The 123,415-nt window shown below is 47.7% G+C and overlaps 4 protein-coding genes across 6 annotated transcripts; 3 read left to right on the top strand and 1 right to left on the bottom strand.

Annotated features, from left to right (window-relative positions):
- Positions 1-36,511: 36,511 nt before the first annotated feature.
- On the bottom strand, positions 36,512-49,013 carry cdca5 (cell division cycle associated 5). Its single transcript, XM_067975788.1, has 7 exons — positions 48,941-49,013; positions 45,009-45,073; positions 43,943-43,999; positions 43,798-43,836; positions 42,738-42,779; positions 41,152-41,697; positions 36,512-38,948 (listed from the first exon to the last, which is right to left on the bottom strand). The coding sequence occupies exons 1-7, from the start codon at positions 48,972-48,974 to the stop codon at positions 38,868-38,870; spliced, it is 864 nt and encodes a 287-aa protein (XP_067831889.1). The 5' UTR covers positions 48,975-49,013; the 3' UTR covers positions 36,512-38,867.
- A 2,295-nt stretch (positions 49,014-51,308) lies between these two features.
- zfpl1 (zinc finger protein-like 1) lies at positions 51,309-63,026 on the top strand. Its single transcript, XM_067975715.1, has 7 exons — positions 51,309-51,614; positions 55,976-56,087; positions 57,970-58,163; positions 58,410-58,485; positions 58,978-59,142; positions 60,060-60,201; positions 61,769-63,026. Exons 1-7 carry the CDS (start codon positions 51,513-51,515, stop codon positions 61,956-61,958), a joined length of 981 nt encoding a protein of 326 aa, XP_067831816.1. The 5' UTR covers positions 51,309-51,512; the 3' UTR covers positions 61,959-63,026.
- Positions 63,027-70,081: 7,055 nt separating this feature from the next.
- vps51 (VPS51 subunit of GARP complex) lies at positions 70,082-87,850 on the top strand. Of its 2 annotated transcripts, XM_067975713.1 has the most exons (10): positions 70,082-70,274; positions 74,881-75,010; positions 75,207-75,353; positions 75,996-76,215; positions 77,785-78,565; positions 80,121-80,333; positions 82,553-82,771; positions 84,082-84,203; positions 84,835-84,922; positions 86,977-87,850. In XM_067975713.1, exons 1-10 carry the CDS (start codon positions 70,089-70,091, stop codon positions 87,235-87,237), a joined length of 2,367 nt encoding a protein of 788 aa, XP_067831814.1. In that variant the 5' UTR covers positions 70,082-70,088; the 3' UTR covers positions 87,238-87,850. The 2 variants fall into 2 exon arrangements, with proteins under 2 accessions (XP_067831814.1, XP_067831815.1); XM_067975714.1 differs by lacking the exon at positions 70,082-70,274 and having other exon boundaries at positions 74,893-75,010; positions 75,164-75,353.
- Positions 87,851-99,751: 11,901 nt separating this feature from the next.
- Positions 99,752-121,276, top strand: tm7sf2 (transmembrane 7 superfamily member 2). 2 transcript variants are annotated; one of them, XM_067975711.1, is made up of 11 exons: positions 99,752-99,835; positions 101,190-101,435; positions 103,062-103,258; positions 103,855-103,909; positions 105,189-105,383; positions 106,839-106,942; positions 110,039-110,158; positions 111,786-111,954; positions 114,411-114,491; positions 115,726-115,848; positions 116,665-121,276. In XM_067975711.1, the coding sequence occupies exons 2-11, from the start codon at positions 101,357-101,359 to the stop codon at positions 116,823-116,825; spliced, it is 1,284 nt and encodes a 427-aa protein (XP_067831812.1). In that variant the 5' UTR covers positions 99,752-99,835; positions 101,190-101,356; the 3' UTR covers positions 116,826-121,276. The 2 variants fall into 2 exon arrangements, with proteins under 2 accessions (XP_067831812.1, XP_067831813.1); XM_067975712.1 differs by lacking the exons at positions 115,726-115,848; positions 116,665-121,276 and adding an exon at positions 112,029-112,171 and having other exon boundaries at positions 114,411-114,490.
- Positions 121,277-123,415: the final 2,139 nt, after the last annotated feature.

The following is a 123,415-nucleotide window of genomic DNA, read 5'->3' as shown; positions in this document are numbered from 1 at the left end:
ACGAACTGGAGACCTGAAAAAACTAAGAACAATACGGTTCCCAACCCTAAACCCTTTTGAAATATTTAAAATGGGAGAGATTCAGCACCTGTGCAGCAAATCCAGTGTACGGGTATATTCCATTTGTCTAAGCAGCACGAACTGGAGACCTGAAAAAACTAAGAACAATACGGTTCCCAACCCTAAACCCTTTTGAAATATTTAAAATGGGAGAGATTCAGCACCTGTGCAGCAAGTCCAGTGTACGGGTATATTCCATTTGTCTAAGCAGCACGAACTGGAGACCTGAAAAAACTAAGAACAATACGGTTCCCAACCCTAAACCCTTTTGAAATATTTAAAATGGGAGAGATTCAGCACCTGTGCAGCAAGTCCAGTGTACGGGTATATTCCATTTGTCTAAGCAGCACGAACTGGAGACCTGAAAAAACTAAGAACAATACGGTTCCCAACCCTAAACCCTTTTGAAATATTTAAAATGGGAATGAGATTCAGCACCTTCTGGAAGACTGTCCAACGCAGTATTATCCACACCGAGCAAAGGTTGGATACCTGAAAAACTAAGGCTGTTCCCCATCCTAAACCCAACTGAAATGTTGAGAACATGTTTCAGCACCCATCAAATGTCCAGTTCCACTTTTGAGCAGCAAGGACTTGGATATCTGGAAAAAAAACTAAAAATGCCATTTCACAACCCTTAAACCCCACCCCCTAAACAAATTGAGAGTACTTGTCATTAGCATTGCTTGAAAATTAACACCCACCCCAGAACCCTATTATGGACTGAATTAATGTTTTTGAAGCTTTACTGAATATAACTAGAAGATGCACTCATTTCCCTCCATCCTCATTATCCAGAATTCATTTATCATAATTTGGATTAAGAGCTCTTTTGGGGGAAAACAGGGTAGAATTTAATCTAGTATCAGTTTAATTAAATGGATTGGACTTTTACATTTAACCTGTTGACAAAGGTGGTCAGTTGTAGTTTGCTTACCAGACTGATTCTTGGTAGCTCACTCAAGCCTTCTGATGTAATTTGCTTCTCCCAAAATCCCATTAGCAACAGTTGGCAAACCACCATCTCTATAGTACAGATGTATCTTGTATTACATACTGCTTGCAAACATGATCTACTGCATTTAGTGAGGGTAGCTGCATCAAAGATGTATATGCTATGACTCCAAGCAATTTCTAGTGTCTCTTTATATATCTGGAAAAAAAAACTTGAGGAAAGACATCACCCCACCCCCCCCCACTTGAGATGAAATTCACATACTAATTTGTAACTTATTTAAATTTATTTACAGTTTAGTATCAAACTTTATTGGAAATCTCAATGTGGAACTTATCTGTATTAGAAGCACTTCTGAACACAACCACTACACACTTGGGGCTTGTAACAAGGCTAGGCAAGTCTTGCACATAGATTGAAGAATCCAAGATATTCAGTCACACGAACACTCCCAGCCGTAAGTTCACCATTCATCCTTCTATATCTTATGAGATCATGGCTCAGTCATGTGCGCAATACCTGCAAAAGTCTTAAGGAAAAGTCTGATCTCCTCCCCTCCCCAGTGCCAATTCAGGACTTTAGTATTAAGCATCAATACAGATAGATCATAAAAACTAATGCTTACTGAAATGCCTCAAGTCTAAACCTAGTCATTTGCTCAATTCTCAACTCTTAGCATTGTCAAAGGCAATAATGCTTTGTTAATCAATTACTTTTATTAAATACATACTTTGATTAACTACCTAGAATGCATGCAAGAGCAATCTACAAAGCAATATCCTCAGAACTGGATTGTAACTAGCCTCCCACACAGCTACCCAGCTAGAAAATTAAAATCCAAAATTCATAGGAACATGTGAGTGGGGAAAACACCAAGAACTGACACTTTCAATCCAACCTACAAATAAAATTGAAAAATATACCATGAAAAAAGGTTAGGGTACACATATTACCCAAATAGACAATTCTACAGAGAGATTAATAGATTGAAGTGCAGCTTAAGCCTGAACACTTCAAAAGCCATTTCATTGCCATTGATTCCAAAATGGCAAATGTGTTCAATTGTAAGTAGAATTGAAGTGACTTTTCCCAGCTAAGTACATTTAAAACAAAAGTTACAAATACTGAGGTTACAGACTACCTCAACTAGTCTTCTAAATGGACCACCTTTATGGTCTTCATACAACAGCACTCAACTGTGCTTAGGGCTGGACTATCTGAAAAAAGTGTTTAAAAAAAGCCAATTCTATAGCACTTTACACAGTTACCTTGAGTACAGAAAAGAATCATCAACCCTTCACTGGATGTATTTTTTAAATTCTGCTGTGTTACTTGGAGCTTTACTTGCCGATTTTGCAGACACTTAAAAGAACCTTCAACAGACAAGTTTCCACACCACACCTTTGTAGGAACACACCTGGAAAATAAAATCTTGGGACAGATTTTCCCTTTCTATCCCCAAAATCCCCACTTCAAGAAATATGAACAGACTTTCCTCTAAACAAGCATTGGGATATTTATTGGTATGTATATACAAGCACTCCATGAATCGATTACAGGTACATTAACATTACCAAGTATCTGAACACCAGTACTTATACGATGGTCTATATAAATCACTATTACAGAATAAACTTGGACACCAGAGGGAACATTTTCAAAACCTAGAGACCCTTTTTGCTACAATAGCAGGGCTGGATTTCAAGCTTGTGAATGACATACAAGACAGAAAACCAAAGCCCCAGATTTGTACTCTTGCTCATTTTGGAATTCCTCCATGTAATGTGTAGGAATGTCCAGTACTATAGCAATACACAATATAGGCAGTATTCATGTACTGGCTTTGGTGAGCCTAGTTTTGCTGAGAACTACACACCACCACTAGATACAATTCCAAAGAAGAAACATTACTTAGTTGACTTATCTTCAGTACTGCAACAGGACTCCATCACTCTCAGACAGCTTTTGTCCTATCATTACACTGAACGGATCCTTACAGACCCTGGGCTGCATCGGAACTGCGACACTTATTACAGCTCAATCCTCGCCATCTTTTTTTGGTCCCATGTGGAAGTTATACATTTCATTGGAGCATTCCAGATGTGTCTCCCTGGATGCCTGCAAAAATCTCAACAGCACTTGTTGCACCCTAACAATTTGCAATTTCCTCCAATTATTCATTAACCCAGATATTACAAATTCCTTCTTCCCAAACATTAGTTCTGTTCAATTATATATTTGGTAAATTTTAATTTGTTTCTTAAAAAAAATCAATGTACTTTTTTGTCCAAGGTCTCCCTCCACACAAAACATCCAATTATTAATCTTGAAGAATGTGTCTCTGACCATCTCATATTTCAGGCCAAGTTCTTCATACATATCCAGCACAAGCACTCTAGTCTACTGATCTGGGAAAGGAGACTCAATTTTGTCCCACTGCATTAACAAAGTCTTAAGTTACTAGCACCTCAGACATGCAGAAGCTTAACCATTAAGTTAACTTGTTGAGCATAAAGCAGAACAGTTACCTTTAGCTAGGCACACCTAAAACTGTTGCGAAGTGATTAAGAATCGACAAATTTAAGCCAGAAAGGACTGTCACGACAGAAAAATGGACTCTTGCCATAGTGAAGGCTCCAATATTCATGCTCCCGAATGGCTTTACTGGGCATTCAGGATCAACTTCCATCTCCATGGTCCTGGAGGATTAGGCTTCTTGTAGCCATGCTCTTTTACTGACATCAAGGGGTCTATAGGATCTGTAAGAAAAGTCTAGGAGAGCTTGTTGTACCCCACCCATTAACTACCCATCATACAATGGATTTTTATTTCTGCCAAGATGCATTAATTTACTAAGTTACTTTAATGGGAATACTAATGGGGAAAACTAGATGATTTACTACAAGTTTCAACATTTTATAGTTATGTAGAAGTTAGAAATTACTGATTTTGAAACTGACATTTAGAGAAACATCGTTCACACTTAACTGTGAATCAGTCTTGGTATCCTGATGAAAAGCAGGAAGTGTTCTTGAAGTGGGGTTAGATGCTGCCTAAACAGAGCTCCTGTTAAGTAGCCAAACTATGATACACAAAAAGCGTTGACCGAAGTTGGAATGAATCTTCTGATGAGCAATTTCATTCTTATGTGTTCCTGGTTATTGACCTGATTATGGTCGGTTATGTCTGAAAAATAAGAACTAGAAACCATTTTGCCAACCCTTTAAGCCTCCCACTGAACAAACTTTCCACATTCTGGTTCTGTACTGCAGGCATAAAGCCCACAATAATTCCAGTTCTGTACCATAGGCATAAAGCCCATAATTCCAGTTCTATACTGCAGGCATAAAGCCCATATACAAGCAGAATGCAAGTTTATACTTAAATCTTATTCCAGAATGATCTCATTGCAGGCATAAAGCCCACACAGTTGGCATACTACCCTCCAGATAATTGTTAATTGTAGGCATAAAGCCCAGTTACATATATTAGCACAGCTTAAGTTACTGAACACTCCAGCATCACAGGCATAAAGCCATGCAGATCAGACCAACTGAAATTTACAGTACCCCTCAAATCTTTGTATAATGTAGGCATAAAGCCCCAGACAGGTCAGTGCAATGTAGGCTTAAAGCCCAAACATCCTGTGAACTCTTCTCCTCTGCCCCCTGCCCCCTGCCCCCCCCCCCCCCCCAAAATATCACAGGCTTAAAGCCCATATGCACTTGAATGCAGCACTGACTGGCCCACACCCTAAAACATGCTTTACATGGTTAGGCTTAAAAGCTGAAGTCCAAACCTTCTTGCAACAGGCTTAAAACCAATTTTAAAAAATATAAGATCATGACTCATCCTCAATGCCCCTGTCCAATTACCAGCCTTCACAATTCTGATCATATAGATTAACCAAAAGTCAATGCTAGGACGGATAAATTCCAAATTTACTAGGAAATAATGTTTTGCAAAGTCCAAAAGAGAATGTGTGCACTTAGCTGTTGAGAAGTGAACTTTTGTTGCTTAATTCGTGCCATGGTGTCCTGAACGCAGCTGACTTGCATACCAGGATATTGGACCTCAACCTACTTGGATAAGATATAACAAAAGAGCAAACCAACAATTTTCCGATGTGAAGCTTCACATCAGCGCTCCCTAGAAAGTATGGCAAAGCCATGTCATCTTGCTGCAGAAAGCTTCCATTATTGGAACAGCTTACAGAATCAGATGCCTGAAAAATAAAACTAGACAATGTTGCCCACCCAAGTCTTCCCGTGTAGTTAAAATTACAACCAGCTCAAATATTAACTTTACAAGATTTTCATTCAATTGTATTAGTTTATATCAAGTTACTGGGCTCAACATACAAACCAGCCTCGCTTTTCCTCTTCACTACTTGGCTTTGTCCAGAAGATTTCAACCCTCAAAAGCAGATTCTCTTCATCCATATTGCACCTCTGCCTCATCAGACCCCTGCTCTGAACTTCCACAAAGCCTTCCTTCAGGGACTCTTCATCTGTACTGTCTACCTCATCTGCGTTGCTTTCATGTTTTCTTCCTATCCAAACCCCTTCCTCCTGAAGACCTCCGTTACATTCTTCAATCTTAACCTGCCTGTTAAGATACTCAGTGTTGTTTCAGCTGTTGGTTCTGTTGATTTCCAGTTGAGTCCACTACAGGTCACAGGCCTTCACAACTCAATTTCACGCCACACTTTTACATTCAATACTTTCTTTAAACTGGAAACCGCACCTTCAGAAGAACAAACAAAGTCCCCCACAAACTTCAGTCACCTTTCTTTACATCTAAAACTTCAAGTAGTCCAACGAACCAGCTTTTTATTCTGCGTCTAATTATAAAAATTAGTTTCGCAGATTAAAAAAAAAAGCTTTCCAGGTCTTTAGATTTGTGCAAGTAGTTACGCCACGTCTTCAGCCTTCTACCCATCATGGTTACTATTTAAAACCTTCACATCTTCGGGGTTTTAGCAGACTCGTTAAGCAAACCCAACTTCTGACGTCACGAACTTTTAATCTTTCTTTTAAACGCCTCAAACCATTACCAAAGTCACACCAACCCTTCTCATCTCTGACTTGGATACGTACACGTGGAAGAATTCCTGATCACCAGCCCCCACTCCCCTCAGATGCTGACCGGCCAGTATATGAAAATAGTATTATATGACGCATTAAAAGGCAGACATCTTGGCCGCTACAACTCACTCCAGCCTACTTATTTAAAACATGTTCCCCCCCGCCATTCCTCGCTCCTTCGGACCGCCTATTCGTTAAAAACTAAACCCACAAGCTTCGAACAATCGATCGCGACCCTCAAGGAGTCGCTTCTCGACTTTCTATTAGGAAAAGTTTATCTTCAAACTGTCACAAAATGGCGGCCCCACCCCTCAACAACTAGAACCTTCCTTCACGTTCCGCGACACGACCGACCCCCGTCGCCAACCCTACCCCCGCAACCCCGCCTGGCCGCGACGCAAACCCACCTAACCCCAACACCGTTTTCCCGACTACGTATCGCCTTGCCCTCTTCGCGATTCGCACCGCCATGAATACCCAAATTCAACCTCCCTTCAGCCTATTAAACCGATGCGTCTTCACGTAACTTCAATCCCCATACCGCAACTAAAAGATTGCCCCCTATCCATCTTTTCAGCCTATTAGTATTACTTCGTCCATTTATGTAAGCCCCTTTAGTTCTTTAGACTCCCCTTCCCTTATAAAAACACAATTATCACCCATACTCCCAACCCCCTACTCTGCTCCGCCAGTATCTGCGCAACAAAGCCTGGTCATCGTCTTTTATACCCTCGGTGATAGTCACGTCATCGGATCACTCCGCTGCAAATAGTCCCATCAAACATCGATTTATTTTACGGAATTAACCTACTATTTGCCAAAGTAAACCATTAACTAACTATCCCACGACGTTTTCATGAGAAAAGTTTCCTTGTTGCTTCTCTTCCCTGTCCAATTAGCTTTTCCAGCGTATTGACACCGGTCATAAAGGAGGTGAAGCGTCAAACTGGTTTTCACCGGTTGGGACCGGTTTGTCAGTAAACTGCGTAGATTCAAATGTCGCAGTAACCCACCGCGCCTGCGCAAAAGCGACTGTTACGCAAGAGGTTGTTTGTGCGGCGGGGATGATTGACAGGAGCAGAGTGCGAGACGTGACTCTGGCGGCAACAACGAGGCCCGTGGGGCGTTGTTGCTTGTCCAGTACTTTTCCAGAAAGTGCCATGACAATTAATGTAAAGGCGATGACTCAGGGACACGGGACCGACCTGCAAAGCTTGGATTTACTTAGTGCTTTATCAAATGTCCCAGTAAAGCTCTCAAAGATTAGCTTGTCGTCAATTTATTATTCAGGCATGGCTGCTCACAAAAGTCACTCATTTATAAATAACCATGCCATAAAGGGGACGTTATGCTGTTCTGATCCCATTCCCCTGTATCCTCCTATTCTTCCATTTCAAATACTTACCCTTAAGTGGCCTATGAGTTTGATAATTGGATGTGTGTTGTGTCCTGAGGGCACCTTCGACCATCTTAAAGGGACATTTGAAATCCCTGTTACTGTGCTGCACCATTTTGATTTCAATTTAAAATCAGTTTACCTCCCAAGAATCTTCGTGGTATTTGTCTGTTAAGGACAGGGGAGGGGCATGTGATTGTTTCCCTGTTAATACTTACCTACTTAAACTGGAACATCAATTACCTTTTGAATGGTATTGATAGTGTGTGCCTCAATAGCCATTTGTATAGCATTCCATGTTTCTTTGTGTAAAAACATTTTGATCCACTCCAGTGAAGGAAACCCCAATGTTTCGAGCCTTTCTTTGTAATGGTGACCTCTCAGATTCCTGGTATCCTTTTACATGGCGCTAATATCCTTCCTAAAAGGATCAAGGTACAATCAATATAGTTACATACCATACATACAGTTCATGGTGTATATTACAAGGTGGGGTGGCCTTTGCCCATAGAGCCTTTGCGTAGGTAGCATCTCGCCTCGTGTGAGCTTAGAGTCAACAGACTGACCATCAAAGACGTGAGCCCCAACATGCTGATGTCCACACATGTGTAATGTGAAATGGACAGAGTGTGGAACCAATTAAATGATATAATAATGTCATGGACAGTTAAATTCCCAGAAACCAAGAGATTACCTCTTTTGAACACTTCATGGTGGAAGCTCTCCCAGGAGATCAGCTGGTGGAGACGGCATCTTACTGAATCATGTCAGCCAGATGTGTCCTGAGTTAGTTGAGTGTGGTGGAAATGTTCAACAATTGTCCTCTGCTCCAGAACTCCCTTTCCCCATTTAGACACCCACTATTTCCTGCTTCACAATCAGGTAAACATGGGATTGAGCCTGATGTTAATGCCCCCCGTGACAGAATAGTCTGCCAACACCTATGCTATTTATGGCGACTCAGCAGACAAAATATTTACTGCTGGATTAAGTTCACCGATCCCAACGGGGAGCTGCGTTTTAGGGAGTGCCAGTTGGTAATGCAACACTGATTCTCCGAGCCCCTCCCTTTGAGCACAGCTCCCTGCTGGGAACATGGTATTGTAATAGACCTATCTATACTTACACTTGTTTTCTGTATATTTACTGCTATGTGTGTGTGTGTGTGTGTGTAATTTTTAAAATAACATTGCTTCCCCTCCCAATTTAAATATTTATACAAAGAGAATTTTCTTCCTGAAGCCTGAGAGAAATTACTTGGAACTGCTCAGAGAGCTGCTACTTTGCCATTGGCAAAGGAACCAGAGGCGAGATGTGAAACGCAGCAAGTTATGATGATCTGGAATGCAGTGCCTGAGAGGACGGTGGAAGCAGATTCAATAGTAACTTTCAAAAGGGAATTGGATAAATACTTGAAGGGGAAAATTTTACAGGGCTATGAGGAAAGGGCAGGGGAGTGGGACTAATTGGATAGCTCTCTCAAAGAGCCGGTACAGGCACAATGGGCCAAATGGCCTCCTCCTGTGCTGTATCATTCTATGATTTGTTATTGGGATGGTCACATGGTTACCAGGAGCCCAGTGAGCAGCCGCTGTCACAGACCAATGGCAGACGAGTTTGAAATAATATTGTTCACATGGACCAATCACAGCACTCAAAAAAAAATAAGCAAGCAATTACTATAGCAACTGACACAAGGTTACCCAGGACACTGGTTGTCACAATGAGACCAAAAATGTTTTTATTCCTGGTCTCATTCAGTTCAGCATCCAAGAGACAGAAGTCTGTGAAGTGGCTGCAGCTGAATCTGGTTCCCTTGTCCCAGTGGCAAAGTCGTTAACCCTATTTTTCAAGGATCTGCACTCGTGCTGCTGGGATAAGATGGCCAGATTTAGTATGTGTCGGCTGTGGCTATCACTCTTGCCTCTGAGTCTGCAGCTACTGAGGGAGTGCTGCACTGTCGGAAGGGCCGTCTTTCAGATGAGTTGTTAAACCGATGCCCTGCCTGACCTTGCAGGTGGATGTAAAAGATCCCACGGCACTATTTCAAAGAAGAGCTGGGGAGTTCTCCCCGGTGTCCTGGCCAACATTTATCCCTCAACCAACAGATTATCTGATCATTTATTTAATTGCTGTTTGTGGGATCTTGCAGTGCACAAATTAGCTGCCACGTGTCCCTACATTACAACAGTGACAAGTATTTACTTGAAAGGTGCTGTATAAATGCAAGTCTTTCTTTTATATGTGGAGCTGACTCACAGGCACCGGCTGCCTGGAATCCAAACTAAACCAGCGCCTGTTCAAAAGCAGCAGATATTAAAGATTCCGGCCCTGAATTTATGCTGGCATTTTCCCAATCCACCTCCGTTACTTAGGTGAGAGATCGGCATAACCCTTGGAGAAATGGTGTAAATGGCTAAAAATGCATTTCTACTGTAAGGAAAAAATTGCAGGGCTACGGGGAAAGAGCAAGGGAGCGGAACTGATTGTATAGCTCTTTCAAATAGCCGGCACAGGCACGACGGGCCGAAAGGCCTCCTTCCGCGCTGTATGATTCTATGTAATCACCAAGCTGTCTATCAAACTGAAGCTCTCCATCAAATTGTCTCAGGACTTTCCTGGAAAAGCATTAAAAACAAAATCAGAAAATGATGGAAACGCTCAGCAATTCAGGCACAGCATCTGTGTAGAGAAGTGACCAGTCAACGTTTCAGGCATATCCCCTTCAACAGAACCCTGCCATTGTGCCAAGGGACTTGTCACTCACCATGTTCAAATAGTGCGGGAGGGCAATGAACAAAGTGGGCAGGATGCCAAGTCTGAGTGTCAATTATGAAAACGGAATCAAGAGTTGAAAGCTTACTTCTGTGCTCGAACACAGATGTGAGGGTGATTAGTACAGCAGTGCCTTTATGCCAACAGAAACCTTTCATATCATGGGTATTGAACTTGAGACATTATCTGTCTTCCTGTCGAGATAACCTAGAGATACTGAATTTGTCTAGTTTCCCAGTCTACGAACATGCATACATTAACACAGCAAAAGGGACTGACCCAGACATTGAGTAATCTAATACAACACTGGCGATCACATGGATCACCCACCACACCCTCCTGTCTACTCTGAGGGGCACTAAATAGCACGCTGTCACACCATTACGTTCAAATTAAACTAATAAGATTTATTTACAAGATAATTACGCAGAAGCAGAACAGTCACAGCACAATACTGACGATACAAATACTCAGAACAATAAATATTGAGTCAGTCCGCAAGAGTTTAAAAGGAAAATTCAGTGAGGTTGTACTCATGGCGTGATGCTAGACATCGGTACAGGTTGGGGATAGGGGTATAACACTATAAGCTCCAATTCTCTGACCCCACTAGCTGCTAGAGAGGTTCCATTACAGGAGCACAGCCTACCTGAATTTTTCCCTAAAAAAAATCTCCTCCTGAATGTGTTTCTTATAGAATGTGGTCACGTGGGTCAATTTTGGAGTCATCAGTCTTTTTGTAGATTTCCCAATACAATGTCTATGCATGGGTGAGACAATATTTTTTATTTGCATGGGCTACGAGCGTCAATTACAGAAACAGAAACAAGAGTTGAAATCCTACTTCTGAGCTTGAAGACAGATCCAAGGGTGACTAGTTTCTGCAGTGCCTTTATGCCAAGAGAAGGTTTTGATGTCACAGGTATTGAACTTGAGACATAACTGTCTTCCTTTCAAGATGTCTCTCGTTGGATCAGATTAGAGATACTGAATTTGTCTACTGTCCCACTCTACGAACTTGCATACATTAACGCTGCAGCAAAAGGGATTGACCCAGCCATTGAGAAATCTAATACAATTCATTTCCCAAGTGCAGGCAACATCAATAAGCAAAACCATCCTCTTATTGTCATGTGGCAACCAAGAGAGTTTCATGTATTGAATGCTCTTTTGAACCAGAGGCAAAGATACTCTTTCAAAGGTACAGCTAATCCAAAGTCAATTCACCTAACCAGTCTATCTAAAGTCATATAAAAAGACGTAACGGGGCAGCTTTCCCTTTGACACATGACAAAGACTGCTTCTTGCACACCATTTTCTGCATGTGCATGTAGTGTAATGAAGTCACTATCGGTGACTTTCCATCTGATCATTCTCATTGATTAGCTTTTCGCATGATTGGCCCAACGAATGTCATGATTCCGAGCATCTTACACAAATAGTATGTTTAGCAGTTGCAGAAATCCAGCCAGTTAGAACATATGAAATAGGAGCAGGAGTAGGCCAATCGGCCCCTCGAGCCTGCTCCGCCATTCAATAAGATCATGGCTGATCTGATTCTAACCTCAAATCTAAATTCATGTCCAATTTCCTGCCCGCTCCTCGTAACCCCTAATTCCCTTTACTTCTAGGAAACTGTCTATTTTTGTTTTAAATTTATTTAATGATGTAGCTTCCACAGCTTCCTGGGGCAGCAAATTCCACAGACCTACTACCCTCTGAGTGAAGAAGTTTCTCCTCATCTCAGTTTTGAAAAAGCAGCCCCTTATTCTAAGATTATGCCCCCTAGTTCTAGTTTCACCCATCCTTGGGAACATCCTTACCGCATCCACCCGATCAAGCCCCTTTACAATCTTATATGTTTCAATAAGATCGCCTCTCATTCTTCTGAACCCCAATGAGTAGAGTCCCAATCTACTCAACCTCTCCTCATATGTCCACCCCCTCATCCCCGGGATTAACCAAGCGAACCTTCTTTGTACTGCCTCGAGAGCAAGTATGTCTTACAACACCAGCTCATCACAAAGACCCACTCGAGTAGGGTGGGTCAGGTCATTGTATTTACAAGGGCAGTCGATGATGGGAGTGTTATAAATGGATAGCCAAGTGGTGAAGGATAGAATACTAGAGCCTGGTCTTTATTTGTTTCCAAGCTTTTATTCATAGAGGTTCCCCTTACATACACATCATACCCTAGATAAGCTCGCCTATAAAAAGGATACAATAGAGTTCCCAATTGATACCTATTACCTGAATACAATTAATGCTCACTGATATAAATCATACAATTAACAGGGGGTACCAGGCATTTGCTGTCAGCTGCATTCTTTCAACGCAAAAGCGTCGCCCGATAGAGCCTCCTGCAGTCCCTTTCCTTACTTTGGAAGTCACACGAATTGATCATAAGGTCTGGTCCCTGGCAACTGGCCCATGCATGGCCTGACTGCGCTTAAAAGCTGGCCTTGCCCTGGCTGTTGCTCCTGGGTCCACCCTCAGATAATCTGGGGCTATCCTGGCCCTTAGAATTTCCTGCGGTCTCCACATTGCATCGTCGTCATTGCTCCACTCATCTTCCTCCAAGAGTTGGTACCCGATCTCGTCGTCCCATTGGTTTGCCCAGCGCTTGCTACTTCCAAGACCAGATTGGGGAGAAGGGTCACACTTGGCTCCTGGTAGACAAGAGGACAGCAAGCGACTCCTTTTATCGCCTTGCACGGCCTTTCCATCTGACCCATAGGCCGATCCGCTGCCATTGCGCTGGAACGTCTTCACAAAACCGCTCGGCACTGAATGGTCCAACTCTTGGCCTCTTTCCCCATCGGCCGGGATCTTGCCTGCAACAGTCTTGCTCCAGCTTTCCAACGTTTTGTCCTCGGAGCCTGCAGAACCGCTGACCTCGCCCCAAGGGTCCCTCAGCAAGTTGTGAGACTTTGGATTCATGTCCTTCTTGGGTGGTGGCTGTTGCCTGTTTGGGCTGAATTCCCTTCGCCTTCCTTCACTTGTCGTGCCAGTGGCTGCAGTTAGACGTTTCTCCGGGGCAATGGGGCCGAATAGGTCGTCGTCACAGGCCGCGAACCTGCCACATGAAGGCAGATGTCTCTTTTCTGTTTTCCCTCCATCTGCTTGTGGCTCATTTCCTTTCAGTGTCTCAAACCATTCCAGTGGTGGGATGGCTTCAGGGCACGATTTCCATGGAGTGAAAGCCGTGAGACTGTGAGGACCTGAAGATCCGCTTGTCCTCAATTGCCTCTTTGGCTCTTCTTGGCCCATCAAGGAGACTTGCTCTTCTGGACAGTGCAACCCATTATCTTCTGGGACAGTGCCTACTCCACTGTGTAGCTGCTCAGCTCCTGTTCCAGGTTCCACTGCACTCCGTATTGGACATTCAGAGAGACTGGGGGCTCCAGTATCCGTTTCAGGCCCTTCATCCATAAAGGAGGCGGGTGGGGTGAAGACAGTGACATCAAGAAATGACGAGTGATCAACACTGGCCTCGAGTTGGTCATGTCCATGTTTGGAGACCATCTCCTGCAGCAGAGAGGGAATCTGATGAGGTGAGTATAGTAGAAAAAAAAACACATAAGAAAACCAAACTAAATATGTGGGGAGTCTAAAACTAGGGGCCACAAATAAATCCAATAAGGAATTCAGGAGAAACTTCTTTACTCAGTGGTGAGAATGTGGAACTTGCTACCACAGAGAAGTGGGATTAGTTTTGGATTGACAGGATTATGGGGAGAGAGCAGGGCAGTGGGATTAGTTTTGGATTGACAGGATTATGGGGAGAGAGCGGGGCAGTGGGATTAGTTTTGGATTGACACAGGGTTATGGGGAGAGAGCGGGGCAGTAGGTTTAGTTTTGGATTGACACGGTTATGGGGAGAGCGGGGCAGTAGGATTCGTTTTGGATTGACACAGGGTTATGGGGAGAGAGCGGGATAGTGGGATTCGTTTTGGATTGACACAGGGTTATGGGGAGAGAGGGGGCAGTGGGATTAGTTTTGGATTGACACAGGGTTATGGGGAGAGAGCGGGGCAGTGGGATTAGTTTTGGATTGACAGGATTATGGGGAGAGAGCGGGGCAGTGGGATTAGTTTTGGATTGACACAGGGTTATGGGGAGAGAGCGGGGCAGTGGGATTAGTTTTGGATTGACACAGGGTTATGGGGAGAGAGCGGGGCAGTAGGATTAGTTTTGGATTGACACAGGGTTATGGGGAGAGAGCGGGGCAGTGGGATTAGTTTTGGATTGACACAGGGTTATGGGGAGAGAGCGGGGCAGTGGGATTAGTTTTGGATTGACACAGGGTTATGGGGAGAGAGCGGGGCAGTGGGATTAGTTTTGGATCTCTCTACCAGAGACGGCACAGACAACAGGTTGAATGGACTGTCCTCCTGTGCTGGAAACTTCTATGCTTCTATTATTAATTTGCCTCAGAGAAAATACTGATATATTTCCCCTCAAGCTTCAACAATCTCTTCATTTGGTTCAACAAAGAGTCTTACATTAATCTTTTCCAGGGTGCAGATGGTGCTCTGGGCACTGGTCAGTCTGTTGGTCAGCTCGGAAATCCGCTGGTTTACGCTTTTTCTCTCTGTTTCCATGCTTTGAGCCTGAAATGGTGACAAGTGCAAAGTAAACAGGGCCCGCTGCAAATGGTTAGAGTGAACCGCAGTGGCGAATGCACGGCTGATCACACCGTTACATGCTTCTCATTTATCAGAAATTTCAACTAATTTATTTACCATCCCAAATAGATAGGAACTTGGGAACAGGAATTGGCCATTCAGCCCCTCGAGCCTGCTCCGCCATTCTATTAGACCATGTTGATCTGTACCTGAACTCCATTTACCAACCGTTACTCCATATCACTTGATACCTAATAAAAATCTGTCAACCTCAGTCTTGAAAATTGCAATTAACCTAATATCCACAGCCCTTTGGGGGAGCGAGTTATAGATTTCCACTGCCCTCTGTGTGAAAAAGTGCTTCCTGATTTCACTCTTAAATGGCCGAGCTCTAATTTTAAGATTGTGTCCTGTTGTTCTGGATGCCCCCACCAATGGAAATAGCTTCTCTGTGTCTACCCTATCAAATCCCTTTATCATTTTAAACACCTCAATTGGATCGCCTCCTCAAGCTTTTAAACTCAAGGGAATACAACCAAGTTAATGCAACCCTTTGCAAATAATTTAACCCTTTAAGCCCTGGTATCATTCTGGTGAATCTGCACGGCACTCCCTCCAAGGCCAATATATCCTTCCTGAGGTGTGGTGCCCAAAATTGAACGCAGTATCTCCAGATGGGGTCTGACCAAGGTTCTGTACAACTGAAACATAACTTATCCCCTTTGTATGCTAACCCTCTTGAGATAAAGGCCAATATTCCATTAGTGTTTTGATTGCTTTTTGTGCCTGTGCCCTAGCTTTCAGTGATTTGTGTACATGGACACCCAAATCACTTTGCCTCTCCACAGTTCCTAGTTACTCACCATTAAGAAAATATTCCAGTTTGTCTTTCTTTGATCCAAAGTGGATGACGTCACACTTTCCCACATTGTATTCCATAGTTTTTCCTACTCATTTAGCCTGTCTTTGTCCCTTTATACCTTCCTGCTGCCATCTGCACAACTTACTATGCCAAAGATAGCTTATCTTTGACTTTTCTACTTGTTCCCTCCAATTTTCTCCCCTCCTCTACTAAAGGCTCTGACTCTTGCTGGGGTACCTTGGCAACTGGCCCTTCTTCAGGAGTCTAAACAGTGGGAATCTGCAGGTTATTAGACCAGTGACAACTTGGCTTAGTTGGTGGTAAGTCCTTGGGGTCAGAAGGTTGCACTCGAAGATTTGAACACACAATCTAGGCTGACACTCCAGTGTGGTACTGAAGGAGTGCAGCATTGTCAGAGGTGCCATCTTTTGGTTGAGATGTTAAACCAAGGCCTTGTCTACCTGCTCGGGTGGATGTCAAAAATCACATGGCACTATTGGAAGAAACAGTTTTCTCTGTGTTGTGGCAAAAAATTTCTCCTCAACCAACACGACCATGAATTAATTATCCATTTGCTGTTTATAGGACCTTGTGGCAAGCAAATTGACCTCTTTTGTTTTTCTACATAACACCCATCACTGATTAAAAGCAGGGCATGCGGAGAACATGGTAAGGTGTTGTATATATGCAAGTTCTTCTCTGTGTATGCACCACAGCTAGGCCCCAATCTTGGCCTCAGCTGTGATGTCCCCCACAGTCAAATAGCCTGCCGACACTAACAGTCTAGGTTCACGCATCAAGAACGGCCACTTGGACGAGCTATGGAGAACGGCCTTTGAAACCCGTACCCCAACAGTAGTTGGTGCCTTCAGGAGAGGAGGGGAGACAATTGGCCGAAAACACAATACCAATGACACCTGAACCGAGATTTTCTGATCAGCATTGACAAATTTCTGTAAAAAAAAAATCAGGAAATCATGGCTCTAATATCCACACACACATGCAGTTCCAGTACAGTTCACTGGTTAATCATCAGCATAGGATCCAGGGTTCATTTCCCCTCCAGGGATGTCGAGGTCCATTGCAACAGCCCCACCGAGATCAACTAACTTGCCACAAACTACAAAATTGATCTCCTGGTCTGCTCAAGCAGGGGATGTGGGAGCTACTGTTAATCTGCACATCACTTGCTTCCTGCCTCAGCCCATCTGCTGTTGAAACGCTCATCCACGCCGTTGTTACCTCTAGACTCAACTATTCCAATGCTCTCCTGGCTGGCCTCCCACCTTGCACCCTCCTGAGCTCATCCAATACTAGCTGCCCCGTATCCCAACTCGCACCAAATCCCGTTCACCCATCACCCCCGTACTTGCTGACTCATATTGGCTCCCGGTCCGGCATTACCTTGATTTTAAAATTCTCATCCTCGTTTTCAAATCCCTCCATGGCCTCGCCCCGCCCTATCTCTGTAACCTACTCCAGCCCTACAACCGTCCCGAGATCTCTGCACTCCTCCAATTCTGGCCTCTTGTGCATAACCTACTTCCTTCACTCCACCATTGGCGGCCATGCCTTCAGCTGCCTAGGCCCTGAGCTCTGGAATTCCTTCCCTAAACTTCAGCGCCTCTCTACCTCTCCAACTTTAAGACACTCCTTAAAACCTACCTGTGACCAAGCCCCCTGTCCTAATACCTCCTTATGTGGCTCGGTGTTAAATTTTGTTTGATAATTGCTCCTGTGAAGTGCTTTGGGACGTTTACTACATTAAAGGTGCTCCGTAAATGCAATCTGTTGTTATTGTGGTTGGATGGAAGTCCAGCTCATGAACCTCACGACAACCGGCACTGGCTGTCTATGCTGTTCCCCCGATAAAGCCATGCCACAGCAATGGAGCAATCACTAACCTACCCAAAGGAGTAGAGTTGCTCCTAATGCTCTAGTTCTCACCTCCACTGCAGGCTCCTGCCACCCCTACACGGATGAGAAACTAACAAGCGGTGGAAGAGTATCAGTGACTCACCATTGTGGAGAGTTTCTCCCCCATGAAGTCATTGGCCTGCTGTGTGCTGGTGTAATTCTCCTGTAGCCTGTAGGAAAAAAAAAACAAATGAATAGGTCAGATTCTAACCATACCGTCCTCGTTCCCTTTAACATATGACCATCCCCCTGATCGCTGGTTTCAGCTCTGGTCACCAAGACACATGAGAGACAGTCGAGCACTGGCAGGAGAGTTGGCCTTTATCTCAAGGGGGTCGGAATACAAAGGAGTGGAAGTTATGTTACAGTTGTATAAAACTCTGGCCAGACCCCATCTGGAGACACTGCGTTCAGCTTTGGGCACCATACCTCAGGAAGGATACATTGGCCTTGGAGGGGGTGCAGCGCAGATTCACCAGAATGATACCGGGGCTAAAAGGGTTAAATTACGAGGCCAGGTTGCAGAGACTAGGCTTGTATTCCCTCAAATATAGAGGATTAAGGGGTGATCTAAATGAGTTGTTAAAGGATGTGATAGGGTAGATGGAGAGAAACTATTTCCTCTGGTGAGGGAGTCCAGAACAAGGGGGAATAACCTTAAAATTAGAGCTAGGCCATTCAGGGGTGATGTCAGGAAGCACTTCTTCACACAAAGGGAGTGGAAATCTGGAATTCTCTTCCCCAAAAAAGCTGTTGAGGCTGGGGATCAATTGAAAATTTCAGAACTGAGATTGATAGATTTTTGTTAGGCAAGGGTATTAAAGGGTATTATGTGCTTTCGGGAGCATTTCCAGCTTTTTGCTTTGGGTTTCCTGGTCTTTCTACGTATCTCACTTACCTCCAGAATTTCTCTCTCAGGTCCCCCAGGTCTGCCCGAGCCCGGTGTAGCTCAGTCTCCAGGTACCCGTGACTGGCTTTAAATTCAGAGTCCATTTTCTCCATTTTGTAGCTGGCACAAGCCAGGCGCCTCTGCAGATCCTCATTCTCTTCCTGTAGGAACCTGATGGGACATGGCACCCGAGATTAGCAGTTTCAGCAACTTTCACAGGTGCCAGCCATCTGCTTTGGGAGGTGGAACTTCCTGCGTGGGCATAATCGGGAGGTTACACCAGAAATTACGCCAGTTTTTGCCGGTGTCAATTCATGCCTAAATTTCCTGCCAATCTCATCAGCGTACACCGGGGACGTAAAAATCAGCATAAACAATCAGGATCCAAGGAAAGCACGGAACACACACTATATATTCTCCCTTTAGATGGCTTGAAACTTCAATTTTAATCATCATTCATGCACATTAGGCACAGCATGCAATCGTGGAAGCTTTACAGTTTATAATGTAATGTATAATACAGGGTACGGTAGCATAGTGGTTATGTTACTGGACTAGTAATCCAGAGGCCTGGACTAAATCCAGAGTCATGAGTTCAAATCCCGCCACGGCAGCTGGCGAATTTAAATTCAATTAATTAATTAAATTCAATTAATTAAATAAAATCTGGAATTAAAATACTAGTATCAGTAATGATGGCCATGAAACTACCGGATAGTCGTAAAAACCCATCTGGTTCACTAATGTCCTTTAGGGAAGGAAACCTGCCGTCCTTACCTGGTCTGGCCGATATGTGACTCCAGACCCACAGCGATGTGGTTGATTCTTAATTGCCCTCTGAAATGGCCTAGTAAGCCACTCAGTTGTAAAATCTCGCTACGAAAAGTCACAATAAGAATAAAACCGGACGGACCACTAGGCACCGGACACGACAACGGCAAAACACCAAGCCCAGTCGACCCTGCAAGGTCCTCCTTACTAACATCTGGGGACTTGTGCCAAAATTGGGAGAGCTGTCCCACAGACTAGTCAAGCAACAGCCTGACATAGCCATACTCACAGAATCATATCTTTCAGCCAACGTCCCAGACTCTTCCATCACCATCCCTGGGTATGTCCTGTCCCACCGGCAGGACAGACCCACCAGAGGTGGCGGTACAGTGATATACAGTCAGGAGGGAGTGGTCCTGGGAGTCCTCAACATTGACTCTGGACCCCATGAAATCTCACGGCATCAGGTCAAACATGGGCAAGGAAACCTCCTGCTGATTACCACCTACCGTCCTCCCTCAGCTGATGAATCAGTCCTCCTCCATGTTGAGCACCACTTGGAGGAAGCACTGAATGGGCAAGGGCACAAAATGTACTCTGGGTGGGGGACTTCAATGTCCATCACCAAGAGTGGCTCGGCAGCACCACTACTGACCAAGCTGGCCGAGTCCTGAAGGACATAGCTGCCAGACTGGGCCTGCGGCAGGTGGTGAGCGAACCAACACGAGGGAAAAACTTACTTGACCTCGTCCTCACCAATCTACCTGTCGCAAATGCATCTGTCCATGACAGTATTGGTGGGAGTGACCACCGCACAGTCCTCGTGGAGATGAAGTCCCGTCTTCGCACTGAGGACACCATCCAACGTGTTGTGTGGCACTACCACCGTGCTAAATGGGATAGATTCAGAACGGATCTAGCAGCTCAAAACTGGGCATCCATGAGGCGTTGTGGGCCATCAGCAGCAGCAGAATTGTATTCCAGCACAATCTGTAACCTCATGGCCCGGCATATTCCTCACTCTACCATTACCAACAAGCCAGGGGATCAACCCTGGTTCAATGAGGAGTGTAGAAGAGCATGCCAGGAGCAGCACCAGGCGTACCTAAAAATGAGGTGCCAACCTGGTGAAGCTACAACTCAGGACTACATGCATGCTAAACAGCGGAAGCAACATGCTACAGACAGAGCTAAGCGATTCCACAACCAACGGATCAGATCAAAGCTCTGCAGTCCTGCCACATCCAGTCGTGAATGGTGGTGGAGAATTAAACAACTAACGGGAGGAGGAGGCTCTGCAAACATCCCCATCCTCAATGATGGCGGAGTCCAGCACGTGAGTGCAAAAGACAAGGCTGAAGCATTTGCAACCATCTTCAGCCAGAAGTGCCGAGTGGATGATCCATCTCAGCCTCCTCCCGATATCCCCACCATCACAGAAGCCAGTCTTCAGCCAATTCGATTCACTCCACGTGATATCAAGAAACGGCTGAGTGCACTGGATACAGCAAAGGCTATGGGCCCCGACAACATCCCAGCTGTAGTGCTGAAGACTTGTGCTCCAGAACTAGCTGCGCCTCGAGCCAAGCTATTCCAGTACAGCTACAACACTGGCATCTACCCGACAATGTGGAAAATTGCCCAGGTATGTCCTGTCCACAAAAAGCAGGACAAATCCAATCCGGCCAACTACCGCCCCATCAGTCTACTCTCAATCATCAGCAAAGTGATGGAAGGTGTCGTCGACAGTGCTATCAAGCGACACTTACTCACCAATAACCTGCTCACCGATGCTCAGTTTGGGTTCCGCCAGGACCACTCGGCTCCAGACCTCATTACAGCCTTGGTCCAAACATGGACAAAAGAGCTGAATTCCAGAGGTGAGGTGAGAGTGACTGCCCTTGACATCAAGGCAGCATTTGACCGAGTGTGGCACCAAGGAGCCCTAGTAAAATTGAAGTCAATGGGAATCAGGGGGAAAACTCTCCAGTGGCTGGAGTCATACCTAGCACAAAGGAAGATGGTAGTGGTTGTTGGAGGTCAATCATCTCAGCCCCAGGACATTGCTGCAGGAGTTCCTCAGGGCAGTGTCCTAGGCCCAACCATCTTCAGCTGCTTCATCAATGACCTTCCCTCCATCATAAGGTCAGAAATGGGGATGTTCGCTGATGACTGCACAGTGTTCAGTTCCATTCGCAACCCCTCAAATAATGAAGCAGTCCGAGCCCGCATGCAGCAAGACCTGGACAACATCCAGGCTTGGGCTCACAAGTGGCAAGTAACATTCGCGCCAGATAAGTGCCAGGTAATGACCATCTCCAACAAGAGAGAGTCTAACCACCTCCCCTTGACATTCAACGGCATTACCATCGCCGAATCCCCCACCATCAACATCCTGGGGGTCACCATTGACCAGAAACTTAACTGGACCAGCCATATGAATACTGTGGCTACTAGAGCAGGTCAGAGGCTGGGTATTCTGCGGCGAGTGACTCACCTTCTGACTCCCCAAAGCCTTTCCACCATCTACAAGGCACAAGTCAGGAGTGTGATGGAATACTCCCCACTTGCCTGGATGAGTGCAGCTCCAACAACACTCAAGAAGCTCGACACCATCCAAGATAAAGCAGCCCGCTTGATTGGCACCCCATCCACCACCCTGAACATTCACTCCCTTTACCACCGGCGCACCGTGGCTGCAGTGTGCACTATCCACAGGATGCACTGCAGCAACTCGCCAAGGCTTCTCCGACAACACCTCCCAAACCCGCGACCTCTACCACCTAGAAGGACAAGAGCAGCAGGCACATGGGAACAACACCACCTGCACGTTCCCCTCCAAGTCACACACCATCCCGACTTGGAAATATATCGCCGTTCCTTCATTGTCGCTGGGTCAAAATCCTGGAACTCCCTTCCTAACAGCACTGTGGGAGAACAGTCACCACACGGACTGCAGCGGTTCAAGAAGGCGGCTCACCACCACCTTCTCAAGGGCAATTAGGGATGGGCAATAAATGCTGGCCTCGCCAGCGACGCCCACATCCCGTGAACGAATTTTTAAAAATGTAACTCATACTGATGCCAAAAAAAAGTGCATTCAAAGAAATAGCAAATACAGAGCAGGTCTCAATGAGGATCAAGAAAATAAATTTTTAAATCGCAATGAAAGACCAGAAAAATGATTTTGTTTCCTTTCGTGTCTAAAACTCTGGGCGTAAATTTACACCCGTTTTGAACCAGTCCAATTGCAGGAAATTTGCGAGCTTAGCTCTTTAGCTTAGGGGCGGGGCTATTGTACTGAGCAGAGATGCTTTCGGGCGCAGGGAGCGAAAGAGCGAGGGAATTCTGCCGTAGCATAGTGACGTGCGCGACACACTTGTGCCCAAGTTTTCCCAGATCTTTTACACCGGGTGCTTGCGAGTCTCTGGGTGCAAATACACTGGAAGTTCTGTGGAAGTGCACAAAGGGATACCTGACCATATTAACTCTCTCTCTAATTCACCTAACTCACGAATGTGGAAATGCATGAAGGGAAACTTGACCATATTAACTGACTAGCTAATTCACTTAAACTCACATAATAAAGTTTCTCACGAAAACACATAGAAACACAATTGTGTAATTACTTTGAGTTTCTCATGCTGATAGCTGTCCTCCCTTTAGATAGAGAGGTAGCTGACTACAGAAATAAATGACCATATAGCCTTGAGACTAGATACAGACCTACTGATAATAAAGACAGTTTCTTAGGGAAAAGCACTTTCCCAGGCCTGCGTCCAAGATATCAAGATGGCTATGGGAACTCGAGGGTGGGTTCCCTATTTTGATTGACCAACTACCTGAGCCAATAAAGAATGTACGTGTACACCCATATTCTGAGACAGGTGGGCGTTGTTACTGAGCTGTATAAACGTGAGCTGTTTCTTGAACTCGGTGAAGATGTATCCTCAACCATTGTCTTGAGGTGCTCTTCCACTTGTATACAAGTAAAAAAATAAACTTTCTCTTGTACTACTTTGTTTGGGTGTTAATGCATTGTATAGAATAAGTAATATTAAGTTTCCACAGTTCCACCCCCTTGGAGTGCCCAGCCAGCTTTACTGTCTCCTGTTCGCACTGTTCAGGGACTGTTACAACAGCTGGCTGACCCCGTCCCACGATGCACCGTGGCTCACCTTTCCCGCCCACGTGCAATATTTTAGCGCATGCGCATAAGAGGACAGGCGTGATTCATTGTGGGTAGCCCCACGAGCAGCACCAACAGGGCAGGTGTGCGCTTTAGAAGTGGTTTTTGGGACAGTGACACCAAATAAGATCTCTGTGCGTCTTTCTCCCACTAAATAGGATAGAGGGGCACTGGAGAAGGTGCAAAAAAGATTTACAAGGATGGTACCAGAACTGAGAGGTTATAACGATCAGGAAAGACTGAACAGGCTGAGGCTCTCTTCTCTAGACAAGAGAAGGCTATAAAGTTATGAAGGGGTTTGATAGGGTAGACGTAGAGAAGACGTTTCCACTTGTGGGGGGAGTCCGAAACTAGGGGCCATAAATATAAGATGGACACTAATAAATCCAATAGGGAATTCAGGAGAAACTTCTTTACCCAGAGAATGGTTAGGATGTGGAACTGCCACAAGGAGTGGTTGGGGTGAATAGTACAGATGCTATTTAAAAGGAAGCTAGATCAGCACACGAGGGAGCGAGGAATAGACAGATATGCTGATAGGATGAGATGAAGCAGGGTGGGGAGGAGGCTTGTGTGGAGCATAAATACGGCATGGACCAGATGGGCTGAATGACCTGTTACTGTGCTGTAAATTCTATGTAATCATTATTATTCCCCAACCCCCAGAGAGAAGAGAAGGTCATTCTCCGTGCTTTTAGAGAGAAAGGATTGGGGATATGATAAGATTGCAGGTACGGTAGAGTTGAAATCAATCAAAATTGAGTGGCCTCTTGAGCTTAATGACCTTTTCCTGTTCGTAGAATTTTTATATTGAGTCCAAAAGTGTGTGGTGGTTAGAGTGGCTAATAGGGGCTTAAAGAGAGCAAACACTTACGTCAGTCGATGGTCATCTGTCAGCAGCTCCTAAAGAGAGACAAAAGAATTGATTATTGGCCATGTCTTGTGACTCACTTCGTAATGGATTTCTCCATCTGATTAAACCTCTGCTAACTGGAAACTGATAAGGCCCCTTTAGATTAAAAGTAAACTTTAGACTTTCAAAAGTTGGGATGTGGCACTTTATAGCCAATGAAATGCTTTTGAAATGTAGGAAACGCGGTAGCTAATTTGCGCACAGCAAGATCCCACAAACAGCAATGTGATAACGACCAGATAATCTGTTTTAGTTATGTTGGTTGAGGGATAAATACTGGCCAGGACGCTTGGAAGAACGCCCCTGCTTTTCTTTGAAATAGCACCATGGAATCTTTTACATCCACCTGACAGGGCAGACTGGGCCTCGGTTTAATGCCTCATCCGAAAGACAGCACCTCCAACAATGCAGCACTCCCTCAGTGTTGCACGGAGTGTCAGCCTAGATTTTGTGCTCAAATCTCTGGAGTGGGACGTGAACCCACAACCTTCTGACTCATAGGCAAGAGTGCTACCACTGAGCCAAGGCCAACACCTTTAAAAACATTTTAAGGAATCTTTAAACCAAACAAATGCCCTCACAGGCAGGATGCTCCTAACTGGGCAAACAGCAGTGATTAATCAGCTAAATCCACCCAGATTACCGGCAGTGCTCTCTACTGCTTAGCTGGTTAAGCTCCAGTAAACCGCTACACATACCTAAGACGCCTAAGACTTGGCTCTGCCCACATGTATTTAAATTCTTTGGACTTGGGTGCGTCCCATTAGCAGAGTGTGTGCATTCCATATCAGGTAAACAGAAACTCTACCTGCGAGGACCTCTCAATACAGTCGACTCCTGTTAATTAAGTCATTTTTTGCTTGAAAAGAAAACTGAATTATCCAGTAGTTTGAACGAAGCAACACTGGACATCTTGACACCTTGATGAAGTGTTAAGATGCCTAGAAGTGTATTTTCCGGCTTGATTTCAATGAGAGGCATTTTTTTCCCCCATCGTTTCAATTCGAATTAGCAGATATTTTGAATTGATCAACTTTGAATTAAGAGCAGACCCGATGAAGAATTTTAAGCGAGGTGACAAGTTTGTGTCTCAGGCACTCAGCTGGTCAAAATAAATCAGAACAGTAGGTGTCATTCACACTCTGTAATTTCCTCTTCTGATCGGTGTCAGACTCACCCCTTTTGTCTCTCTAATATGTGTCTATCCACCATTTACAGATTTTTTTAAAAGACCCTTGAATTCCCTATGGCGTTTTCTCTTACTTTCTTTTTTAACCAAATGGCAAGAGATTCTTTTCCACTATTTTACATTTGCATTGTTTATAAAAAATAACCGGACCGTGGTTCCATACATTTCTTCAGTTAGACGCTTGAGAAGGAGCTGGTATTTACATAGCGTCTTTCATGTCCTTGGTATGTCCCCAAGTGTTACACAGCCAATTAAATGCTTTTGAAATGTAGTCACTGTTATAATGTAGCCAACTAGGTAGAGGAATTTTGGAGAGGAATTACTGGGAGAGGTCTCCCTTCTGGGTCAAAGAATGGTGTGTGACACAGGGAGACAGGACATTAATAGGAAAACAAATTTAAAATTGCTCCTGGAGTTTAACCCTTCATTTTTTAGACAGAAACCAAGCAAGGCCAAACTGTTAGGTGCCAGTTCCCTCAAAATTTGATTTACAGTATAACCACTTTCTTCATTGCTCCTTAAAGTGTCCTACTTCAGCAAGAAGAGTCATCAGCCAGCATGGATTACGAATACGCAACCTCCACTGCCTCCTCTCGACTGAAAGTCGGACCCTGTCCGTCGGGTGTAAATCCGTCTTGGGAGGTAGAGTAAAACAGGCAACAGCGAATTGGCAGCCTGTTTTCCACTCCGCCTGGTTTTCTTTTCCATGCTTTTCCGATTTGCTATCGTCTATTTTGCGCTCGGCCCAAGACGGATTTATACGCCAAAGTGTCAAGTAGTCCAGAGGTTTTGTTTTGCCCTCCTCTCCTCAATTTTCTCACCCCTTTTCTTCCCTCCTCTCCTCAAGGCCTGATGCTGGGTTCCAGTTCCTTGGGTCCTGGCCACACCCGAGCGGCCATTGTCCACGTGTGAGCTTTGACAGTGAAGGTGGGCAGGTTACCCAATCCTCACCCAAGGCCCACACGTGCGCTATCCAGCAGGAAGTCGTTGCATAACGGTCAAGAAATGGGAAGCCTGGTTGATTTGCCCCCTCCCCAGCCCAGTTCTCAAAATGCATTTGCTTGAACACAAGAGCGCAGCAGTGTCGGAGCGAGTAGTTTCACTGCTAAGCCTCTAGACCTATGAAACTTCAGTCTCTTCTGTTTTACCTGCCTCAGCCGTGGCAAAGTGGACATCTCTCTCGACTCTGAGTCAGAGGGTCATTGGTTCAAGCTCCACACCTGGGACTTGTGCACAAAATCTAGGTTGACACTCCCAGTGCACTACTGAGGGAGTGCTATCCTGTCGGAGGTGCCATCTTTTGGATGAGACGATAAACCAACCTCGTCTGCCCTCTCAGGTGGACATAAACAATCCCATGGCACTATGTAGAGCAGAGGAGCTCTCCCCGGTGTCCTGGCCAATATTTATCCCTCAACCAACATCAGTAAAACAGATTATCCAGTCATTATCACATTGCTGTTGTGGGACCTTACTGTGTGCAAATTGGCTGCCAGATTTCCCTACATTATAAGTGACTACACTTCAAAAGTACTTCATTGGCTGTTAAGCGCTTTGGGACGTCCTGAAAGTCTTTCTTTTTACCTTGGCTCTGCAACTGTTGTCACCGCTACCATTGCCTGCTGTCTGCGGATGTCCCTCAACTGCCAAGCAATCCTCAGGGCTGGAGTCGGTGTACTTGCAAGTACTTGGTTTTCCCAGGGTCATGCTGCGAGTTAGGCAGTTCTCAAGACTGGATGCCGAATCCGTGAGCTTGCTGCTATCTTGCTTGTAATGGTACGTAGTAGGTGATGTGCTCTGTTTCGGCAGTGCTGGGTTCTGCTCAAGGTACAAAGTAATATCTGTGTGCGTGTTAGTATTCGGGTCATAATGGCACCTTGTAGCTGATGGATTCTGTTTTGTAGGCGCTGGGCTATGCTCGGGCGTCATATTAACATCCATGTGCCTCAATCCTTCTTGTTTTGGTTGATTCTTGGAGCCAAGTTCTGGGCTTGAAGTTGTATCCGGGAGCAGAGCAACCCCATGATTTCCTGGCTGCCTGCTTGATGTGGAGCAGATGCTTCTTCTGCCACTTTCCATCCTGTCTGCCCTGTGTTGCACTGGTACCTCCTCCCGCCAAATTTTGCCATCTATGCGGTCTTGCAAAATGCCGTCCTTAACTTTATACTTCTTGTTTGCGTTCCCGTTCCCTCTAATTCCCTGATCCTGCTGCTTTAAACTTAAGGAATTGAGACTCGATGGGCTCAGAACTTGCACCGTTATTTCGTCCAAGAACTGGGAAAACTTCACCTTCTGCTGCACGAACCTCTCTTTGGCAGCAGTTAGCTCCACGCCGGCTCTCTCGTTGCCTTTATGTTTCTTTCCATCGCTCGAGGCCCCAGGAACAGCTAACACTTTTGCAGTGGGTGCAGCTGTGCTGGGCCCATGGCGGAGCTTTAAAGCAATGACTTCCATGGACTTTGCCTTCCTCAGGTTGTTAGTTCTTGACCCATTCTTCACGATCGTTCTGTTAGGTTCGTGAACAGAATATTCACGCTGTCTGGGGGTTGGGATTTCCACACTTTGTCCCAAATTGCTTGGTTTGTATAAAGCAGCATCTTCAAGCTCCTTCTCCTCCTCCTCCTCCTCCTCCTGAAATAACCTGTCTTCGCTTTTGCTGCTGAGTCTTGAATACTTGGGACGGTCGAAGTCCACATTTCTTTTTCGAAATGTCCGCACATCCACACACGACTGAGAGTGTTTCCATGTGTCCAGTTTGTTGGGGACCCTAAAAGACTCCTCCTCAACACTGGCATCCGAAGAAAAGGATGTAGAGGAAAGTGAAGAATAGAAGAGCATTTCATCCCTCCCTTCCATCCACTCACCCCCCCTCAGGTCCATCTTGTTGCTTGCTCCACCTCCCTCCAATCTCTGCTGGTGAACTGGGCTGAAAAATGTCTCCATCACCTTTAGTTTACCGGCTGGCACCTCCATCCCATCAGGACTGTCCCAGTGGAGTGGAGAAGGCCGATTGCTCTCCTGCCCATTTATAGGACTCGCACCCGATCACTATGACAAATGAAATATCCTATAAGACTATCGAGCAGTCCATTTCATTACACCACAGATAATGCTCCTGAGATGATAGGGAATTAGCCTCCTCTCTCTATCTACAAGTACAGCCAGCAGTCTATTTTAGATCATTAAAGTAATAATGAATTTGAGCAGCGGACCATGGAATCAGCTGCCAATACAGATCACTGTGAAATGAGCATTCAATCAAGCATGGAACTTCACTAGTTCAGCATGACTGAAAATGACCTCCACACTGAGACTAGACAGCTTGACCAGGAAAGTGTGTAGTATGTGAAGGTAGCAAGCAATTTCTTCTGTCGGCCCTCCATGCCTTGACAACCAAGCGAAGAAGATGCTGCCAAAGCCACAGCAAAAGAGGAAGTAGTTGAGATACCAGATGGGCTAAAAATTGATAAAGGGGAGGTACTATAAAAGTTAGCTGTACTTAAAGTAGATAAGTCACCCGGTCTGGATGGGGTGCATCGTAGGTTGCTGAGGGAAGTAAGGGTGGAAATTGCAGAGGTGCTGGCCATAATCTTCCAATCCTCCTTAGATATGGGGGTGGTGACAGAGGACTGGAGAATTGCAAAGGTTGCATCCTTGTTCAAAAAAAGGGTGTAAGGATAAACCCCGCAACTACAGGCAAGTCAGTTTAACCTCGGTGGTGGGGAAGCTTTTAGAAACGATAATCTGGGACAAAATTAATAGTCATTTGGGCCAGTCTGGATTAATAAAGAAAAGCCAACAGGGGTTTGTTAAAGGCAAATCGTGTTTAACTAACTTGATTTGAGATTTTTGATGAGGTTACAGAGAGGGTTGATGAGGGTCGAGAACCAGAGGACACAGATTTAAGGGGATTGGCAAAAGAACCAAAGGCGACATGAGGAAAAATATTTTTACGCAGCGAGTAGTTATGATCTGGAATGCGCTGCCTGAAAGGGTGGTGGAAGCAGATTCGGTGTGGCTTTCAAAAAGGAATTGGATAAATACTTGAAGGGAAAAGATTTGCAGGGCTACAAAGAGCGGGGGAATGGGACTAACTGGATTGCTCTTACAAAGAGCCAGCACCGGCTCAATGGGCCGAATGGCCTCCTTCTGTGCTGTAACCATTCTATGATTCTGTGTGACTAAGCCGTACTATTTCAACTATAAATCCTGGGATGGGGCAGCATGGCTGGCAATCGTCGAAGAGGCTTTTCCAAGAGCCTCCAGCAACTGGTTTGACCCGGGTCCGAACAGTTCCAAAAAGGTCCTAACTCTTTCTTCCCTCTCCTCTTTGGTATACAGACTATGGACGAATAAGTGGCTAAGGATTACAGAACCAAGGCAGATAGATGGAGTTAAGATACAGATCAGCCATGATCTAATTGAATGGTGGAACAGGCTCAAGGGGCTGAGTGGCCTACTTCTGTTCCTATGTTCTTAGGTCATTTAATTCATCTTTGGATATTAATTTTTTCCATTGATTTCAATTACTAAACATGCATAAACATATGTAGAAAGTAGGGTTGCCAGGATGATCAGATCTTGTGATGTACAACTCACAAATAAACAGGGTCTCTCAGAACATGCAAACCACCCTAAAATTGTTTTTTTTTTGCCAATTAGGATCTCCCGTGTCATTGCTCATGATAAGTCACTGTTTTATCAGGAGTGTTATACCACGTAATACATGATGTATTATTCAGCTGCTGAAGTTATGTGGCTAAGGCTAATTGCTGCTAAGTAAACACAGGGTGAGGTCAATCAAAGTTCTACTGGAGATTGGAAAATGCTTGTAAACTTCAGGCTTCAGGTAATTGTTGGCTTTCTCGTCAGGTTTTTTTTGTTACAAAGCATGACATCTGGAGTGTGATTGATGCAAGATTATCACATGTACATGTATATATTCCCTCCCCTCATGAAGATGGGAATTTATCTGAGGTTTGGGTACCAGCTGCTTCCTGGTACCTTGACTGAGTGGCCATTCTTCATTCTGTAATCTTGACCAGTTAAATGTCACCAGGCTATTTGACTTTAGCGGGAAGAAGGGGCCCCACCCCAGATAAGGACAGTAATATACATGCTCTGTCAACTGAGTAGAGTGGCATTGGCGGCCATCATGGAAGTGTTGACATACAAAAAAGACTGGTGGCGGAAGATCCCTGGTACGATCAATGGTGACTTTGTTGATCTCATTTGGGCAGCAGTTCAGGGCACCACATTTGGCCTCAGTGCCCCTGAGGTAGGGAGGAAGGGAGGAAGGAAGGAAGGAAAAAGAACTCAGCCAAGGTCACCCTGCTACCCAATGACCCTTGTCAGAAATTGTTCTCACTTCGGGTGAGGTTAAGATCAGGCACAGTAGTTGAATAGCCCGTCGGCAATCGTGCATGAACAACAGCAACTTGGGCAAGGCAACAGAGGGTCGCTGGCGCCAACAGGACTGTACCTCAGCAAGGGTCAGTGGCTGTGACTTTCCACTTCTGTGCTCATCAGGCCCTCATCTTCCAACCATTATAGTGAAAGAGTGGAAAATCACAAGCCAGGGAGCAGAAGCGTAAAATCCTCATCCCGTGCCTTCAGGACGAGAGGAAATTGGCCAAAACTAAGCGTAAATGGCCTCATAGGAAGAGAGTCACTGGGAATTCCCTTGAGGTTCTCCCAATCAGCTGCAGTAATTTCAGCGGAACCTCCCTCCCCCACTCCATTTACATGGTTTATCCGGGATTTCCATCAGTGTTATAAGAACATAAGAAATAGGAGCAGGAGTAGGCCATAAGGCCCCTTGAACCTGCTCTGCCATTCAATAAGATCATGGCTGATCTTCTACATCAACTCTACTTTCCTGCCCTATCTCCCATATCCCTTAGTGTCCTAAGATCTATCCAATCTTGAATATACTTCAATTGAGCATCCACTGCCCTCTGGGGTAGAGAATTCAAAAGATTCACAACCCTCTGAGTGAAGAAATTCCTCATCTCATTCCTAAATGGCCGACCTCTTATCTTGAGACTATAACCCCTAGTTCTAGACTCTCCAGCCATGAGAAACAGCCTCTCAGTATCTACCCTGTCAAGCCCTCTAAGAATTTTATACGTTTCAATGAGATCACCTCTCGTTCTTCTAAACTCCAGAGAATTTAGGCCCATTCTACTCAATCTCTCCTCATCCCAGGAATCAATCTAGTGAACCTTCATTGCACCGCCTCTAAGGCGAGTATATCCTTCCTTAGGTAAGGAGACCAAAACTGTACACAGTACTCCAGGTGTGGTCTCACCAGAGCCCTAGGTAATTGCAGCAAGACCTCTAATCCCCTTGCAATAAAGGCTGACATACCATTTGCCTTCCTAATTGCTTGCTGCACCTACATGTTAACGTTCTGTGATTTGTGTACAAGGACACCCAAATCCCTCTGACTAACATTTCTTAGTCTCGCACCTTTTAAACAATATTCTGCTTTTCTATTCTTCCTACCAAAGTGGATCATTTCACATTTCCCCACATTATACTCCATCTGCCACCTTCTCGCCCATTCACTTAACCTGTCTACATCCGTATGTAACCTCTTTGCATCCTCCTCATAGCTTACTTTCCCACCTAGCTTTGTATCGTCAGCAAATTTGGATACATTACACTTGATCCCCTCATCTAAGTCATTGTTATGTATATTGTAAACAGCTGAGGCCCAAGCACTGATTCTTACGGCACCCCACTAGTTACAATCTGCCAACCCGAAAATGACCCGTTCATTCCCACACTCTGTTTTCTGTCTGTTATCCAATCCTCGATCCATGCTAATATATTACCCCCAATCTTGTGTAACAACCTCTTGTGTGGCACCTTATCGAATGTCTTTTGAAAATCCAAATATACTACATCCACTTGTTCTCCTTCATCTACCCTGCTAGTTGCACCGTCAAAAAACTCTAATAGATTTGTCAAACACGATTTCCCTTTCATAAAACCGTGTTGACTCTGCCTAATCATATTATGATTTTCTAGGTGTCCCGTTACTACGTCCTTAATAATGGATTCCAGCATTTCCCTGACGACTGATGTCAGGCTATAGTGGCTAATCGGGAGAACCCCCAACCCCAAGGAAACTCCTGGCGTGTATCTAATAAACTGATTTGCCTCAAGTATTTCAAAATGAAGGCAGCTGGTTAATAGTTAAATTCCATTCTGACAAAAATTTCCAGTAATAACAAACCGGAATCATTGACTAATTGCCCATTAGTGACTGGATAGTTGAGTTTCTCCAGGCGGTGCATCGATTTTAGCACACTTACGTCAATCAGCCAGCGTGAAATGAAGTACAGAAAGATTTATTGATCTCCATGCCCCCATTAAGTCAAGAACTGGCGGCATCGGCCAAGCTCTACTGAGGCAAGTAAATTGAACAGACTGAGGGAAATCAGATTGCCTTCAACCCAACAGAACTTGGCTGGATCCCAACTAATGATAAGAAAAAATGACATGTTGGCTGTAGGTCTGATCTCTTCCCCAGTGACCTGCCCCCAAATAGGTCAAAGCAGTCCAGGCCATGCATCTCTCTGATGTGTGTACATCATCTGAGAAAAGTATTGGGTTTGGCTGTGATACATCCCAGCGTTGGCAGCTTGCTGACATACCATTTGTAGCCTGCAAATGTAGAATAGCCACACAGTTGAGAACAGCAATCTCCCATGGAACTGTACCCCAGTAGGAGTCAGCATCCTCCAGTTGAGAAAATTGGAAGGGGGAAAGGAAGTAAGGACAAAAAGCCTTGCATTTATATAGCGTCTTTTATATCCTCAGGACGTCCCAAAGTGCTTCACGCCCAATGAATTACTTTTGAGGTGTAGTCACTGTTGTTATGTAGCCAAATGCAATAGTCAATTGCACACAAGATCCCATGAACAGCAATATGATGGATGCCCAGTTAACCTGTTTTGGGTAGTGATAGTTGAGGAGGGGAATGTTGACCAGGACACCAGGGGGGGGGGGGGGAATGTTGACCAGGACACCAGGAGAACTCCCTGCTCTTCTTCGTATAACGTCAGGGGTATTTAACATCAACCTGAACAGGCAGATAGGCCTTAGGTTTGGCTCATCCGAAAGATAGCACCTCCAACAATGCAGCGCTCCGTCTGCACTGCATTGAACATTGTAAAGGACCAAAGAGTCGGTCTAGTTTTATATCCAAATATCTTGCTCACACTGAACATCCATCTCTAAATTAGACAGTAAGAAACAAAACCAACATGATTTTCTCACTGAACTTGATGAAAGGTGAAGATCCCATTCCTTCATCTTGTTCATGGTTTAAGAAATGGTGGTGTCAATGGCTGATGCAGCAGAAACCTGAAAAGCTTCTAAAAATACAGTGAAATGGAACAAAAGGATACTGAACAAAACAGACGCAGTATGGCACTGACCACAGGTAGTTGTTACTTAAGCAGCTAAAATTTCTATAGTAAGCACCATACCTCACAACCTCCTGGTTCTGCATGGTAGAACAGAGTCCTAAAATGGGGGACATCACCTGTTCATATGCATAAATTTATAATGCTGTATTTAACAAAAATTACTGATCAAGAACTCAGCTTTTATCATATGTGGAGAGGACTAGAGAAGCTGGAGTTGTTCTCCTTAGAGCAGAGAAGGTAAAGGGGAGATTTAATAGTATTCAAAATTATGATGGGTTTTGATAGAGTAGATAGGGGGAAACTATTTCCATTGGCTGGACAGTCAGTAACGAGAGGACAGAGATTTAAGATAATTGGCTAAAAAATCCAGGGGTGGAGGGAATGAGAACTTTTTTTTAAATGCAGCGAGTAATAATGATGTAAAATGCCTTGCCTGAAAGGGCAGTGGAAGCAGATTGAATAGTAACTTTCTAAAGGGAATTGGATATATACTTGAAAAGGAGAAATTTGCAGGGCTATGGGGTAAGAGCAGGAGATTGGGGCTAATTGGATAGCTCTTTCAAAGAGCCAGCACAGACACGATGGGCCAAATGGCCTACTTCTGTGCTGTACGGTTCTATATGGGGGGGGGTGCTATATGTTAATCTATATCTCCACTGCAGTGCAGCAATCTACTGCTGCTGCATTTGGAGGGGGTAGAATCTAAATGTCCTGAGCTTCTAATTCTTTAGCTCCACGTCTTACTGCAGTGAAGTAATTAGCTGAAATAGAGCAGGATGAGCCCTGCTGCATTTTCGATAACAATTCACTACAAATGGGGAGGCATTATCAGATGGTATAAATATCAATACCTTATTGAACATTTTACATTTGCACACACTTCCTGTGTGCACAGTAACCTGTCCTATTAAGACCACAAGCTCTAATTGCTGTAAATAGGCAATTAGAAACAAATTGCTGTTACAGATCTTGAAATCACTTAGAGGTTAATTACTGGGAGAGTTTCTCTGTAGATTGACTGTAAATTTGTAACTCCTTGCCATCTCTTCGAAGTAGGAGGAAACCAGCAAGAAATTACTGGCTCTTTAAAAATGTGCAACACTGAAACTTGCAAATGCAAAATCTGTTAAGGCATATGTAAAAAATCCCACAGTGCTATTTGAAGAGCAGAGTCCTCTCGATGTCCTGGCCAACATTCCTCCTTCAAACAACATCACAAAAAACTTAACTGGCCATTCATCACAGTGCTGATGGTAGGATCTTGCAATGAGCAAAATGGCTACCACATTTGGCTACATTGCAATTCAAATTAATTCATCGAATGTGAAATGTGGTAAGACATTAGATAAATACAAGTTTTCTTTTAAGAGAAAATGTATACGTGTTATTTTCTTACACTTTGACTCATCTTTGATAATTAACGATGCATAATCGCACCTAGAATCCTTCAATCTGTTTTACATCTCATTCCCTTGAGAATTCAGTTAAATTATATTGTGATGAATCAGAACCTTATTAAGCAGATTTTCAAATCCCTTTGCATTAAATTATAGCAATTTCACCCTTTTCAAAACACCTAAAAGTGCTTCACACAATCAATTATCTTGGGAGTGCTGCAACTTTTGTAACATAGGCAAATGTGGCAGCCGTTCTGTGTGTAGCAACTTCCCACAAAGAACCATGAGATCAGTGAGCAGTTGATGGTTTTCTTTTTTGGTTGCGAGAGTCGGACTGCTGCAGATTTGCTACTTGCAGAGTTCAGGACACTTCAAACCATCATATAGACACAGTGAGTGATTTAGTTGGCTATGGAACGATCTTTGCTTTGAAGAACTCTCCACGATTCTGTTCCGCTCCGTTCTCCACGATTCTTTACTCAGCCCCATGGGATGATGACGACGTCTGGTAGGAAAGGCACAGCTGACCTGAATCGCAAGGTGGGAGTAGCACCATGGCCAAGCCTCCCCGAGCATGTGCTGAAGCGCTTATTGGGAGCGAAGGTCCACAGCCAAATCTCTTCTGTTGCCATGCCCTGCTTTCCTGGCCCTCTGCAGGATTGCAGGTTTTGCATTCCAATCCACTAAGTCCTGTTCAAAAGTGGCCATGAGAGGTATGATCATTACTCTGTAGGCCAGAGTCACTCGCTGCTCATGAAGGGTAAAGCTCCCAATCAATATCTTGCTCGAGGGCCACTCTTAAAAATAGTGCTGGAAGATGGAGAGATTTCACATGGAGTGGTGTCCATAATTCCCTACACAGCAAGCTCCTAATTTCAAACATACCACTTTCAGCAGTTGCCAAAAGGCTAGGTACTCTCCCAAGAAAAAAGTCTATAGGACCAATGGAACAGAATGAGGGCGACGGGTGATGGTGGGGAAAAATAAACAGCACATTCATTTGACCTGGTTCCCAAAACACTCCGAACATTAAAACGCAAAGTTTTTTTTAAATTGTTGTTTATTAGCTGTTTAATCAACATATACACTAATAGATCAAATGTAACCACAATGCTATCAGTAGACATATTTAACATGCTAGTGGAGCTCGAGTGGTGATGCTCACGTGATCTGGAGCACAATTGTGATGTTTAGTTACAAACTCAAATTGTCCCTTTAAGGCCATCACTCCAAACAGGCAAATCCAATAATTGTAGCTATTTATAAACTGCTCAGTGCAGAGGACACTTGTAAATTTGAGGCTCCAGGACAGTGTTTGGGCCCTTTCCTTAAAAAATGTTGCATCTGTAACAGAGTGATCACTGGTGTGTGTTGCAATACATATATATCTACATCAATGCACAAGAGAAAAGAAATCACACTTAAGCCAATGCATCTATTACAGTAGAGTGATAAAATGTCCCCACATACTTTGCATCTAGATTGTTAAAATACAGATAGCAGTTGTGTCAAACTACTGCAAGTTTGGTTGTTTTACTTGAAGAGGCTTGCATCAGAAGCTTATAATAGACAGCAGAGATTCAGTTCAAAAACAAAACGTACATAAAAATAATTGCCAACCAAGTTTAATACTGGATTTGATTTAGAAAGCATCAGTGAACTGGTGCACACTGTAAATATCTCAATCATTTGTTTGAGAAAGGGGGCTGTCCCATTTTTTAAATTGATGACAAGTGGTTTCAGGACTAATGTTGCGAATACATCTCTTGAGCGCTATTAATTCACCCAATGAAATCACTCCCACCACCGGTAACTACCAGTACTTCGCACTAGTGAATTTCTCTTTCTAGAATACACTAGGTTTGGAAGGACAACATCGACATTCATGCTGCTGGGTGTTTGTCACAGTTCAAATAACATGAGCATTTCTGACACTCTTCACTGAAATCCTAGTGACAACATACTGGCTCTGTTTAACAAAGCAATGCTGCTCTACAGGAGACAGGACGCATGTTTAACATGATGGCTTAATGTATCCAATTATTCAATCAACGCTGAACATTGTGCTACTGATATCACTTCAAGATCATGTCAGGTTCTACCAGCTGCAGAAACCAGCAGCACTAATTTCTGCCATATTTCACAACAGCCTAATGCACCTGAAATCAAGTTTATTGATCCCTCCACCCAACCCATAGGAACTGCAGCTGGCTCACATCTCCATCGGGGGGGGGGGGGGGTAGGTACATTTCTCAGCAGCATTGATCCCTGCTGAACAGCGAATAAGAATGGGATCAGGCTCAGTCACACAGGCTGCCTGCGCACAAGTAGTCAAGTTGGGCAAGGTGCAAGGTGCTGTTGGTGGGACTGTACTGCAGCAAGTGTCAGCACCACCCGGGGAGAGTTTAGACATCACAGGTCAAAGAGCATTGAAAGGGAAAGAAAGCTTTATGTTTCATCTGTTATTGAGGCCCTACCTTTCTGTCTGTCAGATGCAGATTGTCCCACTACACATTTTCTGGTTTTGCTTCAGATTAACATTTTTATTTTAAAAATACATAATGGTATATAATTTGTCTTTTTAAACCAATGATCAGCCCACATTTATGACATTTAACAACTTTCTCTTCTCCCTCCCAAAGCAGAGATATTAAAAAAATAAACCCTCACAAATCTGAAAAGGAAACCAAAAACACATCAGTAGATCGGTCAGTGTCTACAAGGAGAAATGACAGGTTAATGGTTCTTGTGTAGACTTCTTCACGCTTAAATCATCGACCTGTCTCTTCTCCTTACAAGATTCTGTGCCCAGCTGTGTTTTAGCAGTTTTTGTGCTGGGGGGGGTGGGGGGAAGTTTAGGGAATAACCGTCTGGGCTGAGCTGCCTTTTGGTCTCGAGGAGGACCGTGTATTGCTTCCAATGGAGACAAAGTGACCAGTTAAACCTCAGAGGGATACAAAGCTTAAGTTGCTAGAACATAACAATACTCATTCATAGAGCTCACTGCAAATGCTGAACTATGGGCCTAACTAGTAATCTGTAACGGAGTTAGTCGGAGGATGGAAATCAGCAGCAGCGAGTGAAGGTTTTGTACGCTATCTGCTTGGCAATATGCCGGTGAATGACGATATTCCAAGGGGGCATTAGTTCAGTGAGTTCGCACAAAGAACACCAGTTACTTACCATGGGATATATACCTCAACAGTGGGACCAGTTAGACCAACAGTCTCTATCCGGTCCTCTACATTCCTATAACTATTAGGTAAAGGGAGTCCTTCGCTTCTCTGGAGGCCGGATCCCTCAGTATAAGGCTCATACTGCAATGGAACCCTTTTCTTACAGGTGCATCAGTTCTGTCTCAAAAGGCAGTGTTTTTTTTTAAAATGGTTGATTCCACGTCACTCCACAACCAAATCAAAGCGCTCTGCTTCTTCAAAACTGGCGTTCATCTGAGCGGCCCACTCGTCCAGTGCTAACTTCTGTAAAACAGGGGTGTAAATCACATCAGACAACAACAAACGGTTACTTGACTCATTAGGCCCCAGGCTCTCACACCTCATCCTCCCCGCAGAGAGCTGATAAACATCAAGTAGAGCTAGGAATGCATAAGCTGCTCTGTTTGACTCAGCGCACACACACACTCAATTTTTAAGCCATGTTGCCTCTCGTCACAATTCTGACCAGTGGCCAATCTCAGGAACACGGCGCCACAGTTCTGTATTCCCCGTATGGAGACCACGCGATTACAAAAACGCCATTATGGACCATTCCTACACGAAGTAAAAGGAAAACGACAGGAGCAATAATCCTATTTTAACAGGGCCCTTTCACTCATTGTGCAGAAGTTGTGATAACCCTGTTCCTGAATAACATGTTCTCTTTTTTTTAAAACAGGAAGAGCATAGCATTGAATCCCAGCTTAATATCCCACAACCAGGCAAGCTGTGAATGGGGGCCCAGAGCCAATCAGGGCAGCAGGTCTGCTCAGGGTCACAGGTGAAAGGCCAGAGGACTGCGAATGGCCATTGATTGTGCAATCAGCATCACTGATTGAGAAACCAGCATTCCTAAAATGTTGGGCAGGTCTGCACAACAAAGAGGCACATCTTGTTACTAACTGCAAGGGTGGTCCTCACCAAACACACACTCTACTCAGCATTAACTTGGTTCCACACCAGTTCGGGACATCTTAAACTAGTTGTTACCATTACTGCTTATCTGAAAAACGTAGAACAGAAAGGGGATTAGAATCAGCATTGTGGCTAGCCTTTCAGTAAAGCATAACAGCGGGGTTGTAAAATTATTGTACTATACTTGGGTTGTGCCTGGAGAGCTGCATTATACTGGATTGAAATACTGGTGCCACTGGTGGGAACAGTGGTCAGAACAATTTGAGGTGGTCGGATTAATATCACAAAAGCAGCACATCAGCCATTAAAGTGAATTCTGCTGTCTCCCCTGATTAGATTCCTCTTTAAGGTATGACATTAGGTCAGTGTAAAATTACAGCGCGATATTATATAAAATGTACAATAGGCAGCTTGAGAGGGCGGAGAAGGAAAAAAGTAACAATAAATGCCTCACAACCTGGTTATTGAAAACATGAAACAGTTAAGAGAATTTCTGTTAGGGTGCCCAGGGGTAAACAGAGACTCTTCTCATTGCCCAAGACATGCTCTAACAACTCTAGGGAATGTTAAAAAAATGGAAATCACTGCAGTTGCACAGCAGGAATCTGAAAGAGAAATGCCTCAGGCACGACCTTGTATCAGAACTCATGACCTGCTGTGCGCTTTGTAGATTTGTGACTCAAATGGAAAACTTTGGATGCAAACTTCTACTTACAGGGGCGGCAGCTTCTGCAGTAAATCACTAATCCGGTGGCACTTTTACATTATAAGAGTGCAGCCAACAGGAGATGCGGGAGTGCCGCTGTCAACTGCACTCCATGGTATAAATGCAAATGGCATCACCCCCGCCACCCCACCCATGCTCTGCAAACTGAGGGCATCGTAGATCAATATGATGTGCGACTATGGGAGCCAGCCACGGAAAAGCAAATGTGAGGAGCTGATTCCCCTCCCACCGATACAGCAACTGGGTTTCTGCACTCCGCAGGATGGCCCAGCCCAACCGGCATTAGACCAGAAAGTAAAGGGGGAAAGAGAAACACACAACGAAAGACTTGTATTTATATAGCACCTTTCATGACCTCAGAACGTCCCAAAGCACTTTACAGCCAATTAAATACTTTTGAAGTGTAGTCACGGTTGTGACGTAGAAAAAGCGGCAGTCAATTTAAGCACAGCAAGATCCCACAAACAGCAATGTAATAATGACCAGATAATCTGTTTTCGGTGGTGTTGGTGGAGGGATAAATATTGACCAGGACACTGGGGAGAACTCCCCTTCTCTTCTTCAAAATAGTGCCCAGGGATCTTTTAGGTCCACCTGAGGGGCCATCCTCTGACAGTGCAGCACTCCCTCAAGTACTGGAACTGGGAGTGTCAGCCTGGATTATGAGCTCAAGTCTCTGGAGTGGGGCTCGAACCCACGACCTTCTGACTGAGAGAGCAATACCCACTGAGCCACAGCTAACACCAGCCTTGGAAGAAAGGAGGGAAACAATTGGACACCATTAGAGCACCTGTAAGGCTCACACCGGGAGTTACTTTTTCTTACCTCGATGTGGGGAACTTTCCGCTTCTTCCTCTTCGCTTTGACGATGGCCACGCCAGGAATATTAACATCTCGCTGCACGAGAGAAGCAGCCGTGGGGACGGCCCGCGCCGGCAGCTCCACAGACTTCTCCTTGGGAGTCAAAGATTTCACCGGCGAGACGGCCAGCAGGGCGTCGTTGGACAAGAGTTTCTCGAAGCCGAAGAAGGACCTGCGCGTTGACAGTGACTGATTCGGCGTGGACGTGTCGGAAGCATCGCTCAACGAACACGGAGATTTCCCGAAGCTGCTCCCACTCGTGTTAAAGGCGTGAATTCCAAAGGGACTCGTGCGGCTGTACGAACGCCGGACCTTCTGGGGCATAAACGAGTCTCTGTCCCCCGGGAGGGTGGGCACCGTGTCTGGCAAGACTCCGTTCTCCTTGGTAGAGGGGGTCACGGTCGTAGACGCAGAGGACAAGGTGCACAGCAAACCCGCCCCACTGGTGGGCACACTCTCCGACTGAACTGAGCCCCCGCAAACATTTTCTTTCATAGCCTTGGGGGAAATCTGAAGAACAGAAAAGATTTTCACATCACCTGAACTACATCCCAGAATATTCAACCTGCTGCTGCGTTTTCTTACATAACAGTCATTTCCAAGTAATTTATTGTACGTGAAGTTCTTAGGAACAAAGGAACAAGCATAGGCCATTCAATTGTCCCCCAGCATCCACAGCCTTTTGGGGGATGAGTTCTGGATTTCCACTACCCTTTGTGAGAAAAAGTGCTTCCTGATATCACTCCTGAATGGCCTAGCTCTAAATTTTAAGATTACACCCCCCCCTGTTCTGGATTCCCCCACCAGAGGAAATAGTTTCTCTGTATCTACCCTATTGAATCCTTTTATTATTTTAAACACATCAATTGATTTGTTGCTATATAAATGCAAGACTTTTTTTTGCATTAATAAAATTTTAATTATAAACACAGGTCGGGTATTTTATAGACCAGTTAGTTTATTAAGGGAAAATTGCTGAACATGATGCAGTACACTACAAATATTAATTTGCACAACCTTAATCCAGCTCCTTGTAACTGCTTAAATACTGTTTTTTTTAACTGTGAAATTGCAGTACTTGGGCAGCAATGGACAGTACACACTCAGTGTAGAAATCCACACAACAAATCACTAGCCTCAGTCACACACACACACACAGTCTAATCGCACTTTACAAAGTAGAACCTCTAAATTTTCCGTCTAACATCTCCACCAGACCTCAGGCAGCAGGACAAATGGATGGCCTGCTCCCAATGCCAATCGGATGCTGTGAGACTCACTTAGTCCTAGATGATCCCTCATTACCGCTCGCTTTCCTCCCTTTCCAACTGAAACCAAAATTGGGAAGTTGATCTTAAGACCAAAGTTCTGAAAAATGACCAAAATTTGCTACATTAGTTAAACTTTGCCAATGAACTCCAAGGCCAGGTAGTCATCAGTTATCAGGCATTCTAAAATCAGTCTCCGAGGTCATCCTGGTTATCAGGCATTCGAAAATCAGTCTCCGAGTACCTCCGGCTTAGTGGAGGCAAGTCATTGCATATACTCACCCGAGGGCTGCGCCTTGGTGCTGTGGTGACACATGTAGTGAGCTGGATAAGAGAGAATTAGGTTAGTATCACATCTCAGCATTATCTCAACAACCCTATTAAAAAAACAGCAACAGGCCAGTCAGGCAGTCACCTCATCCCCCAAGAAATAACCCTACACCCTCCCCAACCCTGACTTTTCCCCTGTCCACTCCCAAAGGCAGTGAGCAGCCTTTGATACTCTGTCCAATATTGCCCACTTCATGTGTGAGCTCGACGTCAAGCGGTTTAGGCTTCATGACATGTTTGGGCTGGGTTGGGCATCACCTACAGTCCTTGCTCAACTTATAAGCTGCAAACACTTCACCCTGTGTGCTCTTCCTCCTCAGTGCTGCAATCCAAGACCTGACTGCACTGTCTCCAGCTCTAATTGGTGGAACTTCTCACTTCTCTCAGTTGCTCCCCTTCCTCCTACAATCTTCAGGTTTTTGAAACACAAGATTGACATTACATAGAATATTACCTAGAATTTACAGCACAGAAACAGGCCATTCGGCACAACTGGTCTACGCCAGTGTTCATGCTCCACATGAGCCTCCTCCCTCCATACTTCATCTCACCACATCAACAAATCTTTCTATTCCTTTCTCTCATGTGTTTTATCTAGCTTCCCCTTAAATGCATCCACACTATTCGTCTCAGTTACTCCTTGTGGTAGCGAGTTCCACATTCTCACCACTCTCCGAGTAAATAAGTTTCTCCTGAATTCCTTATTGGATTTATTAGTGACTATCTTATATTTTGTCCCTAGTTTTGGACTCATGCCTAATCACTGCTTCCTGATTAACCTCTCCTTCCCTCCCACTTTTAAAAAAAAACTCAGTGGTGTCCCAGACTGTGGGCTTTGGCCTTTCACTTCAGTTTCTCAAAGCGATTTCACCAAACAGTCTTTAGGTTTAGGTAGAGAACTGTTCAAAATGGTTTCTTGTGACTGTGCATCTTCTTGACTTGTTAGTTTGTTTTGCCTGGTGGAAAGGCTGAAATACTTTACCACTAGAACAGTGGCATATGTACTACTCACCCTAGGGCTCTGTCGAGGCTCCCCTGAAACCTTCTTTGGCTAAACCGGGGCGGGGGAAAAGAAGAGAAAAAAAAAATCACAGTTCAGAAGCAGCTTCTCGATTGTTTCCCATCTCAAATTGAGAATCAGAATATTCACTACTTACCACGTTTTTCTGAGGTTCGATCTTTTTCAAAACAATTGAACGTTTGACAACCGGAGCCTGTTCAACAATAAATAACCTGGATCAGTGACAGTGGTATAGGAACTTATAGGAACATGAAAGGCTCATGAAGCTTGTCTAAGTGTCGCCAGCAACTACAACAACTTGAATTAAAAAGCGCCTTTAACGTAGTGAAACGTCCCAAGGTGCTTCAAAGGAGCGTAATCAAACAAAATTTGACACCGAGTCCCATAAGGAGATGTTAGGATAGGTGATCAAAAGCTTGGTCAAAGAGGTAGATTTTAAAGAGCGTCATAAAGGAGCGGAGAGGTTTAGGGAGGGAATTCCAGAGCTTAGGGCCTAGGCAGCTGAAGGCACGGCCGCCAATAGTGGAGCAATTAATATCAGGGATGCGCAAGAGGCAAGAATTGGAGGAGCACAGAGATCTCAGAGGGTTGTAGGACTGGAGATGTTTGGAGATAGGGAGGGGCGAGGCTATGGAGGGATTTGAACACAAGGATGAGAATTTTAAAATTGAGGCGTTCCCGGACCGGAAGCCAATCAGCGAGCACGAGCGATAGGTGAATTTGGGCATTGGGAAGCACGCGGATTCAAAACGCAGATTAAATCAGCGTCTGCTCCCCAATGCCCAGCACCAGTGAAACTCCTACGCAAACAAGACTACCAAAACACATTCACACTGTCTACCTCAATGCCCTTCCCTGGTAACTTATTCTACAAGTCTGTTACCCTTTGGGTGAATACATTCTGCCTGATATCAAATATTTTTGACCTGTGTGCTCTGGTATTTGAACCATTTACCACAGTTAATTTTATTAATTTGCATCAAATCAAAAACTTCAATTAGATCACCTCTAAAGTCTCCTCTATTCCACAAAAAAAAACAACTTCCTTAATCAATCCTCATTACTTAAATCCCACATATCAGTCATCTTCACCCCTCGCTTCTGTAGCTCTTTTGAATGCAATAATATTCTTCCAAATTATCAGGTAGAAGTATTCCAGAGATTTACGTCACTCAATATACACCAACCACTCCAGTACTCACTGAGCTTGCTTTATCCTTTGTCGCCGACAATCGGTCGGATTTCCTTCTCGCTGGTGGGCATACATCTGAAAACAGAGTTAAAGTATGATTCAGGGCTCTCGTTGCCTGAGGAAACAGAATTTGCCTCCAGACATCTGGTGCTGGCTCAGATGTATTCATACAGGATGGTCCCATTAATTTCTAAGGATTCTCCTCACCCCCTTTACTGAAGTCGAATTCCCTTCCACCTGTTTCTGAACTAAAACTCCTTCATCGGGATATCAGTAAAGTGTCACAGAGAATGTATGAAGTTTTTGTCCATTGAACTGCAAAAATGCCAAGCAGCACAACTGTAGATTCTGTACTTCCAAGTTCAGGTTGTATATGGAGAGTGTAAAGGTCTGTCACTAACATGGTTACAGTACTGGTGGGTACAGGTCTGTCACTGTTTAACACTGGGGTACAGTACTGGTGGGTACAGGTCTGTCACTGTATAACAGGGGTACAGTACTGGTGGGTACAGGTCTGTCGCTGTTTAACACTGGGGTACAGTACTGGTGGGTACAGGTCTGTCACTGTATAACACGGGTACAGTACTGGTGGGTACAGGTCTGTCGCTGTTTAACACAGGTACAGGATTGTTAGTGTACAGCACTAGGATAAAGTACTGCAGTGGTACTCAACTTGAGGGCCGCCTGCATCTCACATCCCCATGGACATTCTGTGCACTTCTCAATCATCACACGACCTCCCATGTTCATGGCTGTCTAGTTTCCTCTATTTGTGCTGTAGTGATGGCCGATCCTGACATTGAGTAAGGAGGTCCACTGCGTCCACTCCGTTCTTTCTCCAGATAAATAACCTCCTCCATTCTTCATCCAACCATAATCACTTTGCTGATAATGCAACATTACATTCATTAACTTCCTTTGCTCACATGCCCACTTCCTCCAATCCTCAGTGCAAAGACTGAATCACTCCATTCTGCCTCCTCTTCAATGGGACAGCGAGGATCTTGTTTCAACTCTACAAAGGTAAATTCTTAGTGGCTCATAAGCCCAGCCTAATAACTTCCTTCCCTCATCGTTGACATCACCACCTTTAGGTTCTTCCACCACTGGACATCTTTTTGCCACATTATCACCTCTTATCTCAAATGGAACCTCCCTCTTTTCCGTTGTTAAAGTTGTTTCCTCATTCCGGCTAACCAAGTTTTCTCCAACATATCTTAACTCCATAAAGCTCAAGTCCGTTAAAGTCAAGAATACTGTTCCTGTGACTGGGCAGGTGCCTCTAATATCTCTGTTACACTTGGACTGGATACAAGAAAAAGCTGGTCATCTTTCCTCTCTCCCCTCCAGTGTCTCCAATCACAACCTTCCTTGTCTTTATTTCTACTGATATACTGTGGTCAGTGCTCCTCTGGAACCTTCCCTCTCCTTCCACTTAAGCTGCAAATATGCTCTTTCCCCTCCCTGCATTCTCACTTGTGTTGAAATTAATACTCATTGGTCTGTCTCCTACTCAATCTTTCCCAGGACCTCAAAACAGTGGAACTCAACTCCCATCCTCTAATAACTGTCAGCCTTCAAGAGCCTTTCTCAACTTGGGATTCAGACACAAACAAAAAAAATCATGAACGTTTACTTTGGTCTAATGACCCGGACGACTCTGCTAACAAGAAGGTAAGAGGACAGCCTACTCCGAGACCACAGCCAGTGTCCTCTTTAATCTGTGATGGACAGTGCTAGGGCCTATCTGGTGTGACACTTGCTTATCACATTGACCTGGAACTGTTCAACAGAGTAAAGGGAAATTTATTCTGGATCCAACCCTGGGCATGTTTGAAGTTGCAATAATGGGAGCTTTACTCTGCACACAATCCGTTGCTGCTCAATGCCAACACTGGGTGACAAAAAAATTGAAAATGTTTTCCATTCCCCATCACTGACAATAAGTATTAGTTAACACCCTCTCCCAAAAAACTGATTTGAGCCCATGAACTTAAAAGGTCCACAACAGATAGGGAACTGCTCAGGGTTTGTGATGGGGTTTATACTCTCCTGTTATGCATGTGCAACTACACACCATTTCCAAGCAACTCGTCCAGTGCTGTCAGGTAGGGTATGTAAGTAAGCAGAGGCCAGGACTGGTTTCCTGCCATTCAATAATAGCATGAAGTGCACTGCATAACCTGCACAGCCCAGCTTCTAATATATCAAGCTGGATCAATATCTGTTAAGAAGAGGGATTGAAGATGGTAGAAATATTAATAGCATTTTCATTTTTTCCATAGACAATAAATGGAACAAAACATCACGTTCTTTAAATTTGTATAGGACTCCCCAGGAGACCATCTTTTCTATGGTGGGAGAGCTAGGAGTATCCCAACATTTGCAAGGGGTGGGGAAAGGACCCAGGAGTGCACCAATATATGCAAGTGAAGGTTTCCAAGGAGTGCACCAATATATGCAAATGTAGGGTTCCAAGGAGTGCATCAATATATGCAAATGGAAGGTTCCAAGGAGTGCACCAATATATGCAAATAGTGGGTTCCAAGGAGTGCACCAATATATGCAAATGTAGGGTTCCAAGGAGTGCACCAATATATGCAAATGTAGGGTTCCAAAGAGTGCACCAATATATGCAAATAGGGGTTTCCAAGGAGTGCACCAATATATGCAAATAGGGGTTTCCAAGGAATGCACCAATATATGCAAATAGGGGTTTCAAGGAATGCACCTATATGCAAATGCTGATTTCCTAGGAGTGCATCAATATATGCAAATAGGGGTTTCCAATGAATGCACTAATATATGCAAATAGGGGTTTCCAAGGAGTGCACCAATATATGCAAATAGGGGTTTCCAATGAATGCACTAATATATGCAAATAGTGGGTTCCAAGGAGTACACCAATATATGCAAATAGAGGGTTCCAAGGAGTGCACCTATGTCTGCAAATAGGGGTTCCCTAGGAGTGCACCAATGTATGCAAATAAGGGTTCCCAAGGAATGCACCAATATACAAATGGTGAGTCCCTAGGAATGCACCAACATATGCAAATAGTGGATTCCAAGGAGGGCACCAATATATGCAAATGAGTATTTCCAAAGAATGCCCCAATATATGCAAATGAGTATTGAGTGCAATATATGCAGAGAGGGTTCCAAGGAGTGCACCAATATATGCAAATGGTGAGTCCCTAGGAGTGCACCAATATATGCAAATAGGAGTATCCAAGGAATGCACCAATATTTACAAATAGAGGGATCCAAGGAGTGCACCAATATATGCAAATAGAGGGATCCAAGGAGTGCACCAATATATGCAAATAGAGGGATAAAAGGAGTGCACCAATATATGCAAATAGAGGGATAAAAGGAGTGCACCAATATATGCAAATAGAGGGATAAAAGGAGTGCACCAATATATGCAAATAGGAGTATCCAAGGAATGCACCAATATTTACAAATAGAGGGATCCAAGGAGTGCACCAATATATGCAAATAGAGGGATCCAAGGAGTGCACCAATATATGCAAATAGAGGGATCCAAGGAGTGCACCAATATATGCAAATAGAGGGATCCAAGGAGTGCACCAATATATGCAAATAGAGGGATCCAAGGAGTGCACCAATATATGCAAATAGAGGGATAAAAGGAGTGCACCAATATATGCAAATGAAGGGCGGATCCAAGGAGTGCACCAATATATAGGGGCGAGGAATAAATCAATATTTTCGGCTCGGCGCGGCGGGGCGGGGCGTTGCAAGGAGCGTCGTTCTCCCGGGATCAGTTATTGCCGCTGCCGGTAAAATGGGCAAAATGGCCGATCGTCGCTCTGGACCCACCTCAGATTGCGCTTCGTTTCTACAATGGGGGAAAAAAATGTCCGGGCGCCAGTTACCCGGTTCAGTTCGCCTCGCAGTAACTAAGCCTCTCTCACTCACCCGCGGCCACGCTCCGACTGCCCGCCGCCGCCATCCCGTCTCCCCCTCCGCGAGCTCCTAACGGACGCCGGCACCAAACCGCGCGCGGGAACCGGAAACGGAATTCAAAACCGCCGCCGCTGCCGGGACTGGCGCCTCTGATTGGCCAGGACGGTGCCTGCATCCTGATTGGGTCAAATTTGCGCCGTCTGCGGTTCCGATTGGCCGTGACGGAGACTCCGTCGATTCTGATTGGCTAGATGGCCTTTCAATCATTTGTTCCGATTGGTTGGTCTGGAAGCATGGCCCCGCCCATTTGATTGCCTTGCGGGGGCGGCCCCGCCCCTAATTATTTAAAGGGACCTCGCACCCACCCCTCCCCTCCATTTATTCAAAAGCAAAATATTGTGGATGGTGGAAATCTGAAATAAAAACAGAAAATGCTGGAAAAGCTCAGCAAGGAAGGCATTCCCTTTGGAGAAAGAGACAGAGTTAACATTTCAGGTCGAAGAAATGGAAGATATTAAAGAGTTAAAGTTTTTAAGCAAGTACAGAGCCAGGGAGAGGGGGGAGGGAAGGGAAGAACAAAAGGGAAGGTCTCTGAAAGAGTGGAGGGTATGAGTGATTAAATGACAAATGGGATGATGGTGCAAGGCAAGGACGCTGGTAATGGGACAAGTTAAGATACAAAAGATGGGTCTAGAGGAGCTATAAATGGCAACAGCAGAACCATAACCAGCAGCGGCAATCCAACAAACAAAAAAGCTCTTCCCCTGATTCATTGTCCAGTTAGGTGAGAGATAAAATGAGGTCCTCCCTGTTCGGGTAGATGTTAAAGATCCCACACCACTATTGGAAGAAGAGTAGGGAGTTCTCTCTGGTGTCTTGCCCAATATTCCTCCCTCAACCAACACAATCAAAACCAGATCAACTGGGCATTCATCTCACTAAATTCAACTTCTTTCTTTTCTTCCATCAGCAAATCAAATATGAGGAATGCAAGCTTGGGTCAGATCCAGTAAAATATCCTCTGCCAGCTGGGTTTAGTAAAAGAGGGCAGTCCAATCTAAAAGAAAGATAGTTTAATGTTTCCAGTTTCAGCACAACAAAGTTGTGTTGCAAAGTTCTATCCAAAAAGTTAACCTACCTTTTCTCTGTAAGATGTTGACTGACCTGCTGCGCATTCCAGCATTATATGTTTTACACACTCACAAAAATTGGCCTTGTGCTACAAAGTGTGAGATGATGGGACAGGGATTTACTTCTCGCTTTCTTCGCCCTCTCTGATTTCTTTCTCGCTGTATGTCTCTCTTGTTTGTCTCTGATTTTTGTCTCTTTTTTCTCCTCAGTATCTCTGATTTCTTTTTCATTTTTCTCTGTTTCTTTTTCCCAAGGAAACCCTTGAGCTCAGCGAGAATTTCCCTACAGCAGTACAATTGAATGCAGGTGATCCTGAACCCTCCCACATAGATCAGGAAACTTGCATTGGACTGATTTAATGTGTATTTCTAGTATTTTCTGTTTTTGTTTACAACTCCATTAATACTGTGTAATGTGTTCCCTCAACTATATACAGTGATTATATCAGAGTGGTGAAATATACAAATCTGAAACTTTGATTCTTCTTTTCAGATGCTCAAAGACCTGAAGTGTATGTTTTGTATTTGTTCTTGGGATGTGGGCAGCACTGGCAAGACTGCATTTGTTGCCAATCCCTAGTTGCCCCAAGAAGGTGGTGGTGTGCCTTTTCCTTGAACTGCTGCAGTCCATGTGGCGAAGGTGCTTCCGCAGAGGTGTTAAGTAGAGAATTCAAGGATACGGACCCAACGACAACGAAGAAACGGTGATATATGTCCAAGTCCCGATGGTGTGTGTGACTTGGAGAAGATGGTGGTTCAAGTGACATTATCATAGAATCTTACAGCACAGGAGGCCATTCGGCCCATCATGCCTGTGCTGGCTCTTTGAAAGAGCTGTCAAATTTAGTCCCATAGCCCAGCTTTATCCCCATAACCTGCAAATTAGTCACAAGTACATGTCCAATTGCATTTTGAAAGTTCCTATGGAATCTGATTCCACTACCCTTTCATTGCTGCTCTTGTCCTTCTCAATGGTAAACAATTTTACAACACCAAGTTATAGTCCAGCAATTTTATTTTAAATTCACAAGCTTTCGGAGGCTTCCTCCTTCGTCAGGTGAACGATGTGAAAATGGGGGGAGCTTCTGTTGTTGCTTGAGTGTCACTCTGAGGATGTTGCACATTGTGCCTCTGTTAGAGGGCTAGGAACTAAAAGTCCCCGGCCACATTGTCCCCCCCCCCCTCTCTAGTTTTCTTTACGGGAATACATACAAGGACGGACCGCGACGTCATCACTGCGCGCCGTTACCCGGAAGAGACGTGGCATCGGCCGAGTAATCGCAACAATCGACAGGGAGGGAGAGAGAGAGAAAAAAGAGTCGGTCAGGCGGGGCCGAAGTCACGGGGAAAAGGCGGGGGCGAGGGGCGAGGCCTTGGTTGAGGCCGCAGGAGCCCTGAGCGTTAGTGAGCGAGCGAGCGAGCGATCGGAGGCCGCGGCCTAGCTCCCGGGGACAATGGGTTTGTGTAAATGCCCCAAGCGCAAAGTGACCAACCTGTTCTGCTTCGAGCACCGAGTGAATGTGTGCGAGCACTGCCTGATATCCAAGCACAACAAGGTAACGGCCCTGCAATAGATCTATAAAGTATATCATCCATCTACATTATACGTGGAGTATGTCTCTTATTATGAAATTATAGAGTCCATACAAAATTATATAACAGTTTAGGCATGGTTTCTAATGTATAAATCAAAATATTTGTATCTAGGGGGTCCCCGGGAGCGTGTAGGTATTTAAGGGGGGTCCCCGGGAGTGTGTCGGTATTTACAGGGGGTCCCCGGGAGTGTGTCGGTATTTACGGGGGGTCCCCGGGAGCGTGTCGTTATTTACAGGGGGTCCCCGGGAGTGTGTCGGTATTTATGGGAGGTCCCCGGGAGTGTGTCGGTATTTACGGGGGGTCCCCGGGAGTGTGTCGGTATTTACGGGAGGTCCCCGGGAGTGTGTCGGTATTTACGGGGGGTCCCCGGGAGTGTGTCGGTATTTACGGGGGGTCCCCGGGAGTGTGTCGGTATTTACAGGGGGTCCCCGGGAGTGTGTCGGTATTTACAGGGGGTCCCCGGGAGTGTGTCGGTATTTACGGGGGGTCCCCGGGAGTGTGTCGGTATTTACAGGGGGTCCCCGGGAGTGTGTCGGTATTTATGGGGGGGTCCCCGGGAGTGTGTCGGTATTTACGGGGGGTCCCCGGGAGTGTGTCGGTATTTACGGGGGGTCCCCGGGAGTGTGTTAGTATTTACAGGAGGTCCCCGGGAGTGCGACGGTATTTACGGGGGGTCCCCGGGAGTGTGTCGGTATTTACAGGGGGTCCCCGGGAGTGTGTCGGTATTTACAGGGGGTCCCCGGGAGTGTGTCGGTATTTATGGGGGGGTCCCCGGGAGTGTGTCGGTATTTACGGGGGGTCCCCGGGAGTGTGTCGGTATTTACAGGGGGTCCCCGGGAGTGTGTCGGTATTTACAGGAGGTCCCCGGGAGTGTGTCGGTATTTATGGGGGGTCCCCGGGAGTGTGTCGGTATTTACAGGGGGTCCCCGGGAGCGTGTCGGTATTTACGGGGAGGTCCCCGGGAGTGTGTCAGTATTTACAGGGGATCCCCGGGAGTGTGTCATATTTACAGGGGGTCCCCGGGAGCGTGTCGGTATTTACGGGGAGGTCCCCGGGAGTGTGTCAGTATTTACAGGGGGTCCCCGGGAGTGTGTCATATTTACAGGGGGTCCCCGGGAGCGTGTCGGTATTTACGGGGAGGTCCCCGGGAGTGTGTCGGTATTTACAGGGGGTCCCCGGGAGTGTGTCGGTATTTATGGGGGGTCCCCGGGAGTGTGTCGGTATTTATGGGGGGTCCCCGGGAGTGTGTCGGTATTTACAGGGGGGTCCCCGGGAGTGTGTCGGTATTTACAGGGGGGTCCCCGGGATCGTGTCGGTATTTATGGGGGGTCCCCGGGAGTGTGACGGTATTTATGGGGGGTCCCCCGGGAGTGCGACGGTATTTATGGGGGTCCCCGGGAGTGTGTCATATTTACAGGGGGTCCCCGGGAGTGTGTCGGTATTTACAGGGGGGTCCCCGGGAGCGTGTCGGTATTTACGGGAGGTCCCCGGGAGCGTGTCGGTATTTACGGGGGGTCCCCGGGAGTGTGTCGGTATTTACAGGGGGTCCCCGGGACCGTGTCGGTATTTACGGGGGGTCCCCGGGAGTGTGTCGGTATTTACGGGGGGTCCCCGGGAGTGTGTCGGTATTTACGGGGGGTCCCCGGGAGTGTGTTAGTATTTACAGGAGGTCCCCGGGAGTGCGACGGTATTTACGGGGGGTCCCCGGGAGTGTGTCGGTATTTACAGGGAGTCCCCGGGAGTGTGTCGGTATTTACAGGGGGTCCCCGGGAGTGTGTCGGTATTTATGGGGGGGTCCCCGGGAGTGTGTCGGTATTTACGGGGGGTCCCCGGGAGTGTGTCGGTATTTACGGGGGGTCCCCGGGAGTGTGTCAGTATTTACAGGAGGTCCCCGGGAGTGCGACGGTATTTACGGGGGGTCCCCGGGAGTGTGTCGGTATTTACAGGGGGTCCCCGGGAGTGTGTCATATTTACAGGGGGTCCCCGGGAGCGTGTCGGTATTTACGGGGAGGTCCCCGGGAGTGTGTCGGTATTTATGGGGGGTCCCCGGGAGTGTGTCGGTATTTACAGGGGGTCCCCGGGAGCGTGTCGGTATTTACGGGGAGGTCCCCGGGAGTGTGTCAGTATTTACAGGGGGTCCCCGGGAGTGTGTCATATTTACAGGGGGTCCCCGGGAGCGTGTCGGTATTTACGGGGAGGTCCCCGGGAGTGTGTCAGTATTTACAGGGGGTCCCCGGGAGTGTGTCATATTTACAGGGGGTCCCCGGGAGCGTGTCGGTATTTACGGGGAGGTCCCCGGGAGTGTGTCGGTATTTACAGGGGGTCCCCGGGAGTGTGTCGGTATTTATGGGGGGTCCCCGGGAGTGTGTCGGTATTTATGGGGGGTCCCCGGGAGTGTGTCGGTATTTACAGGGGGGTCCCCGGGAGTGTGTCGGTATTTACAGGGGGGTCCCCGGGATCGTGTCGGTATTTATGGGGGGTCCCCGGGTGTGTGTCGGTATTTAAGGGGGGTCCCCGGGAGTGTGACGGTATTTAAGGGGGGTCCCCCGGGAGTGCGACGGTATTTATGGGGGTCCCCGGGAGTGTGTCATATTTACAGGGGGTCCCCGGGAGTGTGTCGGTATTTACAGGGGGGTCCCCGGGAGCGTGTCGGTATTTACGGGAGGTCCCCGGGAGCGTGTCGGTATTTACGGGGGGTCCCCGGGTGTGTGTTGGTATTTACAGGGGGGTCCCCGGGAGTGTGTCAGTATTTACAGGGGGTCCCCGGGAGCGTGTCGGTATTTACGGGGGTCCCCGGGATCGTGTCGGTATTTACAGGGTGTCCCCGGGATCGTGTCGGTATTTACGGGGGGTCCCCGGGAGCGTGTCGGTATTTACGGGGGGTCCCCGGGAGCGTGTCGGTATTTACGGGGGGTCCCCGGGATCGTGTCGGTATTTACGGGGGTCCCCGGGATCGTGTCGTTATTTACGGGGGGTCCCCGGGAGCGTGTCGGTATTTACGGGGGTGTCCCCGGGAGCGTGTCGGTATTTACAGGGTGTCCCCGGGATCGTGTCGGTATTTACGGGGTGTCCCCGGGATCGTGTCGGTATTTACGGGGGGTGTCCCTGGGAGTGTGTCGGTATTTACGGGGGGTCCCCGGGAGCGTGTCGGTATTTACAGGGTGTCCCCGGGATCGTGTCGGTATTTACGTGATGTCCCCGGGATCGTGTCGTTATTTACGGGGGGTCCCCGGGAGCGTGTCGGTATTTACAGGGTGTCCCCGGGATCGTGTCGGTATTTACGGGGGGTGTCCCCGGGATCGTGTCGGTATTTACAGGGTGTCCCCGGGATCGTGTCGGTATTTACGGGGTGTCCCCGGGATCGTGTCGGTATTTACGGGGGGTGTCCCTGGGAGTGTGTCGGTATTTACGGGGGGTCCCCGGGAGCGTGTCGGTATTTACAGGGTGTCCCCGGGATCGTGTCGGTATTTACGGGGTGTCCCCGGGATCGTGACGGTATTTACGGGGGTGTCCCCGGGATCGTGTCGGTATTTACGGGGGTGTCCCCGGGATCGTGTCGGTATTTACGGGGGTGTCCCCGGGATCGTGTCGGTATTTACGGGGGTCCCCGGGATCGTGTCTGTATTTACGGGGGGTGTCCCCGGGATCGTGTCGGTATTTACGGGGGGTGTCCCTGGGAGTGTGACGGTATTTCCCTCCCCATTGCTATCCAGCAACTCCCTCCTGGTTAATGCGCTTTTGGGCATCGGGTGATGGTTTCCCTTTTATTTGTTTTTGGCAAGGCCGCACTGATTGCCCATCCCTCGTTGTCTCGCGGTAAATGCTTTGACTTTGGAGTGGTGGGACTGGAGTCCCAAGTAGATCAAACTGGGTAGGGGCAGCAGACTCCATTCCCTGAAGGCCATTAGTTGGGTTTTTAATGACAATCTTGCAGCTTTCTGACCTATGGATTCAACTTGCCATAGTGGGATTTGAACTCGCGACCTCCAGGTTTCAAGTCCAGAATCAGTACACCGCCATGCCCTTAAAGACGGGATCAAGTTTGGCCTTGACAGTCCCTATAACTGAATAGCCAGCCAACATCCTCAGTCTAGGCTCACACCTGAATGGCGAGTTGGGTAGATTCTCCATGGATGAGCATGGGGCACTATCCCAGGATGATGCATTTATATAGCACCTTTAACATTGCACCTTTAACATTGTAAAACATTTGGAGCTTCTGGAGAATATTGGGCGTGGTGGTGGGGGAAAGGATGAAAAATAGCCACAATGATGTGCAGTTGCAGTGATTAATGTAGCTTCTCTCTGTCTCCTCCCACAGTGCATCGTCCAGTCGTACCTCCAGTGGCTCCAAGACAGCGATTATAATCCCAACTGTCGCTTATGCAATGTCCCACTCGCAATCAAGGACACGGTGCGGCTGGTTTGTTACGGTAAGGGTTGTCCTGGCCAATTATGGGTTGCATAGTGCTGTGGGAGGTAAAGGGAAACTTCTGTCCATTCAGATCCATTTCTCACCCAGCCACCACAAGTGTGCAGTTTCCCTTTTGAGTTCGCCATGTGTCCGCACCCTCCGTATTGAGGATGATTGGATCCCCAGAAGGTTCTCTGTTGTGCTCGATGCAGGTCTTGCAGCACTGGTCACTGTGTCAGGCCACAGTCCGTCAAGTCCTGAAGCCACTGTGTGGCTCTGCGTTTTAATCACTTTCTGCTCTCCCCACACAGCCGTTGGTTTTCCCAGTGTGTGCACATCCCATCACTACCCAGTGCATATCCTCGCGGTATCTTCATGGGGCACACAGGTGAGTACCGCGGAGTCTCGGGGATGACGAAGAAAGTTTAAATCCACAGGTTGCTGATACTAACCGGTCTGGGTGTTCTGATTTTGGATTTATTCATCAATGAGGCGACAGCCCTTCCCAAACCTCGAGGCCCATGAAATTTAACCAGCAAATAGGACTGAGTTGCCTGGGAGCTGAAAGCGATTACTCTTAGACAGCAGAGGCCTGTAGACCGTCCATGATCAGGTATGGCTTCGCTCTGAGCATCAGAGAGTACTGATCTGATATGGTCCAGGTTCACCGAGGGCGACCCTGTGGCTGCCTCCAATCGGAGCAGGTCAGACACCTGCTTTATGTGATCCAAGGGACTCCTTGTGTAGAATAGTAGGACTGTTTCAGCCCCATTCGCTTTAAGGGCTCATTCTGAAGTGTCTTGGCTGTGGGTGGGTGAGGGAGAACACAGTGAAAGCAGAAGTTGGGCTGAAGAAGGAGGCCCTTATCTGACCTCGCTGACTGTTCGGCCAGTCTATCCAGGGAATAGCCGAGCCACACTGACCAGAAAGTCCCGTGCTGAGAAAGCTGATCGTGTCCAAATTAGCAGGTGATGTGGTTACAATTGGCCCCTTGAGCTAGGGAGGGAAGAATCAGCCCATGCTCCTCCTGTTTGCCATCCAGCGACCCCTGCTGCACAGGCCAGGTTGGATGTCGGGTGAAAGCAAGATCAGGGCTCAGCTGTGATGCCACTCAACCCCTACCCCCCCCCCCCAACCACCACCACTGCCATCCTGGACAAACGTCTTGCCAAGTCCAGAGTCACACGGAAAAATGGCCATTCGGGAGAGGTTCCCAGTGTGCACCTATGGACCTGGTTGAATAGCTGCCCGCTGTCTGGACTCACTGGTGGAAGCACCTTTGAACTGAGTGGGGGAGAATCAGCCAGGGTTCCTGCTGCTGTGATGCCCCCTGTGGTTGAATAGGAAGTTGGGAATCAGTATCTGGGCTCACACGTGAGAATGGGATCCTTGGGTGAGCCTCCAGAGGGCCGCTGATACCTGTGGAGCCGTGCCGTAGTATAAGTCAGTGCCATTAGGAGGGGGGGGGGGGGGGGGGGAAGTCTCGAATTTCCATTATAAAGGGCACTCTCTGAGGTGCAAGGGTGCACTGTGTGCGATCAGTTCCCTGAGGAATCAGGTCTGTGTATGGAGTATCAGGCTTTCACACTTTTTTTACACACACATATATGTGCACCTATGGACCCATCCCCCATCGTAAGTACAGGGGAGGGAGGAAGAGAAAGAGTGTTTAAATTGTAGCTTCTTGTAAGTGGAAAGATTGCTTGTAAATTTCAGGCTGCGGTTCAATGCGCAGCTTGCTTTGTATGTGCAACAAAGTGTGACATTGTGTACCCAGTAAACTAGTAGTGCTGGTGACATCCCTGGCTCCCTGTGCTTTTACCTGATATATGGTCCACTCTCACTGGCGTGTCTAGCCTTTTCCTGCTCTAATTCCTGATTTTGTTTCCTCCTTTTCCCAGACCTCTTCCACTGGTCTTGTTTAAATGAGATGGCTGCTCAGCTGCCGAAGAACACCGCACCGGCCGGCTACCAGTGTCCGAGCTGCAAGGGCGCGATCTTTCCTCCGGCCAACATGGTCAGCCCGGTGGCCAGCGTCCTGAAAGACAAGCTGTCCACAGTGAATTGGGCACGAGCCGGGCTTGGCCTCCCGCTGGTAAGGAGTCCGCGCTTCATTCGACTGCGTGTCTCGGCTGGCGGGCAGACGCACCGCCAGGGGTGCGACCAGAGGAACGGGCTTATATAGAATTTATATGTAGTATAAAGCTTTTGTACACACACTGCACGTACACACCGCGCACACACTGCGCGTACACAGAACAGAGCTGCCTTTCACACTTCGGGCTCAGCTTAAAATTTTCTGCTTTTTCTGGGTTTTTTTTCCCACTCCATCCTCGTTCAGATTGAAGAAACGGAACCTTCGCAGGACCAGGACTCTCACGATGCCACAGACTACACGGATTGGTCAAGCTTTACTGGTAAGCTACTTGGTAAGATAGGAAATCCGCAGTTTGTCTCGCACACCTTCCTAGTGATTGCACCTGGTGATGTGTCTCTCTTTAAGTTCCTGTCCAATGTTGCCTTGAAGTTATCTCAGCCACATGCCTCTAACCCTCCCTCCTTTCCAATAACCAACCGTTCTCTCCATGAATCTCCTTACTTTCCGTCTGAATCCAACTTCTCCTCACGCTTTTTACTCGTGTCCCCTTGTTGTGCTGCCTCGTGCCAATACAAACAGACCTGAGCGCCATCTGTCCCTGCACCTTACTGTAAATAGCACAATCATATCCGCCTCAGTCTTCTCTACAATGAGGACAGTCCCAGATCCTCAAGTCTAGTGAATATGTTTTAATCAGCCCTCTTATCATCTCCTAACTCAGTAGACTGGGATATCTGTCCGTCGATGATGCCCCAGCCCTCTGTTAACACAGCTCACACTAGGATAACCGCCTCCTCTCTCCCCTCCACAGTTCACAACTCGGACGATTCCATCGCACAGACCCAGGCGTACGCCTCGAGCAGCGGCTTTGCGCCCCTGCAAGATTACGGGAAGGACTTAAACAACGGGAGAGTGAAGGAGGGTCACTCTGTGGTGAACATGGTGCAGAGCAATGAGTCCATCTCCCTAAGTACAGGTGAGTCCGCGCGTGTGGAGAGGATCGGCTTGTGATGCTGCCCGCGGTCGAATAGGCTGCCAAGATGCTCACCTTAACCATTGCTCCCTGGGTGAGGTTATGAGGGCGGCTGATGCCCAGGTTACTGTACACCCCTCAACATGGGTCAGTCCCTTCAGCAGGAGGTGAAGGGTAGACAAATGGAGCAGGTCCTGCAAACATTGCCACTCTTGCCCAGGTCACTGCAAATGGGCCATCTGCTGGAACTCAATTGCCCGAACCCGCTGTGGACACCTGCACAGACCGGCTGCTGTCCTGCACTTTGGAACCGCTGCCAATACCCGGTCCCTCCACGTTTGCCATATTCTTTACCGACCCTTTCACAAGCCAGGGCGGTTCCGTTCGGGAAAGTGATCTGTTATCCCTCAGAAACCAGTATCTTCGCTGCCTCCTTCTCCCATTAAGGGCAAATTGTGTTGCTCGGGCACCAACGTAGGGTCCACCCCGACAGGATTGGTCGAGATGCCTCCACGGTTGAATATCTTGCCAACATTTGTGTCTACGCCCAAGATGGCCATTTGAATAAAGGAGCGGAGAGGCGCTGGTCCCCATGGAAACCAGGAGTCGGTGCCTCCAGGAGAGAAGCGGAGAGGAGTGAAAGTATTTCCGAATGTACATTTTGACCAAACTGGGACACTGGGAGCCTAACACTGATTTCTGCCTCTGGGTCTTGAGGGTTTACATGTTATTTTTCCTCCTGAGTGTTTAATTTCGATGCCACTCGAGCCTGAGAGTGTTTGCCCGTCAGTGTCTGGTAATGCAACTCTCACTGGGGAAACCCCACCCCCCCCAAACTCACGGCTCGTGCCAAGTCGCGCGTGCTCTAACTTTCAGCAAGTTTTCAATGACCTTTCGCCCCCCACCACCTTTTTTTTCAGGAAATGCCCTGGCGTCCTCTCCCCGAAAGGTTTACGATACCATCACGCGTGATACGGCAAAACCATCCGTTACACAGATCGACTTCGACGACGACAAGTACCGGCGGCGCCCGGCACTCAGCTGGTTTGCACGATGGTTCAAGTAAGCACAGGGGCTGGGCACGGGGGCAGGTACAGCACGGGTTAGATACAGAGTAAAGCTCCCTCTACACTGTCCCGTCAAACACTCCCAGGGCAGGTACAGGGTTAGATATAGAGTAAAGCTCCCTCTACACTGTCCCATCAAACACTCCCAGGGCAGGTACAGGGTTAGATACAGAGTAAAACTCCCTCTACACTGTCCCATCAAATACTCCCAGACAAGGTACAGCACGGGTTAGATACAGAGTAAAGCTCCCTCTACACTGTCCCGTCAAACACTCCCAGGGCAGGTACAGGGTTAGATATAGAGTAAAGCTCCCTCTACACTGTCCCATCAAATACTCCCAGACAAGGTACAGCACGGGTTAGATACAGAGTAAAGCTCCCTCTACACTGTCCCGTCAAACACTCCCAGGGCAGGTACAGGGTTAGATATAGAGTAAAGCTCCCTCTACACTGTCCCATCAAACACTCACAGGGCAGGTACAGCATGGGTTAGATACAGAGTAAAGCTCCCTCTACACTGTCCCATCAAACACTCCCAGGGCAGGTACAGCATGGGTTAGGTTAGGTGGAGAGTAAAGCTCCCTCTGCCCAGGTAGTGTGCCTCGGATAGGATATATGTAGGTGTGGGGAGGAGAAGAATCCAAACAATAACATTCAGTTTAATGTCCGATCCAAAGAATGGCACCTCTGACAGTGCAGCACTCCCTCAGTACTGCACTGAAGTGACCGCCTAGATTAGGAGCTCAAGTCGGTGGAATGAGTGGAAGGCTGTTCGACTGTGGAGGGCATCACTGGATAACAACCAGGAACCGAAAACTTGTTTTCTTCCCCCTATCCCCAGGAGTGCTGATGCCAGCTCCAGCATCCTCACCAGCTCGCAAGATTACTCCGATCGCATGCCACCTGGGACTTTCCTGGCTTTGTGCTGCTCAGTACTGCACTGCGAGGTGCATTCCTCCACCAAGCCGGGGAGGATCGAGGGTCATTGGTCTTGACTTTGGTTTGATTTTCCGGCCACTGCCAATATAACACAGCAGGGAGACAATCAGCAACGCCACTCAGCTCCCAGATTCCCTCCCTTGAGTATAGGAGATTAAGGGGTGATCTAATCGAGGTGTTTAAAATGATTAAAGGATTCGTTAGGGTCGATAGAGAGAAACTATTTCCTCTGGTGGGAGGGAGTCCAGAACAAGGGGGCCTAATCTTAAAATTAGAGCTCGGCCGTTCAGGGGTGATGTCAGGAAGCACTTCTTCACACAAAGGGGAGTGGAAAATCTGGAACTCTCTTCCCCCAAAAGGCTGTTGAAAATTTCAAAACTGAGATTGATAGATTTTTGTTGGGTACGGATATTAAGGGATATGGAACCAAACCAAAGTGGCTAAGGATTATGGAACCAAGGCAGATAGATGGAGTTAAAATACAGATCAGCCATGATCTAATTGAATGACGGAACAGGCTCGAGGGGCTGAATGGCCTCCTCCTGCTCCTATGTTTCTAAACTCGCGGGTCGGCCCCCCTAGCAGGACCGTATCCTGAACCTTTTCTCCACTGCTCTCGGCAGGAACGCCACCGGATCGAAGAAGAAGCAGCCGCTCTCGAGGTTCCAGAGACTCCTCGTCATCCTGATCGTCGGAATCCTGGGCTTCCTGACCCTGGTCGTCGTCATGTCCAAGCTGGGGAGGGCGTCGGTGGAGAACGACCCCAACTGGGACGTCATGCAGAACCCGCACATCCAAGTGGGAGCGGAATAGGACTGGGAGCAAACCGGGAAATCCGCTCGCTCCCGGAGCCAGCTCGTGATCCGCTGGAAGGAGGGGAGTCGGAGTCAAGTGCGAGAGAGAGAGGGGAGGGGGGACCGTGACTCCTGCGAGTATCTTCAGAAAGGAGTTGGAGCCGTGAAATTATGAGGTGCAAAGATCAGTAGGCGGCCTCCCCACCTGTTTGTACGAAGCCCCTTTGCTTGCGGGGGTGGCGTAAAACCCCACAGGTCCCAGGGGTTTGGAGGGTCGCACGCTGATATTCGCACAGGGTAATTTCAAGGGCCTGGCCCTTTAAGAGAACATTTCAAATCCAGGTTTAATGGCTGTAAATAATGTGTATAAATATACGTCTGCCGATAGGTTTAGGGGCTTTCAACCCCTCCCCTTTCAATTCCATACACTGAGGAATGTATGCTCTGAACATAACTATAAAAGACGCCCCCTAATGTGGCTCAGCTGGTGAACTCTGGGCCGAGCCCGGCACACAACCAGAAAGGTTCATGGTCTCATCTCCCTCGACCCCCACCCCCTCTCTCTCCTCCGCCTCCCTCCCAGGTCTGTGGCTGAATTAACTGATGTCGCTGTGCCTGGGAGGGACAGTTTGTGTCTCGGTGTAGCGACCAGGGCTTCCCCCCGCCCCCCCACCCCGGATCACTGCTGGAGAGTGGGTGAGGGCCGGACTGGGCGAACCACTGTGATGCCCCATGTTGTCGAACAGCCTAGCACTCGCCCAAGCTCTTGCATGGAATATGGACACTGGGGCGAGGTGGGGGCCACCACACTGCCCCCTTTCCCTCCCCCACCCCCAAAGACGTGACCACTTTCCGTAAAGACGGGCGGAAAAAAAGTGACAGAGGGTGAAAATGACTGTAAAATAACTACAGCGAGAGACGTTTTAGAGATATCAAAAATATTGCACTTTATTGAAGCTGCAGTTTAATAATCCTTAATCGGTTGGATCACTTGTACAAGTTGCTTCTTGCTACACAGGACATGCACCAATGCAGATGTGCTTTGCTGATGACACAAGTCACAGATGCCTGGGGGGGAAGGAAATGGCCGGGGGTGGGGGGGTGCTGGAGGGGGTGCGGGGTCGGAGTAGTATGGGGGGGGGGGGGGGGTGTCTCTGCAGTCGCTGCCGCTCGGCCAGATTCCCGCTCCGGTTCAAAGACCTGGATCAATAGATCTCTTCCCTGAACTGGATGATGACAAACTCGAACCAGGTCCTACCCACAAAGGCGCAGAAGTTCAGAACTGAAAAGAAAGAAGGGCCAGGGGGGGTTAGGGGATAACTTCCAACTGGGGAGCAGCTTCCCAGAATTTTACAGCACCGGAGGCCGTTCGGCCCATCGCGCCTGTGCCAGCTCTTTGAAAGAGCTTATCCACTTATTCGCTGCTTTTCAACCATTTATCCACTTCCCTTTTCAAAAACTGTTATTGATTCTGCTTTGCCTCCACTATTTCCACGTCCTAACAAACCCCCCGCATAAAGAAATCTTTCTCCTAGCACCATTGAGTGTTGCTGTAAATCTGGATGGTGTACATCATCTCTTTCCCCCCCCCCCCCCCCCCCTGACCTGGTATTGGACGTATTGCAAGACAGTGTGGGGCAGAAGGGAGGAGATTATCTGTATTGGGGGCGGGGGGGGGGGGGTCTGCATTGGGAATGCGCAGCAGGTCACTCAGCACCCAGCGGCGATCAGGCGGGTTCACGTTTCAGGTGAGACCCCCTGTCAGTCTCTCTCTCGGACCACCGGCTGCGGTTAGAAACCAGACCGCGTAGGGCCTGAACTGCCTTGTTCCAGTGGCGACGCCCTTACCACGGGCTGGCGCGGCAGTTGCCAGCCTGGTTTTCTGCCTGGCGCCTAGTTGCAGAGATCGGCAACGGGTGGAAATTGCATGGTGTTAAGGGGCTGAGCAGGTGCCACCTGAAACTGGTGCTGCGGAGTATGGTATAGCCATACAGTGCCGTATGGTGCTGAACAGCACGGTGTGCTGCTCTGTGGTATATTAATCTGTGGTACGGTATGGTGCTATACTTTATGGTATGCTGATGTGTGGTGTGGTATGTTATGGTTTGATATGGCACGCTGTACTGCTGTGTGGTATTGTATGTTGCTGTGGCATGGTAAAATAGGCTGCTTTATAGTATGGCTCAATTGTATTTTATGGTATGGTGGATGTATGTACGGATGCTGCTATATGGTGTAGTGTAGTATGATAGAATATGCCACTGTGTGGTTATAGTATGCCGCCATGTGTTATGGCATGCTGCAGTATGGTAAGGTATGGTGATGTATGGTGTGGCACAGTATAGCACAGTGCTGCGCAGTCTGGTGTCGGGGGGGCGCGGTCTGGTGTCGGGGGGGCGCGGTCTGGTGTCGGGGGGGCGCGGTCTGGTGTCGGGGGGGCGCGGTCTGGTGTCGGGGGGGCGCGGTCTGGTGTCGGGGGGGCGCGGTCTGGTGTCGGGGGGGCGCGGTCTGGTGTCGGGGGGGGCGCGGTCTGGTGTCGGGGGGGCGCGGTCTGGTGTCGGGGGGGCGCGGTCTGGTGTCGGGGGGGCGCGGTCTGGTGTCGGGGGGGCGCGGTCTGGTGTCGGGGGGGCGCGGTCTGGTGTCGGGGGGGCGCGGTCTGGTGTCGGGGGGGCGCGGTCTGGTGTCGGGGGGGCGCGGTCTGGTGTCGGGGGGGCGCGGTCTGGTGTCGGGGGGGCGCGGTCTGGTGTCGGGGGGGCGCGGTCTGGTGTCGGGGGGGCGCGGTCTGGTGTCGGGGGGGCGCGGTCTGGTGTCGGGGGGGCGCGGTCTGGTGTCGGGGGGGCGCGGTCTGGTGTCGGGGGGGCGCGGTCTGGTGTCGGGGGGGCGCGGTCTGGTGTCGGGGGGGCGCGGTCTGGTGTCGGGGGGGCGCGGTCTGGTGTCGGGGGGGCGCGGTCTGGTGTCGGGGGGGCGCGGTCTGGTGTCGGGGGGGCGCGGTCTGGTGTCGGGGGGGCGCGGTCTGGTGTCGGGGGGGCGCGGTCTGGTGTCGGGGGGGCGCGGTCTGGTGTCGGGGGGGCGCGGTCTGGTGTCGGGGGGGCGCGGTCTGGTGTCGGGGGGGCGCGGTCTGGTGTCGGGGGGGCGCGGTCTGGTGTCGGGGGGGCGCGGTCTGGTGTCGGGGGGGCGCGGTCTGGTGTCGGGGGGGCGCGGTCTGGTGTCGGGGGGGCGCGGTCTGGTGTCGGGGGGGCGCGGTCTGGTGTCGGGGGGGCGCGGTCTGGTGTCGGGGGGGCGCGGTCTGGTGTCGGGGGGGCGCGGTCTGGTGTCGGGGGGGCGCGGTCTGGTGTCGGGGGGGCGCGGTCTGGTGTCGGGGGGGCGCGGTCTGGTGTCGGGGGGGCGCGGTCTGGTGTCGGGGGGGCGCGGTCTGGTGTCGGGGGGGCGCGGTCTGGTGTCGGGGGGGCGCGGTCTGGTGTCGGGGGGGCGCGGTCTGGTGTCGGGGGGGCGCGGTCTGGTGTCGGGGGGGCGCGGTCTGGTGTCGGGGGGGCGCGGTCTGGTGTCGGGGGGGCGCGGTCTGGTGTCGGGGGGGCGCGGTCTGGTGTCGGGGGGGCGCGGTCTGGTGTCGGGGGGCGCGGTCTGGTGTCGGGGGGCGCGGTCTGGTGTCGGGGGGCGCGGTCTGGTGTCGGGGGGGCGCGGTCTGGTGTCGGGGGGCGCGGTCTGGTGTCGGGGGGGCGCGGTCTGGTGTCGGGGGGCGCGGTCTGGTGTCGGGGGGCGCGGTCTGGTGTCGGGGGGCGCGGTCTGGTGTCGGGGGGCGCGGTCTGGTGTCGGGGGGCGCGGTCTGGTGTCGGGGGGCGCGGTCTGGTGTCAGGGTGTATGGAGTGCAGGCTGTGTCTGAGTGCACTCGGGCTGCTCTGTGTAACCTTTATGCTCCCACTCCCTCTCTCAGGCCCACTGACCTGTGCATTTCCACCAGTATTGTTTCCAATCTTCGGCAATCATCTTTTTTCTATTCAAGCCTTCAGCGTGTGGGCCTGTGGTTAAACTAAAAGGGAATACCGATAACCAGGTAAACTGTTCCTTGTCAGAGGACTGAATTTACTACATCTCGTATAAAACCCTGTACTCAACACTGCCCTGATTTCCAGGTTTGAGCTCCACAGAGAATTTGTGGAAGTTTAAATCTATTCCCCATTGAATAATTACTTCCTCCCCCAGACTGATGTGGTACTGAGCCATACGGTCCCTGGTCTGTGCTGAATTAACTCAGCCCAGCTGGAGCAGCATTTAGGACAGTATGGTTGGCCTCAGTGCCCCTAGTCTTCGGAGGGCGAGGGGGCAGAGAGAGAGATACCAGCCACTGCATCACCCCCCACTCGATTGATAGGACACCTCCCCGATTTAAAAGCGCAGCTGTGTGCCTGCTTCAGTTGCCCCCCTCGGTGTGTCAGCCTTCAGACCCTCACTGTCTGGACTCCCATTTGAAGAGCGGGTGCAGCACCAGAGGGCAGCCGGTGCCCATGGAGGAGGAGGAGGAGGAGGAGGAGCGGAGACTTGCAACAATTCAACCAACGGGCTTCTCTGGCACAGCGGCAGCCCAACACTTACCCGCCGAGAATATAGCAAAAAGGCACAGGTACTTGACTCCACTCTGCAGAGAGTAAATTGCTCCCAACAAAGCCCAGTAAAAACTAATCACATGCGACATCTACAAGGAAATAAAACAAGAAGGCCTTGCAATTATATTGCCTTATTACGTTCCTCTGAAAACATCTCAAACCTGCTTCATGCACAACAAATCACTTTGAAGTCTAAGAGGAAGGCACAGCAGCCGTTTTGCGAATGGCCGTGAGATAAATGACCAGTTACTTTTGGTTTTGTTTTTGAGTGATGTCGGTTGAGGGAGAACGTGTCGCCCTCTCTTCGAGGGGGGGGGGCTTCCTGTTTAATGTCTCACCCAAAGTACTTCAGACAATGCAGCACTCCCTCGGTCCTGCACTGCAGTGTCGACACGGCCTGGGTCACTGACCGAAACCCCAGGCCCAGCCCAGGGCCTTCTGACACACAGGCTGCCAAACAGTAAACAGAGCCAGAAAAAATGATTTTTCAAATCCATTCATCTTTAGTCTCTGATTAAATGGAAGGTCGGTGACAGTCTTAAAAGGTTAACAGCAACCTCAGTAAATCTAATAAAGTTTATTAAGAGAATATATATATTGCAATTCATGCCTTCGAAAGATTTTTTTTTGTGTTTTCTGATTCTTTGTATTTATGAATCTCTAATAAAATCCTTTTCCTTTTGCGTTTTAACAAAACAAAATCTGTGTACGATTCTTAACTGCAGCTGAATGCTGGAATTTGTGGATTGGATTCACTCTCGGGGACTCTCATCTTTTTTAGGGAACTGAGCCTGAGTGCCCTGTGAGCCCCACTGTACGAGAAAGGGTTTCTTTTAACCCCCTGGTTGTCCCCTCTCATGTGCAGGTGCTGACTCCTGGCTGGAGTACAGTGCCACGTGCTAGCACCTCGCCCGATTTGCACAGACAGGCCAGTCCAAACAGTGAGTGCCGGCTGGATACTGGCTCGAGTGGGCCCATTGCAGCCTCGCCTGCCCGCTGCATTTCCCAGCGGAGGTTACTGGAGGGGCACTGAGACCAACTGTAGCACCTTTTGCCGCCATTAGCTGAGACCAGCAAACTCCATTTTAACCTGGGACCTCCTTGGTCTGTATGATAGAATGATAAATCTAAAGGTGCGTTTACCCATCTCTCTCCTGTCTCTCCTTTTCTGTCTCTCTCTCTTTTTCCCCCCCTTCCCTCTCTCACTTTCTCTGACTGTCTCTCTGTCCCTGTGTGTGTCTCTCTCTCTCTCTCCCCCTCTTTACCCTCTCTGATACTGTTATGGTCAGCGCTCCTAATCACCATGAACATTGTCCCACATGCTCTTCCTCCCTCCTCATCGCAGCTTCTCCTGCTCTAAACTCATTCTTTCCCAAAATCTCAAGCTGCAGGACCCCCTCGCCTTCCTCTTACATTTGATGGCTTTTAAAACCCAAGCTTGGTGTCACCTAACCACTTGATCTCTCCTGCTCCACTGAACGGTGGTGGTCCTGGCACTTGTTGCCTTGTCCCTTCACTTGGGTCTATGGTGACGTTGAAAATTGAGGTTAAACCCCCAAGGCCATTGCACATCACTGCAGTACCAGGAACACCCACTCACTCCACTCTATGACTCAGTGAGCAAATTGCATCACTGAGCCATGCAGACCAGGAAGCACCAGGATTTGATCAGTCTGTGCTGATTTCCACATGTACGCTGATGACACCCAGCTCTACCTCACCACCAACCCCCTCGACCCCTCCACTGTCTCTCATTTGTCACACTGCTTGTCCGGCATCCAGTACTGGATGAGCAAAAATTTCCTCCCAACTAAATATTGGGAAGATTGAAGCCATTGTCTTCGGTCCCCCACTGCAAACGCCGTTCCCTGGCCACTGACTCTATCCCTTTCCCTGGCTACTGTCTGAGGCTGAACCAGACTATTCGCAACCTCGGCGCTGTATTTGAGTTTTATTACGTTAAATAAATGCAAGTTATTGTTGAGTTAGCTAATCTCTGCTGTAGATTAACAGGAGTAAACCCAATTGTAACATGTTTGGGGGTTGGAATCGGGCTCAGCTGTGATTCCCCTCATGGTAGAATAGCCTGTTGGCACTCACTGTTTGACTTATACATGAAGAATGGGTGGGGTAGTGGAGGGTCTGCATGAAAGGAGTAAAGGGGTAACATGACTTACCAGCAATGCAACTGTGTACGAGTAGCTTGAAAAATAAAATGATTCTGTTACTACGTGACTTATAGCATCACAGGCTAAAACTCCTAAATGAAAAAAAAAGAATATGAATGACAGGACAATGAATCCCTTCTTTTTTTGTATGTGGAGGGACCAAAATTTCTGACTCCAGTCTATTTGTTTAGAGTCAGATTGCTTCAGTTCAAAGTCTTGTAAGTGAATGCTGCCTTTCTCCGCATTATCCATTAGCGAAAGGGATCCCTCACACAAGGGCAGCGGAGAGCTGCCGAGGAGGTCTTTTTAAGCGTTGAACCAAAGCTGGAGAAGGACAAAACTGTGACTTGCTTCATGTATCATTGTCTCCGTAGCAACGGAATGCCGCAACAGCAACACAACCATTGCATGAGATGGCATTGTGACTCAACCCTGTGTCCCTGTAGGCAAAATGTGCCGGCCAAAAAAAAATTAGACCAGCTACATCCCTTAAAGGGGAAATGAACACTAACCGGTATCTCTCACTCACCCACTTGTTACCCAGTTTTATATATTGAGACTTGGGTTTTTGTCAAAAGGGGTTCACTGAAGTGTGTGAAATGCCTTGCTCGCCAGTTTGATGAAGGACGCAAAGGAGGAGTAAATCAGCGGAGATTCTGACCGTTCTCCCGCGACCACCGCTGGAAGGTGTACCTGTGCGGATGTGCAATTCCTGTCATGTAGGCGTCACGCTTTCTTCATTGACCGAAAGTCAAACTGTTGACAAATCAGAACTGAGTAGGTTGGGAACATACAAATCAAAAGGGAGGAAAGTGGCTATAAAACCACTAATGAGAAACCGATAAAGTGAACCACTCAAGACCGCTCAAAAATCCTGGTGAAAAGCTTTTGTACGACATTTTTATATTTGCCCACAGCCAGGCTAAGGCTTCTAATATAATAAAAACTACCTATTTAACGGTAATGTGGTCTTGCTGTGTGTGTAAAATGGTGGTTGTGCTTGTTGCCAACGTAGCAACAGTGCATTTCAAACTAATTCATAGTGCATGAGGTCCTTTGAGATGTTTCCGAAAGAAATAATAAGCCAATATATTAAGTCAAGTTTATGCATCTTTATTTTAAAATAAAATTTGAGGCACTAATGGGACATAGGAGGAGGAGGCAATGGTCCAGGGATAAATAGGAGAGATTTTTTTGGTGCCTTGAGTTTACATTGATTTATTTTATTTTGGGTTATTTTAACCTCATGTTGTGCTCAGAATAATATTTAAAATATACTTTATTTAAAGAAAGCAGAAGCCTACAGACCTAGGCCTCTTCAACAAAACTTTATTGTTCCAGCCCGGCTCTTTCAATGTAACTTTATTGTGCGGCGGTAAGATGGCGGCCGCGGATCCCGAGCTGGAGACTGAGTCCGGCCCCGGGAAGAAGCGCAAGGTTCACGGGATGCTGAAGCTTTATTACGGGCTGAGTGAGAGCGGCGGCCGGGAGCTGAGCCTCAGGGACCCGCTGGACCCGGCTGACATCGACGGGGCGCATTTCGATCCGGAGTTTTATTTAAATAAGGTGAAAGGAGCTGGGCTGCCCCTCCCCCTTTGCCAATAGGGAAAGAGGGTAAAAACATACAGGGAGAGAAGGTTAAAACATACAGGGAGAGGGAGTAAAAACATACAGGGAGAGGGAGTAAAAACATACAGGGAAAGGGGGTAAAAACATACATGGAGAGGGAGTAAAAACATACAGGGAGAGGGAGTAAAAACATACAGGGAGAGGGAGTAAAAACATACAGGGAGAGGGAGTAAAAACATACAGGGAAAGGGGGTAAAAACATACATGGAGAGGGAGTAAAAACATACAGGGAAAGGGGGTAAAAACATACAGGGAGAGAAGGTTAAAACATACAGGGAGAGGGAGTAAAAACATACAGGGAGAGGGAGTAAAAACATACAGGGAAAGGGAGTAAAAACATACAGGGAAAGGGAGTAAAAACATACGGGGAGAGAAGGTTAAAACATACAGGGAAAGGGGGTAAAAACATACAGGGAGAGGGAGTAAAAACATACAGGGAGAGGGAGTAAAAACATACAGGGAAAGGGAGTAAAAACATACGGGGAGAGAAGGTTAAAACATACAGGGAAAGGGGGTAAAAACATACAGGGAGAGGGATTAAAAACATACAGGGAACGGGAATAAAAACATACAGGGAACGGGAATAAAAACATACAGGGAAAGGGAGTAAAAACATACAGGGAAAGGGAGTAAAATATACAGGGAAAGGGAGTAAAAACATACAGGGAAAGGGAGTAAAACATACAGGGAAAGGGGGTTAAAACATACAGGGAAAGGGAGTGAAAACATACAGGGAAAGGGAGTGAAAACATACAGGGAAAGGGGGTTAAAACATACAGGGAGAGGGAGTAAAAACATACAGGGAGAGGGAGTAAAAACATACAGGGAGAGGGAGTAAAAACATACAGGGAGAGGAGGTTAAAACATACAGGGAAAGTGAGTAAAAACATACGGGGAGAGGGAGTAAAAACATACGGGGAGAGGGAGTAAAAACATATGGGGAGAGGGATGAAAACATACAGGGAAAGGTGGTAAAAACATACAGGGAAAGGGAGTAAAAACATACAGGGAAATGGGGGTAAAATATACAGGGAAAGGGGGTAAAACAGACAGGGAAAGGAGTAAAAACATACGGGGAAAGGGAGTAAAAAAATACAGGGAAAGGGGGTAAAATATACAGGGAAAGGGGGTAAAATATACAGGGAAAGGGGGTAAAATATACAGGGAAAGGGTAAAACAGACAGGGAAAGGGGGTAAAAACATACAGGGAGAGGAGGTTAAACATACAGGGAAAGGGAGTAAAATATACAGGGAAAGGGAGTAAAATATACAGGGAAAGGGAGTAAAACATACAGGGAAAGGGAGTAAAAACATACAGGGAGAGGGAGTAAAAACATACAGGGAGAGGAGGTTAAAACATACAGGGAGAGGGAGTAAAAACATACGGGGAGAGGGAGTAAAAACATACAGGGAGAGGGAGTAAAAACATACGGGGAGAGGGAGTAAAAACATACAGGGAGAGGGATGAAAACATACAGGGAAAGGTGGTAAAAACATACAGGGAAAGGGAGTAAAAACATACAGGGAAAGGGAGTAAAAACATACAGGGAAATGGGGGTAAAATATACAGGGAAAGGGGGTAAAACAGACAGGGAAAGGGGTAAAAACATACGGGGAAAGGGAGTTAAAAATACAGGGAAAGGGGGTAAAATATACAGGGAAAGGGGGTAAAACAGACAGGGAAAGGGGGTAAAAACATACAGGGAAAGGGAGTAAAAACATACAGGGAGAGGGAGTAAAAACATACAGGGAGAGGAGGTTAAAACATACAGGGAAAGTGAGTAAAAACATACGGGGAGAGGGAGTAAAAACATACGGGGAGAGGGAGTAAAAACATACGGGGAGAGGGAGTAAAAACATACAGGGAAAGGGAGTAAAAACATACAGGGAAAGGGAGTAAAAACATACAGGGAAAGGGGGTAAAACATACAGGGAAAGGGGGTTAAAACATACAGGGAAAGGGAGTGAAAACATACAGGGAAAGGGAGTGAAAACATACAGGGAAAGGGGGTTAAAACATACAGGGAGAGGGAGTAAAAACATACAGGGAGAGGGAGTAAAAACATACAGGGAGAGGGAGTAAAAACATACAGGGAGAGGAGGTTAAAACATACAGGGAAAGTGAGTAAAAACATACAGGGAGAGGGAGTAAAAACATACGGGGAGAGGGAGTAAAAACATACGGGGAGAGGGAGTAAAAACATATGGGGAGAGGGATGAAAACATACAGGGAAAGGTGGTAAAAACATACAGGGAAAGGGAGTAAAAACATACAGGGAAATGGGGGTAAAATATACAGGGAAAGGGGGTAAAACAGACAGGGAAAGGAGTAAAAACATACGGGGAAAGGGAGTAAAAAAATACAGGGAAAGGGGGTAAAATATACAGGGAAAGGGGGTAAAATATACAGGGAAAGGGGGTAAAATATACAGGGAAAGGGTAAAACAGACAGGGAAAGGGGGTAAAAACATACAGGGAGAGGAGGTTAAACATACAGGGAAAGGGAGTAAAATATACAGGGAAAGGGGGTGAAAACATACAGGGAAAGGGAGTAAAACATACAGGGAAAGGGAGTAAAAACATACAGGGAGAGGGAGTAAAAACATACAGGGAGAGGAGGTTAAAACATACAGGGAGAGGGAGTAAAAACATACGGGGAGAGGGAGTAAAAACATACAGGGAGAGGGAGTAAAAACATACGGGGAGAGGGAGTAAAAACATACAGGGAGAGGGAGTAAAAACATACAGGGAGAGGAGGTTAAAACATACAGGGAGAGGGAGTAAAAACATACAGGGAGAGGGAGTAAAAACATACGGGGAGAGGGAGTAAAAACATACAGGGAGAGGGATGAAAACATACAGGGAAAGGTGGTAAAAACATACAGGGAAAGGGGTAAAAACATACGGGGAAAGGGAGTTAAAAAATACAGGGAAAGGGGGTAAAATATACAGGGAAAGGGAGTAAAAACATACAGGGAGAGGGAGTAAAAACATACGGGGAGAGGGAGTAAAAACATACAGGGAGAGGAGGTTAAAACATACAGGGAAAGTGAGTAAAAACATACAGGGAAAGGGAGTGAAAACATACAGGAAGAGGGATGAAAACATACAGGGAAAGGGGGTAAAAACATACAGGGAAATGGAGGTAAAATATACAGGGAAAGGGAGTAAAACATACAGGGAAAGAGGGTTAAAATATACAGGGAAAGGGAGTAAAAATATACAGGGAAAGGGAGTAAAAATATACAGGGAAAGGGAGTAAAACATACAGGGAAAAGGGGTTAAAACATACAGGGAAAGGGAGTAAAATATACAGGGAAAGGGAGTAAAATATACAGGGAAAGGGGGTTAAAACATACAGGGAAAGGGAGTAAAAACATACAGGGAGAGGGAGTAAAAACATACAGGGAGAGGAGGTTAAAACATACAGGGAAAGGGGGTTAAAACATACGGGGAGAGGGAGTAAAAACATACAGGGAAAGGGGGTAAAACATACAGGGAAAGGGAGTAAAACATACAGGGAAAGGGAGTGAAAACATACAGGAAGAGGGATGAAAACATACAGGGAAAGGGGGTAAAAACATACAGGGAAATGGAGGTAAAATATACAGGGAAAGGGAGTAAAACATACAGGGAAAGAGGGTTAAAATATACAGGGAAAGGGAGTAAAAATATACAGGGAAAGGGAGTAAAAATATACAGGGAAAGGGAGTAAAACATACAGGGAAAAGGGGTTAAAACATACAGGGAAATGGAGGTAAAATATACAGGGAAAGGGAGTAAAACATACAGGGAAAGGGAGTAAAAACATACAGGGAAAGGGAGTAAAAATATACAGGGAAAGGGAGTAAAAATATACAGGGAAAGGGAGTAGAAACACTAGGGGAGAGATGGTAGCAGAAATACACTGGAGAGAAGGGGGTATGTAACACAGGAAGAGGGAGGAGGCAAAAACATAGGTGAGCGTGAGAGAGGAATCTGAGGAACACAATGACAGCAGCAGCAATGGGGCTTGTGGCTGGTTTGCAGTCTGACTTCTAGACAACAAAGGGAGCAGTAAACCCTTTCAGAGGTCAAAAGAGAGGAAACCCGATGAATTCTTTTCATTTTGAGCTGCTAGTTGATGTTAAATGAACCTGCTATGTGTTCTGACGATCCTGTGGTTATGTGCAGCACCCAGTGTGGAGTTGAGCCACACAGACCAGGAGGGCACCAGGATCGATCACCAGCCTGTGCTGAGTTTACTGATCTCAGCCGGTTGGTGGTAAGCATAGAACCATTACGAGTGCCCGTGTGAGGAAGGGCGAGGGAGGGAAATCAACCAGGGTTACCCTGGTTAATCGGCATCCTGGTGGAACTCGGGCGAGGACAGGATCAGGCTTGGCTGTGAGGTCCTCTGCAGTCGAATAGCCCGCACGGAAGAATGGCTGCTTCAGTTGGCACTTGTGGAACCCGTAGCCCAGCAAGAGCCGATGCTCTCCTCCTGAGAGGGGAGACAACTGTGCATAACTAATGAATTTGCCATCCCTTTCTCTTGTCACAGTTAAGGAAAGAATGCAGACTGGCAGAGCTGATGGACAGCGAGCATGAGATGGTGAAGCACATCCGGGCGCTCGATAGCGACATGCAGACGCTGGTCTATGAAAACTACAACAAGTTTATATCAGCCACAGGTAGGGGAAATGTCAGAGGGACTCAGCTACAAAGGGAGGGTAAGCCTAATGATCAGGAGGGTGTTTGGAGAGTGGGCATCCACTAACTTATTGAAGTCAGTGAGAGAAATGACTCCATTTGTAGAACTGCTGTTTTTGTCCTTTTCTCACCAGTTTTCTCTGTTGAATTATCGACGCTTCAGTGTTGTCTTTTCAGACACTATCAGAAAGATGAAGAATGACTTCAAGAAGATGGAGGATGAAATGGATTGTTTGGCAACCAACATGGCAGCCATCACCGAGTTCAGTGTCCGGATCAGTAACACCCTGCAGGATCAGCACCAGCAGATCACCAAACTCTCAGGTGCACAGTCACGGCTGGCTGGCTCTTGTTTAATAAAGAACAGCGTTTAACTTGCCAGTCCTTCGCAGCAGAACGACTCCTGGTTCTGTGGTTTTTGTCATTTCTAACTGGCGTGTCGTAATGCTAACCCTGAGCCCTGTGTCATCCCCCTTTTCACTGTGTATTTTAGTTACACTGAGTGTCTGTCACAGAGTGTGCATTCTGTCTGTCTCTGGGTGTGTTTCAATCTTTTCTTTGTGTGCGTGACATCCACAAGGCTACATTTATTAGTGGCCAGGCATCTTCAGAGGGCATTAACCACATAGAGACCAGTGAAGCAGTTGGATTTTTATTGTCTTTTATTTTTGTTTGGTGCCAGTCTCCAAATGATGAGTTTTATTGAATTCAGCTGCCATGGTGGGATTTGAACTCTCGACCTCTGGGTTGCTAGTACCAGAAGCACTACATTACCGTACCCTGATCTGTGCATATACTGCACTAGGCTAAATTCAGCGACCTCCCGCTCCCAGTCGGGAGCTCTATTCCAAGGGAATGCAGATCTGCAATCCTGTCGCAGCAATTCCTTTGAGTGTGGTCCTCTGCTGGGATCTCTGGGCGACTGAATTAGCCTGCGTTCTTACCGACTGTACTTTGCTGTTTCAGGTGTGCATACGTTGCTGAGAAAACTCCAGTTCCTGTTTGAGCTCCCCGCCCGGCTGAATAAGTGCATCGACCTGGAGGCCTACGGGCAGACGGTGCGATATTACAGCAAAGCGCGCTCAGTTCTGCATCAGTACCAGCACATGCCATCTTTCCATGGCATTCAGAACGACTGCCAGAAAATCATGTCTGATCTCGCACAGAAACTCAGGGAGAAGTTCAGGTATCACTGCTGTCATCACAGGGCCTTGTACTCCCCCCACCAACCCCGTGGACTCTTTCACACCATCTCTTGTCTGGCCTCTTTACGACCAGGACATGTCTCGTCTAATCTCTGCCATCCCTTTGTAACCCGAATTCCCCGTGTCCATTCACATGCGTGTTTTGGCTGCCGCTCCGGACCTGAGCCCGTTACTTCTGTCTACCTTTTTTTCTCCTCTTGGTCTCTCCCAGGCCCTTCTCTCCTGCCTCCTCCCCTTCTTGTTGCCCAGTCACGCTACCTTTCATTTCTCGGGTTCTTTGCCTCCCCAGTTCTGAGCCCCACTGGCTCCTCTGCCTTGCTGTCCTCTCTTGCTGCCGCCCCAGACTTGAAACCCCAATAAGCCCACAGCTCCCCTTGGTGCCTCTCTTGGCATTCTCCAAAGGGCCCATCGAGGCATCTGTCGCTCCCTCTTTGAGTGCAGCAATCCCAACTGCCCCCTTCCTCCTGTCTCGGCCACCTTCCAGCCCAGCACCAACCTCCTTCCCGTCCCACTCACTCCACCCATCACTGCCCCCCTTGCACTATGCCAGCGGACCAACAATTACCAACCCACTCTGGATTTCCCTCCAGAATGTCCGGTCAGTGACCAACAAGACCCTTGCCATCCATGACCTAATTGTGGATGATTTCATTGACATGCTGGCTTTGACTGAAACTAGGCTCACAGGTGGTAACACCTTGTCCCTTACTGAAGTTTCCCCACTTGGTTATATTTTCAACCACCTGCCCTGCCCAAACCGCCATGGTGGCGTTGTGACCCTTATCACCAAATCCCACCGTGATCTGTTCCCCTACAGTCTGGTAGCTTCTCTTTCCAGCACCTCACCTTGTTCTACTCGCCTTTCGCCTCCTTTAAAGTCCTTGCTGTCTAGCGACCCCCACCCCGTTTCTCACCGAGATATCCCCCCTCCCTCCCTCCCCCCTCCCTCCCCCTCCCCCCCTCCCTCCCTCCCCCCTCCCCCCCTCCCTCCCTCCCCCCTCCCCCCCTCCCTCCCTCCCCCCCTCCCTCCCCCCCTCCCTCCCTCCCTCCCCACTCCCTCCTCCCCCCTCCCCCTCCCTCCTCCTCCCTCCCTCCTCCCCCCCCCTCCCCCCTCCCCCCCCTCCGCCTCTACCTTTGTTGCCCTTGCCCCCTTTCAAAACCTTCATTTTCCTCCCAACTCAGTTGATCCCTCTGGTACATCCCGCACCGCCGCTCCTTCAAGTGCAAGGGACGCAGACTTGAGCGTATCTGGTGCACCACTGGATTAGCCATTCGTCGCCAGATCTGGCTGGACCACACCGAGTGCTGTCGGGCCTCGCTCGCCACTCCTGTCAAAACCGCCTACTTCTCCAGGATCGTTTCCTTAAACCCCGCTTCCCCTGCCCCCTCCGCCCTCACCTCCAACAACAAATGCGAGGAGCTCATGGACTTTGTCACTACGATTGAGACCAGGATTAGAGCGGGGTGAGTGGTGGGGTGGGAGGCAGGATTTATCCCGAGTTGAAATCGCAGTGTGTTACACGTCAGTCTGTTTGTCTCCCCTGGTGCAGGGACGGAGGTTCGAGTGCCAAGGAGCTGGCCGAGTGTGTGGAGCTCTTGCTGCAGCTGGAAGAGCCAGCGGAGGAACTGTGTGACGAATTCCTGGCGCACGCCCAGTCCAGGCTGGCCGAAGACCTGTCGGCGCTGGAGTGCGAGCTGGGGCAGCCGGGGGCCGTGGCTGGGCCGGAGCAGGGTCCTGCCCCGCTCTCGGATATCCTGGAGTTCACCGACAAGGGCTGCAACGGGTTCATCGGCAACATGTGCTTGGTGATCGCGTCGTACCAGGATCTGTTCGTCAACCGTCCCCCGGCGGGTGCGCTGGGCAACAAGGACGTCTCGCAGATGGCCAGCGCCAAGCTGGTGTGGTTCGTCAACCAGCTGATGGGCCGCTACTTCTCCCTGGTGGAGAGGAGGATCCAAGTGGAGAGGGGCATCGGAGACAACTCCCTGCTGGTCCGGGGGCTGGACCGCTTCCACCGTCGCCTGCAGGCCATCGTCAAGCTCCTGCCCTCCTCCGACGTCTCTGCCGAGGGGACGGAGATCGTGGTGAGGGCTGCCAAGGAGCGGATCCGCCAGTACCTGCAGGCGCTGCAGAGCTTCTACACCGACTGCCTAACCGATGTGCGCCAGTCGCTGGCCGCCCCCCGGCTGCTGGGCAAAGACAACGCCAACCTGGCCGAGCTCCTGGGCACCATCTCCGCCTCCATCCTCAACCAGATCAAGTCGGTCCTGGCCTACGTCCATCTCTTCACCGCCAAGGACATCACCTTCTCCAACAAGCCCTACTTCAAGGTGACCAAACACCCCTCCACATCTGGGTTCCGTATCTCCCCCACGATCCAGTGCAGATGTGTGGCCTGGTGTGGTACTGAACCATACCGACTACGGAGGTGCCGTCTTTCAGATGGAGACATCAAACCGAGGCCCCATCTGCCCCTCTCAGGTGGACATAAAAGATCCCACGGCCACTATTGGAAGAAGAGCAAGGGAGTTCTCCCCGGTGTCCTGGGCCGATATTTATCCCTCAACCAACATCACTGAAACAGATTATCTGGTCATTATCACATTGCTTTTTGTGGGATCTTGCTGTGCGCAAATTAGCTGCCATGTTTCATATATTACAACACAGTGACTACACTTGAAAAGTACTTCATTGGCTGTAAAGCGCTTCAGGACGTCCTGCGGTCGTGAAAGTCGGTGCTGACTTAGCCAATCAGTTTGTTTTCATTCTCATTTCATGACTAGGCCCGCAATTATTGCCCATCCCCACTTGCTCCGAGAAGGTGGCTACACAACAGGCCTGCTTGCTTAGGCCGCTTCAGAGGGTATTTAAGAGTCAACCACGTTGGTGTGGGACTGGAGTCACGTATAGGCCCAGACCGGGTAAGGAAGGTCCCTGAAGTCCTACAGTTTCCTGGTCACTTTTATTGATACCAGCTTTTCATTTCCTGAAACGTTTTCTTTTAACTGAATTCAAATTCTCAAACCGCCACGATGGGATTTGAACTCGCTTTCTCTGGATTACTAGTCCAGTAACATAACCACCGTGCTCAGCCAGAGCGGCAGTGCTGTAGTTGACTCGGAACCTCCGGGTTAGGGAGGGGAAAGGTTATCCAGGGTTCCCGACGGCTATCCAGTGAATCCTGCTGAAAACAGAAAAAAAAAATTTATATCGCACCTCACACGATCTCGGGATGTCCCAAAGCGCTTTATGGCCAATGAAGTACTTTTGAAGTGTAGCCACTGTTGTAATGTAGGAATCGCAGCAGCCCATTCACGCACAGCAAGATCCCACAAACAGTAATGTGATAATGACCAGATAATCTATTCTAGTGATGTTGGTTGAGGGATAAATATTGGCCCAGGATACCGGGGAGAACTCCCCTGCTCTTCTTTGAAATAGTGGCCATGGGATCTTTTACATCCACCCGAGAGGGCAGACGGGGCCTCGGTTTAATATCTCATCTGAAAGACGGCATCTACTGACAGTGCAGCACTCCCTCAGTACTGGCACTGGGTGCGTCAGCCTGGATTATGTGCTCAAGTCTCTGGAGTGGGCCTCGAACCCACAACCTTCTGACTCAGGCGAGAGAGTGCTACCCACTGAGCCACGGCTGACACTTGTGGGTGTGGATGTCGGGTGAAGACTGATTGCCCGCCACCTTGGTCGAATAGCCGGTTGGCACTCACCGGCGGGGGGGCTCTCACGGAGGACAGCTGCTTTGGCGAGGGGGCGGGCACCCACAGAGCCACACACAGCAAGTGGCAGCACCTTTAGGGTAGGAGCGGGCGGGGGCGATCTCTACAACCCTTACTTAGTGTTGACGGCTCTGTGTCCCTCCTACAGGGTGAGTTCTGCAGCCAGGGCGTCCGCGAGGGGCTCATCGTCAACTTCATCAAGTACATCTGCCACACGGCGCGCCAGTTCTGCGAGACGGCGGGCGAGAAAGGCGCCACGCCCCCGGGGTTGCTCCTGCTGCTGTCCCGGCTCTGCCTGGACTACGAGACGTCCACTATCAGCTACATTCTGACCCTGACAGACGAACAGTTCCTGGGGCAGGTGAGTGACCCTTCACGCCTTGAGCCCCAACAACAGGTTGAACCACGCACCGTACACAGCAGCCCGTGTGCATCAGAGGCGCGTCTTTCAATGAGCGTGTGGTGGGGGTGGGGGGGGTGGCAGAAGAGGGGCATAATGTCAGTATTGGATGTCGGAAAGGAAAATTGAAGTATTGTAGCAAAGGGGCCGCCCAACCAGCTGAATGGGTAAATGTATCGTCAACGTGTAGCGCAGATCCGGCTTAATCCAGGGTGACAATTCAGCAGAATGGGACATATCTTCATAAAAGAAAAAGAAAGACTTGCATTTATATCCGGCCTTTTACGACCTCAGGACGTGCCAAAGTGCTTTACAGCCAATTAAGTACTTTTGAAGTGTAGTCACTGTTGTAATGTCGGAAACGCAGCAGCCAATTTGCGCACAGCAAGATCCCACAAACAGCAGCGTGAAAGTGACTAGATAATCTGTTTTTATGCTGTTGGTTGAGGGATAAATATTGGCCCAGGACACTGGGGAGAGCTCCCCTGCTCTTCTTCGGAGTAGTGCCTTGGGATCTTTTACGTCCACCTGAGAGGGCAGACCTCAGTTTAACGTCTCGTCGTAAAGACAGCACCTCCGACAGTGCAGTACTCCCTCGGTACTGTTACTGGGAGTGTCGGCCTGGATTATGTGCTCAAGTCTCTGGTGCGGGACTCGAACCCACGACCTTCTGACTCGGGCGAGAGAGCTGCCGACTGAGCCACGACTGACACCCGGCGTCACGTTGGCCTCACTCTACTGTACCTATTTGCTTTATTGACAGCAGCAATCCCTCCTTCATACAGAGTAATAAATACTTGGAACGGGCTGCAGGTGAAGGAGTGGAGGGGAAAACCTTGTCATTCAAAGGTGCCCTTAGATACTGCGACGGGAGGACCCGAATTTAATAAATGATACATCAGTGGAGGTTTGAAAACTTAAATCAGGATTATTTGTGCTTGATCGCTCTGGACCGTTGCCTGTAAGACTATGTTTCCAACCCTGGTAAAATCAGTGCACAAGTATCCTTATCACGCAGAGGAAATTTCAGGGCTTTGAGAATTCCAGTTTCATTTAGGCACAGTTCCACTGGACATGCCCCATCCCCACTCTGCGCCTGAGTTAGCGCTGGGGCTGCTAAAACCGCCCTGCACACCTCTGGGCTAATGGGGGAGGAAGTCAGCCAGGGTTCCCGTTCCTAATCGCTACCCAGTGTCTCCTAGAAAGTATGCCGGACGAGGGCAGGAATGGCTGTAATGCCTCTCACCCTGCCGACACTCCCTGGCACAGGAAGAATGATCGCTTGTGTGAAGTAATTCAAGAGCTGATGGTGACCGGGAAACCGTATTCCAGCCAGAGTCCAGTGAGAGGTGATTGGTTAAATCTGCTGCCTTTTCTCAATGAGACAGAATTGACATTTCCACCTTTACTGTGGAAATAAACAAGCTTCACTCCACTGTACCTATTTGTTTTAATTATTGCAGTTTTATATAAAATCTTTATTTCAAGAAGCTAATTATTATAAATAAATTACAAATTGAAACAGGGATAGATTGCAACGTTGAATATAATACAGTGCAGTGTATTTCACAGTGATACAGTGGTGTTAGAGGAAATGGAAAAACATCAGTGGGAGGGTGCTGTCAGGACTTCAGCACATTGTATGGACAGCGTGGAGGGAGCTTTACTCTGTATCTAACCCGTGCTGTACCTGCCCTGGGAGTGTTTGATGGGACAGCGTGGAGAGAGCTTTACTCTGTATCTAACCCGTGCTGTACCTGCCCTGGGAGTGTTTGATGGGACAATGTAGAGGGAGCTTTACTCTGTATCTAACCTGTGCTGTACCTGCCCTGGGAGTGTTTGATGGGACAGCGTGGAGGGAGCTTTACTCTGTATCTAACCCTGTACCTGCCCTGGGAGTGTTTGATGGGACAGTGTAGAGGGAGCTTTACTCTGTATCTAACCCTGTACCTGCCCTGGGAGTGTTTGATGGGACAGTGTAGAGGGAGCTTTACTCTGTATCTAACCCCAAGTGTTTGATGCTGACACTCGGTGCATTCCATCCTTCACCTCGATGATCACCAAGATCACATTAAAGATTCAGAGAATACACTAATTGCCCGGACATTCTGTGGTTATAGTCTGTGCAGTGCTGATGGAAGTCCATTGTCTTATGCTTCTCCGCTTCTCTTTTTCTCCAGGACCATTCGCCAGTGACGTTGGTGACCGTTCTGTGCGCTGATGCCCGAGAGGCTGCCCAGAAGCTCCTGAATCACTACGTGAAGGTTCAGGGTCTGAACGTGTCTCAGATGCTGCGGAAAAGTGTGGAGACGCGGGACTGGATTAATACCATCGAACCACGCAACGTGCGCGCTGTGATGAAGAGGGTGGTGGAGGACATAACCTCCATTGACGTGCAGGTGAGGAAGCGCACAGTACGACCGCTTGTAGAGTGAGCGATGGACTGAGGGAGAAGAGACTGACCCCAGGGTTGGTGGGGATGTAAATTTAAACTGCTGTGAAGTGAATTTCTATATTGTGTGTTTTGTCTATCACACTTTATTACAGTCATAATTTAAAAAAAGAGAAAGAAAACCAGTCATTAAATGCTGGGTGCTTCTGACCTGGAGCCTTGAAATTACAAGCATTATGCAAACAATTAAACTCTGATTGATCTTGGCCCCTGTTTACTTGAACAGTTAGAGTTTGTGTGCTCCTAATTGGTCGTCAGTAACTGCGGCTAGAAAGTGCATACATGCAAATATCTGGTGAAGATATGATTGGGCTCAGACTATCACGGTCAAATAGCTCTGTCTAGGCTCACAGATGAGCAGTGGCCATCACTAGGTGACTGCCCCCCAAGGATTTGTACCCCAGCAAGTCTTCAGGAGAGGAGGGAAGAAACTTCGAAACAGAAAGAGATTGGATGAAAGGTTCTCCCAATGGTTTGGCTGAGCTTTATGGGCCAGGTGGGACCCAGATTCCATTCCTTATCAGTGCTGAGTTAGCTCATTTGAGCTGGAGCATTGGTAGGGATGACGCATTTGCTCCCTATTCCCTGAATCAGGGAGGGTAAAATCAGCCAGGGTTCCTGCTCCTGATCACTGACCAGTGACCCCTGGGTTAGGGAGAGGAATCAGCCAGGGTTCCTGCTCCTGATCACTGACCGGTGACTCCTGGGTTAGGGAGAGGAATCAGCCAGGGTTCCTGCTCCTGATCACTGACCAGTGACCCCTGGGTTAGGGAGAGGAATCAGCCAGGGTTCGTGCTCCTGATCACTGCCCAGTGACCCCTGGGTTGGAGAGAGGGGAGAATCAGCCAGGGATCACTGCCAGGTGAACCCCAACTGGAAATGTGCAGACATCAGGTCAGAAAAGAATTGGACTCGGCTGTGGTACCCTCTCGCCCCATGTGCAATCTGCCTAAAAGCACTCAATTGTCACGGGTTGTATATGAATCGTGGGTACTTGAGTGAGGTACCAGAGGAGGCTGGAGGCACCATATCCTACCAGGAGTCTGTTCCTTCGGGAGGGGGAAGGCAACTACAGGATAGAAGTGTGAGCAGGACCGACAAATAGGGCACGAGAGCGGTTTGATCAGCATCCCCAGATACGGGGCTGTATTCAAGGCTTGGCCGTGCCTGGGTGTTTATAGAGGCGAGGGGGGAAAATGAAGTGTTTGGGCCAAAATGATGCCTTTGTTGATGCTCCTTTGCCTCTGTCCTGCATAGGTTGGTCTGCTGTATGAAGAAGGTGTGAGGAAGGCACACAGCAGCGACTCGAGCAAGAGGACCTTCTCAGTGTACAGCAGCTCACGTCAGCAGACACGTTACGCCCCAAGCTACACCCCCAGGTAACTGTGAGGGACTGGCGGGGAGGGAAGAGATATATATCATTGTGGTAACAAGCTCCATGTCGCTCCCCCAGAATTTACGCAGGACAAACCCTTGTCTGCGACCTCGCCTCATCGCATGGCTTCATTCCTCGCTTGTATTTTGTCTCCATTGCTAGCTGAATAACGTTCCCCCGATCAGGTAAATCTTTCGCTCCCGGTGCAGAGTGTTGCACGTTGGGAGTGCAGACAATCGCTCACCTCATTTTAATGGGCAGAAAGCCAGGCGGACTGCGTGATGGGAGATGGTGTGTGCTAGGTGCACAACGCCTCTGCTATTTGTATTGTTTGTGTCTTCGTTCCCATATCAAATGAGACTCTTGATTGCTCCAGTTGTAAATGAAGTTGAGGTACAGGTCGGCCATGACCTGATTGAATGGCGGAACAGTCTCGAGGGGCTGAATGGCCTCCTCCTGTTTCTCTGCCCACTAATCTACTCCGTTGTGACAGATACTGGGGGACCATCCTATTGCACAACTTAGAGCCTGTAATACTGGCTGCCCAACCTTGCCCAGAGTGATCACGATAATGACTCAGATTTTCCCTGAGCTTGCCCCGTTTGTATTAACTCTTTGCATCTTTGACACTGCAGTGCTCCGATGGACACCAACCTCCTCAGTAACATTCAGAAGCTATTCTCCGAGAGGATAGACATCTTCAGCCCCGTCGAGTTCAATAAGGTGAGCAGTGCGACCTCCACTCCTCCATTCAAACATACATTCTTCGTGTGTATTTTATTATTATCCCTTCGTCTGCCTCTTCTATTTCTTGGCGCTCAGTGCCGTGATGTCCAGAAGCGCGAACACTTAACTCCCCGGCTGCTCGCTCTGTCCGAACCTGTGGTTGCGCAGCCTTGATGTCCTCTTTGACCCTGAGCTGAGCCCCACGTCCGCCCCCATCGAGCTCCTTCCGCCTCTGGAACGTTTCCCATGTCTGTCACTTGCTCACCCTCACCGACGTCGAAGACCTCAGCCCTGCCTTAGCCGCCTCGAGGCTTAATATCTGCAATGCTCTGCCCCCTCCACCATCCCACCGGAAACTCCAACTCATCCAGAACGCTGCAGCCCGTATCGTAGCCCACACAAAGCCCCACATAAGCCATCACCCCAACCCGCGACGGCCTCTGCTGACATCCCGGTGGGTTAATCTCGGTCTTCAAGCCCCTCCACTTCCACTACTGAGAACTCCCAGACCTCTCCTGGACTTTGTACTGTCTCCTCTCTTCTTTTTCCTTCACAACATCTAACTTTGTAAATCCCAAGTCTGTGCGTTCTCTGGAGAGGCTCCCCCAGCCCCTCTCTCGCACTCCTGGACTGCGTACAAGAAAACGCTCGTCGTCTGATGAGTAGTTCCCCTCCCGCTTTAAACCTCCAACCTCTCTCTGTTAACACTCGATCCTACTATGGTCAGTGCTCTTCTGAACTTTTCTCTCAATGCTCCTAAGCTTCAAATCTTCCTCCCTCCCTGCGTCGAAATCAAGACTCGTCGCACCGTCCCCTGCACGTTCTTCCCTGAGTTTCTCAACAATGTTTAAAATGTAGTCATTGGTGCTTAGTGATAAAATACTTTGATTTTTTTTGTTATTAAGTTAGGAAGACATTCAGCCAATCTTCACATGTTAACCCAGGGTATCGGCAGTCTGTTCCATCATGGCCGCTGAGCCCGATGTCTTCCTCGCCCACTGGTGCTTTCCACCCGGACTATGATCTGCAGCTGATTTTTCTCCTCCCTTAGTGTAGAGATGCTGAGACTTGTTGTACCGTCCCAGCTATGATCAGATAGAACCTGGGACCTTTTGGGCCTGTGTGGCTTAGAGCCGCAAGGGGGTGGAGAGAGGGAGCTGGTCTTCACTCACTGAAGCTGTTGGTCACGTCGCCTGTAATCGTTGACTGTTGCGTTCCCCAGCCACCGACTCCATCCCCCTCCCCGGCCACTGTCTGAGGCTGAACCAGACCGATGGCAACCTTGGCGTTCTATTTGACCCTGAGCTGAGCTTCCGACCCCATATCCGCTCCATCACCAAGACTGCCTACTTCCACCTCCATAATATCGCCTGTCTCCACCCCTGCCTCAGCTCATCTGTTGCTCAAACCCTCATCCATGCCTTTGTTGCCTCCAGATTCGACTATTCCAATGCTCTCTTGGCCGGTCTCCCACCTTCCACCCTCCGTAAACTTGAGCTCATCCAAAACTCTGCTGCCCCGTATCTTAACTCGCACCAAGTCCCGTTCACCCAATTCCCCCCCCCTGTGCTCGCTGACCTACATTGGCTCCCAGTCCGGCAACGCCTCGATTTTAAAATTCTCATCCTTATTTTCAAATCCACCCACAGCCTCGCTCCCCTCCCTATTTCCTCCAGCCCTACAACCCTCCGAGATCCCTGCGCTCCTCCAATTCTGGCCTCTTGCGCATCCCCGATTTCCTCAGCCCACCATTGGCGGCCGTGCCTTCAACTGCTGAGGCCCTAAGCTCTGGAATTCCCTCCCTAAACCTCTCCGCCTCTCTCTCCTCCTTTAAGACGCTCCTTAAAACCTACTTCTTTGACCAAGCTTTTGGTCACCTGTTCTAAGATCTCCTTACATGGCTCATTGTCATATTTTGTTTGATGACGCTCCTGTGAAGCGCCTTGGGACGTTTCACTACGTTAAGGACGCTATATAAATGCAAGTTGTTAGTACAATCCCGGAGACAGTTTCTTATTAAACCAGTTTCTCTTTCCTCCCCATTTTTGCAGGTCTCCGTCCTGACGGGAATCATTAAGATCAGCCTGAAGACGTTCCTGGAGTGCGTCCGGCTCAGGTCGTTCGGCCGCTACGGGCTGCAGCAGATCCAGGTCGACTGCCAGTACCTGCAGCTCTACCTCTGGCGTTTCGTCTCCGACGAAAACCTCGTCCACTTCCTGCTGGATGAGATTGTCGGCAGCACCGCCCACCGCTGCCTGGACCCCGTCACCATGGAGCAGAGTGTCATCGAGGTCATATGTGAGAGAGGTTAACCTGTGGCGGGGGGGGGGGGGGCAGGGGGAGGGGGAGTCACACCTTCCTGGCACCTGGAGTGATGGACTTGCTTAAATCGGTCACTGCAGGTATTAATGTGAAGTTGTCTTTTTGGGGCTCAGGGGAAGGCGTTTAGAGTTGCACCAAAAAAACGGTAGAGTCCAAAGATTTGGTCACGGTTTTGGTCCATTCAGTGCTCACCTGCTTTACTCCCCACAGCGGATGCTGGGTGATAATGTTTTGTGCTGTAAAGGGGAAGGGGTGTCCAGGAATATTGAGACCCACATTTCTATTTGACAGTGCCCTGCTTTCGTTCCCGAGCCAGTAACCAGCCTTCTCACCTTGTCCGTCCCACCTCAACTCTTGTGCGTCTCGTTCCAGTTACATACTGCCCAGTCTTTGCCCTCCGTGGCCTCGGGAGCCTGAATATATATTTTGAACGTGTGCCGAGAGCTTTGTTGTAACTTATTGTGACTCCAGCACCTTGTAAATACGATTTTGGATTGTGCGTGTTGTTAAATTTCTATGTGTGTGTATATATATATATATTCTCAAAACAAAAAGCAGACACAATTTGCTGAGTAATTCTAAATAAAACCTAAGCATTTCAAACTGTTTATTGTGGATATTTTTTAACTGAAGGGCTGAATAATGATCCGAGATCTATCGTCCTTGGGATAATTGGGTCTCTTTTGGGGTTCAAGAGGCTCCAAGTTGATATGCCTGGCAATGGAAAGTCAGAGTCAAGCCACCCTTCCCTGGCAGACTTGGTAATCGGATACCTGAGCCAGTCAGGGCCACAGGACATCCAGGGCACAGATGATCATTGACCAGCAAGTTTGGCTTGCTGATGGGACCTGAGTGGGGGGGGGGGGGGGGGAGGAGGAGGCAGACTTGTTACTGGGGGCTGGGATTCCTCCCACTCAGCTCCCAGTACCCCTGCAGCCAATGCCCCAAGTGGGTAGGGTGGTCCGAGCTGGGCAAGAAGCTGGCCAGTGCTCTGTGCTGGTAAAGCTGCTTGGCTTTAGCTGGTCGAACCTCAGCATGGTATCCCTGCATATCCCTGCAGTTAGCTCTACCGACTTGTGCCTTGTGCAACTAGGGTATGGCCCTCAGAGGAGACAGTGTGCACTCTGTATCGAGCAGACAGAAACCCTACAGATGTGGGTTACTCAGCAGGTCGGTTTGGAGACTCTTACAATGTGGTGGTGGGCTGCTGTGCATGTCCGACTGATGTTGACACCATTTGTATTTCGGTAAATCTGGTGTGTCCAACTATTCGACTTGGGGGGCGTCTTACTGATCTCCACGAGTAACATATGAACTGTTATAGTGTCGGCCTTAGCGCGGTGGGTAGCACTCTCGTCTCTTGAGTCAGAAGGTTATGAGCTCAAGCCCCACTCCAGAGACTTGAGCCTCATAATCCAGCTGACACTCCCAGTGCAGTACTGAGGGAGTGCTACATTGTCGGAGGTGCCGCCTTTGGGTGAGATGTTAAACTGAGGACCCGTCTGCCATCTCAGGTGGCTGTAAAAGCTCCCATGGTGCTAGTGGAAGAAGAGCAGGGGGGAGTTCTCGATGTCCTGACCAATATTTATTCCTCAGCCAACATCACTTGTGAGTTTTTACCAAGTGGAGGCTGGGCACTACCCCAGAGGGAGAGAAACAAACTACAGGAAAATATTTCTACCTTAAAGGGGCTCGTCACTTGCTGCGTGGAAGCTGGGATATTCCTGCCACCTGACAGCAATCTCTTGCCTTATTTCGCTAGAGGGTAGGAGAAGGAGAGGTAACAGCCCAGAATCACTGCGAGGCTGTTAATCTCACAGCTAGATCCACTTTGCAGGCTGGGGGTGGAGGCTCAGAGACCCACAGAGCAACAAGGGGAGGCCACAGATGAAGGATACGGGTGTGCAAAATGGTATGGAGCAACAACTGCATGAGGTAAGAGTTTGCGGAGAACTTAGTGGCCAGCTCAAAGGGGAGAGGTACTGGGAAGTACTTTTAGGGGTCAGTGGGTTATGTACTGGGAGGTATATTTAGGGGTCAGTGGGTTATGTACTGCGAGGTATATTTAGGGGTCAGTGGGTTATGTACTGGGAGGTGTATTTAGGGGTCAGTGGGTTATGTACTGGGAGGTATATTTAGGGGTCAGTGGGTTATGTACTGGGAGGTGTATTTAGGGGTCAGTGGGTTATGTACTGGGAGGTGTATTTAGGGGTCAGTGGGTTATGTACTGGGAGGTATATTTTGGGGTCAGTGGGTTATGTACTGGGAGGTGTATTTAGGGGTCAGTGGGTTATGTACTGGGAGGTATATTTAGGGGTCAGTGGGTTATGTACTGGGAGGTGTATTTAGGGGTCAGTGGGTTATGTACTGGGAGGTATATTTAGGGTTCAGTGGGTTATGTACTGGGAGGTGTATTTAGGGGTCAGTGGGTTATGTACTGGGAGGTGTATTTGGGGGTCAGTGGGTTATGTACTGGGAGGTATATTTAGGGGTCAGTGGGTTATGTACTGGGAGGTGTATTTAGGGGTCAGTGGGTTATGTACTGGGAGGTGTATTTAGGGGTCAGTGGGTGATGTACTGGGAGGTATATTTAGGGGTCAGTGGGTTATGTACTGGGAGGTATATTTAGGGGTCAGTGGGTTATGTACTGGGAGGTATATTTAGGGGTCAGTGGGTTATGTACTGGGAGGTATATTTAGGGGTCAGTGGGTTATGTACTGGGAGGTATATTCAGGGGTCAGTGGGTTATGTACTGGGAGGTATATTTAGGGGTCAGTGGGTTATGTACTGGGAGGTATATTTAGGGGTCAGTGGGTTATGTACTGGGAGGTATATTTAGGGGTCAGTGTGTTATGTACTGGGAGGTGTATTTAGGGGTCAGTGGGTTATGTACTGGGAGGTATATTTAGGGGTCAGTGGGTTATGTACTGGGAGGTATATTTAGGGGTCAGTGGGTTATGTACTGGGAGGTGTATTTAGGGGTCAGTGGGTTATGTACTGGGAGGTATATTTCGGGGTCAGTGGGTTATGTACTGGAAGGTATATTTAGGGGTCAGTGGGTTATGTACTGGGAGGTGTATTTAGGGGTCAGTGGGTTATGTACTGGGAGGTATATTTAGGGGTCAGTGGGTTATGTACTGGGAGGTGTATTTAGGGGTCAGTGGGTTATGTACTGGGGGGTATATTTCGGGGTCAGTGGGTTATGTACTGGGAGGTGTATTTAGGGGTCAGTGGGTTATGTACTGGGAGGTGTATTTAGGGGTCAGTGGGTTATGTACTGGGAGGTGTATTTAGGGGTCAGTGGGTTATGTACTGGGAGGTGTATTTAGGGGTCAGTGGGTTATGTACTGGGAGGTGTATTTAGGGGTCAGTGGGTTATGTACTGGGAGGTGTATTTAGGGGTCAGTGGGTTATGTACTGGGAGGTTAATTTAGGGGTCAGTGAGTTATGTACTGGGAGGTATATTTAGGGGTCAGTGGGTTATGTACTGGGAGGTGTATTTAGGGGTCAGTGGGTTATGTACTGGGAGGTATATTTAGGGGTCAGTGGGTTATGTACTGGGAGGTGTATTTAGGGGTCAGTGGGTTATGTACTGGGAGGTATATTTAGGGGTCAGTGGGTTATGTACTGGGAGGTGTATTTAGGGGTCAGTGGGTTATGTACTGGGAGGTATATTTAGGGGTCAGTGGGTTATGTACTGGGAGGTGTATTTAGGGGTCAGTGGGTTATGTACTGGGAGGTATATTTAGGGGTCAGTGGGTTATGTACTGGGAGGTGTATTTAGGGGTCAGTGGGTTATGTATTGGGAGGTATATTTAGGGGTCAGTGGGTTATGTACTGGGAGGTGTATTTAGGGGTCAGTGGGTTATGTACTGGGAGGTATATTTAGGGGTCAGTGGGTTATGTACTGGGAGGTATATTTAGGGGTCAGTGGGTTATGTACTGGGAGGTATATTTAGGGGTCAGTGGGTTATGTACTGGGAGGTATATTTCGGGGTCAGTGGGTTATGTACTGGGAGGTGTATTTAGGGGTCAGTGGGTTATGTACTGGGAGGTATATTTAGGGGTCAGTGGGTTATGTACTGGGAGGTATATTTAGGGGTCAGTGGGTTATGTACTGGGAGGTATATTTAGGGGTCAGTGGGTTATGTACTGGGAGGTATATTTAGGGGTCAGTGGGTTATGTACTGGGAGGTATATTTAGGGGTCAGTGGGTTATGTACTGGGAGGTATATTTAGGGGTCAGTGGGTTATGTACTGGGAGGTATATTTAGGGGTCAGTGGGTTATGTACTGGGAGGTGTATTTCGGGGTCAGTGGGTTATGTACTGGGAGGTGTATTTAGGGGTCAGTGGGTTATGTACTGGGAGGTATATTTCGGGGTCAGTGGGTTATGTACTGGGAGGTGTATTTCGGGGTCAGTGGGTTATGTACTGGGAGGTATATTTTGGGGTCAGTGGGTTATGTACTGGGAGGTATATTTAGGGGTCAGTGGGTTATGTACTGGGAGGTATATTCAGGGGTCAGTGAGTTATGTACTGGGAGGTATATTTAGGGGTCAGTGGGTTATGTACTGGGAGGTATATTTAGGGGTCAGTGGGTTATGTACTGGGAGGTGTATTTAGGGGTCAGTAGGTTATGTACTGGGAGGTATATTTAGGGGTCAGTGGGTTATGTACTGGGAGGTATATTTAGGGGTCAGTGGGTTATGTACTGGGAGGTATATTCAGGGGTCAGTGAGTTATGTACTGGGAGGTATATTTCGGGGTCAGTGGGTTATGTACTGGGAGGTATATTCAGGGGTCAGTGAGTTATGTACTGGGAGGTATATTTAGGGGTCAGTGGGTTATGTACTGGGAGGTATATTTAGGGGTCAGTGGGTTATGTACTGGGAGGTATATTCAGGGGTCAGTGAGTTATGTACTGGGAGGTATATTTAGGGGTCAGTGGGTTATGTACTGGGAGGTGTATTTAGGGGTCAGTGGGTTATGTACTGGGAGGTGTATTTCGGGGTCAGTTGGTCATGTACTGGGAGGTGTATTTCGGGGTCAGCGGGTTTTGTACTGGGAGGTGTATTTCGGGGTCAGTGGGTTATGTACTGGGAGGTATATTTCGGGGTCAGTGGGTTATGTACTGGGAGGTGTATTTCGGGGTCAGTGGGTTATGTACTGGGAGGTATATTTCGGGGTCAGTGCGTTATGTACTGGGAGGTATGTTTAGGGGTCAGTGGGTTATGTACTGGGAGGTATATTTAGGGGTCAGTGGGTTATGTACTGGGAGGTATGTTTAGGGGTCAGTGGGTTATGTACTGGGAGGTATATTTAGGGGTCAGTGGGTTATGTACTGGGAGGTATATTTAGGGGTCAGTGGGTTATGTACTGGGAGGTGTATTTCGGGGTCAGTGGGTTATGTACTGGGAGGTGTATTTAGGGGTCAGTGGGTTATGTACTGGGAGGTATATTTCGGGGTCAGTGGGTTATGTACTGGGAGGTGTATTTCGGGGTCAGTGGGTTATGTACTGGGAGGTATATTTTGGGGTCAGTGGGTTATGTACTGGGAGGTATATTTAGGGGTCAGTGGGTTATGTACTGGGAGGTATATTCAGGGGTCAGTGAGTTATGTACTGGGAGGTATATTTAGGGGTCAGTGGGTTATGTACTGGGAGGTATATTTAGGGGTCAGTGGGTTATGTACTGGGAGGTGTATTTAGGGGTCAGTGGGTTATGTACTGGGAGGTATATTTAGGGGTCAGTGGGTTATGTACTGGGAGGTATATTTAGGGGTCAGTGGGTTATGAACTGGGAGGTATATTCAGGGGTCAGTGAGTTATGTACTGGGAGGTATATTTAGGGGTCAGTGGGTTATGTACTGGGAGGTATATTCAGGGGTCAGTGAGTTATGTACTGGGAGGTATATTTAGGGGTCAGTGGGTTATGTACTGGGAGGTATATTTAGGGGTCAGTGGGTTATGTACTGGGAGGTATATTCAGGGGTCAGTGAGTTATGTACTGGGAGGTATATTTAGGGGTCAGTGGGTTATGTACTGGGAGGTGTATTTAGGGGTCAGTGGGTTATGTACTGGGAGGTGTATTTCGGGGTCAGTGGGTTATGTACTGGGAGGTGTATTTCGGGGTCAGCGGGTTTTGTACTGGGAGGTGTATTTCGGGGTCAGTGGGTTATGTACTGGGAGGTATATTTCGGGGTCAGTGGGTTATGTACTGGGAGGTGTATTTCGGGGTCAGTGGGTTATGTACTGGGAGGTATATTTCGGGGTCAGTGGGTTATGTACTGGGAGGTATGTTTAGGGGTCAGTGGGTTATGTACTGGGAGGTATATTTAGGGGTCAGTGGGTTATGTACTGGGAGGTATATTTAGGGGTCAGTGGGTTATGTACTGGGAGGTGTATTTAGGGGTCAGTGGGTTATGTACTGGGAGGTATATTTCGGGGTCAGTGGGTTATGTACTGGGAGGTATATTCAGGGGTCAGTGGGTTATGTACTGGGAGGTATATTTCGGGGTCAGTGGGTTATGTACTGGGAGGTATATTCAGGGGTCAGTGGGTTATGTACTGGGAGGTATATTTGGGGGTCAGTGGGTTATGTACTGGGAGGTGTATTTCGGGGTCAGTGGGTTATGTACTGGGAGGTATATTTGGGTGGTCAGTGGGTTATGTACTGGGAGGTATATTTGGGGGGCAGTGGGTTATGTACTGGGAGGTGTATTTCGGGGTCAGTGGGTTATGTACTGGGAGGTATATTTAGGGGTCAGTGGGTTATGTACTGGGAGGTATATTTGGGGGTCAGTGGGTTATGTACTGGGAGGTATATTTGGGGGTCAGTGGGTTATGTACTGGGAGGTATATTTAGGGGTCAGTGGGTTATGTACTGGGAGGTATATTTAGGGGTCAGTGGGTTATGTACTGGGAGGTATATTTGGGGGTCAGTGGGTTATGTGCTGGGAGGTATATTTGGGGGTCAGTGGGTTATGTACTGGGAGGTATATTTAGGGGTCAGTGGGTTATGTACTGGGAGGTGTATTTCGGGGTCAGTGGGTTATGTACTGGGAGGTGTATTTAGGGGTCAGTGGGTTATGTACTGGGAGGTGTATTTCGGGGTCAGCGGGTTATGTACTGGGAGGTGTATTTCGGGGTCAGCGGGTTATGTACTGGGAGGTATATTTCGGGGTCAGTGGGTTATGTACTGGGAGGTGTATTTCGGGGTCAGTGGGTTATGTACTGGGAGGTGTATTTAGGGGTCAGTGGGTTATGTACTGGGAGGTGTATTTAGGGGTCAGTGGGTTATGTACTGGGAGGTGTATTTAGGGGTCAGTGGGTTATGTACTGGGAGGTATATTTAGGGGTCAGTGGGTTATGTACTGGGAGGTGTATTTCGGGGTCAGTGGGTTATGTACTGGGAGGTATATTTCAGGGTCAGTGGGTTATGTACTGGGAGGTATATTTCGGGGTCAGTGGGTTATGTACTGGGAGGTATATTTCAGGGTCAGTGGGTTATGTACTGGGAGGTGTATTTAGTGGTCAGTGGGTTATGTACTGGGAGGTGTATTTAGGGGTCAGTGGGTTATGTACTGGGAGGTGTATTTAGGGGTCAGTGGGTTATGTACTGGGAGGTATATTTCGGGGTCAGTGGGTTATGTACTGGGAGGTGTATTTCGGGGTCAGTGGGTTATGTACTGGGAGGTGTATTTAGGGGTCAGTGGGTTATGTACTGGGAGGTGTATTTCGGGGTTCAGTGGGTTATGTACTGGGAGGTATATTTAGGGGTCAGTGGGTTATGTACTGGGAGGTGTATTTTGGGGTCAGTGGGTTATGTACTGGAAGGTATATTTAGGGGTCAGTGGGTTATGTACTGGGAGGTGTATTTCGGGGTCAGTGGGTTATGTACTGGGAGGTATATTTAGGGGTCAGTGGGTTATGTACTGGGAGGTATATTTAGGGGTCAGTGGGTTATGTACTGGGAGGTGTATTTAGGGGTCAGTGGGTTATGTACTGGGAGGTATATTTAGGGGTCAGTGGGTTATGTACTGGGAGGTATATTTAGGGGTCAGTGGGTTATGTACTGGGAGGTATATTTAGGGGTCAGTGGGTTATGTACTGGGAGGTATATTTAGGGGTCAGTGGGTTATGTACTGGGAGGTGTATTTTGGGGTCAGTGGGTTATGTACTGGAAGGTATATTTAGGGGTCAGTGGGTTATGTACTGGGAGGTGTATTTCGGGGTCAGTGGGTTATGTACTGGGAGGTATATTTAGGGGTCAGTGGGTTATGTACTGGGAGGTATATTTAGGGGTCAGTGGGTTATGTACTGGGAGGTGTATTTAGGGGTCAGTGGGTTATGTACTGGGAGGTATATTTAGGGGTCAGTGGGTTATGTACTGGGAGGTATATTTAGGGGTCAGTGGGTTATGTACTGGGAGGTATATTTAGGGGTCAGTGGGTTATGTACTGGGAGGTATATTTAGGGGTCAGTGGGTTATGTACTGGGAGGTATATTTAGGGGTCAGTGGGTTATGTACTGGGAGGTGTATTTAGGGGTCAGTGGGTTATGTACTGGGAGGTGTATTTAGGGGTCAGTGGGTTATGTACTGGGAGGTGTATTTAGGGGTCAGTGGGTTATGTACTGGGAGGTATATTTAGGGGTCAGTGGGTTATGTACTGGGAGGTGTATTTAGGGGTCAGTGGGTTATGTACTGGGAGGTATATTTCGGGGTCAGTGGGTTATGTACTGGGAGGTATATTTCGGGGTCAGTGGGTTATGTACTGGGAGGTGTATTTAGGGGTCAGTGGGTTATGTACTGGGAGGTATATTTAGGGGTCAGTGGGTTATGTACTGGGAGGTGTATTTAGGGGTCAGTGGGTTATGTACTGGGAGGTGTATTTCGGGGTCAGTGGGTTATGTACTGGGAGGTATATTTAGGGGTCAGTGGGTTATGTACTGGGAGGGGTATTTAGGGGTCAGTGGGTTATGTACTGGGAGGTGTATTTAGGGGTCAGTGGGTTATGTACTGGGAGGGGTATTTAGGGGTCAGTGGGTTATGTACTGGGAGGTGTATTTAGGGGTCAGTGGGTTATGTACTGGGAGGTGTATTTAGGGGTCAGTGGGTTATGTACTGGGAGGTGTATTTAGGGGTCAGTGGGTTATGTACTGGGAGGGGTATTTAGGGGTCAGTGGGTTATGTACTGGGAGGTATATTTAGGGGTCAGTGGGTTATGTACTGGGAGGTGTATTTAGGGGTCAGTGGGTTATGTACTGGGAGGTGTATTTCGGGGTCAGTGGGTTATGTACTGGGAGGTGTATTTCGGGGTCAGTGGGTTATGTACTGGGAGGTATATTTAGGGGTCAGTGGGTTATGTACTGGGAGGTATATTTGGGGGTCAGTGGGTTATGTACTGGGAGGTGTATTTCGGGGTCAGTGGGTTATGTACTGGGAGGTATATTTGGGTGGTCAGTGGGTTATGTACTGGGAGGTATATTTGGGGGGCAGTGGGTTATGTACTGGGAGGTGTATTTCGGGGTCAGTGGGTTATGTACTGGGAGGTATATTTAGGGGTCAGTGGGTTATGTACTGGGAGGTATATTTGGGGGTCAGTGGGTTATGTACTGGGAGGTATATTTGGGGGTCAGTGGGTTATGTACTGGGAGGTATATTTAGGGGTCAGTGGGTTATGTACTGGGAGGTATATTTAGGGGTCAGTGGGTTATGTACTGGGAGGTATATTTGGGGGTCAGTGGGTTATGTGCTGGGAGGTATATTTGGGGGTCAGTGGGTTATGTACTGGGAGGTATATTTAGGGGTCAGTGGGTTATGTACTGGGAGGTGTATTTCGGGGTCAGTGGGTTATGTACTGGGAGGTGTATTTAGGGGTCAGTGGGTTATGTACTGGGAGGTGTATTTCGGGGTCAGCGGGTTATGTACTGGGAGGTGTATTTCGGGGTCAGCGGGTTATGTACTGGGAGGTATATTTCGGGGTCAGTGGGTTATGTACTGGGAGGTGTATTTCGGGGTCAGTGGGTTATGTACTGGGAGGTGTATTTAGGGGTCAGTGGGTTATGTACTGGGAGGTGTATTTAGGGGTCAGTGGGTTATGTACTGGGAGGTGTATTTAGGGGTCAGTGGGTTATGTACTGGGAGGTATATTTAGGGGTCAGTGGGTTATGTACTGGGAGGTGTATTTCGGGGTCAGTGGGTTATGTACTGGGAGGTATATTTCAGGGTCAGTGGGTTATGTACTGGGAGGTATATTTCGGGGTCAGTGGGTTATGTACTGGGAGGTATATTTCAGGGTCAGTGGGTTATGTACTGGGAGGTGTATTTAGTGGTCAGTGGGTTATGTACTGGGAGGTGTATTTAGGGGTCAGTGGGTTATGTACTGGGAGGTGTATTTAGGGGTCAGTGGGTTATGTACTGGGAGGTATATTTCGGGGTCAGTGGGTTATGTACTGGGAGGTGTATTTCGGGGTCAGTGGGTTATGTACTGGGAGGTGTATTTAGGGGTCAGTGGGTTATGTACTGGGAGGTGTATTTCGGGGTTCAGTGGGTTATGTACTGGGAGGTATATTTAGGGGTCAGTGGGTTATGTACTGGGAGGTGTATTTTGGGGTCAGTGGGTTATGTACTGGAAGGTATATTTAGGGGTCAGTGGGTTATGTACTGGGAGGTGTATTTCGGGGTCAGTGGGTTATGTACTGGGAGGTATATTTAGGGGTCAGTGGGTTATGTACTGGGAGGTATATTTAGGGGTCAGTGGGTTATGTACTGGGAGGTGTATTTAGGGGTCAGTGGGTTATGTACTGGGAGGTATATTTAGGGGTCAGTGGGTTATGTACTGGGAGGTATATTTAGGGGTCAGCGGGTTATGTACTGGGAGGTATATTTAGGGGTCAGTGGGTTATGTACTGGGAGGTATATTTAGGGGTCAGTGGGTTATGTACTGGGAGGTGTATTTTGGGGTCAGTGGGTTATGTACTGGAAGGTATATTTAGGGGTCAGTGGGTTATGTACTGGGAGGTGTATTTCGGGGTCAGTGGGTTATGTACTGGGAGGTATATTTAGGGGTCAGTGGGTTATGTACTGGGAGGTATATTTAGGGGTCAGTGGGTTATGTACTGGGAGGTGTATTTAGGGGTCAGTGGGTTATGTACTGGGAGGTATATTTAGGGGTCAGTGGGTTATGTACTGGGAGGTATATTCAGGGGTCAGTGGGTTATGTACTGGGAGGTATATTTAGGGGTCAGTGGGTTATGTACTGGGAGGTATATTTAGGGGTCAGTGGGTTATGTACTGGGAGGTATATTTAGGGGTCAGTGGGTTATGTACTGGGAGGTGTATTTAGGGGTCAGTGGGTTATGTACTGGGAGGTGTATTTAGGGGTCAGTGGGTTATGTACTGGGAGGTGTATTTAGGGGTCAGTGGGTTATGTACTGGGAGGTATATTTAGGGGTCAGTGGGTTATGTACTGGGAGGTGTATTTAGGGGTCAGTGGGTTATGTACTGGGAGGTATATTTCGGGGTCAGTGGGTTATGTACTGGGAGGTATATTTCGGGGTCAGTGGGTTATGTACTGGGAGGTGTATTTAGGGGTCAGTGGGTTATGTACTGGGAGGTATATTTAGGGGTCAGTGGGTTATGTACTGGGAGGTGTATTTAGGGGTCAGTGGGTTATGTACTGGGAGGTGTATTTCGGGGTCAGTGGGTTATGTACTGGGAGGTATATTTAGGGGTCAGTGGGTTATGTACTGGGAGGGGTATTTAGGGGTCAGTGGGTTATGTACTGGGAGGTGTATTTAGGGGTCAGTGGGTTATGTACTGGGAGGGGTATTTAGGGGTCAGTGGGTTATGTACTGGGAGGTGTATTTAGGGGTCAGTGGGTTATGTACTGGGAGGTGTATTTAGGGGTCAGTGGGTTATGTACTGGGAGGTGTATTTAGGGGTCAGTGGGTTATGTACTGGGAGGGGTATTTAGGGGTCAGTGGGTTATGTACTGGGAGGTATATTTAGGGGTCAGTGGGTTATGTACTGGGAGGTGTATTTAGGGGTCAGTGGGTTATGTACTGGGAGGTGTATTTCGGGGTCAGTGGGTTTTGTACTGGGAGGTGTATTTCGGGGTCAGTGGGTTTTGTACTGGGAGGTGTATTTAGGGGTCAGTGGGTTTTGTACTGGGAGGTGTATTTAGGGGTCAGTGGGTTATGTACTGGGAGGTGTATTTCGGGGTCAGTGAGTTATGTACTGGGAGGTGTATTTAGGGGTCAGTGGGTTATGTACTGGGAGGTGTATTTCGGGGTCAGTGGGTTATGTACTGGGAGGTGTATTTCGGGGCCGCTCCCTGGCTTCCAGACGTTGATTGGTTCGATGGCTGTAGCTCTGATTCTAATTGGATGACATGATTTTTTTTTTCCGTTGCCAATTGGCTGTTCGCCTGTTGCCTTGTTTTTGCTTCTGGGGATCTGATTGGCGGACGGGGATGGTTACACTGCGGCCAGTGTGCGCATGCTCAGTCGAGGAAAACAAACCGGGAACAAGGGGGACGGAGAGAGACGGACCCGGGGGCAGTGGGACGGAGACTGGGTCACCAGGTACCGACCGAGCAGCCGCTCCTGCCCGCCCTGTCCCCGAGTGTCGGGTCTGGTTCGAGCCCGGGGCCATTCATCCAGCCGCGGGTCTCGGCAACGGCAGCAACCCAACCAAGCCCGCCGGCTCTGAGCACCGCTCCCTTGGGGGTTGAGGTCTGGTGGAAACCCAGGGAGAAACTGAGCCCAGACTTGCTCCACTTCCCCGGGGGGGGGGGGGGTGAGGATCTTCTGAGGGGTGACTGAAGCTCTTGGACGGCAGGTCCAGGGAAACCCCAGTCTCCTCCCACTGGATGATTTTGCGAGACTTCATCATGGACATAAAACAGTCATATAATAATGTGGAATTCTGTCTGCCCTGCTCTCTGTTTTTCTCTCCCTCTCTTTCTGTTTTATTTTTCTATCAAATGTAACCTATGCTTTTTTTCTAAACCCCCCTCCCCTATAAAAGATAGATTCCTGATTAACAACGAAATCAAAGGTTATAGTAGGTAGACGGGAAAGTAGGGTTGAGGTCACAATCAGATCAGCCATGATCTTATCAAATGGCTGAGCAGGCTCGAGGGGCCGAATGGTCTATTCCTGCTCTTAATTCGTATGTTGGTATAAAAGCATCTTAATTATCTTTTACTTCACCTCATTTTTCTATCCTTCTGGTTTCTTATTGTCCACATTTTGGAGGCAGGATTGAAGTTTTTAAGAACTATTTTTATTGTCTGAATACCCAGTTTAAAGACCTGTCTTCCAGACAATCTGTGTGCTAGAATCAGAGGATTGACGTGGTTGCCGTGACAGATGCTACCTATCAGAACAGCTGAGAGCAAACTTGGTCTCTGAACTTAACCAAACAAGTGTCTGTGGTCCTGGGCAGTATTGAGGGAGTGCTGCATTTTCGCAGATTAATGACCTGGACTTGGGTATAAAAGGCATGTTTTCAAAGTTTGCAGATGACATGAAACTCATAAATGTAAACAGTGAGGAGGATAGTAACGGACAGATTTAAGGTGATTGGCAAAAGAACCAGTGGCGACTTGGGGAAAACATTTCTTACACAGCGAGTTGTGATGATCTGGAATGCGCTGCCTGAAATGGCGGTGGAAGCAGATTCAATAATAACTTTCAAAAGGGAACTGGATAAATACTTGAAGGGGAAAAATTTGCAGGGCTACGGGGGAAAGAGCTGGGGAGTGGGACTAATTGGATAGCTCTTACAAAGAGCCAGCATAGGCTTGATGGTCTGCATGACCACCTTGTGTGTTGTATGATGCTATGATTCATTGTATGTGAAGTGGGTCTCAGGTGATGTGGTAAATTGCAAGTTCTTTCAAAGTACAGTGAGTTTGTTTCTTCCTTTCTGCAGGTGACCCCCTCTCTACTCTTACCACAAGCAGCCTCTGTAGGAAGCTGGTACCGAGGATGCCTTGCCAGGCTGTTCCGTGCTGCTGATGGGAGTGGTGAAGTTTACATTCAGAGTGGTTACGCTGACCCACGCATACTGAGACAAACCAGGACTCGTACTGCCGCAGTATGTCAGAAGGGGATCTAACAATGGATGACAAGTCCAAAATGCCCCGGACTACGGTACTGGAATTCGGGGGTCCTCTAGGTAAAGAACAAATCTGTGATGTAAATCAGACCAAAAAAAGCCAAATGGGATTATTATTGGGAAACTTGGGAGAAAGAGACATAGGAACAGGAGTAGGCCATTCAATTGACCCCCAGCTTGAACAGCGTTTTTGGGGGAGAGAGTTCCAGATTTCCACTCCCCTTTGTGTGAGGAAGTGCTTCCTGACATCACCCCTGAATGGCCTAGCTCTAATTTTAAGGTTATGCCCCCTTGTTCTGGACTCCCCCCACCAGAGGAAATAGGGTAGATAGTTTCTCTCTATCAATTCCTCATCTTAAACAACTCAATTAGATCACCCCATGAACTTCTATATTCATGGGAATGCAAGCCTAGTCTCTGCAACCTGTCCTCACAATTTAACCCTTTAGTCCCGGTGTCATTCTGGTAAATCTGCACTGCGCCCCCATCCAAGGCCAATATATCCTTCTGAGATTGTGCAGAACAAAAGAATACTGAAAAGAGTAGGGAATAAGATGAAGTAGATCAAGAAGTTGTGGTTAGTTAACGCCAAGCTTGGGTTTCCTAGGAGGTGAGGAGGAGTCCCACAGTTTTCAGGAACTGGAAAGAATGAGTTAGAGTACAAGATGGAGCAAATGGATTCCCAATTTTGACCCAGGATGCAGGGAGGAGGAAGATAGGTACAAGGAGTAGGCCATTCAGCCCCTCAAGCCTGAGCTGCCATTCAGTGAGACCATGGCTGATCTGTATCCTAACTCCATTTACCTACCTTGGCTCCATATCCCTTAACCCCCTTACCTACCACCCTTTGTGTGACGAGGTGTTTCCTAACTTCACTCCTGAATGGCCTGGCTCTAATTTTAAGGTTATGTGCCCTTGTCCTCCACTCCCCCCACCAGCGGAAAAAGTTTCTCTCTATCTACCCTATCAATTCCTTTCAAAATCCTAAAAACCTCAATCAAATCACCCCTCAACCTTCTTTATTCCAGGGAATACACACTTAGTTTATGTAATTGCTCCTCATAATTTAACCCTTGGAGCCCTGGTAACATTCTGGTGAATCTGCGCTGCACTCCTTCCAAGGTGCGGTGCCTAGAACTGTACACAGTACTCCAGATGTGGTTTAACCAGGGCTTTGTGTAGTTGTGGCTAAACTTCTTCCCCTTTTATGTTCTAGCCCTCTAGTTATAAATGTAAGGAATCTTACAACACCAGGTTATAGTCCAACAATTTTATTTTAAAATCACAAGCTTTCGGAGATTATCCCCTTCGTCAGGTGAATAATCTCCGAAAGCTTGTGATTTTAAAAGAAAATTGTTGGACTATAACCTGGTGTTTTAAGATTCCTTACATTTGTCTACCCCAGTCCATCACCGGCATCTCCACATCTCGTTATAAAGGCTAAGGAAGCATATGTAGAGCAGTAGATTGGGATCTTGACTGGCCTGCTGTTTAGAAGTAAGTTCTACAAAGACGTCCCTAGTTGCATCTTTTACAGTTAGTGATTGTATAGTGATGGGTGCCGAAGAGGGAAGGGGAGATACACTAGGGTCATTGCCGAGGCAGGTGGAGGGGTGAGACTTGTCTGTGGTCCCATCTGGGTCAGCTGAGTAAAACTGCCTCCTGCTTTTTCCTCTCTCTGGACAGGTGCACTGTTCCTCCCAGTGCTGCTGCCCTGCACCGTCCTCTACCTGCTGCTCGCGTGTCGCACGAAGGAGGCAAGTGTCTTGAGCAGCCCCTCTCCCCTGCCAGCTCCGAGCGAGCTCTGGGATCTCGACGCATTCCTCCTTGTTCTTGGCTGGTTTAGCCTGCAGGCTGTCCTGTACATGCTTCCCCTCGGTAAGGTAGGTCAACGGCAGGGGTTCACGAGAAAGCTTTTAGCTTTCGTTTAAAGTTCAGATTACACTGGTGAATGTGGTACAGAGTATGACAGACCAAGAAGGGCCCTGGTACAATCCTCCATTTAAGCAGAGTGCAAACTGATTTCAGCTGGGACAGTGATAGGAGTTCTATAATTGGCCTCAGTGTCAGCGGGGTGGGGAAAATCAGTCAGGGTTCCTGCTCCTGATTACTACCCTGCGCACGTGTGGGTGTCGGCTGTGATGCCACGTGGTTGAATAGCTGACACCTGCTGTCTGGCAACTTGGATGACAGTTGGGAAGGAAACTGGGGCCCTTAGAAACCTTCCCCAGCAAAAGTCAGTATCTTCAGGAGAGGAGGGGGGGGAAATCAGACAGTGTGCCCCTACGCGGGCGGTGCACGCCCCTACGCGGGCGGTGCGCGCCCTGCGCACGCCCTTCCCGAAGGACTAGGATAGTAGACACCAAAATCTGCCTGCTTTTGGTTCCCTTCCATTTGGCGACCCCCTCACCTGTCGTTCAACACTTGGTCTCATTGGGGATATGTTCTTTTACTTGAGTTTCCTATTTTGTCTCTGCAGGTTACACAAGGCATGCCACTTCAGGACGGCACCAGACTGTCCTACCGCATTAATGGTATGTTTCAGATTTTACACCTGGCTGAGCTATGCGTGCTCTGGACATTATGTAATATCTCTTGCTCCAGTCTGTCACGTTACCAGATAGCATGCTTCGTTGTGCATCTGCAACAAACTCGAGATAGAAAGCCAGTCACAGACCTGTAGCCTGAAATTTACAAGCAATTTAATAACCTCTTGATTGACTTGAGCAATTTATAAGAAACAATATTTAGCCTGATTTCCACAGACAGTAACTGAGTAGCAGCATTAAAGGGACGGACCAGGTTAGCAGCTAAAGATCACAACCGAGATCTAGATCCTGGGCTACCTATGAGCAGTGCCACCAGAGGTCATATTAATATTTTTAAAAAACCTTTCAGGAACTTGGAAGGAGCCTTGGGTCCAACACCATCTTGTTTTGCTGGGTCAGCTTATCTCTATCCCTTCTGCCTTTCTCTTGATCTGATTAATGTCCCTATCAATGACCGTCCTGGTACCTGCGTCTCTCTTCTGAAGGCACTGAGACTTGCTGAGTTCCTCGGGGACTGGCTGCCCTTCACTTGTGAGCCTGGGCGGTGGGTTTCAGCATGATGTCCCACTAGCGCCGAAACGATTGTGTCCCATGGAGTATTTGATCTACCGATCCTTGTAGCCTCCAAGGGTGCAGTTATCTTGATACCATAACCAATGGATAGCATTCCTGTGAGTTTGGTGCCACTCTGGGGATTTACTTCCTGTTGCAATCGTGCCCCTTTCTGCCGCTTGCTCCACTTTTTATAGGGTGTGCAGCATCACTTTTTAAAATCCGGAACCTGGGTGAAAGGCCAAGTCACCGTCAAAGTTGAACAGGCTAAGAGAAAGGGTGAGATAAATTAAAAGCTGTGGTTAGACGACGCCAAGACTCAATTTTTGGAAAAACTGAAGGAGATGGAAACATTGGAGAGGAGTGAGGAGGCCAACAGTTTAGAGGCGAGGAGTTCCGCAGCTTTGAGTTTCTGGGAAAGAATGAGTCGGAGTAGGAGACGGAGCGATGAGTCTTAATACGAAGACTGGATGTAGGGAGGAGGACAGTGTAATATGGCATATTAGGAGCTTGGGGGGAGAAGCGAGGGAAGTTTTTTGAAGCAGTGACCACGGTGGTATTGAAAATGTAAAGAAGGACAGGAAAGGTTGTGATGGAGTGAGAAGTTGGATGCTGGAGATGAGCGAAGGCCCATCTATCAGATTATTGTGAGCTGCGCAGGTGTGCGCTGTAATCATCTCTCGTGTTACCCCGGGCCATCTTTGCCTTCCAGGACTACACGCGTTTGCGATCACCTCCCTTCTGGTCGGGGTCGGAATTTTCGGTGGGCTGCGGTTGAGTTCCGTCCACGACCGGTGCGTGCAGCTGGCGGTCTCGGCTATGATTGTCTCGTTCTCGCTGAGCGCCTTCCTGTACGCTCGCTCGCTGTGCGTGCCTGAGTCGGCGTTGGCACCCGGCGGAAACTCAGGTTGGTGAACTCGCGGCTCCTGCGGGCAGATTTCTCGCCGTCTGTACGTTTTTTTTAAGTTTACTGCGTTCGTGGCAAATGTGTTTCGGCACGGTTCGTTTAGTGGTAGAGGACTGGCAATGCCCTTTTGTGCGAGATATTCTTTGCACTGATCTTTCCTGATTTCCAATCTGGCTCTGGATGAGGAAGGCTGTTCAGTCCATCTTAGTACAGTTGTTCAGAGAGACCCTAAACTCTTTCTCACCCCCTGCCCCACCATTGCAGCGTCCAATCGCTTGTTAAATGATTTCAGGGTTTTTGCCTCCTCCGGGTGTCCTTTCCATGTCAGTCCTAAATTTGCCTTTTCCTACTTTGGATCCTTGTCCTACACTTGCAATTTAATTCACAGTAATATTCTGCATTAACCTTCTCCGTACTGTTCACTATCCCTTCTACCTCCTTTCCAGGTTGAAAAGCTCGTATTTCTCCAGTCTTCCCTCGTAACCTAGACCCCCTGACACTGGGGATCACAATATAGTAGAAACTGAGGGGAAATTACTTTTAGAACAGGCTTGGCTCGGTGATGCAAAGCCTTAGCGTTCTGCTTGACCCAGAAATGCACTGCCGCCCACCCCTAATCTTTTCTCCCCCACCTCTGCTCTTAGCTGCTGCTGAGATCCTGGTCAGGCCTGAGGCTTGGTTTCTGCCACACTGTCTTTGCTCACCTCCCCACAGGCTCCTGTGTATCCGGAATGCCCCACAGCCGATAACAGGAGTCCCACGCTCCCGTCCTTGCCAAGTGCTGATGGCTTCTGGTCCTACACAGATCCATTACAAGATCCTAGGGTTTGACTTGCTCCATGGTCTCTGCGATCTCCAGCTGTACGTTAGTGTGCGCGCTCCTCCTCCGACACCGGGTTACTGCTCGATTTTCCCCAGATCGGTCGTCGCTTCGTTAACCCTGTTTACTTTTTCTCTCTCCTGTTTGGTGTCCACCTTTTCTGTAAAGTGCTCAGGACCTGCTCTCCACGCGGTGAATGTGCTAGAAATGTAACTTGCACCCAGCGTGTGAGCAGAAAGGTTTTGCCAGCAGCCCTGATTGCCTTGGTGGGTAAACGAGCTGCCAGGTGCGGGCATGCAGCCGCGCGGGCTCGATCCCTGGTCTATGCCGGGTTCGCTGATCTCTGCCGCGCTGGCAGTACGGAGTCTCACCGAGAGCCTCCTGTAATGGCATGGGTTCCTACTCCTGATGGCTATCCAGTGCCCTGCTGGAAAGTGCGGATGGTGGGTGAGGACGGGGGTCAGGCTTAGCTCTGATGCCCCCTCTCATGGTTGAATAGGCGGCCTGCACTGCAATCTAGGGTGACGCGTGAAGATCGGGCACTTGGGTGCGATGGTGCTGGCGGGCTGCCAACACCAGTGGAACTGTACCCAGAAAAATAAACACCTTTTTAAAAAAAATCTTTCCCGTCTCAGGCAACCCACTTTACGATTTCTTTATTGGCCATGAGCTGAACCCTCGGATTGGGAGCTTTGACCTCAAGTATTTCTGTGAGTTGAGACCGGGTCTGATCGGCTGGGTAAGTGAGAATGTACAATGGGAGAGCGCGAGTCTTTGTGGGTAGGATGGATGTGACCAGCCCCAAATTATTTGTATGATTTTATTCCCCCCCCTCACCCCTTCTTTGCAGGGTCCTTAATGAAGAGTAATTAAATAAAATGGCTCAAGGGGTGATCTGATCGAAGTTTATAAGATATTAAGGGGAACGGATAGGGTGGATAGAGAGAAACTATTTCCGCTGGTTGGGGATTTTAGGAGTAGGGGGCACAGTCTAAAAATTAGAGCCAGGCCTTTCAGGAGTGAGATTAGAAAACATTTCTACACACAAAGGGTGGTAGAAGTTTGGAACTCTCTTCCGCAAATGGCAATTGATATTAGCTGAATTGCTAAATTTAAATCTGAGGTAGATAGCTTTTTGGCAACTAAAGGTATTAAGGGATATGGGCCAAAGGCAGGTATATGGAGTTAGATCACAGATCAGCCATGATCTTATCAAATAGTGGAGCAGGCACGAGGGGCTGAAGGGCCTACTCCTGTTCCTATGTTCTTTATAAACTTCTACCAACTCACTGTGAGCTACGGTGGTGTAGTGGTTACGTTACTGGACTAATAATCCAGAGAATCCCACCTTGGCAGTTTGAGAATTTGAATTCGGTTTTTAAAAATCTCAAAATAAAAAGCTGGTACAGTCCCCACCACTCCCACCGTCCTGGTTTCCATTACCTTCGGCATCAGTTACAAAGCACTGTTTAAACTGTATTAAGGGGCTGGTTATTTTGGGCAGTTCCAGTAGCTGTTTGCAGCTGTCATTAAAGTCCTTTCTTCTTTGTCCTCTTTTACCCTCTTACTCTCTCTTTCTCCCTCGCTTGCTCTGATTTATGCAGCTCGATTAGGACTACTGTATATTTGGTTCCAGATTGTTGCTGCCGTTAGATGACAGTAATAAATATACTGGGCGGTAAATTCAACAGCGACACAAAGACTGAGCCGGGCAGTGAAGTTGCTTTTCTGAGAATTTCTTTACCAGATTGAAACAAAAACTACAGCTGGAATTAAAAGGCCTTCTGAAGCATATTTGGAATTGAAATGATTAGTCAAACGATTCTAGGTGTCAGTGCAGCTCTTTCAGAGAGGCTATGGGTGACTCTTATAATTGTTGATAATCACGTCCCACAGCAAAGAACCCTTACAGCAGCTCCGCCATTCCAAACTTTTAACATTGTACATACCGGGGGAAGATCAACTTGAAGAAGAAAATGCAGTAAATAGTAACTTTTGTTTCCCTATAATTTGTAATGAAAAAGCCATTCAATTCAAATACAAACATGTTGTTCGATTTGATCAGATATGAATCTGGCAGCTTCTGGAATTCAACAGACAGTTAATTCAAATAACTGCTTGATCCCATTTACTGTTTTCAGGGGTATTTATTAACCTGCCTTTTTCAAATCAGTGAGTTTTATCTGGAGTCTGTTTGCAGCTTATGAAGAGAGTTACTTGAGGTGGATAACTGCCATTCTGCGAAGCAACTTGGGACATTTTGCTACATTAAAGGCTCTATATAAATGCAACTTGTTGATGGAAAGAGAATCACTGCGTAAGAAATATTAATAATCATAGTTTTAGCACTAGAATGCCGACTATTTCTCTTCTATTATACGAGTAGCTAGCAAAGCTGTAAATACAGTCCCCACTGCAAATAGTGGGCGTGATCGTGCTCACAAGATTTGCCCGCTACAGCGTTGAACAATTTAGATGAACTTAGCTATGTTCAACATTTTTCATTGCCCAAGCTATTGAATGTAACAAGATTGCACTGTGTCATATTTCAAGGCAAGCTTCAGTGCTTCAATAAATCCCTTTCCCCTTAAGTATACAAAGTAATTGCAGTTACTACAGTCCTTGCAAACCTTAACCCAACTCTTTTAGAGGTAATTAAGCATAATAGGTAATTGCACCTTAACGAGATGTGAACTACTTACTGAACACCTGTTTCTCCTTGAAATGACTGACGGGCTAAACATGCTTTTAGTGCCAACTTTGTAATTGACAATAATAGCAATGGGAAAATGGTTAGCGCTATTTAGGAACAGGAATAGGCCATTCAGTCCCTCGAGCCTGTTCTGCCATTCAGTTAGATCATGGCTGATCTGTACCTCAACTCCATCTATCCACCTTGGTTCCATAATCCTTAACATGCTTACCTAACAAAAATCTATCCAGCTCAGTCTTGAAATTTTAATTGATCCATAGTCTTTTTGGGGAGAGTTTTCCAGATTTCCACTCCCCTTTGTGTGAAGAAGTGCTTCCTGACATCACCCCTGAATGGCCTAGCTCTAATTTTAAGGTTATGCCCGATTGTAAACGTGGGCGGTTTAAGTGGTGGGGACTGTATATTGTTTCTGCTATTGTTCACTTTTTATTTACTATTTAGTAAACCTGTTTAGTATTTAAAACCTTTAATAAGATTGACTGTAGTGTCGCTCCGCTGCTTTTAAAGAACAGAAGGATCCCGTGGGGAGGCATGGGATGGAACCAGTATTAATCTAAAGAAGGGTTCTCTCTTTGTTATCCTATGATATTTTACCTCAATATCGGGGAAGTGAAAGCTCTCTTCAGAACATAGGGAATGAGTCGCCTGAAACACGGAGACCTGGAAATATCAGGAGTAAAAATGGGCAAAAGAATCCAAAAATGCAATATCTGCTTCCTGTTTAGAATGGAGGCTAAAGTTCTTGCTTTTTACACAGCAAATTGTTGTGATCTGGAATGCGCTGCCTGAAAGGGTGGTGGAAACAGATTCAATGGTGACTTCCAAAAAGGAATTGGATAAATACTTGAAAAGCAAAAATTGCAGGGCTATGGGGAAAAAGCGGGGGTCTGGGACTAATTGGATAGCTCTTTCAAAGAGCCAGAGCCGGCACCGGCACGATGGGCCAAATGGCCTCCTTTTGTGCTGTACGATTCTATTCTTCGTCCTGGACTGACTTGCCTCTGCGTTAAAGATATTTAGAAGGGAACTGTAGTGTTTTGAGGGGAAACGGAAGTGAAACTTGCACCAGTAATTCAATGCAATTAACATTAAACTTGCTGACCTTTTGCCCTTTCTCTCCAGCTGGTTATCAACCTGGCGATGCTGATGAAGGAATCGGAATTGCGAGGCAGCCCGTCCCTTGCGATGATTCTAGTAAACTCCTTCCAGCTCCTGTATGTCCTTGATGCTCTCTGGCATGAGGTGAGAAGAATGTGCCATTCTAGATGGCATCTTCTACTCTGCATTGCAATTCGTGACTGGTCAGATCTTTGTTGGGTAGCATAGGTTTGGCTTTATTCTACCGAACGCACTTTACTTCTCTGTACTTTTATTTCTCTCAAAAAAAAAGTTGAATCATTTTTATTTACCTGCTTTTCTATCCTGTCTGGTTGCCATGTAGCCTCCTTATTTTTGAAGTGAGACCCAAGCTGGAAAAATTAGCTTCAGTTTTTTTTGTCATGACATGTTTCAAGGACTAGTTTTTCGGTCAATTGGGTGTCAAAAGTAAAAAGATTAACATTGTCCTATCAACAACAACGTCCCAAGGTGTTTCACGAGTCCAAAAATTGACACCGAGCCACGGAAGGAGAAATTAGGACAGGTGACCAAATACTGGATCAAAGAGGTAGGTTTTAAGCAGCATCTTGAAGGAGGAGGGAGAGGAGGAGAGGTTTAACGAGGGAATTCGAGAGCTTAGGACCTAGGCGGCTGAAGGCACGGCTGCCAATGGTGGGGCGAAGGAAGTGGAGGATGCGCAAGAGGCCAGAATTGGAGGAGCGCAGGCTTCTCGGGGTCGTAGGGCTGGAGTAGGTTAGAGATTAGGAGTGGGGGGGGGCACTATGGACTTCACAGATGGGGTCGTTTTAACCTAACCTGGGAAACGAGCAGGTTCGGGTGGGCTGCCTGCTTTACACCCCGCCTGAACCTGCATGGTGGGTTAGGTTAAAATTATCCCTGTGGTCTTTGGGGGTGTTTAAAGTGGCAAACCAGGAAATGCTACTGTTGAATGAGGCAGACACTAAGTCAAATTCAAGAATAGATTGGACAGGGGATAAAGAGATATGGGAACGGGGCGGGTAAATGTGATTTGGAATACTTGCTCGTGTGGAGGGTAAACGTTGACATGGACTGGTTCAGCCGAGTGGCCTGTTTCTGTGTTGTATGTATTTGAGATTAAAATCATTTCTAGCGCTGAAACTCTGGCCAGTAATCCCCAACGTTGGGAACTGATGTTTGGAAATCGAAACATACGAATGGAGTTGGATTTTGTTCCAGCCCCAGGTTTATTGTTTCACTTCCCACGCAATTGATGGGGTGACGAGAAACAACCGGGGACACAAATTTTGGATAAATAAATCCTCCTAAAACGAAAATAAGGAAAGGGAGAAGCAAACTTTTTGTAGTGGAAATCTGGAAAACTCTCCCTCAAAAAGCTGTTGAGGCTGGGAGTCAATTGAAAATTTCAAAACTGAGATTGGTAGATTTTTGTTAGGCAAGGATATGGAACCAAAGTGGGTAAATAGAGTTAAGGTACAGATCAGCCATGATCTGATAGAATGGCAGAGCAGCCTAGAGGGGCTGAATGGCCTCTTCCTGTTCCTATGTTCCTAAAAGATTTTGTCCCAAGACTAAAATGAAAATTTGACTCAAAATATGGGACGGAAAGACTAGATCAAGCCTTAAACTCAAGGTCAAGAGACAAAACTAAAACCAAAATAATTTGTAGGGTTGAAGCGATACTGACCTGGACCTCCCGGGTGTGAAGGGAGTGAGTATCTTGTTTAATTTTCCCAATGACATCTTTTGGTTTCTCGGTGTTTCCCTGCAGGAAGCGGTGCTGACCACGATGGACATTGTGAACGACGGCTTCGGCTTCATGTTGGCGTTTGGAGACCTGACGTGGGTTCCTTTCATGTACAGTCTGCAGGCGCACTTTTTGGTCAGCCACCCCCAGGAGCTTGCTGTAACGACAGCGGTAGTCATCGTCCTCCTCAATGGTAAGTGCGGGTGCTGGTTATTGTCTCCACCCTTCCCCTTCCTTACCCTAATTTCCTTCTCTCAACTCCTGCAGGCGGTGACTTGTGCTGGGCTACAGTGCCAAGAGCACGAGAGTACCATACCATGTTGACAAGCTACTTGACTGTGGGCCATGACAGCCGAGCCCAAATAACATTTTGGGATACAGTATATGAGTAATTTGAGACATGACACGTGGTAAGTGTGATGTGCTTGGGGGGGGGGGAAAAGGTGACTTTGGGCCTATGATTCTCAAAATTCTCCACCACTAGGGTTTCCCTCACCTCATGTCTATGTCTGTGGTAGACTGACTTTATTTGGTATAATTAGTCAACAACTCCAATATCATTGTATCGTGCGACTACCAGGATGGTAGAGGGCGAACTAGATGGACCTGGGTCTTTACTCGTCCAACAATTCCGATGTTCCCATCGTGTCCTCACCCAATGTCTAACACAGATGCACCTTCTGGCAGGGATCACTGGATAGCTTACAAGAGCAGGGGGAGGCCAATTTTAGTCCACCAGGATTTCAGTAACTCAGCACAGCTGGGGGTGTTTGAACCTACAACCTTCCTGGTCTGTATGGGGTAATGTAACTTTAACTCTCCCACCCCATCCTCCATCCAGCAGCCTTGCTTTCGTCATGGCCTGTAACCGGTTTAAGGCACACAAATTTCCACTAATTCATTCTGATATGAGAGTTTTTTTCCCTCAAGTCTATGCTTAAGAAGGTAAAGGATGTCACTGGTGGGGAATGGAACATGTTCCCCATTTGGACACTCGGCCTCAGCATCAAGCAATCCCAGTTAGATACAACATTGTCCAAGCTTCTTGCCTTTGTGGGCCACACAGATGCGTACCACGGAGCCTCAAGGGGGCCATGTATAACATTTAAATTAATGTTCCCAATAATTTGTAGATACTAAGGGAGTGCTGCACTGTCAGAGATGCTGTCTTTTGGATGAGGCTTTAAACCGAGGCCCCATATTCCGTCTTAGGTAAAAGGTTCTATTCGAAGAAAAGTTTTCTCCCAGTGTCCTGGCCAACATTGAGATCAATAGATTTTTGTTAGCCAAGGTTATCAAGAGATACGGAGCAAAGGCGGGAAAATGGAGTTGAGATGCAGATCAGCCATGATCTAATTGAATGGCTTACTCCTGTTCCAATGTTTCTAACATTTATCCCTCAACCAACACCGAAGAAAGATTATGTGGTCATTTATTTCATTTACTGTTTGGGGGACCTTGCTGTGCACAAATTGGCTGGCGTGTTTCCTACATTACAACAGTGATTACACTTCAAAAAGGTAATTGGCTGCAAAGTGCTTTGGGATGTGAAAGGTGCTATATAAATGAAAGTTCTTTCTTTTTTCTCATCTTGGTGTTCTGGTATAAAATTTATTCATCCGAGAGGCACCAGGTCTAAGACCAGCCCTTTCCAAACTTCCAGGCCTGGGAAGTTTAACTAGGACAAAGCAATAAGAAATAGAAGGGCAAATAGGACTGTAGTTTGGACACCCCGGAGGCTTAACACAGGTAGGGGAAGAGTAAAGCTCCCTCTACTCTGCCCTAGTAAAGTGCCTTGACCACAACATGAGAGCACCCCTAATGCACTACTGCATCACCTCCATCTCCCACACCAGCCACCTTGTGGCCTCTTGTGCTGAATTATGGGTCAGTTGTGTATTGCAGAGTCGCGCGCAGTTGAAGCTGGGTCAAAACCCATTTCACGTGGGACTCCTATTGATCAGCAGATAGAGGGGGCTTTCACCTCATCATTCTGCACTGAATTCAAACTTCGGTCTTCAGGATAAATGGACAGTGCATCTGCCAGCTTTGCCCCTCCCTACCCGCAATAAGTAGGGATCATACAATGAGTGGCCGTAGGGAGGTGCAGGTGCGCTGATCCCAATGGTGGTTTAGCTCTCCTCTAATGGTTCTGTAAGGGTCCTGTTCCTGATCAGTCTCCAGTGCCCCCTGACGGAAAATACATATGTGGGGACAGGATTGGGCTTGGCTGTGAACAACAAAAAATTTATATAGCGCCATTAATGTAGTAAAAATGTCCCAAGGCACTTCACAGGAAGCCAAAAATTGACACCGAGCCGAAGAAGGAGATATTAGGATAGGATGGGTGACTCAAAGCTTGGCCAAAGAGGTAGCTTTTAAGGAGCGTCTTAAAGAAGGATAGGGAGGCAGAAAGGTTTATGGAGGGAATTCCAGAGCTTAGGGTCTCCGGTTGAACAGTCTGCCAGCACTGGTTGTCTAGGCTACTTGGGTGAGGTACCTCGATGCCCGTGAAGTTGTGCCCTAGGAAGAATCGAGCCATCAGAAGCGGAGGGAAGAAAATCAATGTCCTTGGAGCGATTTTTCTATTGTTCTGTTTCTTGTTTTCTCTGGGGGTCTGTAATACTGTTTGTTTCATTTTTGTTGCAGCTCTCGGGTATTTTATATTCCGCAGCGCAAACTCGCAGAAAAACACTTTCCGCAGGAACCCCAGCGATCCTAAAGTGGCGGGTACGTAACATGCAGTTTAACTGTGTACCCCAAAGACCTTCTGCATTTGGCCAACAGGGCATGAAGAGGGAGGGGAGTGGAGGTTGTGCACCAGTTAAACTAAACCGATAGCTTCACTGGGTTCAACTCGAATCTACAGCCTTTCATCAGACAAAAGATGAATTAGGATGGGAGGAGGCTCGTGTGGAGCATAAACACCGGCACAGACCAGTTGGGCCGAATGGCCTGTTTTTGTGCTGCAAATTCTATGTAAAGAATCGTCCTAGCTTTTGAAATACTGAGGCAAAAAAGTTGGCAGGCTACTTGAAATAGGCTCCCCAACCCTTTCGCAACATCAAGTAATAGTATTGTAGACTCTGAGTATAAACTGTGGATTAACTTCTTTGGAAAAAGTGCTGGATAAGTAACAAGTTGAGAACGGTCAAGGCCACCAATTTGTGGTTTTCATGGAAAAATGGACAGAACTGCAGAATATGGTCCCCAAAACACTGGTGCAACTCCTGTAATTCCATGTAATAAATGCAGAATTTGACTTTGTTAAATCTCTTCCCCTCCCCCCCCCCCCCCCCCCCCCCACCGGTTATAGGGATAGGGGCAGACTGAGCAGATTAAATACATTACAGGATATGATGGGTTGTGTGTTGTTGGGTGGAGTTTGACTCCAAGATTGGGTAGATTATACATGGGCATTGGATGGAGATTTAATTGGTAGGTTACAGTAGGGTATAGGGTGGAGTATACATGGGTTGGTAGAGTCCGTGATAGGGTGGATTGTACATGGGCTGTGGGAGGAGATTAAATGGGTGGGTGGAGTCCGTGATAGGGTGGAGTGTACATGGGCTGTGGGAGGAGATTAAATGGGTGGGGAGAGTCCGTGATAGGGGAGAGTGTACATGGGCTGTGGGAGGAGATTAAATGGGTGGGGAGAGTCCGTGATAGGGTGGAGTGTACATGGGCTGTGGGAGGAGATTAAATGGATAGGGTCTAAGGGAGAATATGTACTTGGGCTGCGGGAGGGGATTAAATGGTTGGGTAGAGTCTGAGAGGATGTGTACTTGGACTGTGAGAGGAACTGACTTGATGACCCACATAGCCTGTCTCATTCAGTGTATATGATAGTCTAACCTTGGTGGGGTGGGTGGGGGAGGTGAGGTGAACAGCTCAACGGTGATGGGCGGATGTCAGTTGATGAACTTCAATTTATTATAATTTTTCCCACCACGATATGTTTCAGGGCTGGAGACGATTGCCACAGCAACCGGGAGGCAGCTGTTGGTTTCAGGCTGGTGGGGCCTGGTGCGACATCCAAACTATCTAGGAGATCTGATCATGGCTCTGGCATGGTCCCTGCCCTGTGGTGAGTCCTGGGCGAAGGGGTGTGTTGGAAGGATAAGTTTGAGTTCTCGATCGATAGGATTGATCTGCCAAACTTTGGACCCATCCAGGAAGTTGAGAGGAAATCAGCGGGGCGGGGGGTACATATGAACAGACGTTGAGAAAGGACCAACAGGCCCATCCAGTTGATGGTGCAATCTGCCACGCCATCCTCTCCACCCCCTGGATGTTCACACACTGAGCAAGAGGGTAGGGACTTTGCAAAGTGGCAGAGGCAGCCTCCACTCATATATAGCTGGTTACAGAGTGGAAGTGGCAGTAACCTTGGATGATGCCTTTGCCCTTTTCTATGGGCAGTTGTGTTTGCCAGCAGAGAGGTACACAGAGAAATGTTTTTGAGTTTTCTCGCTGGCTTAGGACGGATGTGTGAGGAAGCAGCGTAGGGAGGAGATGACCGGAGTGGGTTACTCCTCCCACCCTCTCATTGTCCACTTGCTCCAAATTCCCTCCTGTTGTCCCCCTCTCTCCTCAACTCATTATATATGATTGTACCTCCTGGATAAATGCACCAGCTGGCGTGGTAAGGAGCCATACAGACCATGGAGATCCGATCCTCGGCCTGCGTTGTGGCTAAACGCGGCTAGGATAGCAGTTGAGGCGCCGTAATTGGCCTTAATGCTCCCGGGCTAAGGAGGGTGAAAATCAGCCAATGTTCCTTCTAATCGATATTGGGATCCTTTGGGTTTCGGGATGATTCAGGAGACGCCATTACTCGGGAAGCCAGCATTCCCGATGCCCCATCCCTGACCTGTGCTTTTCCTTTCTCCCCCCACCTCAGGTTTGGCACACATCCTCCCATATTTCTACGTCACTTATTTCACTGTCTTGCTGATCCACCGCGAGGCGAGAGACGAGCACCAGTGTCGGAGGAAGTACGGCTCGGCGTGGAATGAGTACTGCAAGCGCGTCCCATACCGCATCTTCCCGTATATGTACTGACAAGAGCGTGTGCGCCGCCATTTTGACTTCTGTTTTTTCTGTGCCCCCCCCGGGATACGGCAGATCCTTCAGCATCTCGCCCAAGTGGTCATTCTTGATGTTCGAGCCTAAGCAGTGTGCTGGTGGACACTCGATCATTGGCATGGCGAGTCCAACCCTGTCCCCGCCTGGTGTCCATAAGCATACTTTTCAACAGGAATCATTGGATAGTGATGAAGAACAGGAACCCGCCCCCCCCCCCCCCCCACCGCCATGGAAAACCTTCCCTCCTCCAATCTCAACTTGATGACGCTGAGGGCAGCTGCACAGCCGGTTTTTGCTGCCCTGAGCGAGGTTAACTAACTTGGTGCAGATGGGGAATTGAACTCGCTGACCTTGTGGTTTGTATGGCTCAGTAACATACCTGGTGACAAAGCCACAGTGGGTGCTCACTGGATCAGTTTAAAACCCCATACTCGAGCAAGACGGCAAGTGAGTATGGCTTTGGTATCGACGGTGACAAGTTGGCTATATTCAAAGTTACAGGTGATTTCAAACCACGTGGAAGTCAGAATTTGGATCATAGTTTCCACGATGTAGATGCAGAGCCCGAAGTTAGGCCTCAGAGCAATTTGGACGAAATAAGACTCCTCATTGGAAACCAGTGACCTGGCAGCAGATAAGCAAACTGATGTAAGCCAAAGGGGCCTTCTTTATCTGAACCCTACATATGACCTCTGATACACCACAGCTGCCAAGAGTGTATGCTGTTTAGACTGTGTGCTCCCTGATGGTTTTGGTGGGTCAAACTCCTCAATATCATGACTCTATTGACCAGAATCGTGATCTAAATCAGGAGCTTCCAAGCCTTTTCTCTTCGTAGGTGCGTAGCGCGAGGCCTCATGGGCTAAGTTTAAATGCATGTCCCCATTAATTCCCATTTATCTCCAGTGGCTGATACTAACAGATCCTGGTGTTCTGATTTATCCACCAACGAGGCAACAATGCTAAGGCCAAACCTCCAAGGCCCAGGAAATTCATACAAGACAAGCCAACGAGTAAATGGGGCCGAGTTGCTGGTGCTTCGTGAGGCAGATAGCCAGGATTTGGAGGGTGCCTGGGGTCCGTGGGCTGTAGTTTGAACATCCCATGATATAAATAGCAATTTTTCGAGATTGTGTTTGCTCCCCTAGGTGCTGCACAATCTATTTTTTAATGTGGGACTTTGTCCAAAACCCATTAGTACATCCTTTTTTCTCTGAGTGGTAAGTACTTTTGCCTTTTGAGTATTGTGCTAATTGTATAAATACCCAAGCGCTGGGTTCCTGTGAATCAGATCGATGCCAAACTTGATTTTTCCTTTCCAACTCCAGGGGAGGAGGGGGGTGCCGGGGGTGATAGTTTTATTTGTTTTGTTGTGATGAGTTTTAGCTTTGCTTGTAAGGGGTGTTCATTCCTCCTCCTCCTACCCAGAAGGTGCTTGCTGGAGTACAGTTCCATGGGTTCTGGTAGTCTTTCAAAAGGGACATGTATGCAGTGGAAAAGGTGCTAAGAAGAGCAACAAGACTGATCCCACCTGTAAAGGGAATGAGCTACAAGAAACAATTGGAGAACCTTATGTTTTACAGCTTAGAGAGATGATGGTTAAGACGACAGTGGGGATGGGGGGGGAATCTGATCGTATTTAAAGCATTAAATTGTATACATAGAAGTTACAGCACAGAAACAGGCCATTCGGCCCAACTCGCCCATGTTGGCATTTATGGTCCACGTGGGCAAATGAGCCTAATCACATTTAGGACTGTTCCCATATCTCTTCATCCCCTATCCAATCTAATCTTGAATGTTGACATAGTATCTTCCTCAACCAGTGACGTTGCAAGTGAATTCCACAACCTCCCTTAGAGGTGAACCCAATATCAGTTCAGGGCTAGTCCAGGCCACTTGGACAAGAATTTGTTAGTAGATTTAAAACTGATCTTGGAGTGATAAATATTTGGAATAATCTGCTAAGTAAGGGAATGGAGTCCAAGACATTAGGGGTGAGGATAAGATCAGGCTTGGCTGTAATGGGCCATGGGGTCAAATTCAAATAGCCCACTGATACTGTTGAGGCTTCCGTGTGAAGAATGGGCATCTGGGCAAGGTATTGGGGGGAGAGGGCTGCCTGTGGAACTGTACCCCAGTAAGCAGTCAGCGTTTTGAGAGGAGAAATAATTGACAGTGCAGGAAGAAAAACCCTGCATGTATTAACAGACAGCCTGCTCAGTTAGGGGTGCCCTTGTTGATATGGTAAACCCATTTTTTTTCCCCTGATGCTGGCTGACCTGTTGTGCATTTCTAGCCTTTTCTGTTTTTGAGCTTTTGGGAAAGGTTCTCATTAGTTTGAATGCATATCAACATTTTTTTGTTATTAATTATATGAAATTGTAAAGTCTCTGATTACTGTAAATATTCACTGTGCTCTGTGCTTTATTTAATTTCATTTGAAACCAGCCAAAGCTTCTTCCCTGAATGTGTTGACTTCTTGCTGGGGTGCAGTTCTATGGGTGCCAGTGGGGTTTGGTCCCATGGGTGTCGGTTACCCTCTGGACTACGGATCTACAGGTGCCAGTCACCCTCTGGTTTACAATGCCATGGGTGCCAGTTACCCTCGGTGGTGTGGTTCCATGGGTGCCAGTCACCCTCTGGTTTACAATGCCACGGGTGCCAGTTACCCTCGGTGGTGTGGTTCCATGGGTGCCAGTCACCCTCTAGACCCTCAGGTGCCAGTCAGTGTGTGGTACCTTGCTGAAGTGGCTATTCAGTGTTGACCATGAAGGCAGCCTAATTTTCTATGGGGTTACTACACTTGAGGATGCTACCAGTGAGCCAAGCTAACACTTGGAGAGTAAATGAGAATCCACGATAGGGTAAATTTTACACGATCTCAACGGACAAAATGGCCTGATCGTCGAATCCAGCCTGTTCCATTCTGAAATGAGGGAGAGGGGTAATTTGGAGTTTGATCTGCTTAAGGGACAAGGAGAGACTAGACTTTACAGAATCTTTCCTCAAGAAATGAAATCATAGCGTAGAGTCCATGATAGAGTAAACCTTCAGCCTCAGGTCTGTGATGCGAGCATTCCTCTCTGCTGCTCCAATAGACTTGTCTGAAGATACACAGAGACCTGAGGGATGTTTATTTGTTACACTATATGGCGCAACTTTAAGAGTTGCCATTTGGTCCCCTCTTCCCAAAGGAGGGTACTATGTTGACAAATTGCTGGTTGTACCGCATCTGCCTCATAACACGACCAGTCTTTTTCCTCTTATCCTGCTTTGCAACCTGTGATGAGGTAAGAGGCTATCACTGATTCAACTGTCCAATGTGGAATATATTCCAGGCTGATCCTGTCCACACACGACTGTCCATCAGGATTACTGGATTAAAACCAGAGATCACTAAGGCCTAACTGATTTTCAATTCCCCCACCATAAATTCTGGATTTTTGTTTTACGAACCAGTGGATCAGTAAAACTCTTATTTTGTCTTTTGAGTTTAATAAAACAAAGATAATGAATTCTCCATTTTTTTTTTTCTGTGCTGAAAATCAGGTTGTAAGATCCATGCGTATCTCATTCGTGTTGTGCACTGCATTTGGCATCATGTCAATGTGTCCTGACACCACAAATTCAATGCAAGGGCATCCCTGCACTTTTGATGCAAAAAGAAAGACCCCCTGGTGAATTCAGATGATTTTATTAGGTGTCGTTTTTGGCCCAAGCTGCTCTGTGCCTGATTGATTTTATGGAGGGAGCTGGAAGAAAGTGCACATCAGCTAATTTTGTGATGGTCCCTGACTGCTGTGATCAAAAGAAAAAATGTATATCACTGGCCACGTTATGTGTCTGGGCACAGAGGGGAGGGTTAGAAGGTGCCAAAGAGGCAGCAGAAAAGTCATGAGGTGCGGATGCTGGCGCAAAACTGGCGCTAACCAGAGTGGTGAGAGTGTGGAAATTGCTACCACATTGAGTGGCTGAGGCGACTAGCATAGATGCATTTAAGGGGAAGTTAGATGAGTACATGAGGGTGAAAGGAATAGAAGGATATGCTGATAGGGCTAGATGAAGTAGGGTGGGAGAAGGCTCGTGTGGAGCATAAACATCGGCATAGACCAGTTGGGCCGAATGGTCTGTTTCTGTGCTGCAAATTCTGTGTGGCAATGAGCACAGAGACTGCAAGAGGCACCGAAGTTTCAAGACTGGTTTGGCCGCATATAAAGCGGGGTGAACGTGAGTGAATTTATTCATGCCGTGTGTGTGTGTTGGCCCAGTCCAGCCCAGCTGACCTGCTTGGTGACTTTGTGAAGACATTTTGCTCAGCAGCAAAGACTGCTCCCAGTACCACTGTGACAATGAGACTCTTGAATTTGAAAATCAATGAGCTGGTTGGTAATAAATGTTGAGAGTTGTTCAATTTTTCAATAACACACCTGATATTCTGTCATTTATTTTGTTTGCATTTTATGACTTTACTGCAGAGAAACCTGCACTAGGGTTAGCAGATCTGGATTTTGCCACGAGCACAACTAGTCTAACTACAGCATTTAAACCGTACAATCCTTCATGCCCAGCTCGTCTTCTGCATATCACTGTTTCTCATGCAACAGATATTCCAGAAATGGCTACCACGAGACAGCTGGTGCTGTCATGCGAACAGAATGAGAAGCATATTTTTATGATGCTTGTGATAACACGCGTGTGGAATGCAGTCTACCGACTCCAGTTGTACCAACTAGGTGGATCAATGTGCATTAAACTGCAGTGACTGAAAGGCACGGTGTGTTTCGATGAGCCTTTTAGATAAACCAGAGTTTGACAGCAAGAGAAAAGCCTGTTTTTTGAAAATGCTAGAGGCTCTCAGCAATTCAAAATCTCAGTTAAACTCAGACAGAGCAAAACTGTACAAACTCCAGAACGAACACTGCTTTTCCTGTCGATGTTTGCATTATCTGTGCAGGAGAGACTGATGAGGTAATCCCAGTCTTCAGAAGTGGAATAACATTGGGGATCGTAATCAAGTAACATAAGTTAGTACAAAAAGTAATCAAAAAGGCTAATGGAATATTGGCCTTTATCTCAAGAGGGTTGGAATACGAAGAGGAGTAGGTATACCTCAATCTAACAGAGCTTTGGTCAGACCCCATCTGGAGTACTGCGTGTGGTTTTGGGCACCAAACTTGAGAGGGTACAGTGCAGATTCACCAGAATGATATCAGAGCTTAAAGGGTTAAATCATGAGGCCAGGTTTGCATAAACTTGGCTTGTATTCCCTTAAGTTTAGATGGTTGAGGGGTGATCTAATTGAGATCTTTAAAATGATAAAGGAATTTGAGGGGTGATCTAATCAATAGGGTAGATACAGAGAAACTATTTCCTCTGGTGAGGGAATCTGAAACAAGGGGGCACAATCTTAAAATTAGAACTAGGCCGTTCCACGGTGAAATCCAGTTGCACTTTTTCACACAAAAGGTAGTGGAAATATGGAACTCACTTCCCCCAAAAGGCTGTGGATACTGGGTCAATTGAAATGTTCAAAACTTGAGACTGATAAATTTTTGTTAGGTAAGGATATCAAGGGATATGGAGCAAAGGCGGGTAAATGGAGTTGAGGTACAGATCAGCACGATCTAACTGGCAGAACAGGCTCAAGGGGCTGAATGGCCTATTCCTGTTCCTACGTAATATATTTTTAAAATTCATTCTCAGGATATGGGTGTTGTTGGCTTAGCCGGCATTTATTGCCCACCCCTAGTTGCCCTTGAGAAGGTGGTGGTGAGTCGCCGCCTTGAACTGCTGCAGTCCATGTGGTGAAGGTGCTCCCACAGTGCTGTTTTGTAGGGATGATGAAGGAACGGCGATATATGTCCAAGTCAGGATGGTGCGAGACTTGGAGGGGAACTTGGAGGTGATGGTGTTCCCATGCACTTGCTGCCCTTGTCCTTCTAGTTGATGGAGGTCGTGGGTTTGGGAGGTGCTGTGGAAGAAATCTTGGCCAGTTGCTGCAGTGGATCCTGTGAATAGTACACACTGCAGCCAAGGTGGTAGGGGGAGTGTGGATGTTTGAGGTGGTGATTGGGCTACTGATCAAGCGGGTTGCTTTGTCCTGGATGGTGTTGAGCTTCTTGACTTGTTGCAGCTGCACCCACCCAGGCAATTGGAAAGTATTCCATCACACCCCTGACTTGCACCTTGTAGGTGGGTGGAGAAGTTTTGGGGAGTCAGGAGGTGAGCCACTCGCTGCAGAATAACCAGGCTCTGACTTGCTCTAGTAGCCACAGTATTTATGCGGTTGGTTCAGTTGAGTTTCTGGTTAATGGTGACCCTAGAATGTTAATGGTGGGGGAAATTCTCTGCTGAAATGCCATTTAATATCAAGGGGAGGTGGTTAGACTCTCTTTGTTGGAGATGGTCATTGCCTGGTACTTATGTGGCAAGTAACATTCGCGCCACACGTCAGCCCAAGCCTGGATGTTGTCAAGGTCTTGCTGCATGCGGGCCTGGACTGCTTCATTACCTGAGGAATTGCAAAGTGTTTGGGACAGTGTAGAGGGAGCTTTACTCTGTAT

Source organism: Heptranchias perlo, chromosome 43 (assembly GCF_035084215.1).
Source record: "Heptranchias perlo isolate sHepPer1 chromosome 43, sHepPer1.hap1, whole genome shotgun sequence".
In the NCBI taxonomy this organism is placed as follows: Eukaryota; Metazoa; Chordata; class Chondrichthyes; order Hexanchiformes; family Hexanchidae; genus Heptranchias; species Heptranchias perlo.
This window is presented reverse-complemented; position numbering and strand designations above follow the sequence as displayed.

Excerpts from the sequence above, each read along its gene's own strand:
- cdca5 (XM_067975788.1), bottom strand. The coding sequence starts at position 48,974 with ATGGCGGCGGCGGGCAGTCGGAGCGTGGCCGCGG. Across the intron at positions 44,000-45,008 it reads CAAAGGATAAAGCAAGCTCA|GCTCCGGTTGTCAAACGTTC; the intron begins GTGAGTACTGGA and ends ATTGTTGAACAG. Across the intron at positions 38,949-41,151 it reads GGAAAGTTCCCCACATCGAG|AAGTTAGCACTGGACGAGTG; the intron begins GTAAGAAAAAGT and ends CCTGTTTTACAG.
- vps51 (XM_067975713.1), top strand. The coding sequence starts at position 70,089 with ATGGCGGCCGCGGATCCCGAGCTGGAGACTGAGTCCGGCCCCGGGAAG. Across the intron at positions 75,354-75,995 it reads GCAGATCACCAAACTCTCAG|GTGTGCATACGTTGCTGAGA; the intron begins GTGCACAGTCAC and ends TTGCTGTTTCAG. Across the intron at positions 84,204-84,834 it reads GCCCCAAGCTACACCCCCAG|TGCTCCGATGGACACCAACC; the intron begins GTAACTGTGAGG and ends TTGACACTGCAG.
- zfpl1 (XM_067975715.1), top strand. The coding sequence starts at position 51,513 with ATGGGTTTGTGTAAATGCCCCAAGCGCAAAGTGACCAACCTGTTCTGC. Across the intron at positions 51,615-55,975 it reads TGATATCCAAGCACAACAAG|TGCATCGTCCAGTCGTACCT; the intron begins GTAACGGCCCTG and ends CTCCTCCCACAG. Across the intron at positions 60,202-61,768 it reads TGGTTTGCACGATGGTTCAA|GAACGCCACCGGATCGAAGA; the intron begins GTAAGCACAGGG and ends TGCTCTCGGCAG.
- tm7sf2 (XM_067975711.1), top strand. The coding sequence starts at position 101,357 with ATGTCAGAAGGGGATCTAACAATGGATGACAAGTCCAAAATGCCCCGG. Across the intron at positions 110,159-111,785 it reads TTGATGCTCTCTGGCATGAG|GAAGCGGTGCTGACCACGAT; the intron begins GTGAGAAGAATG and ends GTTTCCCTGCAG. Across the intron at positions 114,492-115,725 it reads CAGCGATCCTAAAGTGGCGG|GGCTGGAGACGATTGCCACA; the intron begins GTACGTAACATG and ends GATATGTTTCAG.